Raw genomic sequence first — 115,493 nt, 5'->3', positions numbered from 1 at the left:
ACTTGTGCTTCACTGATTCCAGGAGGATTTGGTTGAATAAGGTGCTTTTCTCAACTATTTCCCAGTCCAAGTTTATGTAACTCATATCGTTGGACCACTTAATAGTGATATGAAACCTCAGATTCTGCACACAGGATACAGATCTGTCCTTACTGTGCTCCTCAACTTACACTTGGCTTCTCATAAATCCTTTTGATATGTCATACCTGTAAGAAATGGCTACAGCTATTAATTGATGCTAGTGGATTGGCTTTGCTCCAAAATTCAGTTGTTTGCCTTCTCGGTTGATAATATGCAGATGATCTTGGAAAAACTACTCGAGATTTTTTTTAATTATGTACTGGGGGAGATTATTGAAGGCTATTGTGTTAATCTTATCTGTAATTATAATAATGAGCACAAGCCAAAGAATGCCATGTACTTTTCAATAAGTGAGGAATTTTATTTATCTTTATAACTTAATGTGACCTTTTAAACTAGGATGAAAAGAAAAATGATAAACAAAAGCAATCACTCTCAAAATTCTATCACGTGGGCAGCCCCGGTGGCTCAGCGGTTTAGTGCCGCCTTCAGCCCAGGGCCTGATCCTGGAGACCCCAGATGGAGTCCCAAGTCCGGCTCACTGCATAGAGCCTGCTTCTCCCTCTGCCTGTGTCTCTGCCTCTCTCTCTCTCCCTCTCCCTCTCTCTCTCTCTCTCTCAGGAATAAATAAATAAAAAATATTTTTAAAAAATTCTATTATGTTTTGGCCAAGGTTAGTTTGCCTGGATACAGACTATTGGACACAGAACAAAGCACACAGAGAACCCTTGTGTGTTTGGGCACCCTCTGTATGCACCTACTCTTCCCCGGGAGGATTCATTCTAAGGAAAGAGCAGCAGCTCTGAAGCCCCGGAGCTGCCTGCTACCACTGAAAGGCCTTAGTGCCGTGGGATTGGGCCTTCCACCCAGGTAGGCCATGGAATTCTATTGAACACAAGTTCAGAGAATGACAAAGCAGAATGTTCTCTAACTATTCTGTATTCTGTAGGGTTATTCTGTAACTGACCTAATCTTGTAATTATTCTGTAACTTTATTGGATCCAAGCAAAAACAAGTCTATTTTGTAAACATGTCTTGAAAGATAAACAGAAACATTGTCCAAATGATTCAAAAGGCCAAAATTACCCTAACCTGGTGAATGCCAGGACCCTGCCCTTTAAACAATTTACAGCCTCATCTGTGCTCCCTTCTTCCCTACCTCCTAGAAAACAGTTAAGATGTCCCATCAAAGAATTATCCTAATTTCCTCATGGCAGCCACCAATCCAGATCAAAAGCCCCTGCTTCCCTGAACCCTCCCTACAAATGCCAAACACATTCCCAAATCTTTTTTTTTTTTTTTTTAGATTTTATTTGTTTATTCGTGACAGACACACACACAGAGAGAGAGAGAGAGAGAGAGAGGCAGAGACACAGGCAGAGGGAGAAGCAGGCTCCGTGCAGGGAGCCCGACATGGGACTTGATCCCCGGTCTCCAGGATCACACCCCTGGTTGAAGGTGGTGCTAAACCACTGGGCCACCGGGGCAGCTCCATTCCCAAATCTTTAAACCCTTTTTCAACACCCTTCTCCAGAGATGCTCCAATGGTTTTTCACAGGGTGTGTTCTCTTTTGTTGTGACAAATGAATAAAAGCAACTGTGTTCTACTAATAAAATGTTCCAGAAGGTTTTTGGATGTAGAGATTTGACAAGTCTGTGGCATGAGTATTTGGGAGCCAATCGAGAGGTAGAAGAACACTCACCAGAAAAGACAGACATGTGTAAGGGACACAGAGGTAAATGAGCAACAACTACAATTCTATCAAGTGTGCAGAAAAAGGGAGATTGGTATAAGAAGAGGGAGGGAGAAATACTGCTAGAAAAAAAGATTATGAAGAGAGGACTGGAGAAAATAGGCGCAGGTCACAATGCAATGTTGGAAGCTGCTGGTGGTCTGGTGGTGGAGTGGGGATAACTCATGCATGTATGCATTCATGCATTCAGTCAGCCAACAAGACTTTACTGAGTATCCCCTACATGCCAGGTGCTGGGTCTTGGCAAGGATAAACATGCAAGGGTAAACAAAGGAAAGGCACTGTTCCTGCTTCTGGGATCTTCCTGCATCTCACACTTGGTGGTAGGAAGCGGAGGGAGCAAACACACAGCTAATTGCAGAGATAACAATTGCCCCTAGAACCTGTGCTCTGGAGGAAAAGTGTCTGAGGCTAGCAGAGACTACACAGGGTTCAGAGACCACAGATGACTTCATTGAGTAAGTGGCTTTGGGCTAAGATTTGGAGAATGAGTAAGAGCTAACCAAGTGAAGGGATGATCAAAGAGCAATTTAGACAGGGGGTAGGACACTTACAAAGCCCTTCTGGTGAGGAGGAAGTAAGCATAAAAGTATGAAGTAAGTGACATTGGCGTGGCAGTCATGGGGGATATACTGCGTAAGAGAAGAGAGAGGTAGACAGGGTTGCGATATGCAGAATATTATAGCACAGGGGTTGGCAAACAGTAGCCTATGAGTCAAACCCAGCCCATCGCTTGTGTTTATATGTAAACTCTTCTTGGACCATAGTCAGCTCTCTGGATATTGTCCATGATTGTTTCCTCATTACCAGAACTCTTGAAAATTATCATAGAGGAAAGTATAGCCTGGAAAACAAAGTATTTATTATTTAGCCCCTAAAGGGGAAAGGTTTGCTGATCCCAGTTATATTCTATGCCAGGAGTTTTGTCTGTATTTATTTATTTATTTATTTATTTATTTATTTATTTATTTGATTTTATTTATTTATTCATGAGAGACACAGAGAGAGGCAGAGACATAAGCAGAGGGAGAAGCAGGCTCTCTATGGGGAGCCCAATGTGGGACTTGATCCCAGGACCTTGGGATCACACCCAGAGCAGACACTCAACCACTGAGCCACCCAGGTGCCCCAGATACTTGTTCCTTGTAAGGAAACACACCAAAATGATATAAAGGACAAGAAATATATAAACAGTTGAAATTCTTACGTTCTAATTATAGGAAAAGAGAAACTATAGAGCTCAAGTTAGATCAAAGAAACTCATTAATATGATTACATTCTAATAAGAAAACTAACGAGATTTGTGGACCGAAGGAGATACTAGTAAAAAGTCCGTGGAGGGCTGCCTAGAAGTGTCTTCCCAGGGTCTGGCCTGGTCATTCTTAAGAACCAAGCATTGGAGGGTGAAAAACTTCTTAGCCTGAACTTTGAGCAGTAAAAAAAAAAAGCCTAGATATCTTTATCTCTCCAAGATATGCACTGTGCTGAATAGTCTATTTGATGTAGTTGATGTACGGGGACAGAGCTCATGAGAATTTTTAATAACTCCTACATTCTTTGCTGGTCATAATTCATTACTGAGCCACCATTAGGACTGGACTGGAGGGGATCCCTGGGTGGCGCAGTGGTTTGGCGCCTGCCTTTGGCCCAGGGTGTGATCCTGGAGACCCGGGATCGAATCCCACATCGGGCTCCCGGTGCATGGAGCCTGCTTCTCCCTCTGCCTATGTTTCTGCCTCTCTCTCTCTCTCTGTGACTATCATAAATAAAAAAATAAATAAATAAATTTAAAAAATAAAAGGACTGGACTGAGGCTCACTGCTTAGTCCCTCACTGACTGTATTTTCAGTGGGAAAATAATGGATGTCTGTGTTTTTTTCAGCAAGTTCAAGGGCCTTTCACAAAAGTAACATTCTCTTCCCATAATCATGTTCATGTGGTGTTTCCTTCTGTGATTTTAATTTCTTCCTCTGAAATATTCATAAAGTCAGAAGTTATACATGTTTGTTGCAAAAACTGAAATATTCCGGAAATAAACACAGTGTAAATTGAAAGCCTCCTAGGAAAGCATGTCACCTGTTCCTTTGTCTCTTTCCCTAGGGTATCACGGTTAGCAGTTCTGACTGTATACACTTACTGAGTATTATCCACTCATTGACATATAGAGTTTTCTTTATCTAATTAGAAGTCATACTTACGTGGTAGTATTCTTATTTCTCTTGTTTGTATTACTATTATTATTCACCTTGCTTACTTCACTCAGTCTGAGCCTCAAATCGGCACAGATAGATCTACCTGAATAACTGCAAGCTGACACCTAGTACTGTGTGGATGTCAGATGTTTTGTAATATTGAGAACCCAAAGCCGCATTTATATAATGATTCTTAGAATAATATTGTGAAACTTGTGAAAAAACTATTATAGATCCGCATTTAAACTATCATCCAGATTTTACGTTATGATCCAGGAGAGACCACATGGTTTCCTGGAAAGAGCCATGGACTTAAGTGAGTCCCTGAACTAGCTTAGCTCATCATTTGACCACTCTGTGATTTAATGTGCTTATTTGTAAACTGGAATATTTGAGTTCAGATTATTACGAATATTCCTGCTAGCCCTAGAATTGCACATGTGTACAGTATTGGAAGCCCCAGCTTTAGTGAAGATCTTTTCCTATTTGGCTAGTATCCAATACCTATCTTCATTCAACACTTTACTAATATTGAGGGACAGTAATATGTTATCTGCTGTTCATGTCAGGTGTTGTTTGAAAGATGATTTCTGATTTCTCCTTGAATTATTATTTCTGACAATAAATATTCTCCAAAAGTGCCGGTGCCATTTTTAGATATCCACATCTTTAAAAACAGAGAAATAAGAATCTGGTAGAAATTAAACAATTAGTGGCTAGAGGAATCAGGCAAACTACAATACAATTTTCTTTTTAGGGCGAAGAAGGAATTTCTCTTTGTTGTGGGAAAGACATGCAGGAGATAAAAAACAAGAATAGAAAAATTCATGGGAACCAAGCATGGAGGGCCAACTATCTGGGCAACTGGAATGGAATTGTGGTCACTGAGGCTCCTGGAAATGACTGCTGCGCCCCTGTGGTAAGTGTGGAAGCTACTGTCCTGACAGAAAAGCATTTCATCCTAGACACAAAACGCTATATCATTCCCTTGGATTAGAGTGATAGATGGCTTTCAAGGGGAAAATAAAAGACATACTCACGTGGATGCTTCAGGTGATGATTCTGTCTCAGGTATAGGCTCAACATCACCAAGAGAAAAGTACAGTTTAATCTGGAAGCTGTACTCGATAAATTCCCATTAATTGCATGAGAATCTAAATGTTAAAATGTTCTAAATGTTAAAAGAATTACAATTATTAAAAATAAAGTTACACCCCTCTATTGCATCATTACCTATTCTCTTACTCTGCTCTTCTTCATATAATTTATTACTACTGACATCATATTATTATGTGTGTTTTAGTGTGTTTGCTATATTTCCCACTGGCTACAAATTGCATAGGGTAGGGACTCTGCTTTTCTCACTGCTGTATTCTTAACTCCTAAGAGAGTGATGGATATTTGATAAATATTGACTGATATTATAAATAAATCTATATTGGCAGTCAAGAGACTTGAGTCAAGGAGAGCAATTAAGTGTTTATCAAGTTGATAAACTTGACTTTGAAGAGATGAAAGAAAAAGAGATATTCACTATTTTGAAGAATGAACAAGACTTGATGACTCACAGAATGTGGCTGTAGGGAGAGAAGGAGAAATCTAAACTTGCTAAGACTTCAAGGTTATGTATGTGGGAGGCAGCTGGTAGTGTTACAGAAAATGGGGCAGTCATTTGGAAAGTACACTTTGGCTAGATAACAGGTTAAGCTCTTGACAGTCTGAGTGGGTGAGGGACAGTTAGAGATCTCTGATTATAGTCCAGGAGGCAGGACAGGATTGCCAACTTAGCTTTTTGGTAGACATGATAGCTGAGCCGTGGGTTTAGATAAGATTTCTGTGGGACAAACTCTAGATGCAGTGAGAAAAGGAACAAAAGACTAAACCTTATAGTTACATAAGCCACCCTTGAAACTGATCTTAAGCACTATGACCTATTCATAATTTATGAATCCATTCACACTTGGCTGTTGAGCCCCAGCTATGAGTGCTCTGAGGGACTCACAAACTAGCAGGGAAAGCTAGCAAAAAGAAAAGACTTACACACATGACCCATCAAGATGCATCAGCCACTCTAGCTCCAGCCAACTCTCTGAACCTAGTGTTGCCAGATCCTGGATCTCTTAAGTCAAGTTTTATGTGAGAATTCCTAATATAGGACATTGATTAAAATATGTGGACCAAACAAAGCATTTTTTGCTATCCAGATATAATTTATATCCACCTTTATTATAAACCCAATCAAGAAGAGATTCTGCTATTTCCCTTACCCCTCAAATTGCACAATCTCAAGCAAGGATGCTTTTAATCCTGTGAGGATTGTATTAAATAATTTGGTAGGGACAGATGATTTAGGAAGGCCATTTTATAGTGGAAGATAGGACCACTCTTTTTAATACATTCCTTTATTTATTTATTTATTTATTTATTTATTTATTTATTTATCACATGCTTAAAGAGCTCATACTATGGGGTAGGAACTCAGCATATATTGGTGAGCAAATTAGATAATCTACATTTTGTTTAGGCAAATTTCATCAGGTGGGAAAGGAATTAGAATCATTACCAGTGGAAGAAGAGGAACTCTAGCAAGTAAGATAAATAACTCTGGATGAAACTGCTTTAAAGATTATTTATTTATTTATTCATGAGAGACACAGAGAGAGAGAGAGAGAGGTGGGGAGAGACACAGGCAGAGGGAGAAGCAGGCTCCATGCAGGGAGCCCGACATGGGACTCGATCCCAGGTCTCCAAATCACACCCTGGGCTGAAGACGGCAATAAACCGCTGAGCCATGGGCTGCCTGAAACTGCTTTAGTATTTATGAAAAAGCTAAGAATGGAAGAGGGAGGTAATATTCCTAGGTGAAGAGTTTATCTAATGTATATTGCTGGGAGAGGATGGCTAGACCGTGAAGGAGGCCCTTGAAATATCTAGTATGGGCAGGAGAAAAAACAAATTAATGAAAAATATAATACATCAATTTTGTAACCTGTAGGAAATGACGGCAAAGACTAAGTTTGAATTAAATAACTGAATAAATCAGTGGCTTCCAAGATTTCTTTGATAAATAAGTAAATAAACTATTTTCCCTTCTCACATGGTCCATGATACACACACTTAGATATGTGTTCACACACACATGCACAGACACACATACAATAAAATTAAACTTTCCATATTAATATTTATATTTCCTACATGACCCCTTGAAAATATTTCCATCTTGTTTTATTTCATCTTTAAAAAGAACTGATCATGACATACCAAGGAGCTAATTTCATATCTTTGAAAACACTGAATTAAATAAAATAGTGACCTATCATTGTGTATTGGTCCTTACTTCTCAAGGCCCATGGATTTTCCAAGATTTTGGTGCTGAAAGTTTATGGTAATTGCTGAGATATGGAACAGTTCTGAGACTATTAAGTAAACAAAATAATTTAATATTTATTTATTCTTTTAGATGCTACACCAATTTATATTGAGAAGTTATGCTTATTTTCAGAGACTTTTTACTTTCACTAGTCAAAATCAAATCAATCATGATTTTGAGAGTATATGAAACTGAAATTTTAAAACAAAGAATATCCAGGATAAGTGTAGTGTCTCTTCATGGAACCTAGGCTTGCATTTAAAGATATTCATGACTAAAACATCAAAGATAATTCACAGTATTAATTGATTATTAAGTTTCAATTTGCCTTGTAATAATGACATTGGAAGAATTAGCCCAAGATGTATAGAGCTTTGAAAATACAAAGATTTCTTTGTTCATATTGATTCATGCTGCTATTTTTAAATCTACTTTGTTAAGTTGTTAGCTTTTGATGTAATTAAACGAGCAGGATATTACGTACAAATCACCACCTGTTTTTGCAAAACTTTTAGGAGCTAAATTTCTGGAATCCAGGGGCATTTGATTATAATGTTTATGTTATGTTCTTAAGAAAATCACAAGTCTAAATTAAAATGCTATAGAATCAAACATATTGTAAAACAAATGTTTAGGACAAGAAAACAAGACAGGAGTCAAACATGCAAGTAAAGTAAGAAATTTTAGCAGATTATCTGTTTTTTGAGTGTTGAATTTGGTAAGTTCTTTATAGAGTTTGGATACTAACCCTTTATCAGATATGTCCATTGACTGATGAATGGATAAAGAAAATGGAATATAATCCAGTCGTCAAAAAGAATAAAATCCTGCCATTTGCAAGGACATGAATATAGTTAGAGCATATTATGCTAAGTGAAATAAGTGAGTCAGAGAAAGACAAATACCATATGATTTCACTCATATATGGAATTTAAGGAACAAAACAGATGAACGTAGTGGAAGGAAGAAAAGAAAATAGAGCTAAACCATAAGAGAATCTTAACCATAGAGAACAAACTGAGAATTGCTGGGGGAGATGGTTGAGGGCTAAATGGGTGGTGGGGATTAGGAGGGCACTCATTATGATGAGCACTAGCTTTTATATATAAATGATGAATCACTAAATTCTAACCCTGAAACCAATATTACTCTAAATGTTAACTAACTAGAATTTAAATAGAACCTTGAAAGAAAAAACAAAACAAAACAAAATGGAATCTTTGCAATTGATAGACCAGAACATACAAAGTAGACTTTGATGGAGTTTTCTATTAATCCAGATTTTTTCATTGCAACTCCCACATAATGGATAATAAACATGTATTTCCTATAATAGATCTATACTGTAATACCCTTTGATTTCCCTGCTCTCAATTCTGTTACATGGTAGAGGCTACAGTAAATCTTCAGTGGTATTCATAGAAGCCATCAACATTTGTTATAGATACTGTACAAAAAATTCTGCAATTATTCATGATGTTAGGAATGGAGGTCGCAAGTATGGGCTTTGGATCTTCACTCAACCTCAAATGGTGGCCCCAACTTTAATTAACTATATAACTTTGATAGAGCTATGAACTACCATTGGACCTTTCAGGCAAAAATGCATAGCTTGAACAAAATCATGAGGAAACATCAATCAAACTCATATTTAATAACATTCCAAGAGAATATTGTACTATTCTGAAGTGTTAAAGTGACAAAACACAAAGGAAAATTGCGGAGCAGTTCTGGATTGAAGGAGTTTATAGCACCAGGACATCTAAATTCATTGATATTTCCTCTACTAGAAAGAACATCTTCAGGTAACTTGAGTAAGATAATGATATTGTATCAATGTTAATTTCCTAATTTTAGTTTTACTTTGTTTTTAGGAAATGAACTCTTAACTATTTTAAGGTAATGGGACATTGTGTCCCTTACTTGCAAAAGCTGAAAGAGAATGATAAAACCACGATGATAAATGTTATCATTTCGGGAGACTAAAGGATAATATGAGTTCTTTGATTCATTTTTGCAAAAGACACCATGAAACACAGTTAAATGTTCTCAAAAGGCGACATAATTTTACCAAACTCCAAAAGCTCTTATTAAGGATTAAATGAGGTAATTTGCATAAAATTAGGAATAATCCTCAAAAAATGCTAAGCATTTTTTTGTTTCATCTATATCACAATATAACTCTTCTACAAATATCTGGATTTCTGCAAGGGTACACCAACAGAGACATTCAAAAACTAGGGTTAGAAGCAAACAGCTCAAAACGTATTCTTATTTGTAACCAGAACACAAATGAAAATAATTAAAATCCTAATAAGATCTCAACATGGTTACATATCCACTAGCAATTCCTCTCAGCTCAGAATTATACCCCAGGGAGGTGGACTGAAGAGGGTCTCTATTTTTAAAAGAGATGAGTTTAATCAAACTATTTTTTGAAGAAATTGATTTAGGGCATAGGCTTCTTAAGCAAACCACTTTTTAGTTTTTAAACCACAAGAGTGAATATGTTTGGGGGGATTTTTCATATCTGCCTCACCAAATAGCTTAATGTGTAGAAAGCATGGCCACCAAACCAGTCACCAAGAAGGGCTCTTGTAGGTTTTAAGTTTTTCCCCCTTAGGGATAATTTTTCTCTTTGAGAGAAATTTTGTTCTTCTTACTTAAAAACATTAACATACCAGGGAGAACAACAAATTGAATAAACTGACTTCCTCTCTAAACTAACACGATCACCCTGAGAGATATGAGTACATTTTTCTTATAGAAACATACATCATAAGAACAGACTGTATTATTTCCTAAGCAGGAAGAAAAATAGAGAATAGATTTTATAAAGAGCCTATTGTTAAAGATGGACAGTTTGAACCAGGAATAGTATTATTAAAAAATATAATAGATTCTTTTGAATAAGAATCTTAGAAAAGTGAATAAAATAATAAAGAGATATCTTCCTAGAATGGATGAGTCCTTCTTAGAAGAAATGAACTAAATATTATTTAGAGTTTGTTTTCAATCCTTTAAATGGATTCACTGTCTCAAGCAAATCCAGTCAAATCAGGTCTCAGGTCAAATTCAGACCTTTTAATACAATCATAGTAATTACTCTTGGGGCTCAAGTACTCTTTAAAATTATTTTTACAAAGAAGAGCAACTTTTATATTCACTTAAGAAAATTTCAACTGTTCAATCACCGCAATTTTAAAATCAAGAGTAAAAAAGAATTCCAGCTTACTCAGCTCTGAAATGTTTAGCAGCGAAACAAACAAACAAAAAAAGAATTAAACTAAAAAAAATGTTTTTCTTGATCAACAAAAGGAGATACTTGGAAGAAAATTTTGACAACATTTTCTTTAACTGAAGTACAGTTGACATGTTATATTAGTTTCAGGTATCCAACATGGTGATTCAACAATTATATATATTGTGAAATGCTCTCCATGATGAGTGTAGTTACCACACCTGTCACCACATAATTATCACAGTCTTACTGACTATATTCCCTATGCTGTACTTTTTATCCCTGTGCCTAATTTATTTTGTAAGTGGAAATTTAGACCTCTTAGTCCCCTTCTCCTATTTTGCCCATCCTCCACACCATCCCCTCTGGCATCTGCCATTTTGTTTTCTGTATTTATGAGCCTATTCCTGGTTTTGTTGGTTTTTTTACAAGGTTTTTGTTTGTTCTTTGGAGGTTTTTTGTTTGTTGTTGTTGTTGTTGTTCTTGGTTATACATTGGTATCACCTGAATGAGAATCACATAATAAATAAGTAGGAATTATATTCTGATACTACGAACTGAAAAACAAAACTCAATGTGTTGAGAACTATAGTTTTTTTTTCTTGAGAATTTCAGTCGTGTTTCTTTTTATATTGCAGCAAAATACATTTAACAAAACATTTACCATTTTAACCATTTCAAAGTGTACAGTTCAGTGGTATTAAGTACATTACACATTGCTGTGCAACCATCACAATGGAGAATTTTTCATTGTGAACAAATGAACTAGATATCTGTACTGAAACTATACTCAATAAACAATAACCCCCCATTTCTTCCTGCCCCCAGCCCCTGGAAACCACCATTTTACTTTTCATCATGAATTTGGCTACTCCAGGCACCTCATATAAATGAAATGGCACAATATTTTGTCCTTTCGTGACTGGCTAGTTTCACTTAGTATAATGTCTTCAGGGTTCATTCATGTTATAACACGCATGAGAATTTTCTCCCTTTTTATTAAGGCTGAATAATATTCCATTATGCATATATCATATTTTGTTTATCCATTCACCCATCAAGGGACACATAAGTTGCTTCCAACTTTTGGTTATAGTGAATAATACTACTATTAACATGGCTATACAAGTATCTGTACAAATACCCACTTTTGATTATTTGAGTATATACCCAGAAGTGAATTTCTGGACCATGTTAAAGATAAAATTATTCTGACACATCTTAAGCCAGTAAGAAACACTTTATTCAAGATTACTGTAACAGTTATCAAGACTATCATAGCAGGCGGGAGAGATCGGTTTGACTCTAAATACAGCAAGGAGAGATAGAGATTTATAGGCAATGACCAGATTGAGGGGGTCCATGGATGGAAAGGTACTAAGAGGAAGCATCAGGAATAGGGGGATTCATGCTAAACTGACTTAGGATTCTTGTCGAAGGCTGACCAGCGTGATCAGTTATCAAGGGAGGAGGAGGAAGAATTTTAATAGATATCAATGGTGAAAGATTCTGAGTTAGCAGGATTCTTGCTACAGCTGTACTAAGCTAAATGAAGATGGGGCTGAGGACTAGGCCTTGTCAAAAAGAAGGCTCAGGGAGCAAGTGGAGAAAAAGGAACCCTCTTGCACTATTGGTGGGAATGCAAACTGGTACAGCCACTGTGGAAAATGGTCTGGAGGTTCTTCAAAAAATTAAAAATAAAGCTATATATGATCCAGTAATTCCATTATGGGGGATTTACCTAAAGAATATGAAAATATTACTTCGGAATGCTAGAGGCACCCCTCTCTTTATTGCAGCATTATTCTTAATATCCAAATTGCAAAAGCAACCCATTCGTCCATGGATAGATAACTGGATAAAGAAGCTGTGGTGTATATATATAGAATAGTACTCAGCCATCAAAAACAATGAAAACTTGCCATTTGCAACAACATGAGTGGATGTAGAGGGTATAATGTTAAGTGAAGTAAGTGAGTTAGAGAAAGAAAAATACCATATGATTTCACTCACGTGTGGAATTTGGTAAGAAACAAAATAAATGAACAAACTAAAAAACAGAGACAAACTGAAAAACAGAATCTTAATATAGAGAACAAACTAATGGTTACCAGTGGGGAGGTGGTTGAGGGCAGATGGGTGAAATAGGTGACAGGGATGAAGAGTACAATTTTCATGATGAGCACTGATAATGCATAGAATTGTTGAATCACTATGCTGTACACCTGAAACTAGTATAGCACTGTATGTTTACCACACCAGAATTATTGTTTTAACTCTAATAAAAAAAGAGAGAAGGTTCAGAGAAGACTAATTATTGTTTGGTTTGGAAGAGTCTTTTTCAATCATATGTTTAATTTCTTTAGGAACTGCCATAGTGTCCTTCACAGCTGCTGGCACAGTTTTATATCACCACAACAATGCACAGAAGTTCTAATTTCCTCACAACCTTAACCACACCTGTTAGATCTTGGGATTTTTGTTTTTGTAATAGCCATCCTAACGAGTGTAAAGTCGTATCTTATTGTTTTGATTTTAATTTCTCTGATGATTAGGGATATTAAGCATGTGCTTCTTGGCCATTTGTGTGTCTCCTTTGGAAAAAAGCTCATCTAAGTCCTTTACCCATCTTTTTCTCTTGGGTTGTCATTGTTGAGTTGTAAAATATATATTCCGGATATTAAGCCCTTGTCAGACATGTGATTTGCAAATATTTTCTCCCATTAATTAATTCCATATAGTTAATTGGTTTTGCCCATACAGTTAATCAAAGTACTAAGTTAACCAGAAAGTCATATTTCTAAACTACTTGAGTCATTGTTATGTGTTAAAATCAGTATTCTGGAATTCTGAATATTGGATTCTAAAGTTTATCTTATGTGAGCGATTTCTTATTGAATATTGCTGTGATGACAAAAACTTACTAGCTGATCGATTTTCTTTCTTTGCCATGGTACTGTGTATTAGATATAGGATATATTAGGCTAATAAACTGTATCACAGTCCAATATATGTGATTGTGATTTATTTGTCAAGCTTGAACACACACAAATGAGGAATTAAAGGGGAACTCATTAATGCAGCCTTCACTTTCAATGCAAGCAATTTTTATTAGTAATTTCTCACACTGGTGATATGAAATTTATCAGAATGAAAAATATTCTGCAGTATGTGAAGGAAACTACTTGTGCTTTGTGGAAATTGAGACTGAGGAAAAAGTTTATCATGGTGCAGAATATGCCATGAACTGACTAAGTGTTGTCTATCTGAGGGAAAAATTGTCTGATTCCTGCACAGAAAATTGGATTTTCTAGGAATGAAGTAGGTGCTATTAAATTAAAATTTATATTTTATCACATCCAAGTGAGATATGGAAGAAACAGTTCTCCCTTTTAGGCTGAATCATTATAAGTAAAGAAGTGTAGAAATTTGGTAATATTTGATAGTTTTAAGAAAAGAAAAAAATTTCTTGTGTTGTGGGATAAACATCCCCCTCCTCCCCTCCATGATTTATCTGTTTTGAATGTCTATGTGATGGAATTCAGCACTGATTTTCAATATTATATTTCTTCATTAACAACATCTCTTGATAGCACACAGTAACCACAATAGTAACAGTAATAGCAATCACAACTATTATCAATTAACATCACAACTATAATCAACCAGGCATTTGACACACATTTTTCTTTTTTTTAATATTTTATTTATTTATTTGAGAGAAAGCATGAGCATGCGGAGCAGCAGAGGCAGAGGGAGAAGCAGGCTTCTCACTGAGCAGGGAGCCCAAGATGGGACTTGATCCCCAGGACCCCAAGATCATGACCTGAGCTGAAGGCAGACACTTAACCCACGGAGTCACCCAGGCCCCAATTCACACTTTTCTAGTCACCACAGCAAACTGCAAATGAGTTCAGGAACTCAGGACAGTGCTCTATTTCCTCTTCTACAGCCTTTGACATTCAAAATTTTGTGGGGTTGTTTTGGTTTTTTGTTTTTTGTTTTTGGTGCCAGATGCCCATACCTCACCATGACTGGACAGGCTTATTGATGACTGTATGTGTACCACTAGTCTGTATGCCCTGGAGGACAGGGGACCTTACTTTCCTCCCTGGTCAGGTCAGACCCCATGCTCTCTGTCAGTCCCACTTCCTGAAAGGTTTGCAACCCACAAACATTGTGTCTTCAAGTAACGTTAAGGTTGGTATCATTAACAATCAGAACAACACAAATTGTAGTAGAATAGGTAAAAACAAGTAAATAAGCATAGTAAGTATAGATATGGACATACTGATAAGAAAGCAGGGCTTGTAAAAGCATGCTTTAAAATTCAAAAGTAGGTTTGGACTTTTTAACTTAATGAAATGACACATGCTCATTGTAAACAAGTTTAATCAGTATAGCCGAGTATAAAGAAGTAAATATTTTCTGCAATTCTTGTACAGACAGATAAGAATATGCTTCCAGATATGATGTCTTTATGAATATGTGTGTGTGCTTGGTTTGGTACATATAATTTTAGAGACAGTTTCTTCCCATGCACGGGTGTGGTATCTTGTTTTGTACTGAGCAATATGGCATTGACATCTTCCATGGTTATAAATACCGAGTTACTACTATACTTTCTAGGGATGCAAAGTATTCCTTATATGAAATGTTATACTGAAAAAAAATTAGGTGATTTCAAAATTTTCACTGTCATAATATTAGGATTAGCATTTTTGTGCACACATTTTAAGTTCTTGGCTGATTACCTCTTTATGACAAATCCAAGGAAATTGGCTGTCTGGGTCCAAGACTAGAAGTGTGATGTTGCAGTACACAACCATAGCCACTCTTAGAAGTGTAGAAATGTGTTATTAACTACTTTTTACTGCTTTGTCAAACTTTACACGCAAATGCTTGTAAAATGCAACATATAAGCCCACTCTTATTTTTCTATGAAATATTATTGAATAGTTATTGAATGTTATGAGTAAAATGAGGCTCTCTAACACTACGTGGTCCTTTTTGCTGATGACACTTGGTTGTCTAACACAGGCACCAATTACAACTGCCTTTACGAGCCACAACCATCAACTAGCCTCAGAGGTCCCTGATAAGGGTACAGTAATCTACTAGTATACTGTAAATACTTGCTCAATTAGGGCATCTCAGATCCAAACAGAGATTGTAGGCTAATAGAATGATTTGTGGATTCCTCAGTTCCTAATCTCAGACTTAGCTTGAAATACCCTTCAGAAGACATCTGCACTGCCTCCAATAATCTGGGGAGGGCATCAAAATAAAGGAATAGAGCTCATATTTTACTGCTTCTTTTTCCTGTATCTGGTAGCCCCCAAATGGTTATCATTAAGTTAATCTTTCATTATCCCCTGTGCTGACTCTTACCAGTAAGGAAATGGTTGGATCTTGGCAGGAGCAAAAGAACACAGGCAGGCAACATCTGCTAAGCTTCATCCATAGATGATTACCTTCAGCTCTTGCACCAAACTCGGCTCCATTTATCAAAATGGATAGAAAATTGGTTTTAGGGATCCCTGGGTGGCGCAGCGGTTTGGCGCCTGCCTTTGGCCCAGGGCACGATCCTGGAGACCCGGGATCGAATCCCACATCAGGCTCCCGGTGCATGGAGCCTGCTTCTCCCTCTGCCTATGTCTCTGCCTCTCTCTCTGTGACTATCATAAAAAAAAAAAAAAAAAATTGGTTTTATTCTATATTATATGCACACCTGGCAAAGAAATTGAAGCTACTTTTCTGACAAGGGGCCAATGTAGGCTGCCTGTATTAAGACTTCTTATATACCACCTCCTCACTGTCAAGAACACTGCTGTATGTATGTGGGAGGTGTGGATGCATGTGATGGTGGTGGGGTGGGCTCAGGTGCACAAGGGTGTAATCAGAGGGGCAATGTTAAAAAGTAACCTAAGTCTTCTGTATTGATAACAGGTATTTGTGCTTGTAGAATTGTGGCTTTTAAGATTGTAATTTTGGTACAACAAAAAGAGAAGGTTTAAATAAAGGTTCTAGTTTTTTTAAGGAGGAAGTGGCACGTCTTTTTAATAGTAATTTCTCTAGAAAACTTCTTTGTATTTTAAATCTTGAATGCAAGATGAATAATCTTCCTAATAGGGTACAAGTCCAGACTTCTGTAGCAGAGCTGACTTCAGAGAACAGTTTATAAAAATGCTAAATATCCCTATGTGGCCAGAGTTGGCCAAAAGATTACATGCAGTTTGTCATAAATTCCAATATAGCTATTTTCAGTTGGATTCTCAGGAAACAGATTCCGGATGGAAACTTCTATATAGAAGTCTTGTAGAAGAGAGCTATCAGAAGATACACTGGCAAGGAAGTGAGGAAAGCAGATTTGGACAGAAAAGGAGCAATGTAGATACAGCTGTGACCAACATCTCAGTGGATCCTCTGGGGAGTGACCGAGCAGGAATGAGCCTTTGCAGCTGTCCTGAAGTGAGTCAAAGCAGCAGGGCCTCTGTTTCTCTACATCAGCTAGCTGCAACCCCCTGGAAGGGAGGGAGGCCTAGACCCAGGGAATTCCCTCAAATCAAGGGCCTCATTTGGAAAACTGATCTCTGGAAGTGTAGTTAGGTTGAGGATCTCAAGCTGAGATCATTCTGGTTTCCCACCTGAGCCCTACATCCAATGACACGTGTCCTTTAAGAGACACAAGAAGAGAAACCAAGGAAAGAGAAGACCACACGAGGACAGAGACAGAGTTTGGAGCGATCCAATCATGAACTAAGAGCACCCAGAGCCACCAGAGGCTGGAAGAGGCAAAGTAAAACTCCCTATGACAGCCTTTAGAAGGAGCCAGGTCCTGCTAACACCGTGATTTCAGGCTCCTGGCCTCCAGGCTTTGAGTTAGTGACTTTCTGTTTGGGGGGAGCATTCCTGGTAATTTGGGACAGCATCCCCAGGCACCTAATACATAATCCCTGGCTATTTAGTGCAAGGGTGGGACCCATACCCTACAACCTAATTTGGGGGAGTAGCCATGTGATCCTCAGTGATCATCTCTTGCATTATGAAGTCACATCAGCAAGGACAGCTGTCGGCTGTCCTTAGTGGCTGAAGCATCAGGTTTCAGCCGAAGATTTCTGCAGTGTTCGGTGTAATAATCAGAGGCTCCGGGCACAGACACTGGAGCTACACTAATTGGGTTCAAATCTCTATTTCCACCACCTACGCACTGCTAGCTTGAGCAAGTTTTATAGCATCGCGGTGCCTCAGAATTCATCATATGTCAAAATAGAGAAAAAAAATAGCAGTTCTGTCAGATTTTGGCTATGAGAAATAACTGGAATAATATAAAGTACTTTAAAGTGCCTATTTCTTGTACGCTCACCACAAACATTAACTGCCACAATTCTTTTACGATTTTTCCTCTCAACCAATGGGAATATAAGGTAATTCTCATTATCCTCTCTTAACAAATCTTTGAATTAACAGATTGTTAAGCAATTATTTTCAACCGTCTGTAATACAGGTACTTGCACAAGGAATTCAATACAGCTACATAATGCCTATACGTGAATCCAATGTGGGCTTAATTATATTAGAGAAGGTGATGCTTCCTGGAGAAACATTAGGAGTAAAAATATTTTGCTTTGTTTTTGCAGTAGCTAAGTATGACGTGGCTAAATGCCAATTAATGCAACTTCTGCTGGCTGGTCAGAAACCCTATGGTTTGTAAGTCCTTGTCAGATTTTTTTGGCCATATGACTTTCAGACTTTAGATATTTAGAAATCTATGGTATTTTCTGAGTATGAATATGGAGCTCAGAGCCTGATGATTACTCTTGAGGGGATATGTCAGGTTTCCCAATCAATTTGGAGCCTTGCTTTCTTCCCTATGTGAGAAAGTACTGGCTACCAATGATCATTCTTGGACATTCTTATTAAAAGCTGACCTGGGAGGGGGGAGTGAATTTGAGGCCTCTAATATTTACTCAGCCTCAAATTGCAAAGCTTTAAGAAAAAAGAAATCTCTATTATGTATTAAGTTGCAGACATCTTGCAGAAGGATGTCCATAAACCACAGGTTGTTTACCTAGTCACAAGCAGAGGTAGAAAACCTGGTGTTTATCCAGGTTGGGGAAAAGTGCTTTGACACAGGAATATTTTCTCGAACCAGAGTTACAAATATCATACTCACAAGGTAACTGTTCCAGTCATGGAAATACAGCTCTGTCTGGTAGGTGAAGACTCCTAAGAGCCTACCCAGCCCACCTGAGAAAGAGAGCCTAAATGTCCTGGATTTTGTATTTCGTCCATCTTCCCACCTCTGTGCTGGTGCATTTTCCTGGTTTCTGGAAGCTCACAGAAAAGTAATGCCCCTGTCCCTCTTCTTTTTTTCCTCCTTGCCTCTTGCCTCTCTGTTACAGACCTTTCAACCAACCCTGCTTGTCACCAGCAATTTAGAAATGATGAGTCTTTCCATCCAGCCTGTCCTGCCCTTCTTTTTCACCCTACCCTCTTCATCAGAGCCCATTGTTCCAGATGTGATCTCTCTCACAGAATTCATCACAGAATTCTCCCAGCTTCCCAGACCCAAGTCTGGCTGCAGAGGCCTCCCATCCCTCCCCCAGATCTCCAATGTCTTAATCATCCTAATCCAGCTCTGGACCCTCTCTGCATGGATCCAAGGTCCACCTCTCACTCTCTCTCTTTCTGGAACATTCTCCCTCAGACTTTCTCAGGCCAGCTGCTGCTGCTGGGACCAGACTGTTCCTGTTTCCTAGGATACAGAGGGCTTTCCCCCAAACCTTCTCTGTCCTTTGATTCCTCTGCCAGATTCCTTACACTCATGGGTGAAATTTCTGGGCACAGGTGTGAGCCTTCCAAACTTCATTGTAGTTTGGCTGAATGGATTTGTTGATCTCTTTAGCAGGTTGTTTTCCCTTAAAAGAGGTTCTCAACCTAAAATGCCCTTTAGTCATGTTGAGGAGCTTTTTAAATTGTACATTCACCCCATGATGTGTGGGATGTGGACGCTGCTATAGTGTCACAGCTCTCGAAGGAGGTCTAGCATGTGTGTCTAGGTTTGAGAATCCGTCAGAAACTTCAACCTACACATGCTGATCTCACTTGGCTCTTCTCTAAGGATGTGAGAGTTCACCTTGCACTTTTGATGGCAGAGCAGCCCACCTTTAAGAAGCTCCCCCCCCCCTCCTCGGCCTCAACTCACCCCCAAACAATAAGAACAGAATGTGCCTTCAGAGCTTTCCAAGAAAGTTGCAGGGAAAGTTGGCAATGCATCTGGGTCTGGTAAACTGCCAAAGAGGATTTAATAAAAGAAACTAGAAGGGCCCTGGCTGAAAAGGAATTCAGGGTGATCACACAACAGTTACTTACATTTTTCGATTAACTGTGTACTGCTCTGGAAACTCTGGCAAAACAACAGTGCTGGGCAGGTAACCCTGTGCATCACACCTGAGCTTCTGTCTCCTCTTCCCTACTAGGTTTGATTTTTTTTTTTTTAAGATTTTATTTTTTTGTTCATGAGGCACAGAGGGAGAGAGAGAGAGAGAGAGAGAGAGAGAGAGGCTGAGACACAGGCAGAGGGAGAAGAAGGCCCCCTGCAGGGAGCCCAATGTGGGACTCAGTCCCCAGACCCTGGGAATACTCTCTGAGCCAAAGGCAGACACTCAACCACTGAGCTACCCAAGTTTCCCTAGGTTTGATTTCTGAAGGCTAGAACTGTTCTTTGAAGTCTTCTAGTCTAAAGGGACCATTTCACAGATGAGAAAACTGAGGCCAAGAGAAATACACTACTTTAACATAAGATATGCAGCTAAGTGGGGGCCAGGGTAGGAAAGGAGGAAACAGTCATCTGACAGTCCAACATTCCTCCAGCCACACCCACTCCTCACCATTTAGTACTCTCCTTTAGAAATGTGGCTGATAATTGGCAATGTAAAAATTGGTGGTTTGGTGAATGCCCAAGAGAAATTGAATTTTGCAAAAAAACAAGCGCTGACGGTAATCAGTGATTCATTATTAAACTCAAAAAACATGGAAGATAGATGGGAAAAATGTCTCCCCAAGCCTCTCTGTAGCAGGATGATACATTACCTCACAGAGGTATGAATTGGAAAAGACCGTACAGATTTAGTGCTTGGTTCTGGACCTGTCACATGGGAAGAGGCCAATAAATGGTTGTAGTAACAGGAGAGGTTTTGCAAATTCAGCCCAAAAATTCAGCCCGTTGTAAAGCAGAACAGCAATGAAGATGTCACTGTTTCCTATCTGAACGGAGAGAAAAAAAAGGAAGTTTTGCAAATTGTAGCTGTTGCATTGATCAGGGACTCAGTTTTTTCTTTCTCGTTTAAATGCACATTTTGGGTTCTTTACCCCACCTCCATACCTCATGAAAATGAAACTGAGCTCCTGCTTTTAATGCCATCCGGTTCATGCCTTACGGAACAGCCAACCAGGCTGGAGTCATTAGCCACATTTTATCTGTGAACTTGGAAAGATTAAATGATCAGATAAGATAGGGCACAAAGAGTTTGCTTGCATATTTAGGGTGGGAACTTTAACATAAACATTTCTTTGATGCTTGGCACATTTTTTTTTTTTAAGTAGAACATAAATGTACTGGTTTTTACCACCTTATGACTCTCCTCTAAACTGGATGACAAATTCACTGCTGTTTGCAAGAATGCTTCTCAGTTTATTAAGGCAATTTTTTAAGTCTAGAAGAAATCAAGTGTTGAACTACTCAAAAAACAAACAGAAATGGATATTTACACTGGCCAATGAGTATACTGGCCATGGATGCTGTCTCAGTAATATGAGGAGTGTCAACAGTTTAGCCACATTCTTTCAAGTGAGAGGAAGTTTTGTACTCTCTCTATAGTTACCATAAAATGCAGTAACTAATACAAATATTTTGCATGTTTATGAAACTTCTCTTTTGTTAGGACCCTCTTGGTTGCAAGGAACAGAAACAACCCCCAGCTAGTCTAAGCAGGAATGAATTCAATACAAGGACAAGGTCTGATGAAAGTACTGGAGGCAGTATATACAAGGTCATGAAGCCATTCGGTTTTTCAGACCTGCTTTCACAGATTCTCAGGGCCTCCCAGTGGGTGAAAGGTCCCCAAATTATATCTTTGGATTTGGACTTTATAGATCTAGCTGCCCAAAGAGAGAGTGAGCTTTCACAGTCTCAGTTCCATATTCCTAAGGAAAGTTCATCTTGGGTCAGTAGCTCATTCTTGGTTCAATCATCCTTATCTATGTCACAGGTAGTGAGGCAGAAAGATAGCTTCAGAAAGTCACCTTCACAAGCAAGCTGAGAAGTGCAAGGACAGGCTAGACAACAGCCAATTAGATATCATCCACTACAAGGCTTATAATTCACCAAGTACATTTTAATAATAATTTAATTTGATTCTCAAACAATGACAGATTGCTCCATATGCAATTCTCTATAGCACCTTACTCTTTATAATCTTATTTTTAGTTTTATATTTTTAGTGCCTGACACAGGAGGTAGAGGTTTGACAAATATTTGTTCAAAGAAAGTATGACTAAATCTGTGATCAGGGATACTTAGATGCAACAACTGAGAAGCACTTAGGCTAAGTGACAAGATGAAGTTTCTGAGCTGGTAATTCGTCATTGCAGAATTGATCTCCAAGAATGGCAACTTTGGTCTCAGAAGTGTTATCACATGTGTGGTGGTGGTGGTCAATGTCATCTGTATCCTTTGCTTTAGCATGAGATATGACCCCCTGCTGAGGAGTTTCTTAGAATACATAAAATGAATGCTCACTTACTGGAGACCTCCAGTGAAGCTAATCCTGCTGATTTCATGCCATGTTTCCTTTACTGTCCACTATGAATTATAAATGCATACCAGGAGTTTTATCAGGCCCCAAATTGATGTATTGCACTGCATGATCATCTAACTACATATGATAATGTAAGGACTTAAATTCATACCAGGACAAGAGTTTGGGTGAGAAATAAATGATAATGCTGAGATGCACTGAGTACCCAGAAAATTTTATGTATGCTTCCACTATAATTTTGCCATATTGAACCTTACCCAAACTATGAGTAAATGTGATGTTTGATCAGTGAGATTATAGAGCAGTATTACTTAGTTCTCACATAGGGACCTTAAAAAGAGTTCTGAATTCTTTGAGACCTTGGAAATTTCCCCAGTTGGGTGGATAAAGCAGACACTTGCATAATGAATCTAAAATGGGTCATCATTTATATAATGATGACCAACATGGAGATGAGTTTCCTGGAGAAATGAAACAGTGATTTAATTTCTCCCATTTTATATCTGAAACTATGAGGTCTCAGACTTAAAAATATCAGCATATTTTTTTCAGAAGGTGATTTGAATAGTTACAAAGATTATTCTATAGGAAGCTTCAAATTACCCTCATACCCTACTTGAGTTCCCTGACTACATAGAAACAAATTTTGAGATCATAACATATGTAAAAAGTTCTCTAGGTGGCTGAAGTGGACCTTTTTTTATGAACCAGTGAAATATTTTTGGCCCAATCTGAAGATCCACAGAAGAGTAAAATTTTTCTTAAAATGTCTGCATATTAGAAAGAATCCTAGTACCCAGGGTCCAATTTGCTGAGATGAGAGCATCAGGGAAAAAAAAAAAAAAAAAAAAAAAAGCCCACATAAAATAGGTAGATAATTCAGCAAATGAAGAGGTGTGAGGAGTTAAATCCCCTCCAATTAAAAGAAGGGACAGAAAAAAATAAATAAAAGGACGGGCAGAAAAAATCTGTTTCCAGGTGCCAGCCAGAGTTCTAGATCAGGTACAGTAAGTAAAAGAATTTCTAAAGTTCATAAATTTGTTTCCTATTTCCTAATATGCTGCAGTTCCATCTCTGTGCAGTGATATCAGTAAAATCCTTACAATAGATTTAGAAGCCTCTTATTATAATTCACTATCTAGCAATTTCTCTATAACAAGCTAACCTCTAATTTTTAAAAGTGTGCTTCTAGAGGTACACACTCTTTTTTTACTGATTGAGAGAAACTTCCAGGAGAAAATTGAGTTTGGTAACTTTTTTATTCTACATTCTTAAGATTGAGCATTACTGTTGACTAGCAAAATTGGTTGCAGGTTGAAAATGATATACTCCTATTCCTTATATTCCTAAGCTAATTGGGTTCATTCAAGTTATATGGTGTTATCACTCTTCTTGCATGAGATGCATATGTGATATGAGGCATAGTTGAAGATGGATAATCATGCTAAGGTTTGACTCCTCAGGATCACATCTGAGCTATTGCTGATGCTCTGATTAATGCATGCCACAACAAATATGGTACCATGGAAGCAGCCACCATAAATGATGATGAAATCATAAGCACCATGAATGGCCTCTTTGGAGCTAGTAGGTAGGAGTATCTGTCAATATGAAAGGCACATAAAGATTAATTGTGATTTTTTTTTGTTAACCACAGTTTACAGTTTAGAGTCCTCTTTCAATATTGGCCATTTCAGATCGTTGATCTCACTCTCTATACACAATTCAATATTCTGCTTTTACCCAAGTCATTCAGAAAACTATATTTTCATCTCAGGAGTAGAGATTTGAGTGAACATAGTCTCCTATTCATGTGCATTAACACTGTTCATGCAATGCCTGGCTGTGTTTGCCGGTTGGTTTATTATTTCGTATCCCCACATCCCATTCCCAGGACCTTCTCCAACTCATTGACGTTTATTCTTAATCTGTTTAAAGTACTGTTTTTGTTTTACGCATTCTTATAAAACTGGCTTTCTATTGCCATGCATTACCATATATTCTTATATTATCATGAATTTCAATTTATGTAAATGCCCTTGTTATTTTACATATCGATTCATTTCTAACTTTTTCATGAAGCCCTATATTTTTTAGATCCAAGTATGATTGCCAAGTGTGTTTCTAATTTGTTGCTTCAAATGACTGCATAATACTTCATGGTGTGCACCCCACACACACATTTTACCCAGCTTCTGTCTTGGGGGTGGACACTAGCATTATTTGTCACCTTCAGCCTGCACAGATCATACAGATATTGAATATCTTGCTAATGCCAAGGTGGCCATCTTTATACATCAGTTTCACTTCCTTTTGAATTATAGCCCTATGCTAAGAAGCAAATTTCTGGGTCATCTAATAAAATGATTCTTGAGTTTTTCTTTTTTTTTTCTTTTTTCTCTCTTGAGTTTTTCATATGGATTACCAAAATCCTTTTTAGAAGGACTGTACCAGTTTATACTGTTACCATACTACTGTCATTCTCAAATTTCACAATTAGTTTTTAAAATAATCTTTGCCTACCAAATTTCTTAGAATTTATATTAGATATTAGACTGCAGGAAGCAAATTCTCTTATCATTTACAACCACAAAAAAATACTAAAGATGCTTTAGCAGTTTCATTTTAGGTGAAACTTCAAATTCATTTCTTCCTTTCTTCTTATCATATTTCTTGGCAATTGGGTTAGGTTTTTTTTCTGGGATTGATGTATTTGTGTTCCTGAATATTCTTTACAAACGTAAGCACTTGTTTTGATGTGCATTATTTTTCTTCATGTAAACAGACTTGCTCCTCCTCCCTACACACCGTATAGTATTTATTATGTTGATCTTGACTTAAATTTGAAAGATCTCCTAATTATTTATTACATAAATGTGATCATTCTAACCTTAGCATTTCTTCTGCCAACTATCTAAAGCTAAATACTAAGGTTAGCATTTGTAGGGACATTTTTTTTAAGTCTGAACACCACTGAATACTATAAGCTCAGTGTGTATGGGTGTGAACAGCACATCAAGCTGGCTTTATTTTCATCCTGATCTGATGACATAATACCTGAATATATTTCAGAAACAAAAAATACTGCCAAGATCCCGAGGTAATCAACAAATATAAAATTGTAGCAGATGAAAAGAATGACTAGGATACAAAATAGTGAATATAGAATACCACTAGATGTACACAACATAGCTAAAATGACTTGGTTGAAATGTGTCAAAATGTATTCAGCATAATGCATTACTGTGTATTCCATTTATTTCCTCAACAAACATAGCTGACAGAATTTGTATTTTGAATTCAAATAAGAGTCATAATGAAAATTAATAAAACATAAACTTCCACATGCCTGCTACTTCACTAATGATATGAAATAGAATACTTTATTAGAAGAAAATACTGAGCTCTAAAACACATATTTTAGTGGATAAAATTTGCAAGCACACATCTGTTTCATCAGATCTACTGTATTATTAGCATTTATATTTCCATATTTGACTTTTCAAATTGATCACATAGATAATTTCATTTCTCTTGGATATACTCAGACCCTCCCAAAATCATTTACTATGGGCTCAATTTTTAGATACTCTACCAAGATAAATAATAGGTCACCTAGTATATGATATAAAAAGAAAAATTTACAGTAATCAATATATAAATCCTGTTATTTATCCAGATAGTCCTAGTCTTGGATGTGATGTTCATGGCTCTCTGATGTGCAGTGTCAGTGCTCTTCATATGGTATTCATGACTTGTTCTTTTCTCTTTTGGTAGAGAATGGAGTCAATCTATTCTGCATAGAAGTCCAACTTTTCACACTATAATATAGACAATATAGTCAGCAAATTTGTACAGGCAACTTACTTTTCGGATAATTCCTTGCAGTATGAAGTCATACTTGAAATTTTGCAAGCTGGAAGCATTAGAAGTTACCAGCTCACTATGAGAGATCACTATGTTTCAAAGATGTGAAAACAGGTGTGATAAGGGAAGCTTGGAAGGAGTTGAACTCCACCCTCCAACTGTATCCAGCTGTATTCCTCTTGCATGTCCTGATGCAAGTTGTGTAGAGAGCAAAGGGTTAAGTCCCAATGCTGTGGAGCCTCAAACGTGAATTCAGGCATTGGTTTTGTCTCTTGTGTGACCCTGGTAAAATATTTAACTATCATCTCTTCTCTAAAGTGAGGTTAATTACATCCCCCTCCACGCCCCCTAGACGCCAGGGCAAAAAAGTGGTCAATATCTATATCTCCATCATCATCATAAAAACCTAGAAATAAAATATATTGATATCGAACCTCATTTTTGCTACTAGATTTTGTAAGATATAGTAGAAAACACTAATAACATTTTAAAAAAGATTTTATTTATTTATTCATGAAAGACACACAGAGAGGCAGAGACAGTGGCAGAGGGAGAAGCAGGCTCTATGCAGGGAGCCCAATGTGGGATTCAATCCCGGAAACCCAGGATCATGCCCTGAGCTGAAGGCAGACATTTAACCGTTGAGCCACTCAAGTGTCTGAACACTGATAACATTATTAATTTTGATATTAGGTCCTCTTAGAGGTGAATGTTCAATTTGAGCAAACTAAAAAAGCTTTTTAATGTGGCATTGCTGAATGTCAAGTTTCTGGGAACTGATCCCATTCCTTGATGTTATGTTAAAGCTACTCTTGAGAAAAAGATGAAGTCTGATGTACAGAGTTACTTGCTTTGGTTTCAACAAAGAAAAAAACATCTAGCTGATGTATAGATCATCTCAAAAATGAAGATACTCTGTTTAAAGGATGAATTTGAAAACTTTAAAAGGACATTATAAATTAGTATTAACAAAATCTAATATATTCCCAATATTTTCACTTGTCTTATAAGTAACGGCTATATATTTTTATTTTTTAATTTTATTTTTAACAATTATAAACACATAATATTAAATATATAATCTTAAACTTTTTAAAGTGTACAGCTCAGTAGTGATAAGTGTATGCATATTATTGTGCCATAGATCTCTAGAACTTTCTCTTTCTTTAAAAATTTTTTTTATTTAAATTAAATTTGCTGGCGACACCTGGGTGGCTCAGCGGTTGAGCATCTGCCTTTGGCTCAGGGTGTGATCCCGTCCCGGGATCAAGTCCCACATCAGGCTCCCTGCAAGGAGCCTGCTTCTCTCTGCCTGTGTCTGTGCCTCTCTCTGTGTATCTCTCATGAATAAATAAATAAATAAATAAATAAATAAATAAATAAATAAATAAATCTTTAAAAAATAAATAAATAAGTTCAATTTGCCAACATATAGTATAACACCCAGTGCTCATCCCATCGTGTGCTCTCCTTAGCGCCAGTCGTTCAGTCACCCTATCCCCCACCTTCCTCCCTTTCCCCAAGCCTGTGTTTGTTTCCTGGAGTTAGGAGTCTCATGGTCTCTCTAATTTTTCCCCACTCAGTTTTGCTCCTTTGCCTTAGAGTCCCTTTCACTATTATATTCCACGTATGAGTGAAACCATAAGATGATTGTCCTTCTCCGACTGACTTACTTCACTCAGCATAATACCTTCCAGTTCCATCCATGCCGAAGCAAATGGTGGGTATTCGTCCTTTCTGATGACTAATATTCCATTGTATACATATACCACATCTTCTTTATCCTTTCATCTATCAAAGGACATCGGGCTTCTTCTACAGTTTGGCTACTGTGGATATTGTTGCAATGAACATGGGGGTAGCAGGTGTCCCAGCGTTTCACTACATCTGCATCTTTGAGGTAAATACCCAGTAGTGCCATTGCTGGGTCATCGGGTAGCTCTGCTTTTAACTTCTTGAGGAACCCCCACACTGTTTTCCAGAGTGACTGCACCAGTTTGCATTCCCACCAACAGTGCAAGAGGGTTCCCCTTTCTCCACATCCTCACCAACATTTGTTGTTTCCTGTCTTGCTAATTTTAGCCATTCTCACTGGTGTGAGGTGGTATCTCTTTGTGGTTTTGATCTGCATTTCCCTGATGGCAAGTGATTTGCATTTCCCTGAGGGCAAGCACATTTTTTCATGTGCTTGTTGGCCATGCATAGGTCTTCTTTGGAGAAATGTCTATTCATGTCTAGAACTTTTTCTTTTTGCAAAACTGAAACTCAGTTTTGACTATTAAACCTCAATTCTCCTACTCCACTCCTACCGCTTGGCCACCACCTTTCTATTTTCTGTTTCTATAACTTTGACCACTTTAGACAATTCATATGAGTGCAAACATCCTGTATTTGTCATTTTGTGACTGGTTTATTTCAATTAGCAGAGTGTCCTCAAGGTTCATCTGCGTAGCAGCAAGTGACAAAATTCCCATCCTTTGTAGGCTGCATAACATCCCACAGTAAGTGTAGACCACACTTTGCTTATCCATTCATCTGTAAATAGACATTTGAGTTGTCTCTACCCCCCTGGACTGTGAATAATGTTGCAATGAACATGGGTGTGCAAATACCTTCTCCAGACCCCACTTTTGATTCTTTTGGATCTGTACCCAGCAGTGGGATTGTTGGATCCACATAGTAATTCTTTTTTTTTTTTTTAATTGTTTGAAGAATCTGCCTACTCTTTTCCATAGTGACTGCACCATTTTACCATCCCAGGAGGAGTACATAAAGGTTTCAGTTTCTCCACATCCCAACCATCACTTGTTTTCTGTTCTCTTGATAGTGGCTATCCCAATCGGTGAGAAGTTATGCCTGTATTTAGAATGAAACTCTAATGTATAATAATTATTTTACCATAATCATATTAGTGTGTGGTTATATTGATATCACTTTCCCCTACTTCTAAGTGCTTGAATATAAAGTAAATTGAAGATAGCAATTTGCTAAGAGAGACTTTGTCTCATTTCTTTTTCAGGGCTTGAAACAATAGCAATATTTCTATTCTGGGGCTTTCTTTTTTTTGATGTACTATCCAGAAATTCGAACCAAATTTCAAGAAGAAATAGGTAAAATGTTTTCAGATTACGAATGTAATTCTTATAATGATTTTTCTTATTAAATTAAGATAATACATTTCTTTCAGGTGAAAACTTGGGGCTGGGAGTCAGTCAGATTTGAACACAGGAAAATTATACCCTACACAGAAGCTTCCATAAATTAAATATTCAGATATGCCTCTTTTCTTCCTTTGGCTATTCCACACTGGTAAGCATTTGAGTCTCCCCTGAAATAGCAACTGACGGTGAGGTAGGGGCATGAGGAATCTAAGGCATTAGAATACTTCAAGTGCTTTAAAAATCTGTTACATCACTTTAATATTATTTAACATCATTATAATATTATTTTAATCTAATTTTACTTTATTTTGAAACTCTTTACTGAAGTATTTACATAGAATGAAGGCAAACTTGTGAATATTTTTCTTTTTTGTGTGTGTGAATATTTTTCATAACTAAACTATGATACCACTAACTTTCATCATAAATGAACTAAGTAAGAGAAGAGAAAGATACAGAAATTTCAAACAATAGATAATCTAGCAACAATATATATTTGGCTACAAAGTGTGAACTCACACCATAAGTGAATTCACTTTACTTCCTCTTATGAGTGGTTATAGCCACCTGTTGATGTAGCTTTATATTCAGTAGCTTAGAATTTTGCTGGGTGATAGACTAAGGGAGACAGTGTTGCCGCAAATAGAATAAACAGAGCATCCACTTGTAGACATCTTAAAGTTGGCTAAAGCATGCCAGACTCTCCAGCTCAGAGAGGCTTTATTGAATCTTAATGCAGAGAAACAAAGTTCTGGTAGTTTGAATTTCTTTCCATTTCACATGATTAAAGTTAAAAAATGAATCCTTGGGGCTTTTCCCCTTTGCATCTTTAAACAGTGAAGGAGTAGGAATGTCTTTCACTCCAGGAAGCTTCTGTAATTATGTGCTAATGGGCACAAAGGTGTATAGTGTCCTCAGCCCTCAGCCGAGGGGTCCACTGGACCACAAGCTGAGCAGAGTCAAGGCCGGACAATGAGCAGCACAGCCCCTCATTTGGTGTTTGTAGCTGCTCTCTCTCCATATTCACACACAATGCTCTCTGTCCACAGCAACCCTTTCTTTCAGATCATCTTTCTGGCTGAAACAAATGTCATCTTTAACCAGGATTATATAAATAGAGAGAAAAACCCTATACTTAATGCATTTATATATTGAATCCTTCTTTAGAATAAGTAGTCACTTTTATATTTTAATATTGGTGAAATCAAATTTTATATGCCAGGTTTCCATAAAATAGGAGCATGAGGTTTTTTATGTAGAATAGAATTTGAGCAGCTGAATCCACAGAGGGTATGTGGACAGGAATATACTGAGATAGGGAAGTCACTGTGCAGAGGAGGAGGTAATCCTTCTAAAAAATAGATTTATTTGGCCTTCCTCTTTGTTGTGTTTTGAGGGCACCCAATGAATCATGTCCATATTGTTTGGCCAAGATCAGTACTAGCTGTAGGTTGAACATAGATTAGATAAAGATTCAGATATTAGCATTTTAATAATCAGAGCTAGTTTGCACAATTTATCATAGGGCCAGAGCAAGTAGACTTGCTCATAGTTCTCACCTGAATCAGACATACTTGTCCACTCAATCTCCCCTGGGAGTATAAAATCTGCTCCTCCAAGCACAGCCCATTAGTGATTATAGATGATATGTACCTTCTCTACAGTTGGCTAATCAAAAGAAAGAACTCAGAAGTGGCTGAGCCAAATGGGTCCAGTGCCTTTCCTCAAATTCATCAAATGGAAATATCACTGCTTCTCTTCTGAGAAGTGAGTGTGAGGGCCAGTCAGGAAGTTATGGAGTCCCAGATGGAAACAAGCAGATCTAATCTAATTCATGTATAATTGCAGAGGTATAAAGGGAAAAGTGTACAGTCTACATAAAGAAGTCTGAGTATGAGATTAACAAATAGAATATTTGTTCTAGGGGCAACTTAGAGATCACCCAACATAATCTACATCATTTCACAGGTAGAAGATGAAATCATAGAGTAGATATGACATTTTACCAATATCTCAGTGTAAGATATGACATTTTCCCAGTATCATAGTGTACTCTATGATGAAATCATAGAGTAGATATGACATTTTCCCAATATCTCAGTGTCTAGAGTTCAGATTTCATAGTTTCAATTCCACTGCTCCTCCTATCAAGTACTAAAAGATGTTATGTGTTATTTTTCTAATCTGTTCATAAAAGCCAAAAACCCATGGGGTACACAGAAAGTGCTTTATAATGTTCTTAATAGTGCCCTAATGTGATTTGATGTATCCTCTATGGCCAATTCTGTCATAGAAACATTGAGATAATTTTCCACTGAGATTTTAGCTCATAGCAATACCTTGAATATATTAAATGCTCAATATGTTTGATAAGTATGAGAAAAAGAATAAATTACTAATTTGACAACAGGTGGATATATATACATATATATCAGTTAATGAAAGAATGGAGATTTATACAGATGTCATATCATTATTATAGTAAGAAAAAGACATTAAAAATAGTCTGTGAGCTGTGGGAGGCAGTTTAGAGATGAGTTGTTTGAATTTATGGGATGTGTTGTAATGCTGTATTTTGCTTTCCTATAGTACCACAGAAGACACCGTTCAGAATGGCTATTTTATTCCCAGGAAGTCTTGTACCTTTATTAGCATGTGTTAAATAAATCATAATCAATAAGTCACCAAAATTATTTCTTGAGACAAAACTTTTTTGGTTGTTTATTTACTCTTTATTAATCTGGGAAAGATTTACATTCTTCTTAATCAAACTTCATTCCTTCTGTTTCTCTTAAACTGGAAAGAAATTCAGTTTTCTTCCCTCACTGATATTGGGAAAGAGAAAGTCTTAATATAAATTCATTCAGGGCAATCTAATTTCAAAAAAGGCTCACTGCCAGAAGTGCAAACCAAAGATGTCATGGGCTCATTCTCTGCAAGTATGGCCCACTGGTATTTGAAAATGTAGCCTGAAATCCCCCACTGGAACGTAAGTCATTATGCAGGGATTTTTTTTTTTTCTGTTTTTGTTTGCTTTTTTGTCTACCCCGTAGACAAATCTAAGTCCATGCCTGGCACATAGTAGGCACTCAATAAATATTTGTGAAAAAAATGTCATAGTGTCTCACTCATATCAACTACTAACAGGCAGGCTGAGTGAAAGTACCTCACGTAGTGTAAGCAAGGATGATGATGGGGTGCTGGTGGGGTGGGTTGGGGATTATGAGATTGGCAGATAATACTCATGGACCCCTACTATGTGCTGGGCACCAGATCCTGAAGTACCTTCTCTGACTTTCAACAATAACTCTGTACTATCATCATCCCAATTTTGTAGATGAAGAAACTTTCAACCAAGCTAAACAACTTGCTTAACATCCTATGTTCAGCAGACAGCAGAAGCAGGACTCACATCTAGATGCTTAAATCCTGTTTAATGGAAAATAGATGCTCCATGTGGTCTGGGCATGATGTTTCTAGTAAACTAGTAGAGCCTGCATTCTTAGGTACCCAGCAGGCTCTATATACAGCTCCTTCCCTGTACAGCAACTCCATCTTCATCCAAGATCTCATCTTACTAATGTCTCATGCTCCAGGCTGTTAGAGAGTCAGGTAATTTTATTCAGTGCTATTAAGCACATCTTCACAATCTCTCTAACCAACAAAACGGTGGAACATACTGCATGGACTGTCCCACTGCAAAACTTACCATCAGTGAGAGTGATACTTCCATTCTCTAGACCTGGTGACTGTACTAAATAAAATTAAGCATTTTTAAACTCAATAGAAGAAGAAATACAGTAAGTATAAATTTAATGGCATTGATTCTCAGTGAGTACAAGCTCAAGTATCCCAAGGGCTCTAGGATTCCAAGCACTTGTGACTATATTGAATATTAAGTCATGTTCAAACAAACAGAGCTAACACAGGTGCTGATAAAGAAATGCTGTTTGCATGGAGTCACTTGTTTAAGCTAAATAAGTATGTAACTGAAGGCTGGATATTAATGGAGAAAGTATTCATATTTAACCTAAAACAGATGTCACAAACTCAAGCACTTACTGAGCAGTGGAAAATACCCAAAATGAGAGAATTGTACTCGTTGAAACATTGGGAAGAAGTCTTCTGTTCTCTCTCATCCAGCCTAATAAACTGCTGATGAGCAGGCCATCATCCCTATGTTATCAGCTCTTTCCATTATAAAACAGAACTTGGGGGGATCCCTGGGTGGCTCAGCAGTTTAGCACCTGCCTTTGGCCCAGGGCGTGATTCTGGAGTCTCAGGATCGAGTCCCACATCAGGCTCCCTGCATGGAGCCTGCTTCTCCCTCTGCCTCTGCCTCTGTCTCTGCCTCTGTGTGTGTGTGTGTGTGTGTGTGTGTGTGTGTGTGTCTCATGAATAAATAAATAAAATCTTTAAAAAAAAACAGAACTTGGAAATGTAGATTTTCATGTGGAATCTTCTGATTTTTATTTATTTTTTTAAAGATTTTACTTATTTATGAGAGACACAGAGAGAGAGAGAAAAAAAGAGAGAGAGACATAGGCAGAGGGAGCAGTATCAAGCTCCATGCAGGGAGCCTGATGTGGGACTTGATCCCGGGTTTCTAGGATCAGGCCTTGGGCTGAAGGCGGCACTAAACCGCTGAGACACCCGGGCTGCCTGAATCTTCTGATTTTTAAATATTAGCAAAAATGATCTACATTTAAAAGATTATGAAAGTATAATGAAATTTATTGGAGGATTGAGCATGATTTGCAGGTCTCTAGATCTGTGGTATCCAGTGCAAAGAGAAACATTTTTTTTCTCTTAGACAGAAGAGTAATATCTGTACACCAAGAGGCCGGTAACTTTGTAAAGTCCAGTGGGTCCCCAATGTATGGCTTGGGATGTATTAGGAAACATGTTAGCATTAGTTGTCGTAGATAAGCTAAATATGGTGCCTGTTAACAAAAGGTGGAGGGAAAAGAGAGAACCAGATGCACAACACTTTGAGAGCTGTGTGGAACTCCCTCAATATGACTGCTTTCTAGAAACCTGGCTCCTCTCTGTTATGATGTAGAAAGATCATTTCTTATATATGTTTGTACCACAGTGTGGCTCAGTCTCATGACTCTGGCTCAATTTGCTTAGAACAAAGAAGATTGAGGAGATACTTTTCATTTATACCACAATTTTGGAATATGCTTATGATAATTTTGTGGAAGTCTTAACATAGCATTTTTTAAAAAAATTGAAATAAACATTCAAATATTTCATTCACTAATGATTCAAAAGTCATTTTAGTGAAAATTAGGTATAGATACTAAATCTTTATAGTAACGAAACTCGTCAATAAACTAAAAGAAAAAATGACTTTATATCCATAAAAATTATATATGTATAATTATATATCTCCATAATTGCATACATATTACATATATAATGTGTACATACATATTGTGTGCATTGTGCATAAAATCTATAACGGATATGCCAAACTTGAACAAAACAATATTATTGTGAAATTGGCAGCAAAGGTAAAAGTGATCAAAGTAACTTCCTTTTAAAATTTTACTTCTGTCTATTTTATACAGAATTATTTGGGATAATCCCAAGTTATTCAGATCTCAGAGATTTATACATGAAAATAGGGAATGAAAGTCTTGAGAACAAAATGTTGATATTTGGAACGGGACTCTGGAAGTGTCTCACAGAAGATAATAATGAAATGAGATATGTATTTTCATCACTTCAGTGGCTTAGGCTGAAGAAATATCCCGGAGCTTAACTTTTTTTTTTAATAATAAATTTAGTTTTTATTGGTGTTCAATTTGCCAACATACAGAATAACACCCAGTGCTCATCCTGTCAAGTGCCCCCCTCAGGGCCTGTCACCCAGTCACTCCCACCCTCCGCCCTCCTCCCCTTCCACCACCCCTAGTTCATTTCCCATAGTTAGGAGTCTTCATGTTCTTCTCCTTTCTGATATTTCCTACCCATTTCTTCTCCCTTCCCTTCTATTCCCTTTCACTATTATTTTTATTCCCCAAATGAATGAGAACATACACTGTCCTTCTCCGATTGACTTACCTCACTCAGCATAATACCCTCCAGTTCCATCCATGTTGAAGCAAATGGTGGGTATTTGTCATTTCTAATGGCTGAGTAATATTCCATTGTATACATAAACCACATCTTCTTTATCCATTCATCTTTCCATGGACACCGAGGCTCCTTCCACAGTTTGGCTATTGTGGACATTGCTGCTAGAAACATCGGGGTGCAGGTGTCCCGGCGTTTCATTGCATCTGTATCTTTGGGGTAAATCCCCAACAGTGCAATTGCTGGGTCGTAGGGCAGGTCTATTTTTAACTCTTTGAGGAACCTCCACACAGTTTTCCAGAGTGGCTGCACCAGTTCACATTCCCTCCAACAGTGTAAGAGGGTTCCCTTTTCTCCGCATCCTCTCCAACATTTGTGGTTTCCTGCCTTGTTAATTTTCCCCATTCTCACCGGTGTGAGGTGGTATCTCATTGTGGTTTTGATTTGTATTTCCCTGATGGCAAGTGATGCAGAGCATTTTCTCATGTCCCGGATCTTAAATGGATTGAACACCCACATGCAACTTACCCATGATGCCAAAACGTATCAACTCCAAACAGAACCCTATTCTGTTTGTGTTCTTAGATTATCAGACTGGGTGGAAGATTTCTTGTTTAACTCGGAAAAATTAATGGGGTTGAAATTCATTCGACAAGCAATTTGAAGACCCTATCCCGCTAAACTGTTCTATTAGTTCCTGTCCTTGTCTATTGTCCTAACATAGGAAGTGTTTTTTTGAAGTGTGTAGCATAGCCTCAGTACTAATATGAGACCTTGTTTCATGAGAACATTCTAAGAAAAATAATGAAATGTGATGCAATTCAGGGGTTTTAAGCACATGTCTCATGTGGTGGTCAACCAGATGTCACTGAGTCACTGTGAGCAGAAAAGGGAAAGATGGATGGTGGATTGGGATAGCCTGTATGGGGCTCTGTCTACAGCTTCCAGTGGAGAGGTGCACTTATATTTGTTTTAAGTATAGAGTTCAGAATAAGAACAAGGTTCTGGTATTAAATATATTTCTTTTCACTGGTCTAGGAAATGATGCTCAGAGAGGTTCAGAGAAGAGACCTAGAGTCTCTTAGAGCAGCAAAGAACATTTAATGGTGATAAGAAATGAGCTGTGCTAGATCTAGAAAGGTAGAGAAAAGGACGTGAGGGCAGATTTCTTCAAAATCCTTTCTTTATATTGGCCCTCATGTTTTCTGTATTAATAATTTAGCTTCAGGGCAAATTGGTGTGTGTTTTTTTACAATGTTACTGATTTCTTCTCACCTGCTAAATGCACATGTGTATTGCTTTGTTAGGGCTACCATAACAAAATACCATAGTCTGGGTGGCATCAACAACAGACATTTATTTTCTCACAGTTCTGGAAGCTGGAAGTTCAAGACCAAGGTGCCAGTAGGTTAAGTCTCTCTCAAGGCTGCTCTTCTTGGATTGTAGATGACTACCTTCTCATTGTTTTCTCATGTGATCTTTTCTCTATATGCACACAATCCTGGTGTGTCTCCTTTGTCTTAATAGGACAGCAGTCATATTAGATTGGCAGCCTCCCCTTAAGAGCCTCATTTTAACGTAACTATATCTTTAAGTACCTCATCTCCAAGTATAATTTCATTCTGAGATACCAGGAGTTGGAACTTCAATATTGGGGGGGGGGGCACAATTCAGTCCATAACATGTTATGGGTAAAGAAAAAAAAAAAAGCAACTAAAAAATATTTTTCAGTAGGACCTCACACCAAGTATGTGGCCTTTTAACTGAATTTGATAGTGAGCTAAGGCATATAAGGAACAAAAAATGGACAGTTTGAAAGACAATGTATTTCAGATGAAGTGTTAAGGAGAGCCGTATTATAATGGACTTGATTGGAATCAACCTGAAAGAGAGGAGCTTATCTGAGATCTAATGCAAATACAGAGGGCTATGGAGGAAGAGTGGCTCTAGATAATGACCTCTGGACTAGGACATAGCAAGGGAAGCAGAGAAATTAAAACAATCAGAGACATTGAGAAGTAGTGTCAAGACTGGGTCTTTCATTCCAAATATATATAAATCCAGCATTATCCTTGGAAATAAATAAATTGGATTACTTGTCCTTTCTTGTAAAAGCTTTTGAAATTATTTATATTATTCCCATGACAGCATGTCAAATTGAGACTATTCTTACATTTTTTTCTGTAAAAAAACTGTCAAATCTTCTGTATACTCAACAATAATAGGGATGACTAAAACACTACAGGAATCTATTTATCTGGTATTCTCTTTAAAGAATTGTTTTTTTCTAACCTCTTGTTTGTGTTGTTTTTTTCTAAGCAATAAAGCAAATATGATTCTATACTTTTAACACATTGTATTGTAAAATGCTAATTTTCACTTTTACTGTGCTCCTAAGGTGTAATTAAATAGTGTATTATTAAGTTTTTTTGTATAATTCATACATTTACATTTTATCTATTTTTAGAAACATAAAGCAAGGAGCAGAAAGTTTAAAAGCAAAATAGCAATAAGTTTTCTTGGTCATTTAATATGTAAAAATGAGTTACTTTTAATTATACGTATTTACCTGGAAGTAATATATTTTATACATTGTAATCAGAAGTGACAAGCGCAGTGTACCAAAATTTTATATTGAAATAACTTATATTAACATCAACACTTTAATCATCTGGAAACCAAATACAGATTTCTTTATGAATATAGAGCAGTTGGTAGTATATGGGTATATGCATCAGTGATAATCCAAGATGAGTGAAGACCCAGAAGTCATTATATATGAAGTAAAAAGGCAGAATTATAAGAGTTAGATATCCTGCTACACCCAAGTTTATATAGATAACTTCCTGCCTTTCTTGTTGTAGCTACAACCCTTCAGGGCTCTTTGTCACATTATGAAGATGAAGATCAGCCTAGAAACATTATCCACTGCATGATGTGAGCAGGCACAGAATGTGTCCATTCTCAAGTGATTTTCAAAGAAGAAATTTTGCACCAAAATTTAGGAAGGCATTTATTATATATTCTTATATTGCAATTCTCTAATTTTATCTCATTTAACCAATAATTAAAGTATAATATCAATCCACAAAACAGGGTCAGAAATCAGAACCACTTTTGAGAGGCAGAAGGGGATTTTACTACCTACATAATTATTAATTGGGCTGTAAAATCTACAGATGCTTCTAGGCCTCAAACCATGTGGATATACACCTTGAAGTTTCAGATTCACACAGGACTTTCCCCACAAAATCCAAGATTCATACTTTAAGCAAACAAAAAAAGCACCAGAGTAGGTACATCTTAAATCAGAAATAGCTAGGGGAGTTGTTTTATGGCCTCACAGGCTATAAAACAAATGTTCTATAGGTAGTACACCATTGGCTTTCTCCTAACATAAGGGTAAAAATTCAGGATGCAGGCAGTTGATTCTCTATCACATGCATTTTTAACACTAAGAGAGCCAAAATAAATAAAAATCATAAAACTTTATAGGTCTTCTTTCCTTCAAGTATTATTGTTTACTTCAACTCACTATGCCTAGAAGGCCGTCCCACTAGGAAGCTACACACATAAACATCATACCATTGCCGTTACTCCTGTGGACAGAAGCGTGTTGCATGAATGGATTTTCCAGCTAAGAGAGAAAACCAAATTCCAAAAAGTATATTATAATGAATCTTAATAAAAGCCTTTCTGAGTTTTCAATGTTTAAAGTGCGCTTACTAAACAGAATTTCCTATTTTCCAGACTTTATAGTGACATTTATTTCTATCAGGTGGGTATTGCACCGGGCTGGGGTCATTTTGTGCTCTCGTGGTCATATTTCCTTCCCTGTCCCAATACCAGTTTTATTCATCCTTTTAATGCCCACCTCCCCAAATCCCCTGCAAGCTCCACAAACACAAGTCTGCTTGGCTTCCCGTTGTATCCACAATGTCCAGTACTACTTTAGGCATGTAGTAGACAATAAGTGTTTCTTCCTTGATTCATGGATCTAGTTGGAAAAGGGTTAGTGAAAGGAAGTGTCTGAGATTTTCTAGTTTGGATATTATTTCTGGCTTGTCTGTTCACAGTTTAATCTCTACTTTGTACCCTACGTCTCAGTCTGAAAATCTGCTCAGTCTTCCCACACTTGTCTAAGCTATAAGATAACACAGGTCTCCTCAAATAAGCCTTTTTTTCCCTTACATTTTTATGGCCCCAGACCCCACCTAGACATTAGCCCCTCTATTACTCTCCCCAGAACCAGTGTCAAAGTATGTCCTAGGCATCTAGGAAACTGTCCAAGGGTAACAACTCAAATGTGTTCCGAAAGTCACTGTGTGGGATTCCTGGGTGGCGCAGTGGTTTAGTGCCTACCTTTGGCCCAGGGCGTGATCCTGGAGACCCGGGATCGAATCCTACGTCAGGCTCCTGGTGCATGGAGTCTGCTTCTCCTTCTGCCTGTGTCTCTGCCTCTCTCTCTCTCTCAATTTGTGTGACCATCATAAATAAATTAAAATAAATAAAAATTAAAAAAAAAAAACAGAAAGTCACTGTGTTTCTCCCACTCCAACTTCGTTGTCTTGTCAACGCACATACTTATTGGTAGCTGACCATGTTGTCGACTTCACCGAAACACTGGGTTTTCTAGTAGCATCTGTTGCTTCTTCTGCCCACTTTGATAGAGAGAAGTCATCACTATTTTCTTCCAGAAATGTTCATGTCCAAGGATAAGTGTTGGGATTTACTTATTTTTCAATGGCACAGCCAAGAGTTACTGGTAATTCTAAAGAATGCTTACTTGAAGGTTTGGGCATATTGGAAATAACAGCACCCACCACTCCCCACCCTGCCTGCAAAAAAAATCAAGTCCTGTCACCTGCTGCTTAAGCCCAGACTATGCCCAGGACCTCATCCTGAACCAATTCCCTGCTCTCTCTGCTCCGGATGGACAGGTGCAGTGCCCCCAGCCCCCATCCCAGTTAGAACTGTTCACTTCAGCTTTTGCACACTCTGAGACTGGTAAAACAAAGAAACAAATTAGCCTTCTCTCAGTCCTAGAGAGAGGGAGGGGGTTTACTTTCTGACTCTTGCCCCAGGAATAACCTCTGAATTTTCTACCCTAGGATAAACCCCTGCCAGGGAGGACGAAAGTAAAAATGCTTATTTTATTCAAGACCAATCTTAGATCCCACAGAAGAAAGCTGGTCATATAACCTCAACAGATATTCACTTTGTTGCTTTCCAAAATCTAGGGTATTTATTCTCATTCTCGTCACCATGTTTTGTTAAAATTAGAGAAGCATTCATCTTGATTTGCTCTACTTTTCTCAAGCTACTGCTGTTGCACTGCCAAAGACAAAAGCTCTTCTGTGTCAGGCAATGTAGTAGGCATTTTTAGATTGTTAATTTAACACAAATGATGGAATAGTTACTGATAGTATCTTTTTGTAGAAAAGGAGGCTCAGAAAGATGAAGTAATATATATAAGATCACTCTGCTGATAAGAATTTAATCCAGGATGAACAGCTCTATCAAAGTCAATTCAAAACTTGTATAGTTTCCATGCTGGTAGCGGTTTGAAGCATACATTCTTTAATTCACATAAAAATTTCGCAGCATCTTAATATAGAAAATCATGTTTCTAGTCAAAATAAGGATAAAGAGCTTAGAATTTGGCTTCTTAGTCTCTCATCCCACCACCAGAGTGCGAGAAATCTAGGGGTAATATATAGGATGGGTTGAGGGAAATCATCTAAGTGTATACAAAATAATCGAAAAACATCCCAAAGTTACATCATCTAGAAAATCGATTTCAGGTAGATTAAAGCTTAAATTTAAAAAGTCAAACTTTGAAATGTTTAGAAGAAAATATACTTAGAAAAAGAAGGAAAATATTCCTAAACCAGGTACAGAAAATGCAATCCATAAGAAAAATGACTACTTCATTTATTACATTGAAATTTAGAATTTCTGCTCAACAAAAGTCTCAACAAACAAAAAGCAAAAACAAGCCACAGAGTGTTGGCAACACATATAACAGAAAGAGGAACTGTATCCAGAATTAAAAAGAATTTATTTGAATCTGTATGAAAAAGATCATCAGTACCCCCTTTCCCTATCCCCCACAAATGAGTAAAGTTTATAGTAAAGAAAATCAAAAAGGAAAAGGAAAACTCAAGAAACATGAAAAAGTCACTCACCTCAGTAATAATCAGTGAAATACATATTAAAACACCCTAAATGACAAGTTCTCACTTAGTAGACTGGTCACAGTTTACAAGCCTGACAGTTCAATGGTGGTGACTATTTGGAGAAGTGAGAATTTGCATTCCCTCTTGTTCAGGATGTAAAGGGTACAACCAATAAGAAACTTGGAAATTGTTAATAAATTTGAACATACACTTACTTGATAGTCAGCAATTCCATTAGAGAAATGGCCACACGCATGCACAAGAAGACATGCATCATCCACTCCAGCTTTCTTTCTTCAACTACTGAAAAATAGGAAAGAACTTAATGCTTATAAATGAGATGCTAGACAAATGTTATTATGTTGTAGTTATATAATAGAATACAGCAGCATAAACCAGTATAGTAGCATTCCATGAATCATGCATAGAGATAATAAGCACAAAATTCAGTATCTTGTGGATTGTGTATGTATATTTTTATTGATTTTGTTTTTTGTTGTAAAATGGGAAGAGTAAGCTGTGATGTGGATACAATGCTGACAAATACACAATTTTGGGGGTACCTGGGTGGCTCAGTTGGTTGAGCATCCAGCTCTTGGTTTCAGCTCAGGTCATGATCCTTGGCTCCTGGAATCTGAGCCTCACCTTGAGCTCTGTGCTCAGCGTAGACTCTGCTTGTCCCTCTTCCTCCCTGTCTCCCCTGCACTTGTGTGCATGTGTTCTCTCTCTCTCTCTGAAATAAATAAATAAAATCTTAAATTTTTAAAAATACTTTCTTTCTCTATTTCTGTTTAGGCTTTTGCTCTGAATATGGAATTGCACTTATTTGAGATTACAAATTCCCTCTACTTCTCATGTCTCCTACTCTACTTCACCTTTAACTCACGTCAAGGGTGAAGAAAGGTTTAAGGATGGTAAATATCTGTCATAAAATTCATGGATTTGGTCTAGAGAGGGGGTTGCTCTTAGACTTGCCAACTAGGCAAAATGAACTTTGACTTAAAACACCAGGTTATAGAAGTTTGGCATTAATTAAATTAAAACAAAATCTGGAAACTGAGAATAAGAAACAAAATCTGTTCACATAAAATCTTAAAAGTCAAGGATCATTCATTGATCAAGAAGCTCTCCACACTGACATACCACTTTGTTTAGCTCTTAATGAGTGTTTTCAGGTGTTTATTCTAAGCCAGACACTTTAGATGCCAGGCATAAAATAGATGACTAAAATATATTCCGAACTTCAGAAGCTCTTTAGGGGAGAGGCAAAAACTGGTAATTGTGTATATGTGTGAGTATATATATATATATATATATATATATATATATATAGTTATGTATACATATTTTTAATTGTTCTAAGACTGCTTGTAAAAATTCAAGCTTCTTCTTCTCCCTTCTCATGCAAATACAATGGGCGTGCCTTTGAAAATTCCTTTGCAATTTCCTTTTTGTAAACAGTCTATGAGAGGGTGAATGTCCTTTTTTGATGAAGTATATTTGCATAGTTCTGCAATTTACTTCTTTGCACAGCTGGTCACTCTCATAAATCTTTATTCTTTTTTTTTCTTTTTTTTTAAGATTTTATTTATTCATGAGGGATACACGGAGAGAGGTAGAGACATAGGCAGAGGGTGAAGCAGACCCCCTCTGGGGAGCCTGATGCGAGACTCAATCCCAGGATCCCAGAATCATGACCTGAGCCAAAGGCAGATGCTCAACCACTGAGCCACCCAGGTTCCCCCTAAGTTTTTATTCGTTCACGTCTCTGCTAACTTGGCCTATTTTATGCCATTTTCAAATATTCCATACTTTGTAGTCCTCGCTGGGTCTTGGGGTGTCTCTAACTGTTCCACTGGCATTTTGACCTTCATCTGTCTGTTTAGAATTGCCAAGGAGTTTTGCCACCTTAGAGCAGGTGAGTACAGGGCACTTTGGAATCCACCACATTGTGAAGAGAGTTTCAACCCCTTCGGAGGGCAGAACATTGGCTGCTGTCTCAGCAGGGCTTAGCTTAGTATCTGGAATATAAAGTCACTCAGCATGCACTCAGATGAATCATTGTCAAAGTATTTATTGGCAATCCACTTCATTGGGGATTGACAAGCAATGGAAAAATATTGTGTGAAAAGGCTTTCAAAGTTAAAGTTGTTGTGGGTGTTGAAGCGATTTTATAAGATGATCTGCATTTAGTTAACAATATTCTTACTCTGCATATTTCAGAAAATTGAGAAATGGAGCTTAGTATATCAGAACTGTTCTTTAGAGCAGGAACAACAATTGCCTTTGGTTTTTGTTTTAAGATTTTTTAAATTTATTCATGAGAGACACAAAGAGAGAAGCAGAGACATAGGCAGTGGAAAAAGCAGGCTCCCTGTGGGGAGCCTGATCTAGGACTGGATCCCAGGACCCTGGAATCATGACGTGAGCCTAAGGCAAACGCTAAACCACTGAGCCACCCAGGTGCCCCTTGCCTTTGGCTTTGAATTAAGAATCAAAGATGTTGTTTTTCCCAGGCTGTTGGGTGAGGTAATATGAACCAATTACTCTATACATGGGAAGCTGATGTTTGTGTTTTTGGCTAAAAATGTTTCTCAACTACTCTCTCCAATTGAAGAAAGCCAACTTGCTCCCTTCCCCTCCCCCATCTTTTTCTGCTTTATACTACCAACTTGTTGGGAAACTTCTTATTAAACTCTACCTACTGAAAGCTGCACAGAGTATGCATTTAAGGTTTATTGAATGTTTGCAAACTGAGCACCACCAGCATCCTGGAACCCCTCCCCCATCATTTTGTGCCTTTTTCCAGGTTTCAATCTCTGTGCCTCAATGATGACCACTATCCTGACCTCTAATGCCGTTGTTTGGTTCATCTGGTTTTGATTGTGTATAAGGGAATCAAAGAGCATGTACTCTTTTGAACTTGACTCCTTTCATAACACACTGTGCTTGCAAGTCCTACCCATGCTTGTGCAGTTTAATTTCATTCATTCTCATTGTTATAGTATTCCATTAGGTGAATACATAACAATTTATTATTTTTCTCTGTTGATAGAAGCCACTTGGGTGGTTTTTAGTTTGGGTGCTGCTATGAACATTTTTGTGGACCTTTGTTGGTAAACAGTTCTGTTGGCCATACAAACATAGGACTGAAATTGCTGAGTCATAAAGCATTCCTATGTTTACCTTGAGAACTGCCAGCTAATTTTTTAGCATGGTGGGTCGTTATCAATCTGGACTCCCACCAGCAGGGTTAAAAGAGTTCTCTGATTTTTCCATGTCCTCTTCAACAATTGCTGTTTTCTATATTTTTCTTTTAGCCATCATGATGGCAAACATACCCTTATTAAAGAGGCAGATGGTCAGAAACATCCCTGGCCTGTTACCTTCAATGAACTTGATTTTGGCAATGTGAGCTGGTTCATTCTCTCTTAATGAAATGAATCTAGGGCAGATCGAGTGCATTCATCCACTAAAGTCCTTCAAAAGTGGATGATCTCCCAACCCTCTGCCACCTCCCCTCAAATACAAATGATCATAGTTCACAGTTACCATGGCCTCCTGAGAAAGTAGGTTTTGCCAACACTATATTTTTTCAGTTTCCTTGGGAAGAGATGCTACAGGGTTTTCTCTGTTAATCAAAACAGTTTCTGCCTTCAAAATATATCTCAGTTATCATAATGTCTATGTTTTGTTCACAATTTCAAGGTAGGGTAAAAATGGTTATTTATACCTGTTGATCTTGTGTCATATGCCTTTTGAATTTTTCAGGATGCTACTTTTCCCCACAACAGTTGAGACTGCAAAAAAAGATGTTCTCTTAATTGACTCACATTTCTAAAATTCCTTCTTGGTCCAAAATGTAAGTCTGTTGACGCTTCCAAACTTTTGTCTTTCCGACAGGAAAAGAAAATCAGGGCGAGAACATTTTGAGATCTCATTATTTTCCATTGCTTCTGTGCTGCTTTTGCTCTATTTCACTCCATATTATTTTCCAACTAATAGCATTCTGTTTAACATTTATTTATTTTAAAATAAAGACTTGAATTAAATTTCATATTTTCTGTCATTTCATTAGAAAGGTTGTTTTTTGTTTGCTTTTTGTTTTGGTTTGGTTTTTGGTAATACAAGCTTAAGTTTTAACTTTGAAATTCGTCTAATAATTTGATTAAGAAAGTTTGAAATTTCTCCTGTTGTTGTAAAAACACTAAGGTGACCCTAAAAAAAAAGGGGGGCCTTTTCCACACTTAATTTATAAATATGTCTTTGAATTTGCCTCTTCATTTTGTTTATGGTTGGTTATCTCTTACCACAAAAATATGTAATTTAAAAATAATCAAATACATCTAGTGTTTCCTTTATGATTTTTGAGATTCCTACCATACTTAGAAAAGCCTAATTCCCTACTCCAGATTTATACAAATAGCCTCCTACAGTTCTACAGGGATCCAGTCCTATCTCTTTTTGGATAATAAACACATTAGCATCCATTTATTAAATTAGCCACTCTTTCTAAGTTAGATTAAAACCACATATATACTGATCTTTTTGTGGATACTGAATTATATGTGACTAATATATTTATGTATTTCTGTGCCAATATCACACACTATTGACTGCAGTGACTTTATAGTCATCTTAGTATCTGGAAGTCTTCCACTTTGTTTTCTTAATTGTTCTTGTTCAGTATTCATACTTTTCTTGACTACTCTTCAAGATTTTTTCTTCTACATACATTCTAGAGTCATTTTATATGCTTCCATAGAAAAGCTCATTGAGCTTATAATTTGAGTTGCATAACATTTTATGTTAATTTTGGAAGTACTAACATTTCTATAGTTAGTTCTTATTCAGGTTATTTTATGTATTTCATAATTTAATTTTTGTGCCTTCTATTCGTACTATATTTAGGTCTGAGAATTTTTTGGTTTTGTCTGTATTATAAATGGATTCTATTTTCCCACTTTAGTTTCAAACATTGTTAAGTCAGAAAAGAAGCTATTGATTTTCATAAAGTGTCCAATCAGAGTTAATCTCAGGACTTTTTCAGGAGCTACTGGGAAGAGAGACTCACCTTTCCTCCTAAGCAAGAAATTTGAAAAACACCTTGTCATAAGAAACCTGAGAATCAACTCAACATGAAGGAAAACAGAATCTAGAGATGGAGACATAGCAGATCCTAGAGTTATTATTTGAATTTCTGGAACAAGCACTATCTGAAGCCATTATCATTTGTCCTTTTCAATTACTCAAGCCAATAAACTTCTCTTATTTCTGTTTGATTTTAGCAGAGTTTATTTTTCTTTGTTTGTCAAATAAGGTGGATATGGAAATTTGAAATTGACTCTTTTGGAAAATTCAAGTGGTGGATTCTTCAGGAAAATGCACTCTACTACTATCATGGAGAGAATAATTTAATGAACTAAAGTTGAAGAAAAGACAATTGCTGAAATGTCATCCAAGATGTCAGGATAAAATCAAAATTGCTTTATTAGAGAGTTGACTTCAAAAGATACTGACATAATAAAATATATGGAGGTTTCTAAATGCAAAACTGTAAAACTAAAGTAAATCCATTGTATGAGAGGATCACGAAGGGTACTTCCAGTGCCCTTCTAAATTTGATATATTAATATTTCCCTTCTAAAGGAAAGGTTAGAAATTCACTTGGCAATCACGATTTTATTCAAGGCAATTTTATTAATTAAAGAAACAAACTGTAGGGGCACCTGGGTGGCTCAGTGGTTGAGCATCTACCTTGGGCTCAGGTCGGGATCCTGGGGTCCTGTGATCAAGTTCCGCATTGGGCTCCTTGCACGGAGCCTGCTTCTCCCTCTGCTTATGTCTCTACCTCTCTCTGTGTGTCTCTCATGAATAAGTAAATAAAATCTTTTTTAAAAAAACTAATTATAATATTAATAGCATAATTATGTTCTTTCACTCAAAAAAATATAGCTTGAACCCACAATGACATACTGATATCTCCTTTATATCCATCTTATTTATCCAGAAGACTGGTTTCTTTATCATTAGCTTTCTGAAAGATCATTGCACAACTCTGAATTAATTTGTTTTTCAGCTTTAAAGTCACATCCAGACCAATCAACAGTTTGCAAATATTTAATTATATTTGAGATTCTATTCAAGAGGCTCCTTTATTTCCTGTTTGAAACCAGCTGAGACTCCAATAGGATTAGGGCTGACTGTTTATGCCTAAGAGTTTCAGAACAGAATTTCTGTATCATTTGATAATGCACTTATATGTTCTTTCATTACACCCAACATGTTTATTTAGGTGTGACTATGATCCACACACAGCAGGAACATTGCAGGACAAAACCAGACAAAGGTCTTAGTCTCCTGACACTTAGATTTCAAAGAGGAAGGAACAAATTAACAAATTAACAATGAATACAGAAACAAAATATAAATTGCATCAAGTGACACTGAGCCCTGTGACATAATGTGTAGAGGGGAGGATAGAGGGGGGGCGGGTGTCCTCTCACGAGGTGACTTTTATGCAGAGGGATGTAGTGAGTTAGAGACCAAATGGACATCTAAGAGATACACATAGCAGACAAGGAAAGAGATCCATGAGAATATGCTGTAGTGTACCCAAGGAGTAGCAAGTATGCCTCCAGAGCTGGAGTAGGACAAGGAAGCTGGAGGACGGACACAGGTGCTCGGGGGCTTGATCACGAGGGACATACTTGTTTTAAAAGACTGCTCTGTTTGTGCCTATGAATAGACTATAGAAGGCCAAAGGTAAAGGGCTCTGACCTCCTGATTGGATGGGGGCCCCCAAATGTGGGATGACCATTTGGTGGAAGCTGGTGGCATGGACAGTGAAAGGATTCATCAGAGACAGAACAAAAGAGAGGAAGTGTATTGAATACACCCCAAAGGACCAGGGAGCAGGACAGCAAAGGAAACTGTCTGCAAGGAGGCGGTGAGTGGGGGCTGCATTTAAAGGTGGAAGGGGAAGCACCTGGGTAGCTCAGTGAGTTAAGGGTCTGCCTTCAGCTCAGGTCATGATCCCAGGGTCCTGGGATCAAGCCCCATATTGGGCTCCCTGCTCAGTGGGGTTATCTGCTTCTCTTTCTCCCTCTGCCCCTACTGTCTGTCTGTCTCTCTCTTGTGCTCATTCTCTCTAATAAATAAATAAAATGTTAAAAAAAAATAGAAAGGGGGGAGGTATGAGGATGTATGAAACTTTCCCTCTTTTGGTAACTGTGCCTGGTTGTAAATAGCCCAGTGGTCACTTAGGCCTATGGATATTCTGAGATGGGTCACTTGATGGGCTGGCCAGATTCAACCAAGGGGTCACTGTGGGCTCCTTTTTGCCTTGATCAAGTTTCCATTGCTCTAGCCTGTTGTCTCAAAGCAGCCTCTACAGTACTTGTAAGATAGGAAAATGAGAAGTGACACTGAATTTTGCAATGTGGAGGTCAATAATGACCTTGACAAGAGCAGTGTGGAAAAAATAAAATTTTTGTTTTGACAGGGAATTACGCATTTTCCACAGCTTGCTTTTCTGGGTTTTCTGATTCTAGGGGCAAAACCAGTGAAGTGGCTCTTCTGAGAATGCAGCAGAGAGATGAGGGTGCTTGGACCAGGGAACTCCAAGTGAGAAGGGGTCAAACTCCAGATCTATTTTGAAAATAGGGGCAGAGAATTTGCTGGGTGTGAAACAAGGCTCGTATCTTAGTGTTCCATCAGAAAATACATGGTTCATTAAATTAAGATAATCAGAGGTGTGTTTAATAAAGGAGTTATTTAGAAAGATATCAGTAGGGTATAGGAAACCCAAGGGATAGTGTGATGCCCTGACAAATGAAGAGAAGATGTGGTTATTTAATCTTGGAAGTTGAAAGTCCAGTAAAAAACCTGTGTTAAGGGGAGTCAGGACAGACCAGCCTTAAGGAAAACATCCAGCCTAGAGCTGCCTCATAAAAGTGTAGAGAAGGGAGTCAATGTTTTGACCCCCTCCCCCCCCCCCCCCCCCCACCAATTGACCCACAGGTTTCTCTTTGGACTGAAACCATTAGCTAAACAAGGAGCAAGAGAGAAGCTTGATTTAATTCCTACAGGTCAGCTTTGGTTGTCACTAATCAAGGTGGAGAAGGTAGAGAATGAACCTGGAGGACATGTGGAAAACACGTGGATGATTGCCATCTTGGCTTGAATATCTAGAACTGCATGAGGTTGGTCTGCCCGTGTGAGTACTTTGAAAAAGGGTTAGATGAAAAGAAATGAAAGTTCAAGTTCAGATAACATAGTTTTATTTGGCAATTTGACAGTAGATGTGATTTTTTTTAAAAGATGTCTTTATTTATTTACTCATGAGAAAGACACAGAGAGAGAGACAGGCAGAGAGAAAGGCAGAGAGAGAAGCAGGCTCCATGCAGGGAGCCCGACGTGGGATTCGATCCCGGGACTCCAGGATCACGCCCTGGACCGAAGGTGGCGCTAAACGGCTGAGCCACCCAGACCGCCCAGTAGATGTGATTTTTAAAAAATAACATGTCAGGAGTACCCAGAGTCATTGGGACTGAAGATATAATATGAAGAACTTTAAGCATGTAGTTGATGTGAAAACCCTCCGAACTGGTTGAAACCATGTAGTCAGTGAGTATTGGTGGAGAAGAGCTCATGAAAAGCAAAGGGGAAAGCAAAGAAATTTTTTCAAAAAAGAGGGAGTAAAAAAAAAAAGAAAAAAGAAAAAGAGGAAGTCATTAGTTATGTCAAAAGCTGTTAACAGTGGCAGTGGGATGATTATTGAGAAGTGACATTACATTTTCTTCAGCTTAGGAATCATTAATGACCTTCATAAGATCGGTATTGAAAAAAATTGTGTTTTAACAGGAAAACCTTTTGTGGCATTTCGTGGCAACCTTTCCAGGTGATCAGGTTCTAGCTCAGTTCATTATCTCTGAGCCACTTTTGCAACTTTTCATGAGCATAAGTAAGTGATAGGGAAATGCTGGCCTGTCTAGTAGTATTTAGTTGACACTTCCTGTCCAGTTTGGTAGTAACCTAACTGGAGGTGAGAAAACCAGAGTTTGGTCTCCATACTGCAATTCATCTCAACATTCCTTTACTCCATGCAAATTTGTGCCATTCTGACTTTTCCTTTGAACTGGTTTTAACACCTGCCTGGTTCTCTCACAGAATAGGAATCAAAGGAATCCCTTCACACATGTTCATTTTATATTTGTATGAGAGTCACAATTTTACCTTTTTCTGAAAATTATCTTGGAACGTGAGTTTCGGTGTAGGGATGTGGGCTGAAGACTGACTCAAGCTGTTTAAGGGGCAATGGGGTTCAGATAGTTGGTTTGATACTCAGCAAAATCTTTTTTGGTAAGGCACACTGACAATTTTCAGTAGAATTTACCGATCGACTTCTTAAAGCGTAGATGCTTCTTCAAGCGTCTATTTTCTTAGGAAAATAGACGCTTGAATAATAAGAGCAATCTAGAGGGGTGAATGAGTACTGGATGTGCCCTTGGAACCAGAAACAAATGTGGGAACCAGAGCTGAGTAGGAGGTAGGACCCCTTGAATAATCCTGGGATTCTTCAAAAGGCCAATTCTCAAGGGCAAGACTTGCTTTCCCTTAAAAATGGAGATGTGAAAGTCCTTGCCCATTTTGGCCCCAGCCTAGTCAAGGCAATAAAAGAAGCTTTACTTGCTGAGAATTCCTAACCACAAATTAGCCCGCATCATGGATGTGTGAGGAACTCAAATAAGGTAGGTTTAGAGAGAACATAGTAATCTAGAGGAGTAGTGGTGTGACCTAACATAAATTCTTGCCTAGGTTCTTGCCTGTTCCCTTCATGCTACCCGGCCATGGAATGTTGCAAACCATGACTTTATTCCACTGCATAAGTCAGCTGGAAGGGCGTCTTTTGCTTCACCCTGGCTTACAAAAGCCCCAACATGATCCTTGTTTGGCACAAGACCTGCAGGGCACACATACAGGTAACAAAGATATTAAAATCTCCAGATTCCATCCTTCTCTGATTCTTAACTCCCAAGAATTGGTTGGTTGCATAATAATGATATTTACTTAAATTTTTATTTTGCCTTTTGATCCACCAATTAATCTGTTTACCCAGGCAAGACCATTGAAAAAGAAAAAGAGTTGTTCTCATATAATTCTCCTCCCTTTTCCTCACGTATTTTCTTTTCTTTTAAATAAACTTTATTTTCCTTTGCGGAGATGGAAAGTTAGCTAGATTAATAATTTTAAGGGAAGAAAAACTCAGCATGAGAAACTAAACTAGAAGTAAAATATAAATCTTAGTTCAAATCTCAGAGAGAGTATTGATGTTTAAAATAAACTTCCATTCAGCCTGAATCTATTTTGGTGTCAGTGAGCACCCATCTTATGAAAAATAAGGTGTCTGGGGAGAAGACCTTTGCATTTGCACCCATTTGGTTACCTCTAAGATGCCTTATTTAAGCTCATACAGGGTTATACTGAAAGCTTTGGGGACATCTGGGTGGCTCAGCAGTTGAGCATCTGGCTTTGGCTCAGGGCGTGATCCCAGGGTCCTGGGATTGAGTCCTACATGAGGCTCTCCGCAGGGAGCCTGCTTCTCCCTCTGCCTATGTGTCTCCCTCTCTCTGTGTGTCTCTCCTGAATAAATAAATTAAATCCTTTTTTAAAAGCAAAGAAAAAACTAATCTCTCAGTTATACTCTTCCACAACTTTTGCAAGAGTATCCTCCCCTCAAAACCTGAAATGGCTGGTAAAGGAGGGCAAGATCCATCACTAACACACTGTCCAATTTGTGGGTGTGTTAAGGAAGTGCCATAAGCATCCATCAGTGGCCTGAACTATAATCATTACAATCATATTTTTTTTTATTCCTGAAATCTGAAGCCAGAAGGAGGAAGGAAACTTAGATTACAAATGTCATCACTCATTTATTTAAAAATTACGACATGCTGAATATGCAGATGCTTCATACTCTATTGCAATTGTTCCAAACCCTTTGTATTAGCAGTATCCTTTAGTGTGTTAAAGAAATGAAATCATCTCTTGCCTCTATGCGCAGATATGTGGGACTATGGTGGAAAGATCTTACAGGAATAATAAGCAGATGAATGTTGCTTTTGATAAGAAATCAATTAATTTCCTTTTTATAAATGCTTTGTCAAATATTCATATATAATTAAATTAAAGATACTGTTGTACTGAAAATGGCAAGCGATCATTCCTCAACAAACCAGAAAGTCTACTCAGAAGCATCATGGGTCACAAACAGATGACACGTCAATGAATATATGTTTGTTGGAGACAAACCTGGACCAGGAATGAAATGGCTATTAGTTTTGTCAGGTCTTTAGTTTCTTGGGAAAGTAGGACTGTGTTAATTGGTTGAGAATTTCAAAGTTATTTTTCTTTTTTTTTTTACTTGTCAGTGTGCTCTTAATTAAAATCATATTAGACAGAGATTTTATTTTCTCAATCTTTATTTCAGTCTGAGAAATAATTGGGGGACGTGAGCATTTTTAATCTCCTGGCATTGCATTTATTAAGTGGATCCAGGAAGCTGCAAGTGACTTTGTGCTTAGGAAGTGGCCACGGAAAACGTCTCTGGTGAATACTGAAAAGGAACCAGAAAGGAAGAAAACTGGATAAAATATTACGGTGCATTTTGGCATTCCAACATTTCCTCACAACAGCACCTCATTTCAAATAGTCCCCTTTTTCATAAAATGGTTGAAAATATAGTTTACAGCTGCTATCACTAACATATACTCAGTGCTCAACTCCCAGTATTTGATCAGTTGTGGAGTTTTTCTTGCTTTTGTTTTGTTTTTGTGAGTGGGAATAAGGAGACCAGGCCAACCTTTTTGGATGTTGGAATATGCGTGCTCTAGCGCCACCTGCTGGCTCTTAGCTTACAGTGCCCCAAATTCTAATAAACCAAAACCCCAAACCTGACTCTTTCCCCAAACGTTTCATTTATCTTCTTCTCTTTCCTACCTCTTGTTGCTTTTCTATTAATTCTCTTTATTCTCATTTATCTACTAGAAATACTCTAACTTCTTTAACATAATTCTCATGCACAATCGTGTACATTTATCTAAAACATGCCTTTTGATGACATGTGGACAGGTTGTTGATGGGGAAAGAAGAGGTCCATGTCAGATCGTGTGTCTTCACCTTGAAAATGATGCCTCATGGCTAACTGGATTCAGAAAGGCATTGTTTAATATATTAAATATTAATACTTAATATGAAGGTTTAGTATTTCCCGGCCTGGACCCCACTGAATCCCGATTTCCCACGAGCTAGCTTTGAGCCGGCACAGTCTTCCATGTCTCTGTATTCTGACTTGGAAAAAGGCAGTGCTAACATCACATAACTCACAGTACTGTCATGAGGACTGGATGATACACAGGCACCTAAACTCTTTGGCAGAGCACCTTCTCATGCAGTAAATAAATATGCAATAAATATTTTCTGTTATTATTACAACTCTAACTGAGGACACCGTCTGTGTTTTCATTTACCTCTATGGCCTTAGAGTGCAGAGAAAGGGGTTTATACAAGGTAGGGGTTTAACTACTTATTTAACTCCTCAGTTAAATATTTAGAAAACATGAAAATATTTGCAAATAGTGTTACTATTTCCATCTTTGACATTCTAATATTTTTCTTAAAAAAAAGATATTTGAAAACATTTTATCAGTATTTCCTGTCTCAATACAGAGTATAAAATGCATTATGTATAGTTGAATAGAAAAACCATTATTACCTGTTTTTATAATGTTTTTAATGCAGTTTGTAATTATATATGTACAAATATATAAATTTATATATTATAATTTCTCAATATTTGACAATTGGGATAGTTGATAAATTTGATAAATCAAATTAAATTTCAACTACGCATTGACATACCCTTGATGATCCTCTAAGACCTTGCCAGTTCAGTTGAATAATCTTTCTTTGATTTCAGGTGTTGCTGGTTCCTTCATTTTGTTTTCTTTTGTTTAACTTTATTATGATGGCTCAGTTTGCCCATTTACTATACTTCATAGTCATCAGAAAGGATAAAAATAAATATTAGAAAACTTGTTTTTCTTTGCCTCAGCTTGGATCAGATTTATAAAGTGCAGAAAGAGCCTTTCTGATGACGTTCCATAGATTAGAAAAGACAGGATAATGCAGGGAGTCCTATGGAACAGGTCTGCAGAATGGGGAAGCCAATTTTCTTATTACTTCACCATAGTGGAATCTTTTAGCCTTGGCTAATTTATTTTATAGTTGACTTTCCAAAAGGTTAAACAAATTCATAGTCTTCTATTGTTGTTTTAATTGGATTTTTTTAACCAGGGAGATTGGATCATAGTAATATAATTTTAGAATATTGTAAAATCAAACATAAATAAATGCTTTCTTTGTGAAATATTTTGTTCAATAATTTGTAAAATTATTTTCTTTTATTAATATAGAAAATGGAATTTTCTAGAAATGCATTAATTTGGAGTTCTGACTTTATATTTTCTCATTGGGATAAGATGAAATATTTCCCAATAAAATAAAAAAGAAATGGCAACTTCATTAAAATACATTAAAGGTTTTTTTTAGAAGGTGATTGGATAGCTCAGTCAGTTAAGCGTCAGACTCTTGATTTTGGCTCAGGTCATGGTCTCTGGGTACTGGGATCCAGCCCTGTGTTGGGCTTCAAGTTCAGTGTGGAGTCTGCTTGAGATTCTCTCTCTCTCTCTCTCTCTCTCTCTCTCCCTATGCCCCTCCCCCCATAAATTAATCAATCAGGGATCCCTGGGTGGCGCAGCGGTTTGGCGCCTGCCTTTGGCCCAGGGCGCGATCCTGGAGACCCGGGATCGAATCCCACATCGGGCTCCCGGTGCATGTAGCCTGCTTCTCCCTCTGCCTGTGTCTCTGCCTCTCTCTCTGTGACTATCATAAAAAAAAAAAAAAAAAAAAAAAAAAAATCAATCAACAAAAGTTTCTTTAAAAATGAATGCTAGGAAAAGAAACACATATCCTTCCCCCTTATAAATTTAGCACAGAAAGTTATAAAGTAGCATTGAATTCAGTGTTGAAGAGTTCAATGTTGTAGTCCAAAAATCTAAAATTAAGACATGGCACAGCACTTAGGATTAGTTGGACAGATTAAAAAGACAATTCCCAAATCTCAACAAATCTGCAGAATTTGATTGGAATAAATTGTGTCTCTTGTGTCTGATGGAGATGGATTTCGACACACTTTTGAGTTTTCTGTATATGTTTATCCAGATGTTATTATCAATTCTATTTATGGACTACACCATCTCATGCTCTTCCAAATTAAGAAGAATTTCACCTGGTTTACATTTAATTTTGAGAGGGAGAATTCTTTATTGGTTTAGCCTTCTAATTTTCTTTTAGCTCCTCTGCTATTTCTTCTGCAGCTTTATGGGCCATCTGCTGTGAGTGGTGTCTTGATATTTGTCCCATTCTAAAGAAGAACAGTGCTATTAATGTGAGATATATCTAAGAGTAGACTTACACTCATTTAAACAGCTTTCAGATGATAACTCAAAGGAGACAAAGGTATCCAAAATCAAAGAAATTAATCTCACAAAAAACTATTATTCTAGCCAGAAAATTACTCAGATTCAAAAAACGAGATTTTTTTCTTAAAGTGCTTGTTTTAAAATGATTAAAGTAGACACTATAAACAGAACAAAAAAATGTGGCATGATTTTTCTAAGGCATTGGAAATTTAAGTCTTTCCTCTGTGTCGCAAAATTACTCCTCTCTTTTGCTCAGAAAAATAACCTTCCAAATTAAGAGAGGTATGAAGATAAAGTCAATAAACTTGAATAAATCCAAGGTATTGCCTTGAATGTAGACAGAATTCTAAGATAACCCCCCAGGTACCTGACCCTTAATATATATGCCCTGTATATCCTCCTATCCTTGAGTATAGGTAAGATCGTGAATATGAGGTACTACTTCCATGATTATGTTACATTTTATAGCAAAAGGAGTTTTTCAGATATAATTAAGGTCCATAATCAGTTGACTTTGAATTAAGTAAAGGGGAGACTATCTTGCATGTGCCTGGCCTAATTAGGTGAGCCCTTTAAAAGAGGGACTGTGGCCCTCCTGGAAGTCAAAGATTATCATACTAGCCTCCAGGAAGTGAGGTCCCTATTGTGAAAGGTCTCTGAGAGGACCACATGGGAACTGATCTGCATCTCGCAGTTGAGCTCAGCTCCTTGGTATAGCTAGCAAGAAAATAAGAACTTCAGTCTTCCAACCATAAGGACCCCTGATTTCTTGGGTGTGAACTAGGAAGAGGATCCCAAACTCTAGAAATACCACTACCTGACCAACATTTTGATTACAACGTTGTGGGATCCTGAACAGAGGGCCAATTAAGTTATACCCAGACTCATGAATCACAGAGACAGATGTTAAATGCATGTGGTTTTAAGACATTGAATTTGTAGTAATTTGTTATAAAGCAATAGAAAATACCTTGTATTTCAGTTCAGTTTTTGAAAACCAAGGCTCTATGATTTTTTTATGTAAATCCAATTAGGTTTGCATGTCAGTTTGATGAGAGAAAAAACCCTATTCTTTTTTTCTTACAATAGCATTTTTAGTTTAATATTGCATTTGGAAGTTAAGCACAAGTTTCTCATGTGACCCAGCAATTCTACTCATAGATATTTGCTCAAAAGGAGTAAGAACATATGTCTCTACAAAGATGTATTCATAAATATTCATAACACTTGTTCACAATAGCCTAACAACAGGAGAATGGGAAAACAAATTCTGGTCTATCCATACAGCAGGAATATTCAGCAATAGAAAGGAATGACCTTCTGAAATACAAAAATATGGGTGATTCTCAAAATTATTATGCTGAGTAAAAATGGAAAATCCAAGTATAAAATAGTATCTACTAATTCCAATTACATGAAATTCTAGAAAAGATCAATGGTGTCTAGAGGAGGGAGTGGAAATAAGGAATGTTTATTTTTGAGTAATGAAATGTTTGTAAATTGATCATGGTGTTTGTTACACGGGTATATACATTTGTTAAAACTCATTGAGTGATACACTCAAAGGGGTCATTTTAGTAGAAAAAAAGTTGATCTTCATGAAGAGTTCATTTTGGTGTTCATTAGTTCATTGAAATTATACCATGATAAAGTTGATTAACAAAACAGCATCTGGTACATAGTAAAACATTCAATAAATATTTGTTAATTTACTTAAAATCAGTTTTATTCATTAAATAACTTGTAATTTTAGGAAAAATCTATTTTACATTATAGCCCACATAGAGTCAGAACACCTATTACAGATTTGGAAAGTGCAGAAGGAAGGTCACAAATTATCTCACTTGTCAGCAATTGTTGGGTACCTACAATAATTAATTTAGGGAGTTTGCCATTTCTAATGCAATCTAGTGTTAATTTCTCTAGGTCTTGAGGATTCAAGTGAATTTCAGTTATCATAAGATTTCTGAAAGAATGGGCCACAAACTCATCAACAATACAGATTAGAAAGCTACAAAGACTTTGAGGATCATAACAGTACATTTTAATACTGGAACTGATGCATTCAGAGTAACAGGTAACTTATGACATTAAGTAAGGCTGCTTTAAAAGTTTGGGACCCCATTATTCCTTAGGAAACAATAGTTTCATATCTTTGGATTTATTAGGATAGTGTATTCCTTTACTAGCCATGAGTTTAAGTTGTTGGATTTTTAAAAATAAAATCACGACCTTGAAAATTATTCACAGAAAATCAAAATCAAGTAAGATATTTGTAGGAAACTTGGTCACGCATATAAAAAGGCAGAGGAATATAACTGAGGTCTCACACTATTATTCCTCTCCTTGCTTTGCTTTCAGATATTTCATGAAATTGTCTTCTTTACGCAAATCTCCAATGAGGTAGGTTTCATTAAAAACTACGACTCCACCTTGAAGGCAATAATTTCATTAACTAGTGAATGAGATAAAAAATAAAATTCAAGAATTATGCCTCAGAAATTCATAACTCTTCAAGGTATTTTTCATGATCCTCTAGTATATCCTTCCAAAATCTTCATGAAACTGAATGTTTGCCAACCTACTATTACCCTTTTTGTGTGTGTGTGCTCAAACATCTCTGCATCATTTTGTGAACAGTTAATGGATTCTTTGCTGAGCAGCTGAGATTTCACAGTATATAATGTGGACTGGCTAAAACTAATTAAATCATTTTTGACAGAAGCTTTGAACTTTCTCCTTAGCCACTATTCAGATTCTCTTACACCATTAGATCTGTGGACAAAGTTTATTTTTTATTTTTTTTAAAGATTTATTTAATAATTTGAGAGAGTGAGCATGTGAACAGAGGGAGGGGCAGAGGGAGAGAGAGAGAGAGAAAGAATCCTGCAGCAAGGAGCAAGCTCCTTGCTAAGCAGGGAGCCAGAGACCATGACTTGACCCAAAATCAAGAGCCAGCAGCTTAATGGACTGAGCCACCCAGGCGTCCTTCTTTGGACAACGTGTAAATGGTTAATAGGCTGGGAAATTATAAGAATTCGAGTCAGGAGAGTCATTGGATCAGATATGCGTATGACACTGGTTAACTGTGCTTTATACTGACATAACAGTTAAATGTTGGTTTCCAAATTTTATTTTATTTTTTAAAGAATTTATTTATTTGTTCATGAGAAACATGGAGAGACAGAGGCAGAGACACAGGCAGAGGGAGAAGCAGGCTCCATGCAGGGAGCCCGATGTGGGACTCAACCCCGGGACTCCAGGATCACAACCCGGGCAGAAGGAAGGCGCTCAAGCGCTGAGCCACCCAGATGTCCCAGTTTCCGAATTTTAAAATAAATTCAAACAAGCGAGCTGGGACCATGTTTTTTGCTACACCCTGGTCTTTGCATCTCCCTGTGCTGTAGAAACACCAACTCATCCCATGTAACTTGAGGGAATTGTGTTTTGTTCTGGTTTAGTTCTGCACTGTTGTAACATAACTTTGATTTCCTGACTTCTTTTTTTAGCAAATTATTATTGACATTTTGGAAATAGTTAAAATCGTTTTTCAGATTTAATGCTATCTCTTTTTGAGGCTGAAAAAAGGTTTGTATGCTAACACTGCCTGCATTGTCTGTTATGATATGATTTGTGAAAATGCATATAGACATATCACATTTTAACAAAGTATTCCATTGTTTTATTTTAAGATATGCCTGCTGTTGAGATCTTTCATTAAATGTTTCATTTTTTGCCAGTGGATGTTCACCATGCTCCAACCACTTAAATTATCCATCTAAGACCTTACCACTCCTATACTTAGGTAATCAGTTATGTACACTAACTTTTGAGAGCAAACTTCATCATTAACCTGGCACTAACCTGCTCAACTTTAACCTTTAACCAGTGGAAAGGTAAAACAGGTATAAAACTTGAAACAGAATCATGACATCTAAATGTTTATTAAGACATTGATATTAACAATAGGATACTTTAAACTTTATAGATAAAGTTGATAAGGGCCATTATAACTCCACATCTGTTTTTAGTAGGCTGGCAAGATTTAAGATACCAATCCATCAACATTTTCTTGCCCTTAGCATTTGAAATATAATTAGTTGCTTTAATTAAAGGCCCAGTGAGGGATGTATACCATGCAGCCCACACAGAAATCAAACCTATGATTAGCCCCATGTTCTAATCAACTGTGCTACACACATTAACTACAGTCTTGATGATGGAAAAGAACACAGGAAAAAGTGTATATTAAAATATCACCATGTCACCTTGTACCAAGTTACTGAGCATCCTTTAAAATCTATTCTTTTTTTTTTTTTTTAAGATTTTTATATATTTATTCATGAGAGACACAGAGAGGGAGGCAGAGGCACAGGAAGAGGGAGAAGCAGGCTCTATGCTCGGAGCCCAATGCGGGACTCAATCCCAGGACCCCAGGATCATGCCCTGAGCCAAAGGCAGATGCTCAACCTTTGAGCCACCCAGGTGTCCCCCTTTCAAATAAATACATTATATTAGCTGTGCTTTTCTCCTATAAAAGATAAGAAAAGCATGCAAACTTGATCCATTTTTCTTGCCATAAATTAAATTTAGGTTAGGGAAGGCAATATAGGGCTGCCTGTACATCTGTTAAATGTCTCATTGCAATACCTGTCTATTCTGAAGAGATGCGCTGAAGTAAAATATACTCAAAAAGCATCAGATGAGAAGTTGAGGGACGCCAGCTCATCATTCACTAGCTATATGTCACATTGACTCCTCATTGTTCCTGGAACAGAATGAGAGCATTATGCAAACTGTGCCCTGGAGGGCTAGGTTTTCTAGGATTCTCAAATATTTGCCCCTCTAGACTTCCAGCTGCTGCAACCCAGCATCCACGAGGCATCTTTGTATCGTCTTCCATCATAATCCTAAGACATTTTCCATTGTGTTCTTTCCCTGGATTGTGACTATCTACAAATATCATGAAAGTAAAATATACACCACCTCTACCTCTGAGTTATCCACTTGTCTTCTAAAAATAAAATTATTCTCCCATAAAGAAACACAATTAATTATGTTTAATTAACAATCTAAATGTCAGAGAAACTTCATTATATCACTATAAGCTTTAGAGGCATAGATTCTTAAAAGTTCTATAGCAGGAGTATTTTCAGTAATTATTTTTATAGCCAGTGGGAGCCATATTTTTTTATATATTCTCTAAGTCACACTTTACATGTACAGTTAATATTTTGTTCTGGTAAATTTAAATGATTTTAGCCAACTGTTCTCATGTTTAATTTGCTATGATGCTATGAACATCAGTACTTTAAAAGAAGTGTGGAGTAAGAGTTATGGGATTGGGGGGATAAAAGTAAGTTAAAATAACATTTGTATTTATAATTGCATACTTTAATGTAATTCTTGTCGTAAAATTAATTCTTTTCTAAGGTTTGTAAAGTTAAAAGTTAAGTGTTTCTCAGAACATTTTCATGGGCCTCTTGAGCTTTGAACTTAGCTTATAGTGACTCATTAACTTGCAAGTCATCTTGAAATATTTCTTATGGAATCTATGGTAATTTATCAGCTGCTATGAAGTTAAAAAAACAGAGAACTATTTAATTCATTTCAAGATGAGTTTTGAGGATATTCTACACATTTTTGGAAATGCTATTCAATTATAATGTGGCTGTTTTCACAATACCTTTTCCTCTGTTAAAGTTTTTTTCCTGTTCTCTCTTGTATCAGAGATAAGTATTGACAGTTCCGGGGCTGGAAACATTCTTTCTCCATAATATCTATGGTGGTCTCTGCCAGGATTCATCCACTATCACATGAGGTGTCTGGAACAGAACAGTTAAGACAACAAGGATACTACTTACAGACAAGAGTTTTGTAAACAGTGAAGTAAATCTGAGGTCATATCATAAGAGGAGGTTAGATGTTTATTATACTGGAGTGAATTTTAAAAATGCAAATATAGGGGCGCCTGGGTGGTTCAGTCAGTTAAGCGTCTGCCTTAGGTTCAGGTCATGATCTCAGAGTCCTGGAATCCAGCTACATGGGGCTTCCTTGTTGAGGGGTGGTGAGAAATCTGCTTCTTCCTCTCCCCCCGCACCTGCTCATGCTCTCTCTCTCTCAATCTCTCTCTCTCTCTCTTAAATAAATAAATAAATAAAATCTTTTTAAAAAATAAATAAAAATGCAAATACAGCCAGAGAATTAATGCATTATGTGAGACAGTGGATGATCACACTGCACCCCTGAAAATCAGTAATTCTATTAGTAATTGAAGATCAGTTGTAATACTGGTAATTGAGAGGAAAAGGCTCTGATGAGGGGGAAAAATGCAACTATAATTCCTCCAGTTTTTCTAGACTCTTATAGGGTAATCCTGATGAAAGAGGTGACTGCCTCTGGCCTGGCCACCTCCATCATTCTGATTTTGTCTGGGCTAACCAGAAATAGAAATAATTCTTTCTTCCTTTCTTTCTTCCTTCCTTTCTTTCTTTCTTCCTTTCCCTTTCTTTCTTTCTTTCTTTCTTTCTTTCTTTCTTTCTTTCTTTCTTTCTTTCTTTCCTTTCTTTCTTTCTCTTTCCCTGTTTCTTGCCAAATGCAGTCCTCTGTCTTTGAACTAAGCATCATATTAAGATAAAAAGGGAATTTTCTGGTGTTTTTTGGTTGTTTTGTGGGGTTTTTTTGCTTTAAATTAAAAAAAATCTGTTTGAGGTATATGTGTCTTAGAGTAATTTTACTAATTTTTTCTAAATAAAAAAAATGAGAGAGGATATCTCTCATGTGAAACTAGACACAGGGAACAGTTTGTCTTACCTTTAAATGTTGTGTTTGTATGCCTCTTCATACATAATGGCTGAGTCTTCACCAGGTGTGTTTTGTGTAACTGCTGTGTGTCTGACTCTGAGCTACCAGCTACAGGAAAGAAAATAAGGGGATCCCTGGGTTGCTCAGTGGTTTGGGGCCTGCCTTCAGCCCAAGATGTGATCCTAGAGTTCTGGGATCGAGTCCCACATCAGGCTCTCTGCATGGAGCCTGCTTCTCCCTCTGCCTGTGTCTCTGCCTCTCTCTCTATCTGTGTTTCTCATGAATAAATAAATAAAATCCTTTAAAAAAAAAAAAGAAAAAATATTGTCCTGGAAAACTAAATCCTTATTTCCCACCTAAGAAAGCATGTGTGTGTGAGTATGTTTTAGGGAAAACTGGTGTGGGGTCTGAAGGGGATGGGGAACATAGACAGGTATTAGCTCAACTTGTGACAAAAGAGTGGCTCAGGCTAGAGTAGTTTCTTTACCCTCAGAGTATGAACATTCTAAGAGCCAAGTGAGAAGCCAAAGACCAACAAGAAAGACATGATAGGACTGGTGGCTAAAGGTGCCACCCATGTGTGGAGTTGCTTCAGGATTGGTCTCTTCCAGTAAAAGCAAACATTGAAAACATGGAACATGAAGCCTGAGTGAGACGAGCAGAGGATCATAAACTGAGTTCGGCATGAGCTGGAATAACCCCATATCATCTCTGAGTTTGGGTTTTGCTTTCCTTAGCCAGTTTCACTGGCCATAACTCAGTATGGATTTAAAAGTCCAAAACAGCAGATTACTTATTTAAGAATGTGTATCTGGGGACACCTGGGTGGCTCAGCGATTGAGCATCTGCCTTCGGCTCAGGGCCTGATCCCAGGATCCAGGATCGAGTCCCACATCGGGCTCCCCACAGGGAGCCTGCTTCTCCCTCTGACTATGTCTCTGCCTTTCTCTCTGTGTCTCTCGTGAATAAATAAATCTTTAAAAAAAAAAAAAAAGAATGTGGGGCACCTGGGTGGCTCAGTCAGTTAAGCATGCAACTCTCAATTTTGCCTCAGGTCATAATCTCAGGGTTGTGGGATCGAGTTCCATGTCAGGCTCTGTGCTGAGCATGGAGTCTGCTTAATATTCTCTCTCTCCCCTCTCTTTGCCTCCCCCTCCCCTGGTCATGTGCATGTGTGCTCTCTCTCTCTCTCAAAAAAAAAAAAAAAAAAAAGAATGTGTGATGTGTGTACGTTAAGAGGGGGTGGTTGGAGAAAGAGTATCTATAAAGTAGCATAATAATTCTTCTTAACACAAAAAAATAGAGCACACACACAAATCACACAAATACACATAATATTTTATATCCACCTATCTATGCATATATGTATAAAATTATTTTAGATTTCTAAGTTTTTGCTTTTAAAATACTACTCAGGGATCCCTGGGTGGCCAGCGGTTTGGCGCCTGCCTTTGGCCCAGGGCGCGATCCTGGAGACCCGGGATCGAATCCCACGTCGGGCTCCCGGTGCATGGAGCCTGCTTCTCCCTCTGCCTGTGTCTCAGCCTCTCTCCTCTCTCTGTGTGACTATCATAAATAAATAAAAAAAAAATTAAAAAAAATAAAATAAAATACTACTCAAAGCCTTTATGAAGATGATGATCATTTTGTTATCTTATTTGTTTCAAAGTATTTTTCCTCAGCTGTTAGTTACCTTAAGTCAGGTCTAAATCATTGTGACCCAAGATGGGTTTTTGTCTTGGTTATAGCCAGTGATTCAGTAGAAGTCTAAATAGGAAAATACATGTCTGACGACTTCCTACAAAAGTCAGAAATAATAGATCTTAGATTTTAAAGATAGGGTTTTGAAGATTCGCAAGCCGTGATACAAAATTTAACAAGTCTCTTGAGAATGTGCTTTACCTAACAGCTAGAACCTATATCTCAACACAACATTGTGAAGTGATTTTTTTAAAGACCTTTTAGAGGGACAGAAATAGATCTGTAAAAGAAGTTGGCATATATTCATTTGTGTATCCATGAAATAAATGCCTTCAAATATATTCCTCATGAATGTAGAGTATAATATGATGGTTTCAATTTTTTAACCTGCCTCCAAATACAAATATCAGAAGGATATGTACTCAGAGGGTGACCAGATTAACAATGCTAAATATGATTTTAGTTATTCTAAAGCTATGAGAAAGGATTACATTTCCAAGCCTATTTATTCTCTCTTGTTCTGCCTTGACAAACAAATCCCAGGATATTATCTTCCCTGGGGACACTGTTGCATTTGGATGACCATGTACAAGTTTCAAATTTTCCTGGACTTTTTCCAGCTCCACTATGATTTCTTGCAGTTCATCAGCAGCTGAAATAAGAGGAAGACTGGGGGGGGGGGGAACCTTCCAATAAATTATTATTAAAAATCACTGTGGATATTTCATTAATGAAAAATTCTAGAAAAATGCAGTGGTGATAGTGCCTGATAGTTTACGTTCTAGTAAGGAAGAAGAGAAGTAAAAACCTAAACATATGGATTAACATAAGTAAAGATTGTAATAAATACTGGTAAAGCAGTAAATAGGTTGCTGTGATCATGAATTACTGGGGAATTGTGGTTCAGTAAGGCTGGTCAGGGAAGACTTCTCAGAGGAGGTGGTTTTTGAAGTGAATGTTGTAGAATGAGAAGAAGTTGGCCATGCTGAGGAAGAGAAGCTTGGAGTGCTCCATCACTTTCTGTTCTTCAGTTCATGGTTTTCCTGGAGTCTAGTTTGGCTGCTCTACTTCTATCCTAAAGCCTGACTCATACTTGCTTATGTGCTAGTCCTTATCTCAGGCATCTACGTGCTAGGAAGTTATTCTTAAGTCTATTTTCGTTTTTCTTCTCCAAGATGTGTTAGATCCCCTTTCTTAGTGCTTCCTTAATAATCCATAAATATCTTTCTTAACACATTTCCATTACTGCACTGAAGTTATACATCCTTAGGCTTATACCACATTTAATTCCTCTTTATAATCCTAGGAGCTAGTACTTTGCTTCATTAATGGCGGTTGAAAAAATGAGGGGTTATTATTCACAAAAACTGCAAATAAAACCTTGAGCCATGGCTTACCAAGGATCCGATACAAGCTTCTAACTGAAACTCTGCCAGGCTCAAACCATGAAGAGTAAAGTACACTTTTTTAAAACCTACCTTTTCTCTCTCCTAGTTCTCATTTTGTTTGTTTGTTTGTTTGTTTGCTTGGTGAAGGAGAGTTTTCTCTTCTTCTATAAGTTAACCATTTCCTTCATCAGAGCATACTTACTTTGGAAGGTGAAAGAAGGGCAGAATAAGGTTTTTCACTATTCAAATACTTTTGTTATCTTTGTAGATGATAGAAAAATAGATACTTTAAAATCAAATATGGTTTGGTTTAAAGAAGTTTTAAAGTGAATTATTTGGGATTAATATTAATGTCATGTCTGCATGCTGGAATATAAATTGAGTGAATTATTAACATTGACATGACTGATTCAGATGTAACATCAGATTTGCAATAGGTAAAATGAGCTGTTAAATCATCACCTCATTATCTGGAGATGATGTTGAAGGGTTCTTTTTTGTTTTGTTTTTTAAGATTTATTTATTTATTCATGAGAGACACAAAGAGAGAGGCAGAGACACAAGCAGAGGGAGAAGTAGGCTCCCTGTGGGGGGAACCCAATGTGGGACTCGATCCCAGGACCCTGGGATCACAACCTGAGCCAAAGGCAGATGCTCATCCATTGAGCCACCTAGGTGACTTGAGGTTGAAGGTTTTAACTCAAGTTTGCTCTGTGGATTTATAAGCTGACCCTACACTATTGAATTTGCTTAAGTACTTCTCACCTACTATCTCTGTAGTGGGCAGAATAGTGGTATCCCAAACCTGTTGTCCCACCAGGTGTCCTAAACCCCCAAAACCTGTGAATGAGTTCTTTCACTTAGCAAGGGGGGACTAAATTGTAGATAGAATGAAGGTGGCTAACCAGCTGATCTTCAATTAAGGGGATTCTCCTGGATTCCATGGGTGGGCCTAATGTAAACACAAAGGTCCTTAAAAGTGAAAGAGGGAGACAGAGGAGAGTCAGGAACAGGGATGTGACACAGAAAAATGTGATGTTGCTGGCTTCGAAGTGGGAGGGAGAAGATCAGAAACCAAGGCAGTTGGGAATCTCTAGAAGCTTAAAAGGGCAGGACACAAATTCTCCCCTAGAGCCTCTAGAAGGAATGCCACTCTGTGGACACCTTGATTTGAGCCTACCCTAATTCTTCCCACAGGTATCTTTGTGGCACTTGTTTGCCTACCCCAATTCTTCCCACAGGTGTATCGGGTGAGTCCTGTGTTTTAGAGCATGGGACTATCTCAGAGAGTGAAGAAGTTTCAAAAGTGACTTCCACCTGTGGAAGCTTCTTTGTTTCCTCTTCCAGTAGACCAAGTATCATGACACTCAAAACAATATGGAATTCTATAAATTACCTACAGATGCAGTTGCAGACTTTTAAGAATATAAGTACGTGATTGAAACAGTAGTTTTCTGCAAAGGAGAAAAAGCGTTTGGGATAAAGGCATGGTGGTCATATGAGACATTTCTCTTTAGCCCCAGGGTAAGAATCTTGAAGGCCGAGAAGGAGCTAGCATTTATCCACTGCATATTTTACTTGACTTAAAAAAGTTTGCTGCAAAGTGTTTTGAACCATCTCTCTTCCCAACTGAGAATGAAAATAGCAGAAGAAGAGGAGAATGTGTGGAAAACACAGGAATAATGAAATTTAATATTAAAAGGGAGCTGTTTATTCTCCCATGCTGGTTGTAATTATCTCTGTGGTATTTTATATGGAAATACCTTTCTGGGCAACAGTTTACATCCCAACATTACTTTCACTGTATCTTGCCAGTTAGTTCTTTTGTGTATTACTTGACTATGATATGCTTCAAAAAGTCTCTTTATGGGGGCAGCCCCAGTGGCTTAGTGCCTGCCTTCAGCCCAGGGTGTGATCCTGGAGACCTGGGATCTAGTCCCGTGTCAGGCTCCCTGCATGGAGCCTGCTCCTCCCTCTGCCTGTGTCTCTGCCTCTGTGTGTGTGTGTGTGTGTGTCTCATGAATAAATAAAAATAAAATCTTTTTAAAAATCTCTTTATGGGCAACCCAGGTGGCTCAGCGGTTTAGCACCTCCTTCAGCCCAGGGTGTGATCCTGGAAACCAGAAATAGAGTCCCAAGTCAGGCTCCCTGCATGGAGCCTGCTTCTCCCTCTGCCTCTCTCTCTCTCTCTCTCTCTCTCTCTGTGTGTGTATGTGTCTCTCATGAATAAATAAATAAAAATCTTTAAAACAAACAAAAAGTCTCTTTAGTATCTTTATTTTCCTCTCATGGTCATCTACAGAGATGAGAAAAGTTTGGAGCATCCTTAAAAACTGCATGAGTTCTACTCCTTACTGCATGGGCACATGCTATAGGATGAGATCACCACAAACCCCTTTTGGTAGAGAGACACAGCAACTGTTAAGGTCACCCATTTCTCATGGAGCTGTTGTCACAAAACAGAAGAGCAACTGGGATCTCTGGATCTCAGGCTCCCATGTACTCTCTTGCGGGCTGCAAGTTACTTTTTGGCCCAAGGGTAATCAACACCAGTCTCCAATCCAATGGTAACATAACAGTGTGCTGTGGCCAGTTCTTGACTTAATTAATATTAATTAATTAATATGCTCACATAGTAGCCTTAGAAAGGTAACCTTTCAGCTGCAAAAAATCTAATCTGAGTGGCTTAAAAATAAAGCTTTAAGGGCAGCCCAGGTGGCTCAGTGGTTTAGCGCCTCCTTCAGCCCAGAGCCTGATCCTGAAGACTTAGGATGGATTCCCCCGTGGGGCTCCCTGCATGGAGCCTGTTTCTCCCTCTGCCTGTGTCTCTGCCTCTCTCTCTCTGTGTGTGTGTCTCTCATGAATAAATAAATAAAATCTTTAAAATATATATATATATATATATATTAGCATTTTTGAACGTATTTAAAAACATCAGCAGAAAACTAGATCTATCAATTTCCTAAGGAACAGGTCAACTATAGCATCTAAGCAATGGTAGAATTAAAACTCACATTTCCAAGTTTCATTAAAGGAATAATTAAAACTCGCTTTTACTTATTTGACATGCGTTATACATTGAAGACTTCGGAGGTTAGTGTGCATTAATGTGAACATTTATTTCTCCCCACTAGAATCTAATCTCCATGAAGGAAGAGATTTTGCTTGGTTGGTTCATTGCTCCAGCCTCAGCACTTAGCACACTACCTCGCCCAGCAGAGACATCCATTGAAACATCAGTGAAAAGATCAATACATTAAAAAAAAATAGTCTAGAATAGTTAGAAAATCATAAAGAACATGAAAAAAAATTAGTTGTGCTTAAACTTAATGCGGACATGGATTCCTGAGTATGTCATACTTGGTCAACATTAAAATCTAGTCTTAGTGCTTGAAACGCAGATTTATGTGGTTATTAGTAAATTAGCCCACCTGGATTGTGCTCCTGGTATTCACACAAAAAAGATGCCTTTCAATTGTATCAACTTACCTTCCATATGCTCTGCATTTGTCAAGCCTATATAAGTGGAGCAGGAATGAAAATGCGAACAAGTGGTGTTTTTTGTATGTGTGCATATGTATGTGTGTACATCTAGATACTGTCCCACCTATATACCTTCGAGATAAGTTCTTAATGCTTTCAGAGGAAGGATACAATATGCATACTGTCCTCTACGCTTCTGGCCAGTAGGGGGAACTGTCACCTGTCACTGTGGCACGTCTCCGTGGGTGCAAATTTCCTTTTGGGGGGAGGACAGGTACCTCAGTGGTAACTTCTATCAGAATAAAAACGTGGATTTTGATTAGCAAATAAGTCAACAGGCCAATCAGACAAATTGAGATTTAGAAATGAGTAACATAAGGCAGCTTATAGTACATATTACAATTTTTTAACAGCAAGTCAGCTATAATACTGATCAATGGTAAATCATTAGCATTTGTGTATCACAGCATTCTTATGGTATCAAATGTTTAGCATCATTTACCTTCTTTTCTCATAAACTCCATTTGCTTGGTTATTTGTATTTATGTTGTATTTGGTACATATCCTTTTTTAAAAAAAAAATTATTTGTTTATTTGAAATAGAGAGCATGAGCAGGGGCAGGAGCAGGGACAGAGGGAGAAGAAGAAGCAGGACCCCCACTGAGCAGGGAGCCTGATGCAAGGCTAAATCCCAGGACCCCGGGATCATGACCTGAGCCGAAGGTAGACACTTAACTGACTAAACCACTTAGGTGTTCCTGTTTGGTACATATCTTATCATCCACAAAAACTCAGAGAAAAATAGAAAAATTAAAAAGCAGGAAGAGAAAAATCCCTATGACCTATAAACCAACTTTTTAAAATGTAACATAATGTTTTCAGGATTTACCTCAAAAAGGTTTATCATCTGCTGTGTATAGGCTCTTACCAGACATTATCTTAATTCTCAAAAATCAGATTCCTACTCGGTTTTATTAACCATATTTACAGGTGAAAGAATCACTGCTCAGAGAAGGTAGAAGAATAAGGCTCAGATGACTAAGGAGTGGTTAAGTTTACACATCAGCTTTAATCTCTTGACTGTTACATTTCCCATGTAATTAGAGCTTCTCCTAAAGTACTCCTTCAGTCAGCTATTCACCCAGCCCATGGTACGTTTCAAGTATAGGGATTATTTTCTCTTCAAATAGAAGTTTTCTTTATCTCATCCTCATGCTCTGCATATGAGAACAAAATCTTGCCCAATTTCGCCATGTGTTAAAGCCACTGATGTCACTCAAGGAACATGTGATCTTTATGTTAAGTCTAAAGAGAGACTGTGCTCTGCTCTGCTCTGGCTGGCCTGACCTACAGCAGAATGTTCTTGGAACCAGAGGCAGTCAGTGGTCTTGTCACCCATCCAGAATAATGGGAAACTGACAGAAGCTAAGATTCCAAGCAGCTGAGTAGGGAACAATAAACCAAATCCATCTCAACTAGGGCTTCGTGATTGATACTGATTCTGCATTTACTACAACATCTAACACAAAATGCCTTGTGATTGAATTTTGGGGGCTAAGGAAAGATGTTCTCGATCCATATCTTTTACTAATCAAGATTATCATCAGTGTATGTTACTCAAAAGCTAAGGTGGGTCCTATATAATAACACTGTGTTCTCAAAATGGAAGTCGAGTTGTTAAATAATTTCATTTAATTTTTAGAAATCGCACAGGAAACACATTTTAATGTTTAAGAAACATAAACCAGAAGCATAAGTTTTGTTTATTTTTAAAAATATTTTATTTTATTTATTTGAGAGAGAGAATGAGTGGTGGGGAGGGGCAGAGGGAAGAGAGAGGGAGAAGTAGATTCCACACTGAGCAGGGAGCCCAACACGGGGCTCAATTCCAGGACCAGGAGATCATAACTAGAGCTAAAGACAGACGCTTAACCGACTGAGCCACCCAGGTGCCCCCATAAGTTCTGTTTAATAAAGTTATGATTCATAAGATTTTTGTGTATTTATATAGTGATTTGCCAGGACTCATTATTTCATCATGAACTTATCTTAAAGATACTATAATCTATATTGGCAACTCTGACACTGATTTTATTTATTAGACGTGGGTTCTTGTTCTCATTTTAACATGTTATGTCCAAATTTTTACCATTTTGATTTTGTTCAACAATTTTTGCTTAATCTGACCCATATCATGTCCAATAGGCTGAATTACTAATTCCTTAAAAATAGTGAAATATTGGGGTGCCTGGTGGTTCAGTTGGTTAAGCAAGATTTCGGATCAGGTCATGATCTCAGATCATGAGATGGAGCCATGAGTTGGACTCCTCACTTGGCTTAAGGTTCTCTCCCTCTTCCTCTCCCCCTCCTCCCCAGCTCACATGTCCACTCTCTTCCTCTATATCTCTTAAAAAAAAAGTTAAATATCACCCTATTAATTCTATTATTTATTTAAAACTGCACAAACATTTCTAATCATTCTTCCCTCTTCCTCTTTCTCATGATTGGCTCGTAAGTCTCCTTTAAAGGACTGGGGGTGTAATACAGAGTGGGCAGGAATGTGAGACTGGGAATTGGAAGAATGAAGATCTAATCTAACAAACTGTGTCAATAATGCTTTGAGATCTCAAGTAAAGCTTGAATTTAGATTAGATAATTCTTCAAATCCTATGGGGGCTGTGCAGCACACTGCTTAAGATCACATTGCTCAAAGGCAGCTGGCTTAAGTACAAATCCCAGCTCCCCAGCTCCTACGCTTCTTACTAGGAAGCGTGTGCAGGTGTGACGGTGGGCAGGTTGCTTAATGTTTCTGTTTTCTCACCTATATAAAGGGAATAAAAATAGCACCTACTTTATAAGGTTGACAGATTTAAATGAGTTAGTATGGGTAAGGCACCTAAAATTTGGCATGGCTCAAAATAAAATCTATTATTTGTGCCTGTTATTTTTATCTAATCTGAGTCAAATGTTTAAAAATTTATAAGATTCTGAGCAGCTCAGATATTCTTTGAGCGCTATTACATGCTAGGTGTTATACCAGAGACAAAGGCTATATCCATGAACAAAACAAAGATTACCTTAAGTTTTTACTTATATATATATATATATAATTATAGGCTCCCTTGAATTCCAGCTTATGAAATAAAATGATTTGCTAGTTGAAGGTCTTTGCTTTTTTTCTTTTTAAGTAGACTACACACACAGCGTGGATGCCAATGCAGAGCCCAGCATGGGACCTGAACTCATGACCCTAAGGTCAAGAGTCAGATGCCCAACTGACTGAACTACCCAGGTGCCCCAGGGTCTTTGTTTTTTCATCTTTGTTACTAATGTGTCTAGTTGCAGAAATTGGTTACATCTTTCCTTTACCCCAATGCTCTTTACTTCACTTCATACGTTTTTTTCATATTATTTTTAAGTCAGAAACAGTGCCCAAAACATACCAAAGGCTTAGTTAATACAATGTTTCCTATGTTGTAAAAAAAATTATGTCTCAGGATGTATTGTGTTCCTTACTTTTTTCTGTGTGTGATTTATATTGTGCCACTCTTTCAACAATCGTGTGATTCACCTTTGAAAACACTCCCAAAATTTTAGTGTAACATGTGCTTGTTTTTATCTTTATTTTCCATATATTTTATTGGCCAATAGGAATGTATTAATATTAGAATACTAATCTTATATTCAATAACAATGCAAAATACAGTTACAAATCATAATAGGTGACCATCGTTTTTTTTAAGGGGGAACATTCAATGTACATTATCATGTCAGCTGCATATTATAATGTTTTGTCTCTTCCTTTGCAATTTATATGCCTTTCATTTATTTACTTGGAACCTCTGACAATGTTAAATAACAGTAGTGATATTGGACATCGTTGTTCTGTGTCTCATTCATTTCGGGGAAAATTTTCTATATTTTACCCTTATGTTTGATTGCTGTAGTGTTTTATCACATAAACTTTATTATATTAAATAAATTCCCTTCTACTTCTACTTTGTTGAAAGGTTTTGTGTGTCACAAATGTGTTAAAGTCTATAAAATTGTATTTGCATCTATTTCAGATCATTTTTCTTTTCCATCTTGTTAATTCAGTGCATGACATTATTTTGTTAGATTCCTGGAAAACCCCAAATTGGTTATGATAGAGATAATCATTTTTATATCTCTGTATTCAATTTGTCTATGTTTTGGTTGGGATTTTTGCATACATATTCAGAAAAGAGATGGGTCTGTGTTCATTTCATGTAACTTTTCTTCTTGAGTTTTGATATCAAAATTAGACTAGCCTCATAAAATGAGTTGAAATGTATGCCTTCTTTTTCTAATCCATGGAAGAGTTTTGATAAGTTATTTCCTACTATCTCCTAAAATATTGCAACAATCTTCCCACTCCTCTTCTGGGACTGTAATTTCACATATGTTTGACCTTTTCACCACATCACTTACATATGTTTTCTACACAATTTTTTATATTTTCTATCCATTTTTACTCCCTTAGGATATTTTCTTTTGGCCTGTCTCCCAGTTCCTGTCTCTTTTCTTCATTTGTAAAAATCTCTTATTAAACTATTATTGATTTCTTAATCTCAGCTATTTTTTTCTGTTCTATGATATTCATTTGATTCTTTTTCTAGTTTCTAGTATTCTATTGAAAATATCTGCCATCTAATTTTTTTTTGCAGATGAATTCAATCTTTATTTTTTTTAATTGGAGTTCAATTTGCCAACATATAGCATAACACCCAATGCTCATCCCGCCAAGTGCCCCCCCTCAGTGCCTGTGACGCAGTCACCCCAACCTCCTGCCCACCTTCCTTTCCACTACCCCTTGTTCGTTTCCCAGAGTTAGGTGTCTCTCATGTTTTGTCACCCTCATTGATATTTTCCCTCATTTTCTCTCCTTTCCCCTTTATTCCCTTTCACTATTTTTTATATTCCCCAAATGAATGACCATATAATGTTTGTCCTTCTCCAATTGACTTATTTCACTCAGCATAATACCCTCCAGTTCCATGTTGAAGCAAATGGTGGCTATTTGTCGTTTCTAATGGCTGAGTAATATTCCATTGTATACATAGACCACATATTCTTTATCCATTCCTCTTTCATGCCATCTAGTTTCTTAGACTATTATTCTCACCTATTTTAAATTCCAAAATCCAAAACATCTGTGTCTCTCTATTGCCTGGCTTTCTTCTTTTGGTTTTTAGTTATTTGGTCTTGGATCCTGGCATATCTGGTAATTTTTATTAAATTCTGGAAATTTAGTATGAAACATTTAGGTGACAATTTAAGCCTCTTGATAATATTATCTCCTCCATGGTGGGTTTATTTTGCTCTGAGCAGGCAATTAGGGTAGAAGACCATCTCATTTCAAACAAGGATTGAGATGATTGAAAGCTGAATTTCAGACTCTCTGAGGACTGATCTCTTTTCTGTTCACCTCAATTTCTCAGAAATAGCTCTTGGGAAGAAAAATTTAAGCTAAAACCTGGGTAATTTACCAGAGCTCTCTTCCTTAAGGGTACCTGAACTGTATCTCATCTCTCTTCTCTATCAGTCCCAAAAGATATTTAGACAAGATACCTGCTTGGTATCTTAGCTTCTCCATTGCTGCTTATGAATTAGCCAAGTGGTAATGAAACTATGTATTCTCTCTTCTTTCCAAGGCCTTGGTCCTCCTTTTCTTGCTACTTATCTGGTTCTTTCAAAGGTTCTTCTATTTTTCAGAAGTTGTGTATATTCGCCTATCCCATCTTGATGTTTCTGTAAGTTCTCAGGATGTGGATGCTTTCTCTTGCTCACTTCAGTGTGTTATTTGGGCAATCCACCCCATTTTATAGTGCCCTTTTCCAAAACACTGCTCTAAAATTGCAACTCACAGTTTATATCTATGAGTTTCCTACCATTAGGAATTTAGAAGATAATCCACAAGGAACATGACACTAGGGAGAGGATAAAGAGAGAGGGGCTTGTTTTGTTTCGTAACTTTTGCTTTAATTTGAATTTATAAATAAAAAGTCATTACTGTATTTTTATTTTTTAATTTTTTTTTATTACCGTATTTTTTAAAATGAAGAGTCTTTATTTTTGCTCCATGGTCTACATACAAGACAGTGAAAGCACTTTGTGATACCTTAAAATGCTTAAATCTTATAAACACCTCACCTTCAGAAATATTTTTTTCTTTTACTTATGTATCTCTCAATCTCTATCCAAAGAAGTAGAATTATTACTAATTGCTATGGATCAGCTATCCTTTGTACAATGAGGGCTTTTTTTTTTCACTTACCATCCTACCATAAGCATTTTTACTTATTAATGCATGCTTCACAGAGTTTAATTCAAAATTTCCCTATTCTAAATAATGATGCAATAAGCAGATACATATACATAATTATTTTATCCTTTTTCACTATTTTCTTTAGATATATTATAAAGCTTGAGAAGCCAATAACAACAATGATCTTAATAATAATTAAATAAATCATCTTTGCAATATTAAAAACCTGTATTCCATTCCTAGTTCTATAACATCCAATCAGTTTGACCTCAGGCAAATGATTATTCCCTTCAGCACACATTTGTAAAGTGATGACAGCACACCACTACTTACTGACTGCTTAGGGTTGGTATGAGGATTAAATGGGCTAATGTAAAATTAAAATATATATATAAGGAAAGTTTTGGTGGTGATGGATATGTGTATGGCCTAGATGGCAGTGATGCTTTCATCACTGTATACTGGGGTGTATATTTATCTCCACAAAACCAGTTGTATGCATTAACTATATATCATTTTTATATGTCAATCATACCTCAATAAAGTAGTTTAAAAATTATTTATAAATAAAATATGTTTGTCACCAGATATTTATTAAGCCATTAATTAAAAAGTAGCTATTATAAAAAAAATTTAAAAAAAAGTAGCTATTATTATTATCATCATTATCAAAAATAAATAAAAGATTATGTACTTTTTTAGAGAACAGATTTTATTTGATTGACTTATGTCAGTAGAACACCTCTTTGTATATGATTTATTCCTATTTTTATCACCTTTAGATAATATCATTTATTTCTGTCTTTAGATTTTATCAATATAGCACCAAAACTGTTTCTTGAATATCCCCTGTAATGATAAGGAAGTTGAAAACATTCTTTATTGTGCTAGAATTAGTAGGAAGAATAGGCTATCTGTACATTATTAATCTCTCTTTGGGGTGTGTTGTATCAAACTTGTTCTTCAAGTTAATACAAATATTTGTGTGTTGTGTAATAAAAATACCTTTTCCACCATTGTATTCTTTTCTTTCCATCCAATGAGCCAGCTGAAAAAACTCAACTTTCTGTTGATGCCAAATTTATTCATCCAGGTACTCCCAGCTCTTCCACTTCAAAAGAGGCAAGTGAACTCAGGTGCAAAACATCCATAGGAGTGTATCTGGAAGCAATTAAGGTCTAACTTCAAGCCAATTCTAAATAAGAGATGTTGTAATAAATGCCACACAGTAATGAAGACAAAAATACATACTCCTGCAATGAACACTTCCTCACCATGGGTCAAGACCTTAATATCTCTGATGAAAGATCCTCGTGTCTATTGAACAGGGACATCAAAGCAATTCTATTAGAACAGTGCATAGAAAAGAGTGCTGTGCACCAAAGAAAAGATTTTGGAAGCTATAATCTGTTGCCTTGTTGCAAACATGCCTGAAAGCATATTTAATTAGTAAGTGGCATGGGTTATGTTGATTTCACTCTGTTTTGTTGGAAACCCCTTGGGATTTCAGATCTCCATCATCTAGGTAGAAATACAAAAGATTTGAGTCATGATCCAAATTAAGCTCAATCTGAGCCTATGGAACTTTTTGGGTTTTTTTTATGTTGTTAAAGATCTTAGAATTATAAAATATACTAGCTAGTTCTTATTGCCAATAAATTTCTTGGTGATAGAAACCAAGAGGGGGTGACTTCCCCCTCTATTATTATCTAAGAGGCATTCATTCTGAGAATCAAAGAGCCTGATTTTTTTAATGGCACTGATATATGACAAACAGTTTATATCAATATTGGCTTGTGAAAACCTTTTTATTTGGGGAACAGAGTAGATGGAAGGAATAAGTTATCCCTCAGGGCCCAGATACATGCTTGTTCCCTGACTGGTTTCGACCTGGTATTTGACCTGGTATTAACGAGGCTAATTGCCAATATCTGAATAGTGAGAATATTCACAGGAAAATCATAAAAATCCAAAAATATTGCTCTCTGTGGGATACCCTTAGAAACCAAACTTGAAGTAGGTAATACTGAACTACACAGAAGCCTTTCTACTTGAAGGCCACTCCACATTCCATACATTCTCTTCCTTTGCCATAAGCTCTAAGGACTAAGCTTGACTTACTCTCATCTCAACGACCTGCCACTGTAAAGAGCCAGGGACACTCTTCAATCATGAGAGAAAGGTAAGGAAAGTAACAAATGCCAAGAGAGGCCCATTTTCAGACCTCTTATTATGTAAGAAAAGTGCTTCTCTATTGCTAAGGCTCCTGTTAGACAAATTTTATCTTCCTCATACATGGAAGTATTCCTCACTGAAATTCATATCCTTATCCCTGGCATTTTGGTAATTTCACTAATGAGTGATCATGTTCATCCATTACTCTGTGGTGTTTTCCAATTGGCTTGGTAGAGCATGGTGATGTGCGCTTCACTATATTTTTATATAAAATTAAAATATCTTGTTATAAGTCAGAATAACCTTTAAAGATGATCATTCTTTAGCCTATTTCAACATTTTATTACCTTTAGAAAAATCATCTCTTATTGAGAGATTGATTGATTGATTGGTTTAGGAGGGGGCAGATGAAGAGGGCAAGAGAGAATCTTAAGCAGGCTCCACACCCAGAACAGCACCCTACTTGGGGCTTGATCTCATGACTCTGAGATCAAGACATGAGCCAAAACCAAAGGTCAGAAGCTAAACCAACTGAGGTACCCAGACGCCCCGAGAGAAAGAGAGATTCTTTAATCTTTACTAGTTTCTCTCCAAGAGAAGACTTCCATTCATACCATGTTGCCCAATATGAAAAATCCTTTCTGCCTTCCCATTCAATGCTGCAGAGACTCACTCATCATTGCTTGACAACTCAGTCCTAATCTTCTCCCTCAGTTTCTCAAATATTCTTAAATCTCTTCTTTCAACCCAGCCCGATTTCTCACCTCTCTTGTGCCTGCAAGTCCTTTCTACAAATAACTTCCTTTTCTACAAATAACTCCTGGCCCTTAGTAGTGAAAAGCAGTCAGGTTGGTTTCAGCTTCCTGTTCTCATTGCTTCATTTCTCACGCATTGGTCCAGACTGCACGGCCAAACCCCCATATTATGGAGACAAAGAAATTCTCGGGGATGTGAAAAATGGAAGAGGTTCTTAATATTGACCTGTCATTTTTTCCCTGGACCATTACAAAGGAGAAGATGTCCAAAAGACTAATATGTTTAAAAGCAATTATTAAAGAAGCACAACCAAGGAGAGAAATATTTTTATTATCATCACTTTGTAACATGATTGTTTTCCATATTCTTCTATAAAAGATGTCTTTAAGCCTTCTCTCTTACATTGCTTTGGGCATTGAAAACCCCTAGACTTTTAACAGTTCTCTAAACTTGGAGTAACCCTTGAATGCTGTTTTTTTCTTCTATTGGCTCAAAAAGGAAAGTATTTGGCAATTTAGCAATTCTCTCTGTTAATCTATGCTCGGCTGGAGCTAACTGTCCATTTCTTGAGAGGGGGAAAAGTGGCTTTCTTAGTCATAAACCTGACTTCATAGATCTTGACTGAAACCAAAGCATCCAAAGCTCAAAGCAAAATTATAGATGGTTTCTCTGAATGTATATTTGAAAATCATGAAGTTTGACTCTCCGGAAGGCGAGGATGTCTGTGTCCCATTAAGTAACTGCAAACTACGTGCAATTTATGTTTAAACTAAAATCTGCGTTATTAAAAAAAAGTTTTATAGCCTTATTTGTCCTAGGAATACCTAACATGAATTGTTTCCAATGTTAGAGAGGGTCAGGCCCTTTCTGCTGCTGCATATTTGAAAACCCACCTGAAGCCAATATATTAAGAAACACTAACAGGGTCTTTTTCTATAGGGAATGAGATTATGAGTTGACAGTTCTGTAATCTACATCACGCTCCATTAAAAATTAAGCTTGAACTTATAATTGTCAGGAAAGGCAATTGGAAGACTTATTTTAATAAAAAGATCTGGGTGTGTGAAGGTTTATTATTCTTTTCCATGAGGAAACAGCCACTCAGGTCCTCTATGAAAAAATCTATTGGCCATCAGTTAAAAATGTTACCTAGATTTTTATAGATCCTGAAGGAAAAGTGGGGAAAAATGATTAGGGGTAAGATAAAATCTGTTCTTGGAAGAAAGAGCTCTTTTTTATATTTAAAATGTATAGCATTTTAAAGTGGATAGGCACATTTCTAGTCACATAATGTTTATCCCTATTTATGTGATGTTATTACTTTGAGTTAATAGTACTCACATTTTAGCAATAGTAGGTTTCTAGAAAACAGCTCCACAGAACCCCCTCCATTTGAAGATTTGGTTCTGAAGTGCTCATCTTCCTTGGGGCATCAATAAAGATAGGCTGGGTTATGTTGTAGAAACAAACTCCAAATCTCAAAATTTAGCATAAGCAATTTGACTCTTCTCTTGCAGGCACAGAGCCATCTATGGGACCAGGAGCTCCCTAGGGCAGCTCCCCTCCAAACAATGACTTGAGGATCATATAGAAAGAAAGAAAGAAAGAAAGAAAGAAAGAAAGAAAGAAAGAAAGAGAAAAACAGTTCTACCATTTGGGACTGCAGTCACATGACAGAAGGAGAAAGAGCTTGAAAAACCCCCTTGGCTCTTAAATGCTTCAATCCAGAGCTGACACGCCATTTCTGTAGCCCACTGGCCAAAAGTAGCCTACACCGAGACTGGGATATGCAGGAAAGCATATGCAACATTTGACAAATTCTATGGTCTATGCTTCAGTATACATGCCACTTGGAAGTCTCATCAATGAAAAGTCCAGACAATACCCAGCTCTCTTTTTTTCCTGACCAAGCTACCCTAGAAACCAAGAATTTTCAATGGTTGGAGCTACAAGACAGAAAGAGCCTGAATATCTGTGGTATCCCTGGGAAGGACTTGACTCTAGTGAGCTACCAAATTATATCTGACTTGGGTGAACAAGAAATCAACTTTTATATATTAAGCTGGTGAGATTTCAGGAGTCATTTTTTTTTCTTATAAATACAGTATTTATTTGTCTTTCTTCTGTTAAGCCTGAGCCAACAACTATCCCTAGGCTGCCTGGGGATGGTATAGGAAATGGAACATATGGAGCAGACAAGACACAGGAGAAAGACCCATGGGAGGTAGAGATGGCTCTGTCATGTGGTGAAGAGGACGAGAAAGGCCACGATCAGGCAAAAAAGCCCCATGGCCTCCAAGAGGGTAACATCCTACGCCATTCTAGACATTCTAGCTATTGCTTCAGAGAGGAGTTCCCAGTATAGCAAATGATGAGGCTCCCAAACATAGTCCCAATTCCAGCCCCAGAGCCAGCCACCCCTACCATGCATGGCTGCCCCATCCCAATGCACTTGGCTGCTGTGCCCATGTCCCTTGAAATGGTGTTGGTTCAGAAGCGGTGGCTAGAAATAAATGAGGTCAGGAGATTTGCAGCTGTCAAGCCACTGAGGCTCTCATCTGTCAGTGTCTCCCATGGTTTTAGCACCACTGCAGACAGTTTTCAGATCAAGAGCTGAGAGGTACTCCTGACGAAGAAAGGAGTAGAGGCAAACTTTGCATTCTACTGTCCATTTTCAGGGGGTGAGGGGCTGTGGCAGGAGAGCTGCTCCCCCAGTGCGAGAAGACAAGGGTTCAGGGGTCATCTTGTTATTACAATATAGCCTATCTTATCCTGAATAATACAATTAGATTGAAAATGTCTTCTGTCTTCTGCCAACCCAGGTCATCAACTTTGCTACAAATTTTACCAGTTCTATCCTCAAATAATCCCCAGTTTTGTCAGAAACAATTGTCACAACCTTGACTCTGTAGTGATGGTCAGCTTTGCCCTGGAACTTCTGGGCTTAAGGGTCTCTGATATTTTGATTTATATATGGGAATGTGGTTTTTTTGTTGTTGTTTTGTTTTGTGTGCTCAGGAGAAGCAAGAAAATATTTTAACCTATCAATTTATAGGTAACTCAAAATAAGTAACTCAAAATAAAAAACAGCAATATAATTAGAGCTCATTGAAACTGTTCATGCCAGATAAATGTAACAATCTGAGAAAGTTTATAACCAATGGATTTAGAATGTTTAATTTCTCTAGAATTATTGCTGGTCATGAGTTGAGAGTTCATGAGTGGAAATTTTTAGGAAGGTAAATGGTTTCAAAGGTATGTTGAAACATCAGAGATCCTCTTTTTTAATAATGAGCATTAAATTAAGATTCATATACATTTTGGATTAACTTCATTGTACTAAGCAATTAATCATGGCTTGCCCTGTCCATATTCTTCATTGCTTTTAATACCTTTAGTCACGCAGGGTGGATGAGCTTGCATTTCATCAGAAAAAATTCCAAGCAAGAAAGCATCAAGGACAATGACTACCTATGGCACGGCTCTGATGACAATCCTTTTAAGGTAATCTGCGGCTCCTTGAGAGATTCATTGGATTTCTTGGAGTCACCAAGATTGCATAAACAGATTAATTTTTTGTTACATGTAAAGACAACTAAATGCTTAAGTTTGGAACTTTTCCAGAAATAACCAGTCAGATTTTAACTTTATTTTGAATATTTGCATTAAATTTAATAAACAGGTTTCAAAGTGCTAATATGTTCCAATCATTAGGTTAGGCCCTTTGGAGCCTGGGATAGCTAAGGTAATAACATAGGCCTTTCCCTTCATGTACTCACATCATTTTTTTAGTGTATTTTTCTTTTTTTATTTCTTATTTTGTTTTTATTTGTTTAGTTTTGTTTTCCATTTTTATCGTGTTGTTTAACTACATTTAAACACAGAGTTATGAGATCACGTTCTTTAGAGCCATTAAAATAAGATAGTAGAATATATATCATAAGGAAGAGAAATTTTAAGGCAACATAATTTTTATCCAGTTGAATACATAGGTTTTACAAACTATGTAGTCACTAGAATATAATATAATGAAACAGTATTTCCTTTCCCACATTTTCACAATGAGTCAGTCCTGTCTTACAACCTTTCCCTTAGTTTCTGGTTGCCGGTCAAGGCGAGAGGGCCATGTCTTTCTCACTCTGGACACAGCTTCAGCTTTAGGGCTGCTCCTTGGTTTGATGACTGACTCAGAATGGCCTGGGAGGTAGAGAGTTGGATACCCCAAAACGTATCCTGATTAATTCATTTGAATTGTTGCACTTGTTGGTTTTCTGGGTTAGATGAGTAGGAAAATATTTTCCAGAATCTATTCACTGAAATAATGTGAGACTCAAGTTTCTGCTAACATGAGAGTGCATTTTCTATCACTTCTCTGTATTAAAGCAAAATTACACACCCGATTTTCACTTTAATGTAACTGAATCCAGAGATACTATTTGTGAGGTAAAGCTTATTCCAATTCATCACTATATATTTAATGCTCTGATAAAATTGCTGGCTTTTTCTTTTTTAAAAAAGATTTTACTTAGCGGAACCTGGGTGGCTCAGTGATTGAGTGTCTGCTTTTGGCTCAAGTCATGATCCCTGGGTCCTGAGATTGTGTCCCATTTTGGGCTCCCTGCAGGGAGCCTGCTTCTCCCTCTGCCTATGTCTCTGCCTCTCTCTGTGTGTCTCTTATGAATAAATAATAAAATCCTTTAAGAAAAAGATTTTACTTTTCTATTTATTTATTTATTTAGCATGTGAGCAGGGAGAGGAACAAAGGGAGAGAGAGGGAGAGATTCTCAAATAGGCTCCATGCTAAGCATCAGCCTGACAGTGGCTCAATCTTATAACTCTGAGATCATGACCTGAGTTGAAACCAAGAGTTAGATTTTCAATCAACTGAGCCACTCAGGTGCCCCAGATTGCTGGATTATTCTTATACTGGTATGCATCAACAATATGTTCACATTTCTTATGAGATTCCATACATTTAATATTCGTTTATTATCTCTAATTTTCTCCCCAAGTACTTATTTATTTCAAGTGGAGTTATGCATTTAAAATACTCTGACAAGATCCCATAAGATCACAGGTGGGACAGATATACAATAATTAAGGTCAAATAAACAGCTATCTTTGGCAGAATGATTATTAGTTCTTTTCAATAGTTGAAACAACATGAGTATATGATTCATAAATATACCAAATAGTAGTACCTTTCTGTAGTGAAAAGAACATTAAGCTTCAGAGTTTATGATTTCATGTGATTAGCATATCAGCCAGGATTCCAACAGAATAAAGGGTGGTATACTCAAACTGGATAATTGATAAGATTTTAATAAAGATTTTTTTCTTTAAATATATAGGGTGAGGCTTTAGGAAGACAATGAGGGCTGCTGCTGTTTCCTGGGACCACCACCAAGGAGCTGTTTCTCCCCCCTAGGCCAGAGGACAGAGGAGAACAGTCATGAGAACCCAAACTGAGCACTATACAGAGAATATCATCTAACAATGACTTCCAAATCTCCCACTAGTGTTTTCCTTTGGCCAAACTCAAGAGGATGTTAGAGGGAAAGGGAACCACTGCAGAAGCCCCTATGTACGAATTTTCCAGAACACAAAGCAGGATGAAAAAGGGTAGAATGTTAATCTGGGGAAAGAGGCAAAAAGATATATACCTAGCACAACTAGTGCATATGTTTTAAAAATAAATTTAAATGGCAGACTTGCTCTCTGGGTAAGCTGGACTCCATCTGCCCCTCCTGTCATCAAGTTTTTTGTTTGGTCTGTAGGAAGAGAGAAATACATTTTCATAATACATTTTCATAGTTGGCAGGAGGCTCTTTTTTTTTAATATTTTATTTATTTATTCATTCAGAGAGAGAGAGAAAGAGAGAGAGAGAGAGAGAGGCAAAGACACAGGCAGAGGGAGAAGCAGGCTCCATGCAGGAAGCCCAACGTGGAACTTGATCCCGGGCCTCCAAGATCACACCCTGGGAGGGAGGCTGCGCCATTGGGGCGGGGGGGGGGGGGGGGGCTGCCCCAGCAGGGGGCTCTTAAGAAGTAAAACAAATCAGAACAGGGGTGAGGTAGTGTTTATCTCCTACAAGGCTTGTTGGACTCCTTCTGAGACAACATGGAGAAGTCAGTAAGATGGACTGAGAAACCACGGGAATCCTGAGAGTTTGTAGAGCCCTGGTGACAAGATGAAGAGTTGAGATAGGTTATTCTCCTCCATCTTTGCATGGAATCCAAGAATGTTCTGGCAAACACAAGATTGGAAGCTTTTGGAGCATCTGGAAACAATATTATGGGCACTACTACTGAACTCACGGGAAAGAGTAACAATGGCACAGCTCTTCCAGATGGCTTCAGGGGCAGTGGAATAAACCACAGACAAGAGCTGGTAGGGGGAAAAAAAAGATCAGCACAAACGTAGTAGTATGCTGGTAATGTTTAACAACCAGCTTTCATGAGTGAAAAAAAGGCATGGATAATAGTATTTGACCCACAGCCAACATCAAGCTACCATCATAAATTTACCTAATGCAGATTTTGGAAGAGGTGTGCACAGTTGGCTCTGGTGAGCTCTGGTGGGAATATAGCTCAGCATAGCACTGGTCACAAACCTCATTTCCTGAATGTAGCTGAAAACTGGCTTAACATACATGTGAAATACTTTAGGTGGCTTATACTTTCATGATCATTACATTCTACCAACCAAGTGGATAAACTGTTGTCATCACGATTTAGGAATAAAAAGAAAGTATTACTTCATTCTTTTCCCTATAGTCTGAGGTCAGTGAAATCTGAGACATCTGGGTGGCATGAATAATATGTCATAATTATAAGTTCCTGATAGTACATCGAAGAGCTCTGTGTATGTAATAAATAGGAATATAAGTAGGATGGAGCATTACAGTGTCTAACACAAGGTCATGTGGTCCTAGTCGTGTATTTCCTTTGCAGCTATGCAACTACCAGTTTTTTTTCTTCCAGTTTGACAGCATTATTTCTCTTTCAGGCCTGCTTCAGTGACTCTCTCTTCCCAATAGAACATAATCGCTTCCTTGGCTGAGGATTTTCTCAAGGTACCATGTGACTGCTCATGCCTGCTTTGACTCAGCAGTGACTTCTGAATTTGCATGGGTGAAGTCACATGAATTGCTCCAGTCTCATCTTCTATTTCCTGGCCCTGCCATTTCCCTCTTCACATCCACTCTTGCCTGCCTTTGCGTTCCCTCATATTATCCCCCAGGTTCAGCTACGCCCTCTGATTCTGCAGGTTCTTGGAAGTTGCTGGTAGTCTGGCTCATGTTGGGTAAACTATGACACATGCTGCTGAGAAATTAGATTGCTGCCAAATATTAAAACAGGTATTTATCCATTTAAAAAGTTCAATGTAAGCAAAAGGTGTCAACTGCACCATTCTGTGTCCACCTTCAACATCATTTTACCCCTCCTTGTCTCTTGCATGATCTGTAACCTAGCAAGCAAGTTATTTAGCAAGTGCATGTCTTTTGAAACCTAAACTAACCTATAACCATTAAGAAAACTAAGAAAATCAACTCTTATTGGCTTTCTCCTAGTAGAATACTGACGGCTAGAAGATATTTTAGAAACGGGTGAGCTCCCTTGTTCTCCAGAAGTCATAACACAAATTAAGTCAGCACCTCTCTGGTTAAGAAATCAGCCTTGTAGTAAAATACTATTTATATCTGATGTTTAACCTGCTCACTCTTCTGGCCAGAAGACTTGGAGAGTTAATTCATTCATTTGGCCAACAAATATTTATTCAGTGTGGACACTTTGAGAATGAAAATATGAACCAGAAATGGATTCTTCCCTCAAGGGCCTACACTCTACTAGGAGAGATAAAGCAGGTTCACAAATAACAATGCTACAAGGTGAAAGGTAGAAACTCATTAGAATTAGGAAGAAGTAAAAGAAGGAAGAAAACATGCTTTCAGAGGAGTAGATATGAGGAAGAGATGTTTGAAGGATGGGGACTGTGGATGTGAGCCAGCTGGAAGTGAAACATTGAGTGGGGTATTCCAGGTAGAAAGGAAATGTTGAGTCATTTAAAAGAACAGTAAACAAGCTGTTTTAATCAGATATGGTGTTCAGTGTAAGGGGCACTAAAATTAGGAAGGGAAAGTGAGGTGGTGGCAAGTCTTGAATGCCTGATTAAGGTGTAAACTCATTAAGGGCATTGGATCAGAAACCTAAATGATCCAGAATTATTTAATGAGGACATTTAATCTGGTGGCAATACATAATATGTATGGAATGTGGGGGTAAATTATATTAGGAGGCTATTGCAAATATAACAAGTCAAAAAGTATTAAGATTCTAAACTATGGCAAGCCCAGTAGGATAGAGAAGGGGATCAGATAATAATAGTAGCTAAAACTTATTGATTATACTTATACATCACTGCCATGTATATACTAGGCAGTGTGCAAATATTTTTGCATGGATTATCTCATTTTAACATCACAAAAGCAAGTAAGATAAAGTGGAAGAAACAGAGCTTTCTACTGTGTGGAGGGTCAGCAAGCAAAGGCTGACTTCAGTACCTTCCTGAGACAAGTGGCTGCCGAGCAAGTGCTTCTCTCCTATAAGAGGTTTCAGATTGGCTGGTAGATCAAGGGAAAGGCAAAAAAGAACTGTGAGTTTATTCACAAGCTCAATGATTAATAAAAGGCAAAATATGTGAACACCATTTCACACAATAGATATAATTATGATTTTAATGCCTTTTTTAAAATTAAGATTTCTGAGATTTGGAGTGAACACAAAATGACAGTCTCCTCAGTAAAATGATTTGATACATTGGAGAGTCTTGGTCATCTTTACACTGAATGTCAGGAAAGATAGATAAAGAGTTTGCAAGTTATGATACCGAACAGGATGTGTTCTAATTTGAGGGGAAGAGGAATCAGTCCAAGCAGTCAGATAACAAGGTTCTTTGCTCACTGGATTATCCACAATTCATACATTTCTTTATAATTAATCATGTCAACAGAGGCAATTTGTATCCAAAATTTGGATGAAGTATGTTTAGTTCCATGAGCTTGATTTCTGTCTACATAAAGCTCTTTGCCAGCCTAATTGTATTTATAATTTATTTCTCATAAAGGCTGATTTCATCTCAAGGAAGAATACACACACACACACACACACACATATATGTCTATATATAATATATAAGATACATAATATAAAATAGTTATTTATTACATATAATATATGGGATATTATATGATATATATACATATACATAGATACACACATACACACAGTTGTATTAGTAAGCAATATTATCATACCCATTTACAGGTTAAAGACATAGCTGAGGCTTAGTAGGTTAAATAAATTACTCCAAGTTGCACAGTAAGATTCAAGATTTTAAGATCATTGGTTATTTACTTTTTAACTTATTTATGTCTATCACACCAATGAAAATATAATGCTGATGAAGACAGGTGAATAGATTGTTGTTCATACCTACATCTGCAGTACCCAAAATCCTGCCCAGTTGATCGCTCTTGGCTGCCTAGATGAGATGCTATTGGCTGCCTAGATAGAGGCAGATGTCTGATCTCCAAGTAACTATTCTCAGCCACTGGACTTCTTGACTTCCCTAGGGATGATCAGAGATATCGAGGGATGAAGAGTAAGGGGGAAATTCACAGGTCAGAGAAAAAGAGGAGGGTGGTAGATTCATAAGTGAGAGTAGGTTTAAATGAGGCAATAGTAGAACATATACTAATTTGTGTTATCACAAAGTGTTTCCACCATCAGTTCATAACTTGTTCAATTATGTAATTATGTAATTTTTGTTTCACCTTTCATCATGAACTAAAGTCCAGTATATTATTCAATTTTAAGAATTTTGTTTATTCCATTTTTTCTTACATGTATTCTTTGAAGGTTGGCTGAGTTGGGACATTAATATTTTTGTCTATATTCTGTTTCTAGGTTCTGAATACTAACTTAGCTTGGCTCCCTGGGAAGAAAATTGTCTCTATATTTCTATTACAATATGGGGTCCTGCTGCTTTAATTAATAGGTTTAGAAGTTAGTTATCACTGGGTATGAATAAAACATTTGTGAAACTAACATCAAAATAATTATTCATATAGAACATAATGTAAGATTTATTTAGATGTTTATTTTAGTTTTGAAAATATGTTGAAGATTATTCTACCAAAAGTTGAATTATTTTGGAATATTTTCCGTTCTATGGCTATAAACAATTTCTCTAAATGAATTCATCCATGAAATAAGCTATAATTTTCTTAAGTCACTTACAGAGTCCCACATGCAAAAATTTCAATTTCTATTATTAAAAATTATACCAAGTGATTTCATATTCATTGTTATGCTTGACAGAATCAAAAACATAATTGTCTGCTTTTGTATATATATACTCAAAGTATTCTCAATGCGAAAAAGAACAAGATTGTAATATCACATTTACCACTTTGTTTCTTTTTCTAAAATAGTAACTCAACTTCTGTATTTTATTCTTAGAAGTTTGAGAGCTGAATTACCACTACTGTGACAATGTTCTTTAAATGTATAATAAGATACTTAAAATATAATTTAATTTTTGAGTTGTGGATCCATAGTAAATTTTTTGTAGGTAATTAATATGTACAATTATAATCTGAAGTAAAGTTAAAATTGTGCCAGCAACAGAACTATGATTAGAAATGACTAAAGTAAGATCAATTTTGCATTATCAATATTGTGTTATATAGAACACCTTTTCAGTGACACACACTACTTAGATATGGAAACAAAAACATATAAAATCACTTTTAACCTAATAGACTATATATGAGTCTTACAATAAGTCATGTATAGAAGCAAAGAGATTTTATATTTTGTGATTATTTAGTGTATTTTCCCCTCTATAGACAACAATCCCTCAAATATGGCTATACTTTTTATTTTATAGAACTCTAAATCCCTTTCTGTGCAAAAACAAAAATGGAATTTAGCATATACCAAAATAAGCAATGAGATTTTAATAGTAACCAATCAACTAAGGGCTCTTCTCACTCCACTATTAATTATCCCAGATTTTTCTCATTGTTGGTTAAACTGTACCTGGTCTAGGTTGATCACTTTGTGGAGTGATCCATTTCCTCAACTTTGAAGGGCCTGTTTTCTTGATACTTGGCCCTCATCCTATGGCCATTGCTGTATCATCACATTCATTATCATCATCTCCAGGTATAGAAATTTAAGATGCATCCAAAGGAATCTCCCAAGGTCCAGATATATGTGTTTCTGCCTCCTTATAATAAAGCAAGCCTCAGTAAATGCCTCAGAACCCCCTCTGACAAAGTATGAGTCATAGCTTCAGGTTCCAGTAGAACCTTTATGATGTCCTTTCTGGAAACCAGAATATCTAATGGAGCAAAGGCCAAAGTTGTAGAGACAAGAAGCTCACATTCTAGAAATTGTTTACTGAGGATTGAGGGTCCCAGGCCAGAGCAGGCACCATGGGTGCTGTTTCTACATGCCCTCCGGTTTGTCTTCCACTCCATGCAAGTTGCCCACAGTGTGCTCTCACTTTCATGAGCCCACACCTATATGTCTGTCAGTATGAGTCTGCTAGGGCTGCATTAACAAAGTGCCACAGACTAGGTGGCTTAAACAAGAGAGGTTTATTTTTTCATATATCTGGAGGCTGGAAATCCCAGATCAAGTCATCAGCAGGTTTGGCTTCTTCTGGGCCTTTTCTCCTTGGCTGGTAAATGGTCACTTTTTTGCTGTGTCTGCACATGGTCATCCTTCTGTCTTACACATCCCTCACATACACATCCATACAGGTGTACTAATCTCTTCTTATAAGGACACCAATCCAGTTGGACTAAGGATCATGCAGATTGCCTCATTTTACCAAGCTTCTAATCATGGCTGAGTCTTTCTGATGACCAACCCCATCTAGGAACCCACCAGGAGTCCCCTCATTAGAACAGAAGATAGTGCTATCACCCAGTAATTTCCATGGGATTTAGGAGCCCTGTCTCAGGAATCAATTTCAAGAACCAAATATTAGAACAAACAATGCTCCCTAGTGCTCTTATCATAGAGGAAACAACAAAATTTTAGGAACTCTGTGCCAGGAATCCAGGACAGAAACCATATACATACAGTTTATATATATTTAAATATATATCATATGTATATAAATTATTTATTGATTTATATATATTTATCTATCCATATATATAAATTATTAATTACAATAAAATATAATATATAGATATTTTTCTTTTATTCAACATGAACTTTATTGTAAAAATAGTAGTACTATAATGAAGATTGAATTCACAGCCTTGGCAAGTCTTTCTTTCTTTCTTTCTTTCTTTCTTTCTTTCTTTCTTTCTTTCTTTCTTTCTTTCTTTCTTTATCTTTATAAAGATTTTATTTATTTATTCATGAGAGACACAGAGAGAGAGAGGCAGAGACATAAGCAGAGAGAGAAGCAGGCTCCCTGCAGGGAGCCTGATGCGGGACTCGGTCCCAGGACCCCAGGATCACGCCCTGAGCTGAAGGCAGAAGCTCAACCACTGAGCCACCCAGGCGTCCCGCCTTGGCAAGTCTTTAATGGTAAAATCAAAACCCTGATAGGAAAGGAATGGGGCCCTAAAGCACTGAATGGGGACATACATATGGACGTACTCAAGAACAGGGGATCCCCAGATTCCTCTGAACCTCTGGGCCTACTTTGTTTTGTTGAAGGTTAGCAGCCTTCTCCTGCCTGAAGACCGTGCAGAAACATCAACTGAGATGGATGCCTTGGAAGACAATGATTGTTCTCTTCAAAATCTGACATACTTCCTCTCCCTTCTTCTAATTCTGTAACTAAGATCATGCCTCAGCAGAGGCTAGCTAAGGAACTGCTTTCTTGCCAGAGGGGGGAAAAAAGGAATTATTCACCAAAGGAACTTTAGGACATGATTAATTGTAGTGAAAGAAATCAGGGGTTGGGAAAGCATGCCAGGAAGTAGATCTTGATAGTATTGGACTGGGGTAGGGGTTAGGGGAGGTGAAAGATAAGCTCAATAAAGGAGAGTTGGCCATATAGGAGCATTCTCCCTGCCTGACAAGAGCACCTGGAAATCGTCCCAAAATGACTGCTGGGATGGTTACTAGAAGCTTGTGGGGAGCAAAAGGCTCATATTAAATGAAGTACAAACAACAGAACTGCCCTGGCAGTTTTGAGGAAGGGATGAAAAGGTTTAAAGGAATGAATATGCTGGAATGGTTCTATTGTATAATCCTTGAGAGTCCACCAACTGGCTGTGTTCTTGAGAACACAGAGAATGCTGTTGGAAGGGCCAGAGAATGCTGTCATCACTAGCTCATAAGGAATATGCTAGTGATAGAGGTACTGGCATGTTTGAGCAGCTTAATGGTGGCTACAGCATGGCTGATGACAGACAATATTCTTAGGGAACTGTTGTCATTGGGAATGATAGGAATCCAGAGTAGCAGACGGCAAGGGCAATGTTAAACCATTAGGAATCTATGGTGATGACTAATGTGCAAAGGTGTTTCTAAAGGAAAAATAGGTGGACCGCCAACAAAAGCATGATTTGATATATACAATAAAAAATTATTAAAATTGGATAAGCAGAAGCCTGATATCATTAATGCCCATGAAACATTACTTCCTCGTCCAGTTTATAAACCTGAGCGCATCCTTACCCCCACAGAGAGCCCCTACAATGCCACAAGTATACACTGTAGATAGTTCTGTAATATAATTCTATATATCTTGCATATAATTTGAAATTACAATCAGCAAGTTGTCTATGAACATTCTAGTCTAGTGGCTAGTGATGCTTCCCATCTCTGGAATACCTTTTTGCACCTTCTCTCTATGTGAGTGCCACTCTGTTTTAAGGCTTCAATAAAGCCTTCTCCAATTGCCCCATCTCTTGGTTGTCACCTCTTCCTCTAAATAGCAATCCTGTTCAGTTAATATTTACTATTCTGCCTTGGTTGATTATGGAAATTTTATATATATAAAAGAAAGTCCATTTTTCCAACCTGATTCCTAGACCCTTGCAAATAGGATTAATCTTATACCTCAGAACCTATTACAATGCTCTATGTGTAACAAAATCTTAATTAGAATTTTCCATTTAGCATTTTAATTCCTTCCACTCTTTGAACTAGGAATGGATGTGTTTATCATTGCCTACAAACAAGCAATTATGCCCATACATTTATCTTAGATTCTTGATTGGTAGAACTACTCAGAATCCTTGAAATAAACTTAGGTAGGAGAACTTAATATGGAGTGATTGACTTGTGTATACATGTAGATTAAATTCAGGGCTGTTTATTTTTTAAGCTGCAATTACAGGTTTTCAACACCAAATGAGTCATAGGAAAGTTAACAGCCGCTGTAGAATAGATACACAGCATTACAATTTAGGGATTTTTGTAACTCTGTCATCTAATTTTTCATAATGACTAAAACTTCACAATACCTATTGTAGAATCCTTCCATAAAGTACAATGCCGGTGTGGGAAATATGACTGGCTGTTTCCTAACTGCTGAAAATTATCAAAGTGTCTTGGTCCAGAGAGACTTGAAGATGTTGGAATTGCCTTATCTGATATCAAAATGCATTAGACAATTTTAGAATTTAAGATTCTCTGGTACTGGTTATTCAAAAGATCAAAATATAGATGGAACAGAATAGAATATCTATCTATCTACATAACACACATGCACACATAAGGCTAGAGCTTATAAAATTTTCTTTGTATGTGATAAATCTCACAGGAAAAGAATTTAAAAAGAAAGAATCAAAGTGAATATGGTGTCAGAAAAAAAAAAAAAAAAAAAAGCTTGACTTTCCTGAGTATTTTTTTCCAAGGAAGTGCCAGCCCAGCATATACCACAAATTTAAAAGAGATCATTTGCAGGATGATAAAATCTCTCCAAAGATATACTTATCCTCAATTTCTTGATTAAAATCAGACATTGCTTCACTTGACAGGGGCCTCTACTTCCTGTCTTCTTTATCATTTGCTGGGTTACTCTGAGGGCTTGAGGGAATGGCCTTCGCTTAACTGTTTCGTTATGCTGAAATGAGATACTTGGTTAAACTGCGAAGCTCACATTTCTAAATTTTCCTTTCTAATAATGATGCTTTTTGTTTCTTTCTCCTTTTGAATCCTAAGGATGTTAGAGCAAATTCACAAAGATGACGGCATCTCTACTTTACCACCCATCTGCTTTGGATTCTCAAAGTTCTGTAGTATAATTATCCCCTAGCAACCCGCTGAGGAAGTGCCTTCAGGAGCACGTGGACTCCAAAGGAAAACATGCTGTGACAGGCCTAGAGTTCAGCCGGAGGGCTTCAATCCCATTTCCAGTGTTAAACACCACAGGGCCAGAAGCACTTGCTGTGGTCTTTCCCCCATTCCTGGCTTCCAGGAGTGCTATTACCGCAGCATCCTTGGCAATTTTCCCTAACTTTTCTTCCTCCTCTTCAGAGTTTTTAATAGAATCACTTATTGTACTTCCCTCTTTCATATATATATATATTCCTTTGATAATATTATATATATTATATATATTATATATATTATATATATATATATTCCTTCTGATAATATTATAAACTTTTTGCTTGTTCTGAATGGCAACTCGCAACCGCAGTTGGGAGAAGGAATGATAAATAGTTCACTTATTTTCTTTCAGGTTCTTAAGATCTCTTCTACTCTATTTTCCTTAAGGGTCAAACTCTTACATGTCTTTAAAAACGGAGTTTCAGGGGATCCCTGGGTGGCTCAGCAGTTTGGCACCTGCCTTCGGCCCAGGGCGTGATCCTGGAGACCGGGATCAAGTCCCATGTCAGGCTCCCTGCATGGAGCCTGCTTCTCCCTCTGCCTGTGTTCTGCCTCTCTCTCTGTGTGTCTCTCATGAATAAATAAATGAAATCTTTAAAAAAAACAGACAGAGTTTCAGAGGACATCAAGGAAGTACAAAAAATTGGTCCACTCCCCAACATAGCTTTATTTTCATTATGAAAAAAATGCAAAATGGTAAAATAACCATTTCCAAATGAAAACCTTAGCTTGTCCTGTTTCAAAACTATATAAATTATTTCCTTTATATGGTCAAATGAGGAACCAGTTTTGTTCTCATTCTTACAATGTAGTCTTTAGTTCATTGGATATGAGGAAACAAATATGAATCCTCATCGAGAAAAGTCTACGTATCAGATACTATGCTAAATTTTCTACACAGATTTTCTCCTATAATCCACTAACAACTATATGGAATACTAACTGCTATGTGTATTTTACAGATGGCATATTGAGGCACAGAGACATTACAAAACTTGTTAAAAGTTCCATAGTTAGTATCAAATCAGATTTGTTGTCTAGCAATTGGTTTCCAAAATCTCTGCTGTTAGCTCTTATGTTATTTTGTGCCTCATCATCTCAACCTCCTTAAAATATATATCATCATTTTCTACATCATTTCCATGGGTACAAAAAAGTAAATGACACCATCTCTGTTTTGTAGATGAGGGAACTGATGTAAAGTCACTTGTTTAAGGACATCTCTAATGAATGGCTTAAAAAAGTTAAAAATAAACACTGTGTTTGTGTGTCTGTGTGTGCATGTGTGTGTGAAACATATGGTTTCACACTCCCCTGGTTTAATTGATTTTTCTCATAAAATTTGAAGCTCACTTAACACTAAATGGTATTCAAATTCAAATTTATAAGAAAGAAGCTTGCTCTTTTTTTACCTTTATTTTTTTTAATTTAAATTCAATTTGCCAACATATAGTATAACACCCAGTGCTCATCACATCATGTGCCCTCTTTAATGCCCGGCACCCAGTTACCCCATTCCCCACCCACCTTCCCTTCAGCAACCCTCAGTTTGTTTCCCACAGTTAAAGGTCTCTCATACTTTGTCTTCTTCTCTAATTTTTCCCACTCAGTTTCCTTCCTTTCTTTTATGGTTCCCTTTCACTATTTCTTATATTCCACATATGAATGAAACCATATGATGATTGTCCTTTTCTGATTGATTTACTTCACTCAGCATAATACCCTCCAGTTCTATCCACATTGATGTAAATAGTAGGTATTCATCCTTTATGATGGCTGAGTAATATTCCATTGTGAGCCACACTGTGGCTCCTTCCACAGTTTGGCTATTGTGGACATTGCTGCTATGAACACTGGGGTGCATTTGTCCCATCATTTCACTACATCTCTATCTTTAGGATAAATACCCAGTAGTGCAATTTCTGAGTCATAGGGAAGCTCTATTTTTAACTTCTTGAGGAACCCCCACACTGTTTTCCAGAGTGGCTGTACCAGTTTGCATTGCCATCAACAGTATAAGAGGATTCCCCTTTCTCTGCATTCTCACCAACATCTGTTGTTTCCTATCTTGTTAATTTTAACCATTCTCACCAGTGTAAAGTTGTATCTCATTGTGGTTTTGATTTGTATTTCCCCTGATGACAAGTGATATGTACCTTTTTTCATGTGCCTGTTGTCCATGTGTAGGTCTTCTTTGGAGAAATATCGATTCATGTCTTCTACCCATTTTTTGACTGGATTGTTTTGGCGGTGTTGAGTTTGCTAAGCTCTTCATAGATCTTAGACCAAGCCCTTTATCTGATATGTTATTTGCAAATAGCTTTTTCCATTCTGTAGGTTGCCTTTTAGTTTTGTTGACTGTTTCCTTTGTTGTGCAGAAGGTTTTTATCTTGATGAAGTCTCAATAGTTCATTATTGCTTTTGTTTCCCTTGCCCATAGAGACATATCTTGCAAGAAGTTCCTGCAGCTGAGGTCAAAAGGTTGTTGACTGTCTTCTCTAGGATTTTGATGGATTCTTGTCTCCATTTAGATCTTTTATCCATTTTGAGTTTATCTTTGTATATGGTGTAAGAGAATGGTCTAGTTTCATTCTTCTGTATATGGCTTTCCAATTTTCCCAGCACCATTTATTGAAGAGACATTTTTTCCTGCTTTGTTGACCATATAGTTATGGGCCCATTTCTGGGCTCTCTCTATTCCCTTCCATTGACCTATGTGTCTGTTTTTGTGTCAGTACCACACTGTCTTGATGACCACAGCTTTGTAATATGGCTTGGAGTAAGGCATTGTGATGTCCCTGGCTTTGGTTTCTCTTTACAAAATCCCTCTGGCTATTTGGGGTCTTTTCTGGTTCCATACAAATCTTAGGATTATTTGTTCCAACTCTGTGAAGAAAGTCAATAGTATTTTGATAGGGATTGTACTGAATGTATAAATTGCTCTGGGTAGCATAGAAATTTTCACAATATTTATTCTTCCAATGCATGAGCAAGGAGTGTTTTTTTTCCATCTCTTTGTGTCTTCCTCAATTTCTTTCATAAGTGTTCTGTAGTTTTTAGAGTTCAGATTCTTTACTTCTTTGCTTAGGTTTATTCCTAGCTATCTTAGAGTTCTTGGTACAATTGTGAATGGGATTTATTCCTTAATTTCTCTTTCTTCAATCTCATTGTTAGTGTATAGGAAAGCAACTGATTTCTGTGCATTGATTTAATATCCTGCCACATTCCTGAATTGCTCTGAGTTCTAGAAATTTTGGGGTGGAGTCTTTCGGGTTCTCCATTTACGGTATCATGTCATCTGCAAAGAGTGAGAGTTTGACTTCTTCTTTGCCAATTTGAAGGCCTTTTATTTCTTTTTTCTTGTCTGATTGCTGAGGCTAGGAATAGTGTTGAATAACTGTGGTGAGAGTGGGCATCCATCTTGTGTTTCTGACCTTAGAGGAAAAGTTCTCAGTTTTTCTCTTCCAGAATGATATTTGCTGTGGCTTTTTATAGATGGCTTTTATGATATTGAGGTATGCTTTCTTTATCCCTACACTCTGAAGAGTTTTAATTAAGAAAGGAAGCTGTATTTTGTCAAATGAGAAGGTTGCTCTTAAATAGCTTATGGCATAGTTTCTCAAAGTACGGTCTTTAGGGAAAAATTGCCCAGAAGTTCAGTTCTAATTCTTTCACCTAGGGACTGCAAGACTTTCAGCAAGTTATTTAACCAGTCAATGTGAGGCCTCCTGTACAGTAGGATAATAGTGGTATCCAGTTTGCAGACTATTAGGAGGATTACCTCTAGGAATATATGCTCCAAACTTTTTGCACAACACTGAACAGTGCATCTGTAAGCAGTAAATGTGACCTTTGCCCTTATTACTTAAGATGGTCCTGAAACAAAATTGAGAGACAGAACAGATGAAAGCTGATTTTGAATGGAAAATGGGATTTCTCTGTGGATGATGTTCAGGTTCTACATAAGAAGGGGTGGAAAATAAGAGGGGCACCTGGGTGCCTCAGTGGGTTAAGCGATGGACTCTTAGTTTTAAGCTAGGTCATGATCTGAGGGTCATGAGCTCAGGCTCCATGCTCAGTGCAAAGTCTGCTTGAGATTATCTGTCTCCCTCTCTTTCACCTCTCCCACCTATCTCACATGTCTCTCTCTCTCTCTCTCTCTCTAATAAATCAATCTTTTAAAAAAAAAGAAGTTTGGGAAATAGGTGAAATAGGTATGTTGGAAGCGGTTTCATTCATTTTAGCTTTAAATCTTTACCCAATGCCATTGCTTTATTCTGTAGCTTATAGATTTACTTTGTAACGACTGATTCTGTTAAACTGGATTATGATCTCTACTTTTGATCAGTTCTTTTTTTTTTCCTTGCTACTTCTAGTTTTTGTCTAACATTTAAGTCTACTTTAAATTAGGAATAATTTATAAAAATATTTCAAAACCCAATGTTTCATTAAACATTGACAAAATTCAGGTAAATTCATTACTAAATATGAGTTTTTCTCATATTTAGTCCAGTCCCATGATTAAAATAGTAAAGGAGCAGAACAGCCTCCTCACTTACAACTCTATCAGTAATGTGTAAGAGTCCTGTAATGCCCGTAAGAATTAGCTACCCTGTTGAACATCTGTGATTCACATTGTACATTGTGTAGTGAATGAAGATATTTATTTCTTAATAATATTAAGGACTCTATTCAGGACTCTGGCCAATAGCTGGCGTGATGTTTGCATTCTGTGTGTGGTGTTGTTCTTGCCTTGGCTGACTATTATGGCCACACCTTGACAAGCCAGTTGCAGCAAGCCCCAGCATTTTTTCTCGCTTGTCAAAGCAGCCTTCCATGTTGGTGACACCTGAGGAAACTATCTTCAATCCAGATGCTCTCAAGAAGTACTTTTAGACTGATACTCCCTGTATTTCTGCCTATGTCTTGCCATATGCTCAGAGAGGAGTTATGCTATCCTAGCACCAGCTGTGTGTCATATGAAAGAAGACAGGATATTTCCTGGAATATGTCTCAATTGCATTGTTTCTCTATCTGACATTGTGCTATGTGAATGACCACACTCACAGGCAAAATCATCTACCAGTGGCCCATCAGAAGTTTCTAAATCTCCTCTCATTTGAAAGTGATACACCAACCTCATGGTAGATTGTGTTTCTTTTTTTCTTTCCTAAAAGAAAGAAATCCATGGTTTCTTATTTACTCAAGAAGAAATCCATGGTTTCCTAAAGTTTGTTTCTTAAAAAGCATTCCTATATTTTATCTCAGAGTCTATAGAAATTTTATGTTTTTTTTCTTTTGGTATCATCATCTTGATTTTTTAAAAATTTAATATCAGTAGCTTGAGAAAGATGAAAATCAAATAATTTGGGTTTTGTTCTTTAACAATTAGTAAAGTCTTGAAGATGGAATTTTTAGCCTTTCTGCCAAATTATGTCATTCATGCCATCAATGCAAGCAAAGTATCATTACATCATAAAATTTTCTAAATTTCTAGAAAGATGAATAAAACATGAATTCCAATCAACAGTATCATCAGTAATTTAAATGCATCTCAGATACAGAGTAGCAGAGTACTCAGAAGTTCATTTAATTAGAGATCAGAGTAAACCATGGCATCTATCTATTTGACATAGTTTATGCTTTGGTATTTTTCTGGTTAGTTTGTTTTGGAGTTGGAATATTGGCATTTTGTATTAGATTTTGCTGTAATCAATAGAACTTATTCTTGGCAATTTTGTAGGGGTTATAACTTACTTGAAACCAAAAATACCAAAAAAGTTGTCTGAAGAGTCAGTTTATTTACTTATATTTCTGAAAAACTCTTAAGAAAATTGGAAACTAAGCATTTACTTATAGTCAATGATATTAATGAATAGCAGCAAAGAATGAAAAAAACTTCAACAAAGGAACTGAAGAGTAAAAGGTACTTCAATGATGAAAGAATTTCTGAGACAAAGTCAAAGAAAATTATGAAAAATAATAGAGTTCAGGAACAATCAACCCAGAGAAAAGATCTTGGATGGACAAAAACTATGCATGCAGAATGCCTCTGCATTGTTTTCCATTCATTATGATGACAATGAATAAATCAAACTGTCTCATTATTTCATCACTTTGCTTTGTTTCAACTGTCAGGCATGAAAAATTACTGAGAAGAACAAAATTTCAAAAAGAAAACTTTGAATAGTATGAACACACTGTGAGTGCTAACTCCAGGAGAGCTGGTTTTTCAAGAATCACGCCAGAAATTAAATAATGATGTAGCATTAGAAACTTATGTGTCCTTTTGAGGTTCCCACACCCTCCTAAAGAGGGGAAACAAAGTGGATGCTTATAGTTCTATGTATTCTGAAAATGGGACTATAAATAGGAGAGTTTACTAAGAGACTTTTCAGTGTTAATTGGTAGCTGTTTATGGGTTCCTTGTCACTAAAGTCCTCATTCCCATCTCATTTTGTGGTTTTATCATCAATCTATAATTTTGCTACCTATAATTTTTTATCAACCTATATTTAGAATTTATGTAATTTTATGCCCCTAAATATCTAGGCTAAGGTAAGCACCGTGGTCTGCAATCAGATAAAAGATCTAAATTCAAGCCCTGACTCCTCTTTTTAGTAATCATTGACTTTAGCTAAATCTCAAACTTTGTTAGGCTTTAGTCTTGAAATGTGTACAATGGTAATATCACCTCCCTTATTTTTCCCACAGTATAATTGTGAGGATAGAATAAATATGTGTAAAAAGTTTTGTAACTGCCAAAGTATTAAACTAATAAGGAGTTTTACCTCTGGCAGACAGAGCAGATAGGATTTCACTTCAATGTCTTTGATTTAAAGACTTTGTGGTTATCTATTTGAGAAGAAAATGCTAGGAACTATTTTTTTAATTTACTTCTTTATTTACTTCTTTATTTTAGAGAGAGAGCATGCACATGGGAGCATGCACAGGGGGAGGAGCAGAGGGAGAAGGAGAGAGAGAGAAATCTCCAGCAGACTTTCCACTGAGTATGAAGTCCAATGCAGGGTTTGATCCCAGGACTCTGAGATCATGACCTGAGTTGAAATCAAAAGTCAGTGACTTAACCAACTGAGCCACCCAGGCACTCCTAGACACTATTTAATATCCCTGTTCTTGGGATCATTTTGTCCCAGTTTAAGAATCGGGTAGTCAGAAGATAAAGTTCCAGAAAATCAATGATATACTTAATTGGCATAGTGGCATGATTTTTGGCATGAAGATAGCTTTACCATCTATCTATCTATCTATCTATCTATCTATCTATCTATATCTATCTATCTACCTATCTATCCATACACACATATGTATATGTAGTCTGTTCAACAAAGTAGTTTGAAGCATTGTTTGAGATGTCTTATAAATGTAGCAAATTATTAATAAATTACTATTCTTAGTTTTAGTATAGTTCTCATTTTGTATATTCTAAATAAAATTGCATGGGGACACCTGGGTGGCTCAATGGTTGAGTGTCTGCCTTTGGCTCAGGTCATGATCCTGGGGCCCTGGGTTGGAGTCCCACACTGGGGTCCTTGCAGGGATCCTGTTTCTCACTCTGCCTATGTCCCTGCCTCTTTCTCAGTGTCTCTCATGAATAAATTTTAAAAAATCTTTGTGTTTAAACTTTTCCAAATGCAATGCTGTCAGTTATCATTTGAACAAAGAATAATTATCATTTGGACAAAGAATAATAAGAAAATGTAAGTAACTGGTATCTAGGAGACTTGACACTGAGGAAATGTTACACACACACACACACTCACACAAACACATACACCTGTACTGCAGCAGAACAGAACCAATTCAGTTTTACAACTCAAATGATCAAACCTTGTTATAGGAGGTAAAACATTTTTTTTGAAGATTTTATTTATTCATGATAGACACAGAAAGAGGCAGAGACATAGGCAGAGGGAGAAGCAGATTCCCCACAGGGAGCCAATAAGGGACTCGATCCCAAGACCCCGGATCACTATCTGATCCAAAGGCAGATGCTCTACCACTGAGCCCCCCAGACATCCCTAGGAGGTAAAACATTTATACTACAGCACCGTGGACCACTCAATGAATGAACCTTGGAGGATGAGAGCTGCGTGTTCTCTGAAAGTTGCCAGAGAGACATGGGGCTACTGACAGCTCTTTCTACACTCCTTGGTTTCCATTTGCCCTTTTGAGGAAAGTTCAAGCATGCCTCAGAGATCTCAGTATGTGCCAAGTATACACCAGAGGGTGGAATCTGTGGAGTTTCAGTCTTAAGCCACAAGGAGTCAGCTAGTCAGAAATAAAAACAATCAATCCATTACTTTGCCACCAGCCCACCCAGGCAGATGCTCAGCAAAGATTTATGTTTCAGAGTCTTGGGTAGATTACAAACATTGATTGATTGTAGATGTCCTTTGTATTGTTAACAACCCAGAGCATTAAAGAAACAAAGAGGGTTAATTCAGGTTTACCACCATAGATTAAATTTCCTCCTTACTCATTCAATTTCAAATCACTCTGCACTAGCTCCATGTGAAGTATTTATTTACTCAGGAACTGATTCAAGTCAGGCAGGTATTAACAGTGCTTCTTTTATGTTTTATTTTGTTAGCTTCATCCTTAGTGTGTTCCTCCCCACCCTCCCCTACCTCCCAGTCCTGTATATATATATATATAATATGTATATTATATATATATAACATATATATACCTAAATATTTCTTTTCCCTCACAATGAAGTCATTCTTCTTCTTCTTTTTTTTTTTTTTTTTTTTTTTTTTTTACAATAAAATCATTCTAACTCCCATTCTGATCACTAGAAATTGTATTAGTTAACAACAGGTCCACTGTGGGTTGTTAAACAAGGAAGTCATTCTTCATTATTATCATCATATCGTTAATTAATAGGGAAGGATTTCATTTTAAAATGAAAAAGGAAGAAAGAGGTTAGAATGCAGAACTGAACCTAGAATTGATTTCAAGAGATCAATTTTCCATATCTGTTGTTCCATCACAGAACCTGCATTATCTCCTGTTGTAGTCAGTATTGGCTCACCTTCATCCTTTACAAGCACTGCAGGAGATTGCCTCTGGGCTACTGTCAGAGAACATTACTCGCTTCCCAGTCATGGAGAGTAAACCAGATCATCCTGTCTGATTACTTATAAATAATTCTTTGGACAAATGAACTCATTGTAATATAGAAGTAGCTCATTGTTTGTTATTCATTTAAGAAGTATTTATTAAGTGCCTACTATGTGCCAGGCATTGTGCTAGGAAATGAAACTATTAAGAAATCAAGGAACTTAGAGCCTGTTGGGGGAGATAGATACCAAATGTGTAATTACATAGATAACCACACAAATAAGTATATATTCACACCAAATTCATTAAAAAGAATTTCAGCACAATTTTTTTTTTATGAGTGGGGTGGGGATGGGGTGGGCAGGGACAGAGGGAGAAAGAAAATCTCAAGCAAGCTCCATGCCGGGTCCAGAGCCTGACATGAGACTCGATCTCAGGACCCTGAGATTATGACCTGAGCTAAAATTAAGAGTTGGACTCTAAACCAACTGAGTCACCCAGGCATCCCAGGACAATCTGCTTCTTGTTCTTACTCTTGTTCTTCTTTTTTTTCTTTTCCTTATTTTTTTTTTTTAAGATTTTATTTCTTAGAGATAGAGACTATAAGCAGGGGGCTTTGCAGAGGGAGATGAACAAGCAGACTCTCCACTGAGCAGGGAGCTGCATGCAGGGTTGGATCCCAGGACCCTGAGTTCATGACCTGAGCTGAAGTCAGACACTTAACAGACTGAGCCACCCAGATGCCCCCACAATCTTCTTCTTAAGGCTTAATTATAGTTTTCTAAATTTTTACATACTGTACATTGTAGCTGGACTTGAAAGAATACAAAAATGTATGGTGGGGGGAGAGGAAGCGTCTTCACTAGGAACATGGTAAACAAATATGCACACATAGGATTCAAGATTATTTGAAAAGTGGTAGCAAATTTGGTCTTGTCAAGCTCAAGCGCATGTGGCACTGAGAACAGAATGGGAGAGGAAGATGCAATTCATCAAGGTTTTAGGTCTTAACTGTGGGATGAGGAAAAGCAATACAAAATAAAACAAAAATAATATTTCATCATTGCTTTCTCTTCCCATTTTTAGATCTTTTTTTGTCACTAAGGCAAGAGATAAACTCTTTTTTACTTTATAAAAATATGTTCTGTGTTTTTCCTCAGAAATGATAGTGAAGGAAAGAATTTCTTCCTGAAACTGCAAAATAAGCTTTCATTTGTTGAAGGATAGGTACAGAACCAGGACAATCGGCTCTTAATAAACAGGGAGGTTGCTTAAAAGGGTTAATTAGAAAAAGAATGATTCTATTATTTCAGTAAGTCTATCATATCTATCTATCTATCTATATCTATCTATCATCTATCTACCTATCTTCTTGACATTGATGGAATATATATAATGTATATACCTACCTTTACCAATTTTCTTCTCCAGACTTCTACCTAAAACCATCATTTTCCTTTATAATAGTAAATTACCATCTATGAATGTATATGAAAGAGGGTCACTTCAGCCATCAATAAAACAACATAAGAAGATCAACCATTGGGTGAGAAAGAAAATTTTAAAATAAGGGATGTTGGTTAACAATCTAACAGTGCCAAACTCTATAAAAAGATTGCTTTCTTTTTTTAATGGAAGGATATCTTCTCTATTTCTTAAAATAAATATTTTGGGTCAGATTTTGTTCTTCTTTTAAAGGAGATCTAAATGTAATATCACACATGAAGCTTCCAAGGCTTTGGAAAATTGTTTTTTAGTCTCCAGAACCTGGATCAAACCTTCTTCTGGAGCTCTCAATTATATATATATATTTGTCATAATATAATATAACATTATATATATTTGTCATAATATAATATAACATTATATATATTTGTCATAATATAATATAATATAATATAATATAATATAATATAATATAATATATATTATTTAGAGTTATAACTACAACATGACTTGTACCAGTGCCTTTGGTAAATACACTTTTTTTTAAAGATTTTATTTTTAAGTAATCTCTACATCCATCATGGGGCTCGAATTTACAACCCTGAGAGCAAGAGTTGCATGCTTTACTGACTAAGCCAGCCAGGAGCCCCTAGTAAATGCCCTATTGACTTAAGTGTGAATTCTAGAATTCATCTGAGCATAAATCTCTGATTCTGTATGAAAAGTGGTGCTTTTCCTAAGTGTAAAATGATGGATGTCCCTAAGTATTCTACAGCTCTATCATCAGGATGGATTTTTCCAGAATTTATGGTAGATTATAAAACTTAATTGAATACTTCTCATCTCCTCCGACTACAAATGGACCACCAAACTAAGCAGTAAACTGGCAGAGACTGGAGGCATTACAAACCAGCCACGAAATTCCTAACAAGAAGCATGCTTTCAATAAGCTCTAATTATCTCAAGTTTGGTACCTTTGAGGGCTCTCCACGTGAATGTACATCCAATGGAAGGTCATGAAAATGCAGTTCTAATCTTTTTATCTCTGTCTATACCTGTACAATAAAGTATATCTTATTCAAAGTCAATCACTCTCTTACCCAAAGGCTGTGTTCTGTTGGATTGGTTGAACTAAAAAAGTCCATGGCAGTCAACCTGGTAAAATGATGGGACTTTGCAAACAGTGATGTACTATAAAATGGAAAGGATTGTGATGAGAGTAACAAAACCGAAGGAACAACAAAAGGATCATGTTGGTGGTTGTGCAGATCATCCAAATATGGATCATATTTACCCCATCTTCACTATATTTCACTATACCGAAGAATAAAGGAAACGAGATTTTACGACAATTGTAAAAAGAAAAAAAGGCCTTCATTATGTAAGTTTTCAAACTTTGTCATGTTACAGCTGTTTGTGACAAGTGGTTACAGAATCACTTTTGCAAAAACACCAAATGCATAAACATTGAACCAATTAACCTTGATGTCGAATAATAATGATATATTTATACTGAAAGTAGAATTTTTTTTTTTTTCAGATTAAGTCAGTACCAGAGAAAGAAAACTTGTTCTGTATCTACTGCTATGTGATGGGAGAAAGGTAGACAAATTTTACTTGTTTTAAAATTTCCTGTCATCCACAGATCACTGTAGAGACTACAGAAGCCTTTTTTTCAACTATGCTAAGGGAGAAATAAAGCCAATGAATTTCAGACTGAAGCTTATGGATTTTCAACCTTTCCACAAAATAAAAGGAGGTGCAGAGGACAAAACCACGGATTCCAGTCCTGAAATAATGTTATGAACATTTGTTACTTTGTCTAAGAAGCATTCCTCCTGAAACTAAGAACAACCCTATCTTCTTTTGGATAAAACCAACCAACAAGCTCTAGTAAGGTCTTCCAATCACAGTACATCAACTCTTTGTCCACAGTGGACTATTATACATATAGGCCATTTATCCAAGCTAGGCCAATCAGAACACTTTTCCAGGATTTTTCTTCCTAAACAGGGAAAACCGTGCTTCTCTGGCAGAGAAGCATCTGGAAATGTGAATGCAAGAATGTTGGCTGTCAAGTTTCCTCCCATTGGGAGAAAAACTACTCTGATTAATAAAGAGATAAGAGAAAGAGACAGTAACTTTTAATAGCATTCTCATTCATACTTCTAAAGGTCTGAGGGCCAGATCTATGCTTGAGTTACAAAGACACCCTAGCATCTTTCTCATACACTTTCCTCTTTCTGACCAAACTTGCTAGAGTTCAGCTTCTGCACTAGCAATCCTAACTAATCCCCAAACACAAATGGACAATGTTAGTAATTAATATAATGAATATAGGAGACATTATTATATATTAAGAGGTTATTTTTATATTAAGGAGAGGTTAATTAAATAGTAAAATGATACAAAATGGTTGAAAAGCTTCCCTTGTTCCTAATGATATTTTTCCCTCAATGAGTTGATGAAGATCCTGCAATGCTTACCTTGCCAAGATTTTCCCTCTTTCCCTGGAACCCTCCTCCCTAGTAAACCCTACTCACCATTACCTGGCTCAGTGCAAGAGCTCAGTAAGTGTTAGTAATTCCTTATTACTATCTATCTGGCCCTTTACATAGAATTTGAACAGTCTGGCCTCTTGCCCCTAGTACTGAGAGCTACTACAGCTGGCTTTAGTTAATTTGTCTTCTGATCCTCCTCTTATATTGCTACTGCTTTTATTTATTTTTTTAAGCTTTTATTTATTTGAGAGAGAGCGAGAGAGCAGGGGGAAGGACAGAGGGAGAGGGAGAAGTGGACTCCCCGCTGAGCAGGGAGCCCGATGTGGGGCTCCATCCGAGGACCCTGGATCATGACCTGAGCTGAAAATAGACGTTCAACCAACTGAGGCCTTAGAGTTTCGCCCTTAGATAGAATACTGACAATGGTTTGTTTCCTTTTCTTACCACCTTTTTGTCACCTACATTATTGGGGAATAGATGCTATTTCTTCACAGCAAGTCCACAAGGGGCAGAGAATTGAATTTTGATGCCTTCAGAGGTTTAACTATAATTGCCTTATCAAGCCTCTCGATTGGGTTTTTTTTTTTGTTCTTGCTGTTTTGGAGCTTTTTGTGGGTTTTTTTGCTTGTTTGTTTGTTTTGTGGGGTTTTTTTTTTTTTGCTTGTCTATGAAAGATATTGGCTATGCTTGCAAGAGTATACCTAAGCCTTCAGACAATCTGCCATTTATAATCTGCTGGCTGAAATCATTTCATGAGGCAAAAATATAATTTCAAAATCTGCACTGTTTTTGAATAGACTATTGGGAAATTCCATAGGGCACAGAACAGTAAGCTTCCTTTCAGGATAGATTCTCTAACATAGTACAACTTATGTGTTTAGCTTGTAAGTTCTGTGAGGGTGGTAAATTTTTGGATTGTTTTTAACAAAGTTCCCCATGCCTGAAAGAGCAGCTAGTGCATGTGATTGCTCACATTTTTTTGGAGCGCTAACACATGACTGGATAGATCTGAATCATTTTGACAAATGATTGGATAGGTGTTTTAAATTTTGTGTATGTTTTCCTAAAATGTGCAAAGCCCTGTGGCCAATTGGAGTATGAATAAGAATTCATCTTGAAGAAACTTAATCTAGTAGAAGCGAGAGACAATATTAATGACAGCCATGGGGATCCCTGGGTGGCGCAGCGGTTTGGCGCCTGCCTTTGGCCCAGGGCGCGATCCTGGAGACCTGGGATCGAATCCCACGTCGGGCTCCCGGTGCATGGAGCCTGCTTCTCTCTCTGCCTCTCTCTCTCTCTCTCTCTCTCTCTGTGACTATCATAAATAAATAAAAAATTAAAAAAATAAAATCTTAAAAAAAAATGACAGCCATGTTGAAAATTCAAATGGGGATGCCTGGGTGGCTCAGTGGTTGAGCATCTGCCTTTGGCTCAGGGCGTGATCCCGGGTCCTGGGAGCAAGTCTGCATTGGGTTCCCCACAGGGAGCCTGCTTCTCCCTCTGCCTGTGTCTCTGCCTCTCTCTGTGTCTCTCATGAATAAATAAATTAAATCTTAAAGAAAATTCAAATGAAACAATTCAAGATCCAACCAATGTGCTGTTTGCTTGCCAGAGAAGCTACCACTCCTTTCTATAGAGATTTGAAGTTATGCTGTAGAGGATTGGCTGTTGAGCTGGGTCTGAAAATATGAATAGAATTTCAGCAGAGAGAAACTCAAAGTCCGAGAATGCCTAGCCTAGACATGTCTTTTCTAAGTCTCCATGAGATCAAGCAGAAATAAAACATAATGTGTTCAGATAGTTTAAATAAATTTACTACAATGTATTACCACTACAGTCTCTTCAAGACACAAGTACTTGAAGCAGTTCTGAGCACCCTGCCAAGGGGGAAAATGTGACTTTTCTACCACTTCTCCTTAGAGAGAAATGAGTCATTTGAAAAAACTTTGGTTTTTTGTTTTTTTAAGAGTTCAGGTTTCCGTTTTAAGCATCTGTCATGTTAACATTAAACTACCTATTAAAGAAAACTGCAAGTATTTCAAGCAAAGGAATGATACTATCTCCTGATTACTTAGCTTCTGACAGGACAGTGGTATCCCCTGCAAATCTCTCTCCCTTTCTTCCCCACTTCAGGGCACATTTTAAAGTCATGACTCACCAAACCACAGTTACACATCCTCAGCTTCAGTAACTCCAGCAAAACAAGTTTACTCACAAAATGGACTCTTCACTAATTTTCTCAGAAAGCCTCTTCTGTGGTAGTGACATTCACTATACAATAGCTTTCTTCAAAGCAGTCCTTGTTTTCACAAACCCCCATATAGTGTTTTAAAAAAAAATCTCATAGGGATATGAAACTTAATACACTCGAGCTGCAGAGAAATGTAACTTAGATGTTTTGGTTTAAAGGAAGTTGAGGAGATACTGAATTTTAAGAAGTCCATGAGGTAGTTCTTCTGATCTTCATTTCATTTCCATATCGCAAATATCAAATGCTGTAAAGAATATTTGCCTAACCCATCATTTCTAATCCTGGTGAGGTTTTTGTTTTGTTTTGTTTTGTTTTGTTTTGTGCTCCCTTTTCACCCAACTAATCCCTTATTCTCTTTACACTTAGAATACTTTAAACAAATTTACCTGTGTTCACAGTAAATATGCCTCAGCTCCAGGCAGCTGACTTCTTGTTCACCCAGATGGAAATTAAACTGCAATGTGCATATTGCAAGCACCTGCCATAGCCTCTTAAAAATGCAAGGCCTTAACCAGGCAACAGGGGTATAGTTTCAAAAAGGAAGAAGAGCTACCAAAGAAACGTAAGGATCTTTAATTCTCTGGATTGTCCACTGCAAATTCATTAGCTGAATTTAAATTTCTTGGGGTCTTTCTGAATCTGGCTATCACCTGAGGAATTTAAGACTGTTTCTTTTTCCCATTTTGCTTATTTTTAGTCTTTCCAAAAGACTCCTGGTTATGTAGCAGATTTAGGGAAAATGTTAGAATTTGCATGTTTGGCTTTGAGCTTAAAGATGATCTTGGTTATAAAATGTGTGCAGCGTTTCCCCTTTTTTATCTTGTATTTTGATGCTTATTTTATGACAGTTTCACGATCTTCCATATTTGTATGGATGTATAAAAAACATAAAATATCTAAAAAAACTAATAGAATAATCTTTATATACTAACTAGCTACACAGAAGTCGCTTCCAATAGTTTTTTACAATTATGGCCTTGCAAGACATTTCAAATCATTCCGTTATTAAAATTGGTCTTAACTTCCATGCCATCATTATGCATAGAGAAAAAATGTGGTGTATTGTTGCAAAACCCAAGCATTATCTGTTACCGTTGAACTAAGTTACATCGGTCTTGCAATAGGGAAGTAAAAAAGGTTGCTTTAGGTCTCTGTCAAAATTAGAGATAACCATTTACTGTGGACAAAATATTTTTTAATGTTTTTGTAATATCAATACTTCAGGACACTAGGAGCTAAAGATCAATCAAAAGTTTATCTTACTGACCAGCTATTTTTTTTTTATCTAAAATAGTGCAAATACATTTTTTTTTTTTACTTCTCAACAGTAAGATAAATTTCTTTTCAACTGCGAAAAGTTCTGGACCTCACATTCTCAGGGATTCACACTAAAGGGTTTGTTGATCTTGCTATAATTCTGTAGCAATGTGCTTCATGAAGGAGATGTCTGATCCCATTTGTTGCCTCCCGTAAGACCATGGGAATATCTATAGTCTCAACTCTGTTACACCATGGAGGGAGGGTCACTGGAAAGGATTAAGTAAGAAGCAATATTTTTCAAAGAGAAATATCTTACACAAATCCACATACATTACATCTTCTCCATTATAATATATGTATGATTTATCTCTGGAAACTGGGCTCACAGATTCAGCAGGGATTACAAAGAAATAATATGGAATGCTCAGAATTAGCTAATTCATTGAATTTTCTACACGGAAAAAATTATTAATCATATGTTAGTGGAGCTTTAAGTCTATATAGGGGCATTTAATCAAGTGTGTCCTTGGTTAAATAATAAGTCTGTAATAGTTTGCTAGGGCTGCCATCACAAAATAATATAGACTGAGTGACTTAGCAGACAGAAATTTAATTTCTTACAGTTCTGGAGGCTAGAAGTTTGAGATCATGAGATCAGGGTATTGGTAGGGTTGGGTCTGAGGGCCATGATGGATAGACTTGTTCCAAAATGTTCTTTGTTTGTAGATATGTCTTCACATTGTCTTCCCTTTGAACATAGGTGGGGTTTCATGCCAATGCTTTTCTCTCTCTGCCCCTTAGCAGGACTACATTTATTCTACTCAAGGACAGTTATCTCTTTTTTCTCCTATCAAATCATCAATTAGACAAGGGGATATGAGGACTTCCTCTGTGGGAGGACTTCCTCTGTAGGAGGGGATACCCCTCATCCCAAAGTAACTCTTGTTCCATATCAGATCTCTGTCCTCCCAAAGCTTCTGGAAGCTTGTTCTGTTAACTCTTCTGTTTTTCCTATATCTTCAACTCTCTTTCTTTAATGATTTTATGTATTTTTCAATTAAAAGTATATTCAGATTTTCTAACAGGACATCACAATCAGTATCTTTTTGCTCCCCATTTTCCCACCATGTTATGTAAGTATATGTGTATGTCTAAGAGTTGCCTACACTTTACCCCCACATTCTCATCTCCAATGCTCTTCTCATACCACTTTCTCTCCACAATGCTTCCAAAACTCTTATCCATAGAGTTTAGTTTTTAAAGAAATTTGAGGTTTACAGAATAGTGGAGTAGGAAAGTATAGAGAGTTTCCATGTACTCCTTCATCCTCTGGCCTTGGTGTCCTCTATTATTAATATCTCACATTGGTGTGTTGTTTGTTATAACTTGTGAACCAGTATCGATACATTATTATTGACTAATGCCATAGTTTTACATTAGGGTTTACTTTTCATGTTGTGCTGTTCTGTAGATTTTCCCAAGTGCACAACATCATGTGTATAACATTATGGTATTACACACACGAGTCTCCCTGCTCTAAAAATCCCTCATGCTCCACCTACTCATTCCCTCTCCCCTCCTCCTTACCCCTGGCAGTTATGAATCTCTTTACTATCTCTAGAGTTTAATTTTCTAGAATGGCATGTAGTCAGAGTCATACAGTATATCACCTTCTCATAACCCTTATTTAATTCAGCAATATGTACTTAAGATTTTTTCCCGTCTTCTCTGGGGTTATACCTCATTTTCTTTTATTGTTGAATGAAATCCATCATGTGGATGTACAACAGTTTGTTTATCCATTCACCTCTTGAAGGACATCTTGGTTGCTTCCAATTTTTGGCAATTGTGAATAAAACTGCTATAATCATTTTTGCACAGGCCTCTGTGTGGACATAAGTTTCCCAGCTCATTTGGGTAAATATCTAGGAGTGCATATGCTGGGTTATATCATAAGATTTTTTTTAATTTTGTAAGAAACTGACAAGCTATCTCCTAGGGGGCTGTACCATTTTATATTCCTACCAGCAATGAACGAGTGTTCTTGTCAATTGGGCTTTTGAATATATAGTATCTATTGCTCATACAAATATTGTTATGCAATGAGTTCATTTTTTTTTCTTTTCCTACCAGAAGGTTTTGCTCCAAATATGTTGCCATCAAAGGAAAAATCACTGTGATGGCACAAATTACTAAGATTTATAAAGGAATTTGTATACAAAAGGTGTCATAGTTAAGCTGACATTAGGAAACCTGAAATCTCACAACTTTGGATTTAAACAGCTCCATTGCTTTTCTTGGACCTAGAAAGCAGAGTTTGCTCTCTCAACCTTATTAGCACATCTTAATTTTCCTCCCCCAAAGCTTCTTGAAAATTTATTGGAATAAAATTAGTTATGACAGCCAATGTGACAGTATTATTCTCTCTCTTTTAAAAATTTTTTTAGGAAAACAAAGAAAGGAATGGGGATACCATATTCAAAGATAAAAAAGATTGTGAAACATGAAGTCACTAATTCTAGCATGATCCTGCTGGAGGAAGTGTCAGAACTGACTCACCAAATAATTTACTGACTTTTCCTAAGTCACACAAGAATAGATACTAAGTCACCACTGAATCTGAGTTTCTGTCTTCTCTAGGATTTCTCAACTACAAAAGAAAATGTAGACAGGTGGAGAGACAGGACCTTAGCCCAAGTATGTGAGCTGTTTTTGTTAGGTGGATATTGGAATTCTAACACTAAAACAGAAAAAATGTAGCATTTATCCAAATTATAACTAAATTTAGCCTTTACCTCTGCACTCACACCAGAATAGCAGTAAGTCCAATATAAATGAGTTTTCAGTGCTTTTTCTTTTATCCTTAGGTCATACCAGAATACAACCAGAATTCTAGTTTCAGAAAAATCTAGTGAAATGGGAAATGGTACCTCCTTGTTCTTTTCTCTCAGTGATCTCACCTGTTGATGACCAGCTCAGCACTAGGGACCTGCATTAATGCCCCAAGACCAACCCCTCCCATGGCCATGCTAACACAAGGGCTTTGAGCAGATTCAAGTAGACCACATGCTCTAGAGAAGTCCTTGTTTCTCTCATGACCAAGAATTTTGCAATTACTCCTTTAGAACAGACCATTTTGTGCATTTGGTGTGTGTGTAAGTTTATTTAAATTTAAAATATTAAAAAATTGACAGATAAATTCTGCATGTTTGTGAACATTGTATAAAGAAAATATAAATAACTTCTACAAATCAATAAGGAATAAGCAAATAACCCAATAGAAAAATGGACCCAAAACTTCATCTGGCAGTTCAAAAAATATAATATTCAATAACTAACATATATGTAAAAAAACTGCTCAATATCACTAGTCACTGGAGAAAAGTAAATTAAAACTCTCAGGTAATACTACTTCACATCAGAACTGGTAAAATGAAAAAAAGACAATGCCAAAAATTGAGAAAGCTAAAGAATGACTGGCTTTCTCCTTTACTGCTGTTTTGGAATGTAACTTGGTACAATTTTGGGAAACTGTGTGGCAGTATTGACTACAGTTGAATGTATGTGTATCCCATGAAATTAGCAAAAGTATTGGAAGATACATATAAAATACGTAGAGCTGCATAGCTTGTAATAGTCAGAAATTAGAAACATGCAATATTTGACTAAAGAAAATTGGATAAAAAATTTGTGATATATTTATACAATGGAATACCATAGGACAATGAGAATAATGAAAATATAGTAATACATACAATAAAAATATATGCAATAACATGGATGAATCTCATAAATATGGTATTGGATGAAAAACCCAAACACAATATCTGATTCCTTTAAATATACAATTTTGAAATTTTTAAACAATATAGAAAGTTACAAAGAAAGACATAATAACCACCTTTGTGTCTAACACATAAATTTGTCAAACGTTACTTATTTCGGAATGCTTAAAAAAAAAAAAAAAAAAAAAAGAGGGCAGCCCAGGAAGGGGGTGGTGCTCAGCGATTTAGTGCTGCCTTCAGCCCAGGGTGTGATCCTGGAGACCCGGGATCGAGTCCCACGTCTGGCTCCCTGCATGGAGCCTGCTTTGCCCTCTGCCTCTGTCTCTGCCTCTCTCTCTCTTTCTCTCTCTGCCTCTGTCTCTGCTCCCCCCACCCGTCCTCTCTCATGAATAAATAAATAAAATCTTAAAAAAAAAAGAGAGAGAGAAAAAAAAGAAATAGGTGTGGTGAAAAACCCATACTCTCTGCCATTTGTCTTCCTTTATCTAAGGGATAACCTTTACCCAGAGTCTGTAATCATCCTTCTCAATCATTCTGTTGTAATATTTCATATGTAAACATTTCTAAAATATATGCTATAATTGATGTTTAAATTTTTTCTCCAGAAGTATCATATTTATCCTTTGATACTGCTCTTTCTGATTAACATGTTTTCAGCATGGATTCAAGTTTATAAATCTAGTTTGTTCATATTATATCACTTTTCTAGATAGAAAACTGGGTTGTTTTCATTTTTTTATAATATAAGCAATATTTCAATCTTCATATGTCTACAATTCTCCTTATGATATAATTGTATTTGCTGTATTATATAAATAGGAAGACACAATATTTTCTACTTTTCTTGGAAGACACAATATTTTCTACTTTTCTTGGTTACATATATTTT

General features: G+C 37.1%; 2 long non-coding RNA genes across 2 annotated transcripts; both read left to right on the top strand.

The window, feature by feature from the left end:
• The first annotated feature begins 749 nt into the window (after nucleotides 1-749).
• LOC144319134 (uncharacterized) lies at nucleotides 750-47,041 on the top strand. Its single transcript, XR_013385047.1, has 4 exons — nucleotides 750-951; nucleotides 4,785-4,946; nucleotides 45,526-45,616; nucleotides 46,805-47,041. It is a non-coding gene; the product is annotated as an uncharacterized LOC144319134 (long non-coding RNA).
• Nucleotides 47,042-80,414: 33,373 nt separating this feature from the next.
• Nucleotides 80,415-86,632, top strand: LOC144289032 (uncharacterized). Its single transcript, XR_013357117.1, has 4 exons — nucleotides 80,415-80,958; nucleotides 82,292-82,397; nucleotides 85,903-85,969; nucleotides 86,164-86,632. It is a non-coding gene; the product is annotated as an uncharacterized LOC144289032 (long non-coding RNA).
• Nucleotides 86,633-115,493: the final 28,861 nt, after the last annotated feature.

Source organism: Canis aureus, chromosome 1, assembly GCF_053574225.1.
Source record: "Canis aureus isolate CA01 chromosome 1, VMU_Caureus_v.1.0, whole genome shotgun sequence".
NCBI classification, from domain to species: Eukaryota; Metazoa; Chordata; class Mammalia; order Carnivora; family Canidae; genus Canis; species Canis aureus.
This window is presented reverse-complemented; position numbering and strand designations above follow the sequence as displayed.